This window comes from Electrophorus electricus, chromosome 6 (assembly GCF_013358815.1).
Source record: "Electrophorus electricus isolate fEleEle1 chromosome 6, fEleEle1.pri, whole genome shotgun sequence".
Taxonomy (NCBI): Eukaryota; Metazoa; Chordata; class Actinopteri; order Gymnotiformes; family Gymnotidae; genus Electrophorus; species Electrophorus electricus.
Window position 1 is genome coordinate 7,084,880 of NC_049540.1, and position 141,360 is coordinate 7,226,239.

The window sequence follows — 141,360 nt, forward strand, 5'->3', positions numbered from 1 at the left end:
TTCAGAGCCTACTGGAGCTGCTTGGCGAAACTGAGAGAAAAGAAAATGCCAAATCGCGTTTCAAAACACTCAGAGGTTATTCCTCATTTTGACACCACACATTAACAAGTGCACTGAATTCAACATGAAGTCATTTTGTGAGCTTGGTCTGGTCTTTCATTCATTACCAGCTGAGATCCAGGAAATACAACTAGCTGCGTGGCCCACAGATTGTAAGATTGTTATAAGATTAATCACAAATGATTGCTAGATGGTTGTTTGAAGTGGTAGCTCATTTCAAAGCTTCATTATACAAGACCTGTAAGATTAGCCAGCACACTGCCCTATAAAATGTGTGTGTCTAGAGTGTGTCTGTTCAGAATGTGTGGATGTGTCCAGAGTGTGTAGGGGGTATCCAGAAAACATCTGTGTCCAGAGCATGTCTGTTTCCAGACCTGTGTCCAGAGCTATGTGTGTCCAGAGGTGTGTGTGTGCAGAGCTATGTGCTCTGTAATAAAATTAATTTGTGTATATCCAGTTTATATGTGTCCAGAGCCTGTATGTGTTTAAACAGAATTTAACAAGAGAAGTACCAGTGTCATGCTAATTCCATCCCATTAGTTTTTTAATGTTATATAAGCTAACTGTAAACCCAGAACCATTCAGCCCCATTAAAGGGTTAATTTAATTCAATGAACTGATTTTGATTTTAATCAAATAATGATTGTAATTAATCTGAAATTAATCTTTGTATAGCACTTGGTTCAATTAAAATCATAATCCTCATGCAAATAAGTATGAGAGGTTAGCTGGTTGCCTGCTGTGAAAGGGTAATGAAGGATATGCGCTGCTACTAAAGACATACATTCATAAATACACATTTTTTGGACCACAGTGATCCCTCAATCATTATACAAGCATAAGGAATTCTAAATAGAAATTCTGAAGGCAATAAAAGGGGCTTTAACTTTATCTCACCCCTCCTTCCCACCCTTCTTACACATTTTAAAACATTGTTAATAATTAATTATGACTGGACATGGATAATTTACTTATTGGAGGAAAGTAGTATAGGTTTATTAAAACATTTTCCATGTTTAGATCCAGACTGTAACCTCTGCTGTTTTTGTTTTTTGCTGTTTTCAGTGCATTGTTAGGAGCAACATGTCCATTGATATGCATCTGAGGTGACAGCAAAAATAATCTGTGTTCTCCAGAGAGTGCTAGCACAGTCCAGTCCAGCTCTGACCACCAGTGCAGCGATGCTGGATCTTCCATGATACAGTGCCTTACCACCTCAGCTGATAAAACCGATTACATTCTGATCATATGTGAGCGTCTATCAGAACAGGGGCAATGAACAGCGCTCCTGCAGAAAGCCCAATCAATACAGAGCCAATCAATATTCCCAATAGAAACTGGCATGGTAAACTGTATCATAGATGAGCTTCTGGGGGTTTTCCTGCTGCTCTGTTAGTTTATGAGATTATATCTTTTCATGCTTGGAGACAATAAGATTATGGTTTGCGTATGATTTAGTGGTTTACTGATATACCAATTTCAGCTATTGAACAGAGCAGCCAAAGGTGAGTCCAAAATTGTTTTCTACAAAATTTAATATAGAGGGAGAGATTGTTTCAGCTATAGCATATTTGTTAAACCAGAACTAACATTACAATTCAAATAATGCATTTTAATGCATTAAACAACAAAAAAAAAGAAACAGTTCTGAAAATGAAGAGTACCAGAGTTCTTTAAAGGTCTCCTTTAAGACATTGCCCATTCATAGTGGTACATATAGTATTAACAGAGTGAGTCTACTTCTGCTCTGGGTCAGAAAAGTATTACTGAGTTTTTAAAGATATGAATACAGGTATTGCAACTCCACCAGTACCACAAAATATTTACAATCTATGTGATTAGAAAACACAATAATTGGCAAAGTCTAGTGGTGTTTGGTTTAACATTTAAAAATAACAGGAATAAGTGGAGCTGTATACTCTGTATACCCTTGTGGTCTTAATGAACTTTTTCATGTTACCCTATATTTAAGTTTCAGCATCAATATAAATGTGCAGTTTTTAAAGGGCTTAAGCCCACATGGCTGAATAATTTAAAGACTCAGCCTGTGAACCTGTGATGAGATCTGCTGAGACAGACTTCAAAGATCTACATTAATCTCCACAGTGAAGAGGACGACTCGGACTACTCTCTCTGCCCATTGTCTTCCACGGCGCGTGAGGCACGACTGAAAACCTCAAAGCGCCTGCACCTTTTCCCTGAGCTCCGCTAAGACGTTTTCCGCGTCTTCGTGTCACTGCGCTGCCAGTCATCAAGAAAGAAACCAACCCAGAGCCGCATAGACGAGGGAAAGCAGGCCGTCGGCGCTCGGTGTGTTCAGATCGAAACAGCTCGCACGCGAGCCAGGAGCGTTAGAGAGCGCGAGGCGGGAGACGTGCCGTCAGGCTGCAGTAGTCGAGCGTGCGGAAGGGTCTGACAGGATCCCACACGGGACCGCTTGCACATCTATAGGTGTCAGAACAGATGTTAATGTTTTGGAGAACATTTTTTTTCCCCACTCTTCCTTATTTATGCTAGATCCATGCTCCCAAAGTATAAAGCAAAAATAAACAAATAAACTCTCTCTTTTTGTCTCTATTGCGTTCTCTCTCTCACACACATTTTGTAAAAAACAAAAACAAAAAAACAACAACAACAACAACAAAACTCCACATATAATCCATTAAGCAGAAATAGAAATGACTCTATTCTTTTGTATTTCTATAAGACATTGATATCCAGCCCGTTAGTTCTTACCTAATAATAAAATTCTGGTTAAAAAAAAAAAGTAAAACAACGATTTTGGCTGAATTTTGCACTAGGCGACTGTGTGGGCGCGGGCGCGCGTCATCAGTAGACCCGTGTATTTGGCGAGGATAGGCGCGCGTCTTGGGAATATACTGCAGAGAAGAAACGAAGGTGAAACAATTTTTCCGCTTTCCCTCGAGCAAGTTCCTATATGCCACGAGCCAGGTCAATTAAACCAAAAAGGAGTCGATGTTCTGTACACTTATAGCTAACCAGTGTAACCATTGCACTGCTGTTTTTTTTTTCAACATTTAATAGATTTCCTTTTGCACGTTTGATGAAGTTAGTGAAGGATGTTTAACCCAGCGGTGAATGGAATTTTTCAAGATACTCGGAATGCAATACTAGAGACCGTTTAACTACCTGTAGGATTGCATCAAGAGCGTAGTGGATGGCATCGACTCAGGAGAAAACGGGGATCAGTGTTAGCCTTCTGTGAATCACGGGGATCAGTATTAGCCTAGTGTGACTCACACTTATCTCTCTGCTTAAACGGTGTCTTCCACGGACATTTCTCAGCTATCGTCTTAATATGTCTGCCTGGTAATCTGTGTATTTACAAGGAAACCTCCTTCGAACGAAAACGAATGGAACCCCCGTGACCAACGGAGAACTGACTCCGCGTTGCTCCAAAATACGCGTGCGGACGCGTTGCATTTATCAGTCACAATTTGTTCATAATCAGAGAATGGAAGATTATTGGCAATAACCGAATGGCATGTATGTCTGATCCAATCGACTGTTAATAGTAAGTGTCGCGTATACATTCGCCATTTTATCTGAGTGAACTCGAGAATTTTCATTACCTCCAACGAGCCTAATGCAAAGAAATCAGACACTTCGATGGAGTGACCGTTCCTCAATGGAGCCGCTCAAGTGATTTCACCTAAACCAAAACACCACATGCCCTCTTAGGGATATTACAACGAGCGCTATGTAGTGAAGTTTGCGGCGGACAAACTACGACGTGCTTTATGAAGTCTGAGTGTTGGTTTGCCTTCGCAGCAATGCCAGTGCGTGCCGTGACCTCTAGGTTCATGTACAGGGGACTTTGCTCTATTCCAGATATCCTCTCATACCGGACACCTGTCAGCCTCCCCGAAGACGAAGTAGAGGGTAGGTTTCTTTTATTTTTTGAGACATTTGTCGCGGTGTTTCTGCGTTTTGAAGCGCTAGTACTGTTAATACTTTGCTTAGAACTGGAATTCCAGCACCATGGAGAGTTCCCGTGCGACGGACCCCTCCGGCTCCCAAAAGGGCAGATCCGATATGCGGGTATAATTCTTTGCAAACTGAAGAGACGATAATTTTGCATTGTTAGAATGTTTTAAACAGTTGCATTTATAGTGCTCAGTGAACCGTCTTGCATGGGAAAGAAGAAGATATCGTCAGGGGCATATTTAATTTGCCATGCATTTCAAACCCTGCATGAGATATTATTTGTTAGTCGGCGTATATTTCACAGTGCAGCTATTGACATTCCGCTTAATTTTGATTAGATTAATGTTTCTACACAACAGCGTTCAACCCGAGACTGACGAAGCAACTGACGAAACTGAATATTATGGTGGAACCTGTTGTGGGGCTCCGAAAATTACCATCGCCGGTGTTAAATGAAGTAGCATCTGTCTCAAGTAGCAAATTTTGTGCACATATGAGCTCATTCTGGCTGAAAGTATTTTCTCAGCCCATCTTGACTGTGTTTAAAGATGCTGTTCAAAGAATCCACTGTGTCTGCAAATTAAATCACTTATTTGGTCGTTTAATATTTGAAGCAAAGACGTAGAAGAATTCTGTTATATGTTCTAAGAATAAGTTCCGTCGGGGTTTTGAATGTAACTGAATCAGCAGAATAAATGAAGTGCCCAGCCATATTAAAGAGTCCAGGTTTATGTAGTTGAAGCGGATACAATTATTAAGCGTCTCTACTTCATGAATGAAACATGCAAATGTAAGATTTATTCTGGGCACTTATAATTTTCCAAGCTTTCACTATTATTCTCTAAGCAAAGAAGAGCACGTGTCTGTTTAGGACAGAGAATGCAGCACAGAGAAATTGATGATAATGCTGCACATGCTGCCTCTGCAGAAATCCGAGAGGCCTTCAAAGTGTTTGACCGAGATGGGAATGGCTTCATCTCAAAGCAGGAGCTGGGTATGGCCATGAGATCTCTGGGCTACATGCCAAATGAGGTGGAGCTGGAGGTTATCATCAAGAGACTGGACATGGATGGTACTTCAGATCTCCAACCCCTGCACACATCATTCCACTCCACTGGTTGTTTGCTTTGTTGTTCTGTCACTTTCAGACAACTGCTATACATACAGTAGGTCATTAATACCAATATTATGACTTTGATCACAATCACAATGCCTTTGATTATGATCTCAGTTTGCTTTGAGTCTTTCAACCCCGAACGTCACAAGACTTAAGTAAACGCCACAAAATTTAAGTAGTCACTTTTATAACTCTTGAACATAATTTTGCCTTGCATGTTTCATTTGCAAACAGATGATTCTTAAAAGTTAAACATGGTACATTCAGCTTGATTTTTGCATCTGTTATCTATGTTTCATGGAACCATGTGGTCAGGCTGGCATGTGGTTTGTGCAGGTGATGGCCAGGTTGGCTTTGAGGAGTTTGTAACACTTCTCGGGCCCAAGCTCACCACGACTGGCATGCCCGACAAGTTTCACGGAGCAGACTTTGACTCCATATTCTGGAAGGTATGCAGTGTTGCAACCCTGAAGCTTAAACCTGCTATGTTAACATTGTAATTTCCATTAGCTTGAAGTCCCAGTTCTGCCTCATTGCTATCGTCTGACATCTTGCAGAAAATTATTCAGACATTAGTCACACATGGTGATTATGGTGCAGCCATTCTAATAAACTTGATCTGAATGGAATGCTGAGTGTATTTTTATGTCATTACTTTTGGTCAGAAATATTATGCTTTCTATACTTTATATTCAGTGTAACATCTGCAATAAGACCTTAGTGGTGTTTTTTTGCACATTTAACATAAAACCTGTTAACACTCTTTTTGCATGAGTTCTTATTTCTGGTTATCAACTCTGTAAAAGACAATTCATACATTATTTACACATTGCCATTCCATTGCTGGCTCTTCTGCCTTTCCAATAAAAACTGATTTAAATCGAACATTTTCTCAGTCAGCGCTGTGCGGTAGGAAAATTCTTCTTCCTAAATTTCACATGCAGTGTGACATATCTGCACTAAGACGTCAGTGGCACTTCTGCTTGGACATTTATGATATAAAACCTCATCCCAAAGCCTCTGCTGTTATCTGGAAGCTGTAGGTAATGTTTCTTCCCATTTGACATGCATTTCATTAGTGCGATATGCAGAAGCTGACGGTAGACGAACTGAAGAGACTGCTCTATGACACTTTCTGCGACCACTTGACGATGAAAGACATCGAGAACATCATCATGACCGAGGAGAGCCATGTGAACAGCTCAGAATGCCAAGTTGATATTGACAGTAAGTCTCTGCACACCCACAATTCAATTACAACATTCATCATCTATTGACAGTGGCCATCTCTATTAGACCCTCTTTCCGTGTGTTCACATGCGCATCTCTATATCATTATGAAGTGCCACTAATTTTTGTCAATCAATCCAAGCTGTCAAGTCCACTGATGCAATTTCAAAGGCGTAGTTCAGTGAATGCTTCTGAAGGGTTGGACAATATTCTATTTATAGCAAGATGATATTGTTGAATTAATTGTCCTGGGGATAGAGTGGAGCTCAAGGCCATTGAAAAGGGGATTGAGGGGTTTGCATCAGTCCTGTTTTTGGGAATTCTACAGTTTCTACAAAAAGAAGGACTCGTTCTCTCTTGAACAGCATAGAAAGCATTTAATGATCTTCCAGTAGCTTTTGTAGTCACTGTCATAACCAACCAACCAACCAAACAAGCAGCATCTGATCAAAATATGTAGCATAATAATATAAGGGCCTGTTTGTGCGCCACAGAAATGTCCTATGGCCACGGATATATAATGATGCATGGCTATGTATTAACGGCTTTGGGCATTTTAACTTTTTGTCTTACTTTCTCCATCTCTGTCTCAAAGCAAGCCCCATGCAACAAGTCAAGCACACATGTGTGCGAAAGAGCTTGATTTGTGCCTTCGCCATTGCGTTCATCATCAGCGTCATGCTTATTGCAGCCAATCAGATGCTCAGAAGAGGGATGAAGTGAATGGCTCCATCCAATCAAATATTCAATTGTCCATGTATGCCCTTCAGTGTTTTTAAGGACAGAGACAAAAGGTTGAGACAAACATGGAATATCAATGTGTGATGTAAATGCATGTTCTGTTCAACTGTGTCAAAGTTTATGTAACTGATATACTGATATCTGATACACTGATACAAGGCAGTAGAATGACAGGAGAGATGTAGTAATTCTGTAGCTTTTCTCTACTAGACCTTTGGTCTCATTAACAAAGAATGAAGGGCATGCAATCTCCATGCATTAATACAGACATGTGTTAATAAGGGTGCGCATTAATATGGGCGTACTGTAAAATGCACATCTTTATATGGGTTTGGGATCTATTCATATATGTTCATAAATATGTGTTGCAATAGATTGCAGTCATGCATTCAGCTAGTGTTACAAAACACATCAGGAAGATGCAATGAGAAGGGACAAAGACCAAAAAAAAATTAAAAAAATAAAGGAATTCTGAATGAATAAATGAGAAATATCCACAGAGTAAACAAATACACACTAGGGTTCGGCTGATAGACAATGCCATCATCCGTCAACGATGGCCGACACATCACGACGCCGAGGCAGATTCGTGATGGCACACCACCCACAACCCCCCCAGCCTCACTCCCCCTCTACACTGACAGCAGTATACAGCCTTACCCGCTATAATTCAGGTCTCTGCTTATAATGTTGAAAACTATATATTTGTTAGACCTACCTTATTTTATTCATGCAGTCATTTACAAATAAAACGTATATAAACTATAGAAACAGGAAAAAAAAACAATATTAATAAACTTATTTAGGCATCAGCTTCAGTCAAAACTGGAATGGGGAAAGTTCAAATTTATTATTTATTCTCACTGATTCTCACAGATGTAAATTTAGTTTTCTGAAAATACCTGTTCTTTCTGATTGTGATCTAAAATAAGAGGCTGTTTGGATCATCAGTGTGTAATCTAAAACCATTCCAAATCTTCACATTTTGGTTTGTGCCATAGTCATTGGTTCATTAATGTGCTTATCTATAAAGGGGGCAGGGGCAGGAGTCACCGATCTTCCCCTTTGGTGTTCGTAAAATCCCTGGTTATGGGGAAAAATGCTCAATTAATCAGTCTTATTAATGTCATGATAATATATTTCACCTGTTGTCAGTAGATGTAAGCCCACAGCTAAGACTGATCTTTATGGCTGCCTCAGCATATAGCAGTCATTATGCAAATTTACCTTAATACAAGAGGCAGTTTATAGCACTTTCTTTACCTTTATTTTCTAAATGAGCTTTACTATCACAAGGCTGAAGGCAATGTAGATTGTATATCTGCATTTCAAAGCAGATGTATTGTGGACCCTTTTTTATGTGCAAGGGTACATCTTAGATTTTCAAAGAGGATTTGTGAAGTTTCACAGTAAATTAAATTACATAACCAGTCATTAGAATTAGAATAACTTTTAGTTATACAAATGTACACAGTACACAAGAGTTTAAGATCAGCGCAAGAACATACAAGATGCAACTTGAGATGAATTTCATAAATGAATGATAATAAGAAAAGGATGTGGCAAACATTTGGCTCAAAACACCAACAGAACAGGATGGAATGTACCATGTCCAAGTGTCCTGTTCAGATTTTACTTACACATTTGGCAATTACATATACAGCACTTGTAATGAAATAAATTTATCCAAAACTGATTCTCAGGTTCCTTTGCAGTCAGACATTTATTTTTATTTGTTTGAATAAAGAACAAATAAATAGCTGCTCAGCAAAAATACTCTTCTTTCTATTGTACCACTCAAACTTTATCTTCATGTTTTGGCCAAAACTATTTGTTCTGCAGAATACAAAAGCTGATTTGATCAGCAAGCTTTCTAATAAAACATACCAATGAATTATACAAACTGGGCCCAAACAACCTAATAGCCACTGCAATGCACCAGGGAATGATAACTTCCATACTTGAAGAGAAGAGCTTGATATCATAAATGGCAAGCATGCATAGTTCTTTCTGGCTTTAAAAAGTAAGCAAAAGCAATATTGAGCCTAAAAATGTGTCTCTATGCATTCTGCCTTCAACTCAGTATGAACTATATATTCTGTTGGTTATCTATATATTATTGATAATTTATGTATGTGTTGTTAATCTCAGTGCCTGAACAGCAGGAGAGATTATGTTCCGTATGTCTAAGGTTGTAAATCTAGTATGTTGTGCACTCTGTTGGAGGTAAATATAACCTATGTTGACTTGTTATTTAAACATAAATGACAAATTAGGCTGTCTCTGTTCATACTGTACACGTTTGATCCATGTTCTAGTCTGTGTTGTGTTCATTAGCACTGTATTTGTGTAAGTGAATGGACTTTGTCTGAAAGTTGCGTGAATGTTGAACTATGTTCAAGGTTCTTTTCTCCTTTCCCATTCTTCAGAGTCCTTCATCATGGTCACAGCTGACCACAACACAGCAAATAAGAACATGACAGCTTTATAACCTAATTGCATGTTAGGAAGAACATGACAGCTTTATAACCTAATTGCAGTGAAACTGAGGCACAAAAATATCAGTAAACTAAAGTTTACACAGTACTATTCAAAAAACCTGCAATTTGTAGCTTAATGTTTGTAAACTGAACATCTCACTGAGGCACGCGAAGAAGCTGGAGTCGCAGGTTAAGTAGAACGTAAGGTAGCACAGAACCAAGTGAAACTTTTTGAATTAGTGTATGTCTAAAGTTTTTTTTTTTTTACTTTTCAAGAAATCAGAATTTGGCAGTTTAAAGTTTGTAAACACTGGGCAACCCAAGTGTGGCACGTTATGAAGCTGGATTGTTCAGCCAGCTAAATTCTGGTTAATTTAAGGCATCACTGAGCTTGTTTTAAGAAAGCTTTGATTATTTCAAGACTACCATAAGGAGATCTTGTATAACCACCACCCACCCGATGCAAGAATGCTGAGTCTACTTATATGGAAAGTGATACAGTAATAATGATGTAACTTATGCTACAGTTTGCAGCTGCATGCATTTGTAATGTTTTGACTATTTTGATGTACTGTGTGACGTTCAAGTCAGAATCAGTGTTTGTATTTGAAATATGCAAAACTATACTTGTACGACAATTTACTGTGATCTACAACTAAGATTTCATGTACTTGGAAAGGATGTCAGGACATCACAAACATATCATAAATTCAACTCCCAAAGTTCAGTAACAATAATAATAGAATTCTTTTTATTCATCAATATGAGCAAAATGATTTAAACATGTTTAAATATCCACTTCTCAGGATGGGAGGGTGCTGGGGATTGCTTGCAAAGAAATTATATCAAATATTTAAAGTTTATTTTACTTATATTTTGTTAACAAATATTTTTTAACAGATTGCTTGAAGTTTAATATTAATTAGGTTTTCAGCTTCCATTTCTAGCATCTTTTTGTGAGCATCATAATAAAGTGTAAGATTTAGCCACATTCACACAGGCTTGCTCATGTAATCAGAGGTAACAGTATTACATTACTGTAACACCATGCACATCTCATCTGTAAATTGCATCAAAAACATTGAGAAAAATCCAGGAACTACAATGGGCTGAAATGTGCTAACTTTTCATGTAAATGTATAATGTAAGCAAACGAAATAAACTGGTGGTGTTTATTGTTCACATTTATTCATGAAATTAAATAAACAACATAATGGACAGATGCTACACTGAGGAACCAAGGACCGCTCAAAGAGCAGTTTAAAAATAACCACACCCTCACTGTGGACACCTGGTCTTTTGCTCATGTTCCTGAAGTAATTATGAATGGGTGCATGTGCACATTTTAATTAAAACAAAAATAATAACAACTAAATGACATTTTAGCATTCTGTCTACCCAAAGAAATTGTGTCCATAAACACAAACACCTACCTAGCATGGCAGTTGGCAAGTAGCTCTAGCAACTCCCTCTTCCCCTCTCTCTCACACAGACGCATCAACCAATCAACCCCAGCCCCACCACCCTGACACACTAGATCGATGGTAAGACATTCAATTGGTTGCTGGCACACACAGAGTCTGCACAAAATCTCCAGACACTATGAGAAGATACAGAGGCAGCAAGATGATTCATTTACTTTGTTTGGATCTTATTCAACACAGAGGACCTTTTTCACCCTGCAAATTGGAATATACGCCAGTCCAATACAATATTCATCAGAGTCAATCCAGGGCCAGTGCCAAGATCCAGAAGGTTGCGTGCCCACACACATCACAGGCTGAAACAATTGGGAGCAAATTGAAAATGCTCCGCCGAAAGACTTCAAGCAACGCCTATGATTCAGAAGGCTTAGTAAAGCAACGGTCTGCTTCCTGGACCACTGTGCTCCCAAAGCAGGCAAACTGCACCCGACATTAAATGCAGCTAGATAATTACACAGACTTTCCTCATCCCCTGAGACCCTGTTTAAAAGCGAAAGATTCGCTATTGAAACAACTTCAAAAGAAAATCAGTGAAGACCGGTCTAGGTAGTGAGCATGTACAAAGGATACATTTATAATAACTACGACATTAACCTGTCTAACTAAGACATTAGTTGCATATTCTAACAAACTAAAAGAGGCCTCTGGAAAGCCAAAAAATACATTTCTGAAAACATCTAGAAACAATGCACTGAACAAAAATAAAAATCCAGTAAAATAACAGTATAGAAGTGACTTATAAATAACCTATATGAAGATTTGAGTTTAACCCCAGTCACTGCAGGTTGTCCGTCTGTGAACACCTGGGTGTGGAGGAAGGAGAGAGGGTGGGAGGTCTGGGATGGACAGCAGGAACGGAGGAACATCCACGTTGTCAATTCCTGAGCTCTCCTCCACCTTTACAATCCTGAGACAAACACAGGGCCCAAGCCATATTACAGAGTGCCATACTAGATAGAGAGAGGTGTACTCAAGAGAGGCGTACTTGAGAAGCTGTACTAGAGAGAGGGCCATACTAGAAAGATTGTATTAGATAGAGAGCATCTATACCTGGTACAGTGAGGCTGTACCAAATACAGAGGGCCACACTAGTGAGACTATACTAGATACAGAGTTCCATACTGATGAGGCTGTACCAGATAGAGGGGGACGTACTATTGAGGCTGTATTACATATAGAAGTCCATGCTATATAGAGGGTGGCACTAGATAAAGATGGCTATATGAGATAGAGAATGCCATACTAGATAAAGGTGTATTAAAGTGGGTCATGCAAGACAGACAGCCACACTAGACAGTGTATTTAGACATGATACTAGAGAGCAGTAGTAGTGGAGGGGCATAATAGAGTACACTAGATATACAATGATGTGCCAAAAGTCATGGGATAGCAGTATATAAATCGATTATGAAGTGGCATTATCCCAAGTGAATGGCTTGAGAACGGCCACACCTGTAGAAGTTGAGAGGTGTTATTTTGTGCGTAAGACTGAACACTGGCCAGGGTTCTCAGGGCAAGGCGTGAATTACTGGAGTTTGCGCGAGGTATGTTAGCGGGTGCTAGATGGATGGGATGTTCCATTTGCAAAGCTGTGCAGGAATTTAACATTCCTTGATCCACAGTGTCATGTGTGCATTGTGAATACATCACAGAAGGCATTGCCACCCCCAGTGGAAAGCACAGTGGCCGCCCATAGGTGCTTAATTGTGACCGACAGCGTCTGGCTAGAATTGTCTGCGAACAGACAAGCATCTCACATCCACATTCAATGTAGGAGACTACACAGATATATCGCACAGGTCAGTGCCGAGTTCTTCCACGAGATATGGGAGAAGAAGAGCCAGCAGAGTGCCTCTGTTAATACCACAACACTGGAGACAGTGCTTCACCTGAGCTTGTGAGGTTCTTAACTGGAAACTAGAGGACTGGCAACATGTGGCGTGGGCCAATGAGTCACAGTACCAATTGTTTTGAGCTAATGGAAGGGGTCATGTGTGGAATAGACCCTTTGAAGCCATTAGACTCCAGTTTTCAACAAGGCACTGTGCAGGCTGGTGATGGTTCCATACTGGTATGGGGTATGTTCTCATGGCATGAATTGGACCCACTGGTCCACTTAAAACACGTCATTGACTGGTGCCGGCTACATTCCACTGATTGGTGAACATTTGCAGTCCTTCATGGACTTCATGTACCCCCACACTGATTGGATATTCCAGCAGGACAATGCACTATTCAATCGGGCCCAAGTTGCACAGAACTGGTTTGATGAGAATTCTGGAGAGTTCAGATGAATTATGTGGCCTGCACATTTGCCCAACATGAGCCCAATTGAGCATTATGGGATTTGGTGGAGAGGTCCATTTGCACCAGAGATTCTGCCCCTACAAAAACCATGGAGCTGTGGGTGGCTATCCAGACGGCATGGCTCAACATCCCTCCAGGCATATTCCATCCACTTGTGTAATTAATGACATTCTGGGTTACTGAACTTCGCTGGGCTAGAGGGGCCCTACATGATACTAGATCCTGTCCCATGACTTTTGGCATGTCAGTGTACTAAATAGCAGTACTAGAGAAGGCAGGGCCATAAGTTGTACAAGATATACTATACTAGACAGCAGTTAGAGAAGACAGGGCTATCACAGAGAGTATTAAATATACAAGACTGCAGTACAAAAGAAGGTGGGGCCATAATATTGAGTATCAGACATACTAGACAGCAGTACTAGATAAAGTAAGGCAATAATAGTGAGTACTAGAAATACTAAGCAGCAGTATTAGAGAAGGCTGCTGGCTTGTTGGTGAAGTTCACATACATGAGTTTCATTGCAAATCTGCTACTGCGGACATTATGTAAATGCCTGTGGCTGATATCTCAGGACAACACATCACGTCTCCTTAAATAGTAACCTCTGTGGCTATATTAAAAAAAAGTTCTGAAAGTTATGAATTTTAATTAAGCAACACCCTTATGAATCATAAAAATTCTTACTGACCCAGGAATTTTGAGATATTAAAAAAAAAAGGGCATGACTAGTTTTATATCCACCATTCAGCAAATTTTCTATTAAAAACAAAAATGAAATTTAGTAAGACATTGGTCAAAAACCATCCAAACTGGCTCATCACCTTCGACAAGCATTTGAAATGTAATACTTTGTATCGAATGGCAAATTGCAAATGACAAAAAATGTGAATTGTCTCATGGATCCTAGCTGAGAACGCTTGAGGTGTGTTGATAATATTCTGATGAGCATGCTTGACTGACAGTGCACAGTTACAGCCTCAAGCAAGGAAAGTCAAAATTATACAGACACATGCATGAACCTATCAATGAGAATTTTGCAAATAATTCTGAATTTCCAGAACCTTATAAGCATAATTCAATTCACAGTTACTGATGGAATGGTAGATGTTTTGTTTTCTATCAGGATGAAAACAAAACTATAGGCTTAGACTCAAACGGATAGCTCTTGAAGGGGCTTCACTGCAAAATAATAGAGCCTAGCACTAACTCATTTTATATTTAGACTATGTCAGTGTAGCCTATTTTGAAAAAAAATTTAAGAAAGTTTTACCCAACATGAGGAGTAACTATTTTATATCAGAAGGGGAGGAATTGTGGCAAAACAAATTAGAAATTTATTGCACTTGGAAGCAGTATTTATAGCACACATTTTGTATATGTACATTCTGTGTTGAGAAAAAGCAAGATCAATGTAATTAGAGATTTAGGCTCCCCAAATCAGATTTCCCTGCAATCTGCCATGACACACTAATAATAGTTTTACATCAGCTGGCATTATACACTTGCAAAGGTCTAGAGCTAGAACCAGGCGAAGACAGTGAACAATGCAGCCAGGATCCTCTGAAAGCTTGTTTAATCAGCATTTCTCCTGAGAAACCCCGAGCACTTTCAAATATTAGCATAATGAATTGCAGCACTACCTTTTATTACAATTATTTAAAAAAAAAGCATTATTATAACTACAAATTATCATTACTTATGTTATTGTTATTATAATAAATGTTTGCCTAAACACAAGGTCTTCAATTCTTGGGTCATTCACAGTGAAACACTTTTAAGCCATCAAAAGATATGATGTCTTTAATTACCTCCCGGTCATCATGGCAGCCCTCTTCTTCTCTCTCCTGGAGAGCCACTCCTCTAGCGAAGGCTCACGGGAAACGTCCTGTTTGTCTGGGTCCACCTTTTGCCATCTTTCGTCTTACAACAGACAGGGAATTACTTATTTACTTTTCAAACCTTCCCAACATCTGAAGCTCAAAACAGTTTAACACTGAAGAGCACAGCCTTGTCCACACATCGACTACTATAGATCCATAACAAAGACAATCCATACATTTTTTTATGTTGTAAACTTTTCTTTTCAGCACTTCAGCTTCCTTCAGACAGCCGAACATGTGCAGTACACACATCACTGTGTCACATTCACCTCTGGGCAGGGCAGCCATCTGGACCAATTAACTCCATTCCTCATCTGCCAGCTTCTCAGAGTAATGGGTCTCCAGTTGTTTTAACTCATTCTGTCCCAATAAGGACGCTTTTACTTCAGTGCAAAGCTGACTGGACACTTTTCAGCGAGAATGGACAAACTACATAAAGTAAATGGACCAGGAGACCAACTAGTCCTTTTGTTTCCAAAGAGCCTAAGTGGGTGGTGCCAGCGTGTCATGGTAGATACCTGTAGCTGATTGTGACACAGAGCACTTCTGATTGGTGGGTTGTGCTTTCTTGATTTGCACAGTGACATGCTTTTCAGCCACTATGTGGCAACAAGCCCAGTTTTGAAGCCAAACTTACACCAGCCATGCTGCCTATATGCCCTTTCATTAAGCAAAACAAAACATGGCGGAACAACCCAAAACAGTGAGGATCTCACCATTAATATGTTGTTCCAAAGCTTTCATATCCTTTTCAGATAAATGTGAGTAACGGCAGCTGGGGCCAAAAACGCATTGGCCTGTAGGAAAAAGAAATAAAGTAAGAAAGAGAGAGCGATATATCAATAGTACAACTACATAACAATACACTTACAGTAATACATCAGTTAGGCATCACACACTGCCAACATCATCAAGAAAGCAGTATGAACAGTATGGGTTTACTCATCAACTGCACTGAGTGAAAGCACAGGAGTGAGTGAGTGATGGGGTGAAGCCATAGCCTGAGGGACAGTGAGTAACTCAATGAACCCCACTATAATGTTTGTCTCCCTTTTACAAGTATTCCCTATTAAATTTTATTAGTTTTATTTTATATTGTATTGTGCTATGGCAACAATGTACTGATATAGTCATATCAATAAAACTAAACTGAATTTGATTGAGAGAAAGCGAGAGCGGCACGGCGAGAGAGAGAGAGAGAGAGAGAGAGAGAGAGAGAATGAGAACGCGATGACTGATAAAACGGGCGACACAGAGGGGCATACCTGTCTGGAGAAACTTTCTACACGGTTGCTTGGCTCGCTCATCTTGCAAAATTGCTGTAGCATCTAAAAATACATAAACAGACATAAATTTCCCTAAGGTAAAGTGATTCGTTAGGCGTGTGAAGGTCCACGCACAGTGCCGCAATCCTACCTCGGAAGTTATCGAACCACGCCTTTTTAGCTCTGTGGTGTTGTACGCCGTTCAAGTGCTTCTTTCTGTTGTGCAAGGTGTCTTGAAAGCTACGATCACAATAGTCGCAGTAATACCGTTTACCCATTACTCATGATAAACAACAAACGTCAACATTACGAGCTCATCTTTCGCAAATATCCGTTTTAAAAAAAACGTGAAACGCACACAGACGTTTGTTGACTACACAACAGACCAAACATGGCGGACTTACACACGCAAGCGCGACCTTCGGACGAAAAAAAAAACCCCTAGTGAACAGCGCTCTCTGGCGTACAGTTTAACGCACAAACCAATATTTCAAATGTGTGCTTTGACCTCTTGAAGACCTTTGGGAATAGAATATGGCACACAAACAATTATAAGAAATACTATGACTAGCACATCTAAATGAGCTAAATGAACCTGTTTGGATAAGAATAACCGTAACAATAGATCATATTCAAATATCGTAAATATTTAAGTCAGTGGAGTACATAGTAAAATGTAATTAAATTGATCTCAATTTCTAATTAAGTTAAAGTTCCGGTTTCCAATTATTTTTTAGCACTAGCAAGTAAAAAATGAAAAATGTTGCAAAAAAAATTACGTTACAAGAAACCCCAGCCACTTTAATATATTCAGCAATGACACGCAAACACACACACACACACACACATATATATATATATATATATATATATATATATATATATATATATATATATATATATATATATATATATATATATATATAACATTTATTTTTATTTTATTTATTTTTTAAGATTTTTTATTTATTTCCCCCAGCGCTGTTTTTGTTGGCGCTGATCGCAATTTGTAGCTCTTTGCACACTCCTCCCACCAGGTGGCGTTACTCAGCCAACACCCGCGTCCAAACTCTGCCCATTTGTTTTGCGTACTGAAAATAGAACGCGTTCCTAGTAGCGACCGAAGAGCGATGGGCGCACGCGACAGAGTTTGACTTCCCACGCGCGAGTCCTTCGCCCTAGAAGCGACCCACAGCTGGGTTCCGTAAGCCTCGCGTCTGACTGACCCCTGGTGGACTCCGCAACGGTTCAGGTATAGCCAGTATAGCCGTGGATCGGTGACATCGTGGCTAACGATGGCGAAAAACACACTGTCTTCGCGATTCAGAAAGGTGGACATAGACGAGTTCGATGACAACAAATTTGTGGACGACCACGACGAGGCAGCGGAGCAGCAAGGTCCAGACACGACAGAGGTCGATGACCTCATCAGACAATATCCTTTCAAGTGCACACCTGGTAATGTTGTTGAGTTCGTGTTATGCCTTTGACAAGGGCGGACTGGTTTTTGTTATGGCAGCGTGTTGTCACCACTCGCTTGTCGGATTGTTCATAACTACAGCTTGCTCGTGAAATCTTTACAGACTTCAATGCCGCAAGGTGTTTCAACAATTTATTTTCCAATGATTAATTATTCTCTCAGAAATGTGGGTTAACTGGGCAAATGAAGGGGGGGGGGGGGAACAGAATAAACGCCAAAATGGTTCTTAAAAAGCTTTAAAATAACTTTTTTCAAATGTGATGTTAAACAGTAAACGTTGTTAGCCTATTAACGTTCTTTAAAACAGCTTGTTGGGTGTCAGTACAAGTTTTAAAATATTGAGTGGAACTGTAGTATTTGAAACTCATTTGCTGTTGTGCCTTTTTACGCTAGAGTGTTCACACTTTTTAGCACATATGGGTGTCACGGACTGGTGTTTCTTTAGGGCTGACGTCAAATTTCTTAAAATAGTTTAAAACTGGGTGTTGAATAGTAAACTATATCGCAATTCAGAAAGGTGGACGAGTTTGATGAGGATAAATTTGTAGATGACCGTGACGAGGCATCTGAACAACAGCAGTCCAGATGAGGCAGATGTTGATGACCTCATCAGACAATATCCTGTCAAGCTGTTATTCTGCCCTGGCCTTAGGAGTCTAGGACAGTGTAGATCTGCAGTGTAGGATGTGGTGGATCCTGCTTGGTTTGGAGCTGTGGGCCCATCACTACGGGCCATAAATGGCTGTTGTGGACAAAGTCCTATGATTTGCATGGGGACATTTTCCTTTGGCTCTGTATGGCAGCTGTGAGGTTGGTTGCTGCTGATGGTATCTGGAGCAGCGCTAGCTTGTTAAAGCATGGGAGCTCAACCCAGCAGCTTTATGAAGATGTTATCTAACACAGTTTTAGGGACATAGTAAAAAACACAGACTGGTATCATGGACTTCACATTTGCACATTTAGTGTGAGTATAGAACTTTTTTGCTTGTATCTCTCTGTGTTTTCTTAACAATTGCACAGCAGAAGCACAAATTATCTGTAATCTGGAGAGCAAACACCTTAGATAGCATAAGAGGCAGCAGACTGTAATCATGTTCCTAACACTAGATCCACTAGATACCTTGCTTCTATAGTAACAGTGTTAGGGGAATTGGGACAGCGCATGTCATAGCATAAATACTGAAGCTCCAGTTCATCTGGAAACACATACAAACCCCCAGGGGTTTGTATATCTACTCATCTCTGGTAGAGAGTCTGTGTAGTCCTGTTCCTCCAGTAATTATTTTGGACTTTAAATGTGCTTCATTCTTTCCTGTAATCGTCTTATTACAGTGTAATTAAAGTTATTGTTTGGCATGTTCTTTCTGTACAGAACATCATGGCCTGATGCCACCACCTGTTTCTCATATGTAACACTGTGTATAAATGGCCTTAAGAGGGCCCAACTCCCAAGATGTAGTTTTCTTCCCTTTTATGGTCCCAAGAGACTAACTATTTTGAGAGTTTTATGCATTAGCCAACAGTGATAACAAAAGGATGTACAATAACAAGTTTATTCAAACTTCAACAGCATTCACCAACCTTTTGTCTAGTGGATAACAACAGCAGGGGAAGTTGGTGTTTCAACTGCTCTCCTTCTCCCTTTCCTTTCTTCCTCAACCTTCTCTGAGCTGCAGAGCGTGAGGCGGTTCAGGCAAGTTAACCAGGTCTGTAAGTGCAAAAAGCCACTCGGACTGTAAACGTTTCAGAGCTCCATTTATCATGATGAAGTGGAAGCCTATGGGAAGAGCCGTTCATCTTAATCTTAAGTAGAACACAGTAAAAAAGGGGAGGCCTAGGGACATGAAGTTTGTAAGGTTTTGGGACACAGGGCAAGTGTTGGAAAGTTGGCTGTCTGGGGAGGTTCTCCCTCCTCCACCTATATTTTGCTTCTATGCTGAGATCCTCTATTTCTGTATCTAGGTCGTGGAATAGGACCTTTCCCACATGACCTGATAGTAATGTAATAGTAATGTTTTTTTTTTTTAATTAAAACTGACGAGATCCTAAGCCTTCTTCATGTTGAACTCTGTATAGTATATCCTCTAAATAAAGAACTACAGGCAACACTGAGGAGCTCCATCAGCCAAGCCTCCCCCAGAGCTGGGCTCAGCTGCTCTGCCTCCCCCACAGCTGGATTTGCCCTGCAAGGAAGTTTCCTTCCTTCCTCCTCCTTTTCATATTTGTCTGCTATTTGGATTTATTTGGCTGATAATAGTGACAGGTGAAGATGAACACACAAATTCTGCTTCTGCATGAGATTAACAGATCTTTTTAGTTCTTGCAAAAGTCCATGTTGACAGCTTCCTTAACCCAGCTGCAGTGCACAGGGAAAATGATGTCTGCTTTTCGTGCTGTGTTGCGGAATCCTCCAATCAACAGCAAGAGCCCAGCAATAAAGGTGAAGAGTCCTCTGAGTGCATGTGAAATTATGCTGTGGTTTATTAACATAATTCTGTGGTCAGTGTCATCCCCCCCTCCCCGGCCGGTGGCCTGGGTTAAATCTACAGCCTTTGCACTAATTTCTGCACTTCTTATTTCTCTCCTCTGTCTCTCAGGAGAGGGCTCAGCTGGTGGTGATGAAGGTGCTCACTTCCTTCAGAAGCAGTGACATCGAGCCTGCGGTCAAATCCTTGGACAGGGACGGCGTTGACCTGCTCATGAAGTACATCTACAGGGGCTTCGAGAAGCCCTCTGACAACAGCAGCGCCATCCTTCTGCACTGGCACGAAAAGGTAGCACAGCATCCTCCACACACCGCAGGGTTATCCAATGCATTCACAAATTGTGGGTGCTTCTCCAAAAAAAAATGAGTTTGTGTCCTTACTTTCATGCTTGAACGCGTCCCTCTGTGTCCCCAGGCTTTTGCTGCTGGGGGGCTGGGCTCCATCGTTCGAGTTATGACATCCAGAAAGACGGTATGACAGATTGGAAAGTCCCGTAAAGATACACCTCTGGGCAGGCAGCCGAAGACACACCGGCTTTCTCAGCAAAGGGAAAACACTGTCACTGATTCTCTCGCAGCTAATGAAGAGAAGAAACCTGTGAACTGTTTAGAGACGAAGTGAAACAGAGCTGTTCCTTATCACTTGTGGAAACAGTAACATGCTATGAGGCCGGGAAGGGGTTGATTTCTTACAAGCTACAATAAATTATTTGAGTATTTGAGAACAAATAAGATGTGAAGGTGTAAAAAAACGACAAAACCCTGTGCTAAGAGCAGTGCATTACTGATGGGTTGTTACAGGGACACTGGTGCTGTCATTGAGTGGATGACAGGTAGATGAGTGTGAAAGAGGAACAAAGCATGGTCGCACAAGTGTGTGTGCGCTATTCAGTTCTATTAATTCTGTCCCATTTGACTCTCAATCCCTTCTCATACATCTTACATATACAACATTTTTGCAAATGCTGTCATGCAGTGTGACAATCTGGGTGCTCCCTGGGAATTTAACCTATAATTCTGGTGTTACTAGCACCTTGCTCCACCTGCTCCGGCCCTCTTTTGTTTCGTGTAGTGTGTGTAGTGATGGAGAGGCATCACTCAAGAATAAGCCTGACCCTGACACTGACCCTCACACCACTCATCAAGCTGCTTAGCCGAGGCGTGACATACCAACGTTTTGATTGCTACATTAAGGAAACATGAACACAGAAACACTAAATGGGAAAAGGTTTTTTTAAACTGGCTATAATGACCATAGGACTGGATATCGAAGAAGCATATTTATTTTTACATTTATTTATTTAATTTAGGTAGTGCCTTTCTTGTACCCATGTTTGCTTCACAAAGAATTCATAGCGAAGGGGAAAAGGAGAAAGGAGGAGAAAAACAGCAGGGAGAGAAAGTAGCAGAGGGCTGACAGAAAAGGCAAGTCTGAGATGTGAAGGCTGTAACAGAAGAACTGTTGCAGAGAGAGTGGGGGAGGATATTAACCAGGGCAACTGATGAAGAACAGGCACAATGAGCAGATCTCTGTGTCAGTAGTCTGTGTGTTTCAGCAGCAGAGTTTTGAGTGTATTTAAGTCTGTTTAGATATTGGGCAGGAAGACCTATGAAAGGGGGACTTACAATAAATCACTACAGGAGCTGATGAAGGCATGGACTAGAGTTTTAGCATCATTAATACTCAGATAAGGGGCGGATATGGACAATATTGTGGAGATGAAAAGTGAGAAATGAGATGATGAAACTGGAGATAGTGTAGCATTTGTTAAGATTAACACTGAAGCACAAACAAATCACAGCACACAATAAACAAAACAATCATTAAATTTTTAATATTCTTAAATAGCATTCTGAAAAACAAAACAAAACACTTGCATGTTTTGGTATTACATTTTTTTTTCCTTGTTCTTTTTTCATCTTAGGAACATCAAGAGTAATTTGGCAACAGGTGGACAATATACCACACTAAAAACATGACAATTGGAGAATGCAATTAATTTAAACTGGCAGCTCTAGAACCCCTTAACTTATAAAGAAAGAGTATTCTGACCAGTACATTACTTTTAAAATCATTCCTCCCACAACAGTAGGAACTGTAGGAAAGGAAACAAATAAACAAACACCCGTTCTAACCATGTAACTTTTTCAAAAACATCCCGACAACTCCCATTAACAGAGCAAAAAACACCTGTCAACATGTCCTCCTTGCTCTCCTTCATCACATGGTTTTTCTCTACTGAGGAAGGGCAGTAGCTAGGTTAGCTTTATTCACACAATTCTGAAATGGTACTGAAATGGATTATGACTGAGTGGTCACAGTTTTGGCAACAAAATGCTTTACTTAAATATGTCTAAATGGAATCAGCCATTAGCCCATTTCAGTATTGAGATGTTGCTTTGAGTACTATGGGACCATGCCCTCGTCCTCATCCCTCTCAACTGAATGGTGCTTGTTAATTAAGTGCCACACAGTCCCTGATGTACATAAACACCAGAGCACGATGGCACATCACTGCAGTCACCATAACAACAGGGAAGAGCATCCAGGCTGCGCTCTGTGGGCAACACGGTCCACATATCAGAATGGTCACTTGAAGGGTTGAGCTTAAGTGTGTTTGCATTTGAGAAGACAGAAGGTAAGTCCGCACTTAGTGGAGGCCTGGTGAAGGCTCTGCTTGCCTCACAGACAATGGCTGTGTTCGAATAATGCAGAACTGATCATTCACAGAGAAATTCAGTTTACCTGTGATGTAGAGATCACAGAGAGTCTGCAGTACTCAAATGCACCCAGTGTACCGGGCCCTGCAGTGAAAGGGAAGTCTAGATAAACGTTGGTGCTTCCTTCTGATGCGCCCATGTGATTAGTCAACCATCAGACTTGGAGATCCACCCACTGATAGCTGCCACTATCCATTGGTTTCATAGCATTTAAGAGGAAGGGCCAATGTCCTGTAATTTTCCAGATGAGTTCAGTAAAAGAAAGTCAATAGCATTGTAGATACAATGTTATTAAGAGTGATATTACATCAAACACCTCCGTGTTAGGGAAGTATAGTCTGTAAAATGTCTCATGGTGCAAGACCAAACAGTGTGGTGAAGAAGATTCACAGGTGGCCAGGGTCAAAGTTCGTGTGCCTTTTTTTCCGAAGACAGAAAAGTTTAAAAGAATTTGCCACATAAAATATTTAGTAATAGACAATGGAATGGATAATTCCAGACATGCCTCTTACCGACAATACAACACACAACACCCAAGTCAAACTCCAGTACAGTAAAGTGCAAGGCTATCATCATCATCCTCAACACCATCATTGTTATAATTAGCCAACATCATGGATTAAGTTAATAAACAAAATAATGATTACATCACTTTTTATAAGACAGGTGGTTTATCCTTGTCTGTGAGACAGGCAGATTGTAAAGTGGAGTGAGACAGACTCCTGATCCATTCATTTACATTGTAAAGGGGAGTGAGACAGACTCCTGGTCCATTTGTTTACATTGTAAAGTGGAGTGAGACAGACTCCTGGTCCATTCGTTTACATTGTAAAGGGGAGTGAGACAGACTCCTGGTCCATTCGTTTACATTGCACAGACAGAGTTCCCCTCACATGCAGAGGGCTCATCATTTCACAGATCCACAAATAGGCCAGACAGACACATCTCTCCAACTTATTTTGTTCTTAGGACAAGTATACAAGTCTATATTTACAGTTTCATATACCTGTGTATGGTAATACCAGCTTGTAATGATCAGTTATTTTATAAAGTGAGTGTTCACTATAGGTGTCCACCACACGGATTTAGACATCAGGTTATGACATCAGCTATGCAGATATTGCCTAATCTCCCTCTCTCTCTCTCACACACACACACACACACACACACACACACACACACACACACACACACACACACACACACACACACACACACACACACACACACTACTGAGAGACATGCTAAAATGAATCTCGTGGAAAAAGAGTGAAATTCGAGATTCCTGTTATCACTTTAAAATACAGAACAACAAGGTCATTATTAGCTAAAATGCTAAAAGTCCAATGAAGGTTTGTCACTCTAATCTGCTGACACTTCAAATTCTAGCCTTAAAATGCCAGACTTGTGTTCACAGGACACACGACACAAATGTGTGTAATCAGTGGAAGCAATATCCCAAGCAAACAAAAAAGCCAAACATGTAAGACAACAGAACGATTGCACATGCAGATGGCTGTTTGTAGACAAGCCATGTAAACACTGCAGACAGATTTCAACTAGATGCACATAGAAATTGGCCTTATTTAACTAATAAATAAATAAATAAATAAATAAATAAATAAAGATTTGGATGTAGCTCTCCTTCCTCTGGAAGAACTTGACTGGAATATGACCAGACAAAGATAGTGTATGAATTTTTTTTAAAAAATGTCTTTCTTGACTGTAAGGGCCCTACATTTCATGTTCTCCAGGTTCCCTTTGTAACTACAGTAGCTGCCCTCAACAGCGGCCTGACTGCACAGCGCAAAAGAACATGCAGTCTGGACACGTGTTTTAAATCCCAAAATATAAGTGAAAATGCAAAACTGTTCAAAACTGACCACAACTATGGGACATTTCACTTGGCAAATTGTTAAAAACTATCTAAACCTAAATATATAGAGGTTAAGTTATACCACCAGCAATTTCATTACAGAGGATCTACACACAATATTTTGTATTGTGTCTGCATGTGTATGTGTGTGTGTGTGTGAGTGTGAGTGACAGAGAGAGAGTGAGAGTGAAAGAGAAAGTGAGAGGAAAAAAAAAAAAGAAAAAAAAAAAAAAAAAAAAAGAAAGAGAGGAATGTAGTTTGGTGACCATGTGGAACGTAGGCTATTGACCATGTTGTCAATAGTTGTCCAACATGCCATCGGTGAAGAGGTTTTGGACGTCCAGCATGGCAGCCAGTTCCAGTATGTGTTTCTGCAGCACACTGTTGTCCAGCAGCTCCTGCTTAGGCAGCTGTGGGTAGGACTCAGGGAAACTCCGAGCTTCCTGCATCACAGAACACACAGAAAACTCACTTTCCTGGCTCACTCACCCGCGAGCCACTAACTAAACAATTCCTGCAATCTCATCAGACCAGTCCCGATTCTAGTGTGTGAAGCTGTGTCTGAGCACTGGGCTCGCATGGGAGAGGGCCCATATTCAGATTTGCACTTACCCGGAAGAGCTTGTGCAGGCGCAGAGTGGCGCAGCAGAAGACGAAACGAATCATCAGCAATCTCAGAAACTCGTCACCGTAGAACTGCAAGAAGGCCTGGTCTGCACACAAGCACAATGACCACACCTTATCTGCCTGACTGAAGCACTTTATCAGACAGTCATTTAATAAATGAATCAGTAATGATCAACTCACAATAACTGATTGACTGCTATAGGCATTATTAAATCACCCAATTATACATCTTGCTTATACATCATACACTAAAATGTATTTGAATAATCGAAACTAAACAACTAGGCTCTAAGCTAGTAAGAGCCCGTCGTGTCTGTGATTACCGAGGGCTCGAGAGCTGGTGAGCATCTGCCCAATGTCATGGGAAACTTTATGCAAGAACTCCTGGGCCTTTTCCCACAACCCCTGGCGTGCACTAGTCAGACCGCAGACAGACAGGAAGCCCATTAGGGGGCAGTAGAGGAAGAGTGTGAAGATGCTCCCACGCTGAGACTGGTCTGTGCAGACAGAGACATGGAAGGGAAAAGATTAACCAAAATGAGCTACTGGAGCCATTTTAAATTAATTGTCAGTTTAAATTTGTTCAAAATCTTGTCATGCGATAACCACCATACTGGAAGAATTTTACTTCTTTCTGTATTCACCGACATACGCCAACTCTAACTGAAACATCTGAGTTCTGCTTCCAATCAACAGATAAAACATTCTAAGAAAGAAAACATTTCTTGACTAACATTGGAGCCCTTTCATCAAAGCAGGAAGTGCTAGAACCTTAGTACTAATAAAAACTGGAGTAACAAATCAGCAGAGAGGAACAGAAACCAACCTTGCATACTCTTTGGATATACGGTAGGTGAAAGCAAGCACACCATTGGCTGGCCAAACAGATTGGAGAAATTCTACAGAGACAAGAAGAAAGTATTCGCTAGTAGCTGCCAAAAGAACAAAAGTAAAACCATAACAATAACCAACAGATAACCACAGAATGCTTGATGGCCTGGATGTTTTCTGAAAATGGTCACATGGGGGCACTGCACTACAGAGATCAGTGACTGATAAAAACCTCAATGAAAGATTGAGGTGATTCAGAAATTTATGAGCAGCAAAAATGGCAAAGAAAGCTCAGTGCAAGCAAACCTCAAGTCCATAGTTTCCCAGCCCACCCATCGTCAATAGCTCTTATTAAGGCCATTTTCTTAATAAGAAGAACATATTGTAAGAATATAGCTTCTTAATAATATTTGATAATATTATTTAAAAACATACCGAATGTGAATTTATTTAATATTTTGGAATATGAATAAAAATTCCAATGAATGGTCTAGAGATGATAGGTGAATTGTTTGCACAAATTGCTTGAGTGTATGTATATGCACTGCTGTGTGTGTGTTAAATTCACCTTGTAGGCTGTGCTGTTGGATGAATCTACAATGATAAACAGGGGTTTTCTGGTAAAGGGATACAGGTCTCCTGGGTGAAGACTGACACAGACAGACACACAAACACACACAGCTATAACTTTTTACTGAATACAAGAAATATTTAACATACACAGTTTCTATATCCCAGTATATAAATGGCTGCATGTGTGTAGGTGGTGTCCAGTTGTCTGGACTGTGTTTACCAGTGCATCTCTTTCTGTGCCTGGTTCCTCTTCTGCACCGTCTCACCGTTGACCACATCACGGTTTGTATTGGTTAGAACACCACCAAAGTCATAAGGCCCTGTAACCATTCCAGTATTAAGACGTGAGCTTAACCAGCAGCACTCAACCTTCCTTCTCCTTTACAAGCGTGTGGCTTTTCCTCACAGAACTTTCATTTCACAGCAGCATCTTGGGAAATGGAGTTTTCTGGGTCACTCTGCAAAAGAGAATCTCTCTGAGGAGTTTAAAACTATGCTCTTGTTATGTCAGAGGAAGAAACCAACAGCATGGTAAATTTGAGAAACCCAGCAGAGTGTATACATTTAAAATATACAAGTGTGTGTGTACACAGTGGGAAGCAATCACTACTTATGCAGAGTGTTTAATAAAAAAATAAATAAATAAAAAAAAAAACAACAACACACTGTGATAATTAGTCATTGAGGTAGTGCAAACCACTGCTCAGCTAGTCCTGAGGAAGTATGAAATCACTGAATTTTGGGATCTGTATATCTGACTATAAATTATGATTTTTTTTTTTTATTTTTTTTTTTTTTAAAAACACACAACAACATTTCCCAATGGCTTACCATGGTTTTAGGCAATTTAGAAAACAGTTATCTAAACTGATGGGGAGAACATACCTTCATATTCGGAACGTCCAGTGGGAAAGACCCCAGTAGCAGACAGATACACCAGCAGCACACTATTGGCCGGCAGCTCCTGTTAATAAAACACAAATGACCCAGTAAATGCCTGGAAAGCTGGAATCTCCTCCTAGAGAAACACCATACAGCAGAAAGGGAAATCTGAGAGTCACATATTGCACTTTTCCCACTTGTAGTGAGGTGCTGTGCTCCAACAGAGGGCAGCTAGTAACATGCTAACACCAAGTTATCACCTCATTTGCGTGCCATACACACAGCAACGCAAATGAGCCAGCTCCCATGGCAACATGCCCGCAACAAGCAATTAGAGTTACATGCTGCAGTGGTGTCAATTTGGGGGGTGGGGACAGAGGGTTTCGTCGGATGGAGGCGTGGCCTAACCTTGAAGGAGGCAGAAAGGAAGGTGTACAGCTGGCTAAAGGTGGGTTTGTACAGAAGATATTTGTGAGGGTTCTCCCGTTTGGCTGGCTTTTCACTGGGCTCCTGCAGACAGAGAGAGACAGAGACCAAAGCCTAAGAGAGTGAAAGAGACGTGAGTGGGAGGAAGAAATGAGAGAGGAAAGAAGAAAAAGAACACTCCACAGTGAGGCAGACAGGGAGAGCATGAGAGGCTTCTCTTACTAGAGTCCCTGGTTTGGAGCTCTGTGTAGCCAGGTTCACAGGCTCTCTCTCCAGGGCCTGCAGCATACGAAACATGTCGATGGTCAACTCGCTGAATTTCACCTAAACAAGGACACAATAGGACAAGGTTTAAACTTCCCAGTTAAACAGAACATTTGCATCTCAGGGTTATATAGAACGCACAGTAACAGTCCAATAAATTATGAAGATGGCCTGGTTAAGCAGGTCTGTCTGGTTAAGCTGGTCCACTTAGCTCATATTTTTTGATATCCACCTCACTTTTACTGACCGTTTGTCAGCAGAACTGTTGCAGCTCTTTTACCATCATGAAATATTATTTATTTCACATACAATTCCACAATACATTAAAATCACTACACACAATTTACCCACTATATTTTAGCAATAGTAATATTTCTATCTGCACCCAGTAAAATAAGGACAAATGACTTTACACAAAGATTTGATATTTTGAAAGCTCAGCGTGTGAGAGGATGGAGTCTGTGAGGAGTACCTGATTGTTACTGTTGCCAACAATGAGGGCGTCAGCCAAGGTGAGCTGACCAACCACCATGCCAGGTTCCAACTGGGGTACGCCCCCCTCCTGCAGCCGATTGGACTTGACCACTACGGCATTGTCATCATTCAGGATCATAACTGGGTCAGCCTGAGAAACCACACAAGACTTACTTGCAGAATCAAGAAAACACTAAAACAAGATAAACAAGGATATCATTCAGTGAAGCAAATGAATATAAACGTATGCACTTCAGTGTTTTTAATATAGATGTTAAAAACATTTTATGTGTAGACTGATAAGAGTATAGGTTTCTAGCTGATCAGGCAAAAGAAAGCTCACCTCCACAAATGCAGCCACCTCCTGCAGTACAAGGTTCCACTCTAGCTGGTCCTCTGTGTTAAAGCGCTGTGTGTACTCCTCGATCTCCTCTGACAACTCCTGACAAAGCAGGAAGAGACAAACCCCAGCAGTATTTTACCCAGTGTTACACCCACCAATACTGTGAACTCTTCTAGCCCATCAGTGCAGTGTAGTTGACAAGTGTTACTCTGTGGTTTGCTGGGTGCTGCAACCCCCCCCCCTCCCAAACACCCCCCAGAAGCACCTACCTTTACCAGAACTTTAACCAGGTCCATCTTATTAAGCAACAAACACACCACGATAAAACGGGCATAGTACCTCAACTTCTTCACTACCAGCTCAGGCCTGGGGGTGTAGCCAAGAGAAAGTGAGAGTGAGAGCAAGAGACAGACAGGACAAGATGGACCACAAAGACAAGACAAAAGGGATAATGTTATGCACCAGTGCTCTGGTTTCATATTTGTTAAGTTTGCACTTTCTTTAAAAAACAAAAACAACAACAACAACAACAACAACAACAACAACAACATAAGTACTTTTTAATCTGACCCCCCGCCCCCCATTACATTTGAAACAGTAAACATGAGGTCACCTCATTATCTGTTTCTGTGTGTGTGTGTGTGTCTAGCCCACCTGTCTTCCTTGTTGACCTGGTAGTAGTAGGAGCGCTGGCGGATGGCTGAGTAGAAGGAAAATGCTTCGTTTAAGTAGCTGGTCTCTGAGGTGCGGAGGCTGGGAACAGGGAGCAACAGACATCAGCATACACTGGGATACAACACAGCCAACAGGAACGAAGCAAGGAGTCTGGGAAAGTCATCTGGGATAGTGGTGTGGGATGTGGTCATGGAAAGGTGGTGTGGGATGGTCTTACTAGTAGTGGTAGTAGAGCTGGCCGATTTTAGACGCCACCTCCCCTATCTGCCACCTCTTCAGGCCATATCGGTTGTCCAGCACTTGTCTGTTCTCCAAGTCATGTGCGTGCACACACACACACACACACACACACACACACACACACACACACACACACACACACAGAGATCAGCTAGGCAGGCATGGGTCCGATGGCTGTGATTCAGGTTTCACTCACAGGTGGAGTGAGGGGGTGGCTCAAGTCCAGAATGTTTTCTCTTTCTTGGTTTTTTTAAGAATTAAACTTTGCGTTTTGTTTTTTTTTCCCTTTCTCAGGCTCTCTGACTGGACCAACAATCAGGGAAGCAAAATTCAATTACTGAGGAAATCTTTCCATATATAATTCTGGCCTAATATTGTCATGGGAGGTTGTTGTTAGATAACTATGGACATAAAAACTGTTTTTCTCGAGGATTCAGCTGCAGCTGCCATCTACAGAAAGTGGTTCAGCTTCAACAGAATCAGCAAGAACCAGCAAAGTGCAAAGAGATGTTGTTCCAGGTGTGAATGCACTGCTGTAACGTTTAGGCCAACAGCAGGGAGTTGGTGAAGTGACTAAATCTAGTGGACTGCCGCAGTTAACTTGCTAGCTAATCACTTTAATTATTACTTTCATGGGAATGTTGAGAAATTAAAACAATTCATAAGTAAGTAAGGGGTCAGTAATGAAAGGGAATCAATGCAATCTCAAATTCATATATGATCATATATGTGAGGCAGAGATAAATCAGCTTATTAAAACTTATTAAAAATTTTAAAATATCAGGTGTTGAAAATGTGTAAGAAAAACTATTAGAACTGACTGCACCTAACATATCTAAACTTGTTTATCCTATATTTAGTCCAAGCTTGGTTGAATATGTATATGCACAATAGTGGAAGGGAGCACAGGTGTTTCCACTCCCCAAAGACAACAGAGTTTCCTTTAATGGATCAAATGGCAGGCCGGTTTATAGAGTTTATAAACCACAGTTATTGGTTATTTATATCCGTGAGTTTATAACCCTGGTATTACTGGTATTACATGAGTGGCTACAGTTATTTGGCAAACAACATAAGGAGGTTTTTTTTTTCCCTGTAATGGAAACTTCTCGAATAGTAAAAATGTTAACAGGGGAGTCCCACAGTAAAGTTATCTTAGACCATTAGCTATATTCTTTATATGTTAATGATCTACCCTAGAAAGAGTCTGGAAATAGCAAGAATATTAAATGTAGGCAGATAACTCCACTCTTTATGCATTGGCTTACACGGGTAAAGACCTCTCGCATATTTTGAACAAAGAAATAACATTAGTACTTAGTCAAAGAAACAAATTTCTGCTAAATATATCTAGTGCATTAAGAATTATAATTGGTTTAAATGTTCTACTAATAAAACCTCAATGTTAAAACATCATGTAGATCATGTAATAAAAGTATAATACCATTTATGCAGTACATTACAGTTATACTATTACAGTTTTGTGTGTTTGGTGTGCGTGCGTGCGTTGTGGGGAGGGCTTGCTCAGTGCAGACCTGTGCTGTTGCTGAAACTTCCACAGCTTGGTATAGACATCAAAAGTTCGGCCAAAGTAAGACTGCCATTGTTTATGCCCATACTGAGGGAGATCTCTGCAGTAAACGTGAGAGAGAAGGTTAGGGTAACCCTAGATTAGTTATTGCAGTTATTGCTATCAGAAAACATGTATTGTTTACCATTGAAATCATCACTGTGCTGTTTAAAACATCATGCCAAAAGACCTGAGAGAGAGAGAATGCTGTTCATCCTTTCAAATTATTTGATAATTACTTTTTTTTCCCACCACGTATTATAGAAAGCCCCTCCCTCTTCACGTTGTTAAAAAAATACAGCAGCATGAAGAAAGCAGAGAACAAAGAGCACATAAATAAATGTAAATAAAAAAAATTTTATCATTTGCATTACGATGACTATAAAGAGAAGGATAGATTAGAAAAAGTGTGGGAGAAAGATGGAGCGATAAGAGAAAGAAAGATAGGGAGTAAGAGAGAGGAAGAGAGAAAAGGAGAGGGAAAGAGGGGCGTAGGAGTGTTTTGTGGAGTGAGGAGCTTTGGGATGAGCTGTGGTGACTCATAGTGGTGATGATGTGATGGAATGTGATGAGTTAAGCCCATCAGCTAGAGCTGAGAGCTGCCTGCACCCTCCCCTTTTCTCCCCCTCTTTCTTTCTCTCTCTCGCTCCCCTTTCCTGTTCTCCTTGTGTCCATCCCTCTCTTTTTTCTCTCCCCCACAATCTCTCTCTCTCTCTTTTTTTTCTCCCATGTACCCACCCAAAAGAGCTCTAGTCTACAGGGTTATCATCAAAGTTACCATGACAACAGACATGGGATATGGATACATGGATGGACTGGTCATTGCCCCCCCCGCGCACCTCAACCCACCCCCACACCTGTCAGGGGTCGTCCAAGGATAAATTATATGGAAAACATCACTCCCTGACCATACACAACATGCATATGTATATAAACATCCAACAATTTGTGCAGACCGACAGACATCTACCAAGTAGACAGACAGACACTAGTATGTCAGCCAGCTCCCTGCATTCACTCATCCCAAAGACAAACAGAACCAAAAGTGCCAATGATGCATGGCGTCCAAATTTCCTGCTAAATCTACCCTCACTCCTTAGAGGTCCCAGATCTTCCAAAGTTCCCAGTGCTCCCAGGTAGCAGAGAGGAGAAGACATTAGGCTGGGCTACATTTCACTCCATGCACCATTTATTTCCCATCTTCACTGATATAATTCACACCCAAGATGCATCTAACAGCAGAGGCTGGCAAGGGGTGGAGCCCAGACGCTCACGGAGGGGGTGGAGCCCAGAAGCCGGCAATGGGCGGAGCTCAGAGTAGCAGTGGGGAAAGTGTGAACAATGCTGAAAAGGGGGATTTAATAAGGTTTACTAAATATGATTGATTCTAATCCCAGGTAGGTGTGTATGCGTGTGTGTTTGTGTGTGCGCGTGCACGTAGATGTCAGGATACACTAATGGAGTAGGGAAAGGTATCGAGTTCACAGCTGCTGGAGGGTGCAGCCCATTTTAGAGGTTGTAGTTTCTTTGAGAAGAGAGTGTAAAAAAAGCTACAAAGAGAGAAGTCAGAGAACAAAAATGTTCAATTAATTACTCTAGAGATAAATATGTTTCTAATTTATGATTATCGATAGTAATATAAGCAGTAGTAATATAATTTGGTGGCAGGTCTGACATTCTGTGGTGGACAATGGACAACAAAATTAACAGGCTAATAGCAGGACGAAGCACATTTACCAAGAAATATGTTTGGGATTGTAATAATACTTATTAATTTTTAAGGTTAGTTCGATGGATCAGCACCTAGTACCAACACCATGAGATGTATTAATGTCAGCTACAGAAGCATCATAAGCCATTAGCTAGCAGCAGTTAATTCAAGGACCAAGCTGTAAATATGTAGAAAGTGAATGTAGGTAGCTATTTTTACGTGCAAATCTAAATGCTATTAAGCTCGTGAATACTACACAATTATTGCTATGCCCTGTAAATGCTTACTTTTACTTATCTAATATTAAATTCTTAAAAATAAAAAATAAGTTGAATCCATACCCTTTCTTTAGCATGTATTTAGTGGTGTCCCTTTGTGGTTTTGGGGAATGACCATGGGCTCAGTAAAAGACAACAATAAATGTCAGTAGGAACAAACAGCAAGCTTATCACAGTAGTCATCTTCAGCTAATACTAGTATTTAGTGTTGTCCACCAATGATGTAATGCTACAAAACCTGCAGAAGAACGTCACTCATTTTTAGAGCCAAATAAACACATTTTTAGTCCAATTTTAAAAAATCTCTTCTGTGAGAAAACATGGTATGAAATCCATTAGCATTAAAACATGCCCTAAAATGGCACCTTAAGCAAGACACATTTTCGAGTCTAGCCCTTTCAGCTCTGAACCGGTTAAAAAATAGAAAGAGATGGCAAGTAAGGAAATGAGTCCAAATAATAATAGCAATATCGTTCTTCATCTCTTCAGTGTGCTGATGAGAGTAGGACACAGAACTAGGGCATTGGGGGGGAGTAGGCGCTGATCTGGTCTAATTAATAACCAGGCCAGGGGAAAGGGGCCCAGACCCCTCCACGTAGGTCACCCCAGCCATGGACACAAGTCCTCATGCTGCAAAACTACCCAGCTGCTGTTTTGAAGCCCTTGAGGTGGGTCAGGAAACATTACCACGTTCTGGTAGGTCATTGGCGTCTTGCTTGTGTAAGACACCAGTAGCCCTTTAGATGTGGATTCTTACTTGAAGACTTCATGAAACATTTCTAGCATATACACAGCTACGGTAAAAACTGATTCCTTGACAAGCACAAGCAGCCCAGAAAACATGATAGCACATGCGTTTAGACATAAGACAGAAATTATAAGCACATTATAAATATGTTATTAATAGCACCTTGGTATGTCTTCACATATACGAAAAATTTATGCAGGTTAGCTTGGTCAAAATATATTTCATAATGCACAAGTAAAATAAATAATTATATCACTCACTTTGGAATTTCATTTTTAGTGGAATATATAAGTTAAATAATATAACACATTAAGATATCTTGCATAAAAGAAAAATGGGTGAGTAAATAGAGATGGAGGCGACAGGAGAGAAGTTGAAGAAGAAAGAGAGAAGAAGAGAGGGAGAGAGAGAGAGAGAGATGGAGGGCAGTAAGAGGAAGAGAGGGCAGTGGTAGTGGGACAGAGAGAGAGAGAGCGAGAAAGAAAGAAAGAAAGAAAAAGAAAGAAAGAAAGAAAGAAAGAAAGAAAGGAGAGCACCCTGCAGCACTGACATGCTTGTCCTATAAACGTAAAAATTATTACGCCACAGAGACCCTGCTGGCCAAAGGAAGATTAAAAGAGCGGACTGACGTGGGTCCTTTTCCTGTTTAGGGAGTAGGAGGAACTCAGATCATACATGCTGGCAGATGGAGAGGAGCCCTCAAGCTGCATTGAAATGTAAAATAGACTCACAGTTGCTTGACGCAATAAAAAAGCCACCAGAGCCAATTTTTTACAGCTGAAAGAAGATAAACAGAGAGAAATACCTTACAGGCTAGAGATTTAAAAGGCATGAGAGAGAGAGAGAGAGAGAGAGAGAGAGAGAGATATGAAGATCAGTGAGAAAGGGAGTGAGAAAGAGAAAGAGAGGACTAAGCCTTAAGGCTGTGTTAAGTGTAGAGGCTGAAGATACTCAGAGGAGAGTGCTGAGCTCCCCCTGCCACCACTGCCTTCCAGAGCAGACTGACCTCAGTCCATTGAAGAGCTGTTTAGACTTGTCCAGGAGATAGCAGAAGTCTGTGACAGTTTTCCTCTCGCCAAGCGGGATGTCATCTTCCGCTCCAACGCCTGACATGATGGCTGCAACATGAAAGGAGACAAAAAAAATTTTTTATTTAAGAGCAGGCAGTTTCCAAGGCGATGGCATCACAGACGGCAGGCCAGACTGCTCCAGCGTGTGGTGGCACTGCTCGCTAGGTTCTCGCTGGAGCTAGAAACTAGACCTGTTAGATGATGAAAGTAGCAAATGAGTAAACAAACAAACAAACAAACAAACAAAATAAGCAACACAATCTGGACAACGTGACATATTGTCAGACAGGTATTACATGAGGGCAGATAATATGGACTATGAACATGCATTTGAGGAATAGAAATGCCATCTTTCTCAATACACCTTGCCTGCAATGTGCACAGAGAAGCCCAACCACAGGCAGAAGTGTGTCACACCTGGAGCTCAAATCCAAACTCTGACCATGATGCCTGATAGCTGATGCTCTGAGAGAAGAGGAAGTATGACGTCCCTCATGTGAAGTGAATAAATCCTCTGTCTTGCAAAACAGTGTTTACTGCTCTGTTCAGCTCTTACATCAGTTGGAGAAGGGAGTGTCACACAAGCTTCACTGCCTAGCATATTCACACAGACACACACTCTCTAACAGAGACTGGCTGTGATTGGCTAAGATGTTTTTTCCCATAAAAATCCATGACTTTCATGCAGCAATTAATTATACATGTTTTACTTAATTGTACATATATTACATTTACAGCATTTGGCAGACACAGATATGCAAGTTGCTATAGATAAGAGTATCACAGTGCATGTGCTCTCTGAGAACTGAACCCAGCACAAGGGCTGTACAATATATTGTTCCTTAACTGTAATCACAATAATGACATTGCAGAGAGCTGCAATATATGTGTATGCTCTTGCCAATCCAGATCAGTGTTCATGTGTCCTGTGAGCATTCTGGTCAAACAGGTTCAGTGCTCATGTGTCCTGTGAGTGTTCTGGCCAATGCAAATCAATATTCATGTGTGCCGTGAATGTTCTGACCAATCCAAATCAATGTTCACATGGGCTGTGAGCGTTCTGGCCAATCCAAATCAATGTTCACGTGGGCTGTGAGCATTCTGGCCAATCCAAATCAATGTTCACGTGGGCTGTGAGCATTCTGGCCAATCTGAACAGATCATATGCAAATCAAAGCCCTCATTCTCAGTTAGTCACTACCAATCCCCACTAGTCACACATATACAGTATAGAAAACACACCGAGGGTGTAAGGAAGCAGCATTTGCTCAAAGTCTCCCTCTCAAAGAACTTTCCTGCACTGATGGGCAGGAGCAATCATAGTCGGCACAGCAATAGATAACTGCGGGGGGTGACAGAGGGAGTGAGCGAGAGAGGGAAGAGGGAGGGAGAGAGAGGGGAAGAGATGGTGTAGGGAGAAGGAGAGAGTGAGTGAGAAGGAAAGAGCAGGATGAAAAGAGAGAAAGAGAGCTCAGCGTGTTCCGGAGGGAGCCAGGCTGCTGCACTAATTCCAGCACTGGTGTGCTGCACAAAGAGGTGTTTCTGACCCACATAACTTTCCATAAAAATACATGAGGTCCACAGCAAAGGAACTGCAGAGTGCTAAAGAATATGCATATATATATATATATATATATATTATATATATATATATATGCACACACACACACACGTTTTCCTTAAACCAAAATGTCTCATGTTTTAATTCATTGTGATCATCTTGACTTATTAGTATGAGGAACCTCAAACAAACAACATCAGATAAAAAATAAAAAGGACATTACTGTGCACTTTTAGTTTGAGAGTAGTTTAAGTGTAGGTGGTCTGATGTTCACTATTCAGATGCAAAAACTTTAATATCAAAAACAGAACATGTTGGTAGCTGTGCTCACACCAGCACAAACAAACCTGGTTGCTAGTTTACCACCAACATAAACTAGTCTGCCTAGATGTGTGGCATATTTCTGGTCTTAAATAGCTAAGTGTTACTTAGTTTTTGCTCTTAACGGTCAACCCACACACAGTTCAGAGAACCAGGGAACACTCAACCGCAGATTTACATCAGGCACAAAAGTGGAAAGTAACAAACACATTTGTTTAATGACTTTCTTTCATTTGAGGAAAAAAAAACCACACCATGAAAACGTGTGATATCCTCATATGTAATAAAACACAACCATTACATAAACATGCAGAGCACGGAATAGCAGTATATCGATGAGGATCTGCCCCTCACTCAACCAATCTGAGCGGGTGACGTCATTACAGCGGAACATGCTGGGGGCTTTCTACAATATGGTAACCATAATTTGTGCATTTTAACATTTTACAACCCCAACCCTATCCCCCATTCCAGCAATGTCGCCATTGTTTGGTATGCTAAAATACGTTAATATTCCTGAATCCCGTGGAAACCGTCATAATATTACAAAAAAACAAAAAAAAAAACAAAAAAAAAAACAAGCGGCACGTTGTTCTCGATAACTATTAATCCTTTGTGGCGTTTTGCTACAAGATCCACAATGTCACATGCAAAGCAAACAAGTATGCACAGGAAATATTTCCTCGTTTTGCCAAAGTCAAAACGGTGATTTTAAATTAATCCAAAACACACCGCACGATAATATGATCTTATATTTCGAGCTTTTTTATTTCCTCGCAGTGCCATTTCCCTATAGAGCGTTCCGTCGACTGGATGCATGTTGACAGACACGTTTTACAATGTCTTACATCAGTTAACTAGACAGCAGCGGTATATCGGCACTGCGAGCCTAAGACACGTTAGTCCGTTCACGAACACAGATGAGACTCGTCTGCACCAGCTCAGCGTAACCGTATAAAACCGCTGAACCCACCTGTCGTCTGACGGACCTGCCTTCCTTAAATACAGATGTAAAAACACGTTGGCGGCACTTCTAGCTCTGCTGAACCTGTCGAAGACGAAACAGCAGGTTAATTCAATGACATTTAAGAAGAGCAAGCAAAATCAGATACATCGGTAATAAAGTGTAAACATGCTGCTTGGGCAAATGACAGCTAGCTATGTGCTGTCTGGCTCTACTCCTCGGACAGCTAGTTAGCATTAGCTAATGTCACTGTCAGAGAGAAAGGAACATAGGTTAGAGGTTTTATCTCCAGCTTTGACCAGTACGATTTAAAACGGTTATACTATCACAGCTGGCTATATAATAAGTGAACGTTAGCCAAGATGTGCTGTATTGTGTGTAAGATAGCCTAGCTAAGTTAATGCCAGCGTACTTGGACAGCTTTATGGGAATTCAAGCCATTACAAGTAGATGTGACGGCTCTTTAACAGCTTCGCTAGCTATTAAGAATACCTGTAGCTACATGCAATTTCCATTTACAGTTAGGTTAGCTAACCTAGCTAATCTAATTCGCAAACTGGAAGAATAATTTCAGGTATACAAACAGGAAAATGAATACAGCTGAGAAGAAACTGCGGTTGAGAAGCATTTTAAGAAGATAGCTAAGTAGCTATCAAGATACATCAGGGTTACTCTTTGCTCCCCGTAAATTAGCGAGTGACAAGCTAGCCAAATTCCTCTTTAATAAAACGACGAACGATCAATGGGTTGTTGTGAGCTAACGGAAAAACCGCTCTCTACCTGCGAACGGTATCTTCTCTTTGGGGTCCTCAAGAAAACCGTTTCTAGGTGGCGCGGCTATGTAAATCTTAAGCGAATCTGAACATCCAATGTAGTCTCGCTCCGTCATTTACACTCAATTCAGTCAGCTGTCTCTCCCACAGAAAACAATGGCTATTTTCGCCGGTGTATTTGTGACTACTGCGATCGATGGTTTGCTAGTTGTGCCCAGTAAAATTTCATTGACCAGACTTTGGGGGGAAACCTCTCAAACGAACTTGCTACTCAGAATGTGACGTGCCATCCAGGCTTTTTATTGGCTTGCCAGGTTGTCAATCAAACAATACAATGGTGGCGCGACATCCAGGTTGGTTGTAGCAGTCAACCGAATTTCACGGTAAAGGACGCCACCGTGTGGCAACTAGTGCCTCTACAGTACTTATGTTTGGAGGTTTATGAATGAAATTATTTAGCATAACGGAAAATACTGGAATGAGACAGCAGTTGCAATTAAATATTATCGCTTTAGTTACGCATCACGTTCAGCCACATTTACTTGGCCAACAATAACAATCTGCATGATATAATTTCCTTTTTTGTTTTTTACAGTGGACCCCTCCAATACTAGTATTTTAAAGAACACTTAACAGTCTGAGACAGGAAACTATTATGATACTGATACTTTAACTAATATTAAAAAAAGCCTTGCAAGTGTTTAAGTTAATAATAAAGGGGTTTATTTTTCAATATTTAATTGGTGTGTGGGCTGCCATTTCTACAATAATAAAATACAACAAATCTGAGAAAAAAGATGAAATAATCAATACAATTATTTAATGTACAAAATAATCACAGCCTCCTCTGTCTAGGCGGGTGGTCCACCCTCACTCATCACCTTATTTCAAAGGTTTGGTGTATATTCTACCACAGCTTCAGTCTTCAGGACAAGGCCAGATTAAACCACTATTTTGCATGTCTCTCTCTGACACTCTCACAAGCAGAAACTATAGGGGCCAGTTTCACAGACCCATCTTAAGCCTAACCCTAGATTTAAAAGATTTTCCAATGGTGATTCACCATTCACACTATAATTTAGCACACAACTAGGTATAATCCATGGGTGGGAAACCAGCCCTAGGTCTGATAAACACTGTGTCCAATTAACTGTTGTACATGGGTAACTGGGAATTTTAGTACCACATGACTTCATCCCACATATGAGGGAGTACGAAAACAGCACCAAGAGGAGCTCTTCATAATTTACACTAAATTTCTACATGACAAGAATACCCTCATCATGATAACGGCCATCTGAAACATTTAAGTCCTTGGGGTCCATCATATCTAATCCTGGAGGAAGGGATGTGGACAGGGTTTGCGTATAAAAAAAATTAAAAAACAAAAACAAAACAATAGCAAAACAGAAAGAGGGAGGGTTGACCAGGATGATGAAGAGGGAAGGGTGGACTTGGTGGGGGACTAAAGACCTCGCACTCAGAGGAAGTAGGGTGTAGTCGTTCTGGGTGGTATGACCCTCTCCGAGTCAGGCACGGCCCGAAACAGCTTGGGCTCCCGTGTGTTCACATCCTTGAAGACCATGATGGAGGCAATGTTGCCACAGCGATAGCAGTAGTTGGGGGCTGACCACACGGTCACTAGCTTCTCATCGAACATGAACTTGTAGCCCTCGTGAACCAGCTGATGTGCACGGCAAATCAGCTTCAGGTTGTTGATGTGGACAAACTAAGGAAGGAGAAAAACATGGAATTTTCACCACACACACCTCTCACTCTCTCGGAACATTATACAACCTATAGGTGTAGTTACAGACAGTATTCCATTTCTCACAATTCATCAACCACCCCATACCTACACCCCACCCTATAGAGCATTCTTTAGTAATTGACCACATGACCACTCCCGACTGGTTATTATTTCATTCTTGGGGGGGGGGGGCATCTTTACGTCTGATTTAAATGTAAATTAATCTACTCCTAAATGGTTTAATGGGATTAATAATAAATTAATTAATTCCATTAATAGGATGGATTGTTAACCAGCTAAATATTGTTACCTCATTGGTGACCTTGGCACCGAAGAGCCAGCCAGCACCCCTTGGGCTGATGGCCCAGGTGTCAACATCCTCTGGGTCAGACCAGACAAGGTCACAGAACGCCCCCTTGTGTGGAATTTCCTGGTTTCGTTCGATGGTGCGGATCTGGTCCAGGGTCTTGATATCAGGTGAAAGGCCACCATGAACACAAAGGATCTGCTCATCTATCAACTGGGGATAAAGTACACTTCATGAGTAGCAATACTCCACAAAGACAACCTATACAACAAGTTTAGAAAACTATGTACATTTCTTTTTCACTGTTGTATTAGCACTGAACTCCAGCACAAGAATTAAGATGTTCAAGTCATCTGAGAGTTCACATGCACACTGTTACATTATATTTACAAGTTGCAGTATATTTAGCACATATTTCTTTGGATTTTAAGTCTTAAAATCAACTCTAACAATTGTATTTGTTCCAAGGCAGATGTGTTTAAACATGTTCATTTATACCTGTCTAGCCTCCATGGTGCTGAGAGACAGAATGGACTGATGAGCTCAGTGTCAAACACTTCAACCAAGGAAGACCACTAGAATGTTTCAAAAACAGGACAGTCCTGGGAGTGTTTGTATACTACTTCCTCAAAAGAGGAACACTCAAACTGGCCCGGTTATCTTTGCAGTAATGCTAACACTCTCTGTAGGATGTCACCAGAAAAGCATTATTGATTAAACCCTAAACAGCCATTATACACAGCCACCACACACAGACAACATAGTGCAAAATTCCCTACAAATACATTACAATCCCAGTGGTGCACCCGCAATATGATTCATGCACGACTTTGTCTACTAGAATTATGTATGTTTGCTGGATCATGTAAATACCACAAGTCATCAAAACACCCTCATAACACTTATATGGAATGTCTGAGAACACTCAGTTTTTTAAGACAGCTCATTTTCACATTGCAGATCAATACAGAAGACTAATATAACAAAAACAACCGGATCTTTGGACAGCACCACCACACAGTAAGACAATCACTCAAAGCACACCGTTGCCCTGGCAACCAAAGAGTCACCCCCCCCCCCCCCCAAAACAACTAACCAAACTGGCTCCTGGCCAAGGTTTATGACCTATGTTCTGAGAGTAAACAAACCACTGAACATGTAGGGGCAGGGCAGGGCTGCAAACAGAACTGGCAACAGAGTGGAAAGCAGCATCAGGCCATGATGCTGATATAGCCTCATACAGCCAGTGCCTGCCCATATACTCCAAAATATTCCAGCATCTGGGAGTCTCCTCCAATTACCTGCATGTATGCCTTACATGACTAATTTATGCAAGCATATTTCAATCAGCATCGTCATGAAAATCCTGCCAATCTTACTGGATAATTCCAGTGTTATTTAATTGTCAACTGGTGCATTAAAGTGATGTAAAGACATGTCATATATTAAAATTTGAAGCTTTCAAAGTTCCAGCTGAAGCCAATCATCCCAGACAGCAAACTTAATGATTTAAATGCATTCGCCTCGTCTTAATCTTTTTCATATCAAAACTCCCAGTTCCCGTTGTCTCGTAAGAAGACAGCCCTTTGAGACAGGGTGCTCATACACTGTCCAAGACTGCAAAGCTGATAAGGAGAAAACCCTGAGATTCCAGAAAAGCTCATTTTATACCATGCTGTAAAAACTATCCAATGAAAACTGAACTGGACTGAACTCCTCAACAAACTTCATCACTTCCAAAGATCAAGCAACTACTTTGCATTCCTTACTAAATGTTTGCCTCTCTAAACACTTTTGTTTATGTGCAAAGACAAGCCAACATTTATACCCAGTTCATCTGACAGGAGTGAAAATTTAAAACCTTCATAATAAACAGCACTTTAACTAGAGCGGCTGTGCCATTACAAATACAAAGCTGCAATACATCTAACCATATAATAACAGCAAGTCAGTCCCTTATAGTCAACAACTGAGTAAGTAGATCTTAAGCAGATCTTACAGCAGCAACGGTCAGCATGTCAAACACTTTGGTGCAGTATCTCCAAGCATTGGCATTCCCATACTTCGTTTGGCACTCATCTGCGGAACGAGAAAATGAAACAACTTTAATGCCCAAGTAATGTCATGACAAATAATGGAGTACGGCTTGTTAAGATTAGTCTCGAGATACTCACCATAAAAGCCATACACTTGTGTGATCTGCCTACTCTCATGATTTCCACGCAACAGTGTGATGCGGTCGGGCCACTTAGCTTTAAGTGCTAGCAAGTATGTGAACGTCTCTAAGCTATAATATCCTCTGTCAACAAAGTCACCCTGTGGAAAGGAAAGAAAAACAATTAAAATGTAATTGCATTTGTATGGCATGCATAATGGACTGCAACTGTCATTCAATGGATAAATTAAAGTGATTAGCAGTTTTAAAATCTTGATCCTTTCTGCAAGTAAATCTGAATCTTCTCCCAGAATGTCACTGTATATGCAAGGCCAATCAATTTGATATAATTATTTTTCTTAAGTACATATTTTTATTACATTTTCAAATCCCAACTACTGTCTCAGTCAGTGAACATACCATGAAGATGTAATTTGTGTCTGGTACTTGTCCTCCAGTTCTGAAGAGTTCACATAAGTCATAAAACTAAGAAGTGCACAGAAGAATTTATAATTAGTGTTCTGAAATCACCAACAACCAGGTTTCAGAAAAATCTAAATTAGCATGCTGTCCTGACTGCACCTGTCCATGGATGTCCCCGCAAACAGTGACTGGAGTTGATACTGGTTGTACATTTGATTCCTCTAGTAGCAGGTCACATACATAATCACACAGCCTCTGTGAAGGGGGAAAACGTGAATTCTTTTAATTTTTCCCCCCCAACCATGGTACCCCGACGAGCTGATTCTTAAGTAAACAAGACCACATTCAAAATAAAGATACCATCTTTTCAATTTGTATTTTTAGACCATTTTAAGAAATAAACGCAGCTTTATTGATGGTGTACGGTCCCCACGGCAGCCCCCGATGAAAAGCCACAAACAAGTGGACATTGCAAATAGACAAATCTATTTAGAGGCATAAATCGACAAAGTTTCATGCGTCAAAGCTTTTAAGTGTTGAGAGTTATTCTCGTTCATGATGGGAGACTGGAGACTTCTGCAGATTATCGTCACTTTCACATCAGCAAAGTGATAAGGTGTGTCAGAGCTCCATTAGACAGCTAGGTTTACCTAGCTAAGCACATTCTGACTGCTTGCTAGCTAACCGACGACTCTATAAAATCCATTCTGTCAACCAGATAATAACACACTACGTTTTAAGACGTTTTTAATCTAGCGAGAAGATGGACGGATTCCACTAACTTGTATCCCGTTCTCTTGCTTGCTATGTAACACAGCTAAAGTTAGCTAGCTAGCTGTTAGTAACGTTAGAAAAGGAACTGGCAAATCAGTGTAAACAGTGTAAACCTTTGACTTTTTGTATCAAAGCGTGGTAAGTCTACCTATCTATAGAATCACGCATTTACGACCAAAAATGTTATTGCCCGAGCACTGTGTAGTATGCATAAATCAATGCTAATCGTAGGACAAAACGCATCAGAGTACTCTTCTGTTGCTAGCTAACAGAAGTTGCTAGCTAAGCTTCGCTTAGTATTTCACTAGCGAGCTAGCTCACCCTGCCAGCTAGAGCCGCTGGTCTTGATTGCGACCAGAGACTTTCTAGGAAAACACTGTGTAGTATTAATAAACGCTTGCTAAGGCAATATTAATGCTTACCTTTAAGTCATTTTCTGGAAGATATTTACACTGTCTTGCAATTTCAACATACTTGTCCAAATCCAACGGCGCCATTTTAAGAACAACAACTCATTCTAGAGCAAAGAGGAAGTACAAACACGTCACGTAGGTTAGTAAGATACTGATCTGAGATCAGCTTCGCTGTTTACAAATATACTATTTATACAATGCTAGTTGTGTGCCAGCATACTAATTATGCGAATATAATACAGCAAAATTGAATCATAGAAGCTAGTTTAAAAACAAACAAACAAAAATAACTACCATATAGATTCCTTAAAGGGACGGAATCAGAACTGAGGGGATCTTACTAGTAGAAGGTAACATAGCAGATGTTGAGGTCAGCTACAGGTACCTTTTAATCCCAAAGAAAAATGGGAACCGTGAAGAAACCACAAGAAAAGCAGCGACAGCCAAATAGCAAGGCAAGTTTTGAGAAGTCAGCTGAATGGGAAGAACCAGATCTGGGCTATCAACACCTACACGCTACCAGTCATCAGATACCTTTCTGGTATGATCAGCTGGCCAAAAGACGAGATGGAAGCCACTGACATCAAGACAAGGAAACTCCTCAGACTATAAACTAAGAGGAAGAGGGGGGCTGAGCATTAGTGCCACTATCCACTGTCCAAGGTCCAGCAGGACAATAGGAAGATGGCCCCAAGGGATGAAGTGCTTGGTGCGTAACCCGAGGAAGATGTGAATAAGAAGGAAGAGGAACCATCATGGGAGGACAAATCCCTGCACTCCATGTACCATGGGCAAATAGTGGAAGTGGCTGATATGGAAAAATCATACCAATGGCTAGAAAAGGCTGGATTGAACAAGAGCACTAATCATGACAGCACAGAATACAGGATCAATAGAGGCTGGGGTCTACCAGGACTCCAGATGCAGGCTGTGCAAAGATGCCCCTGAGACATTCCAACACATAACAGTGGAATGGAAGATGCTCGTAGGCAGAGCATACATGGAACACCATAACCAAGTGGCTGGAATTGTATACAGAAACATCTGTGCCAAATACGGGCTGGACATTCCAAGGTCGAAGTGGGACACACCCCTGAAGTTGGTGGAGAATGAGTGAGCTAGACTTCCAGATCCAGACTGATAAAATTGTAATAGCTAACCAACCAGACATAGCAGTGGTGGATAAACAACAGAAAAGGGCCGTAGTGATGGATTTGGTAATTGGAGCATAGGGGCTGTAACTCCCAAACTGGGAGAATGGTGCCAAAAGATCCCAGGAACAACATCTGAAATCTTGTTCTAGAAGAGTGCAGTCCTGGGAACAGCTAAGATACTACTTAGGACTTAGGACTCGCTTAGGACTCGCAAGCTCCTAGGCCTCTGGTAGAGGACCACCCGAAGACTGAGTGGGGAATTTTACTTCAAACGTTAGTCACCTCAAAATGTCTTTATATATGTATTGTATGGCCTAATTATTATAGCTTGTTTTGTAGCTACTAACTTAATGCAAATTGTAATAGTGTTTACTGTCATGAAACACAAAATATGTGTTAAATAAATAAAGCAATGCATGTACTGTAGCACATTTTAATATCTCAAATATTGCAGCCCTTTCCAGTTTTAGCAGAGGCAAAAACCAGACTTGCGCCTCAGCATTGTACACTGGACATTCAAACACTTACTGACACTTAAAATTTTTCTTTGTGGAGTTCATTTATTTCCTGTGACAATCATTGGAATGGAATGCACACATGGTGAATCACATCTGAATCACAAAGTGTTTTGTGCATATGAAAGTGTACTTTAAATCAGATGTTATTTTGCTGTTGTGGTAAGATTGAGCAATTATTTGTTGTACAATAATATTTGTACACATTTATTATTATTTCATATTCTGTTCAGCATACATTTAAGAATCAAAGTATAGTGTGAGTTACTGATTTCTTAGAGGAGAATCTAAAAAGTAAAAAAAGATAAACTATGCTGTTTATACATTGATTTTCAAAGTTCTATGAAATGATTTTATTTGTAAGCATGGACCTGTGGACAATACAACAGCACTGACTTCCATTTAAATTCACATACCTCTAAATCGAATATAGGCACTTTTTATGATAAGACCATGTTTTTGTACTATGAAAATCTTAATGACCTTTTTTTGGCCACATTAATGCAGTTCAGTAAATTATTATACCCAAACAGGAAACATCCACAGGCAGTTTAATGTCAAGGGGGCTAAGCAAACACTTCCAATTTTTAGTTTATAAGTTTAGTTTATAAGCATACATTTTCACTGTGCCTTCTGTAAGCATTACAGTACTGTGCATCTTAATATCTAAGTCTGTTTCCACCATGACTCATGGAATATGTATAGTTTATGAACACAGAAAACAGCTGTTTGAAATGTAATTGAAAATCCATTGTACTGTAGAGCAAGTAATTGAGCAAGTAATTTTACCTTTATAAGTATGAGTCTGAGATAGTTTGTGATGTGGTAGTGTTAGGAAAGAGAGAGGTGTCTTGTCTCTGCATTTCCTTTCTACATCCACAATCCAGTATTCTCATCATCTACAGTATAATAGTAGGTGCACTAAGTCAATCAGTTTACAGCCTGGTCAAACATCCATTGTTCAGGGGTCATCGAGATTTTGTCCGAGCAGATTCCTGCAATTGAAAAAAAGAGGAAAAATAAAATGCATGACCTGCAGTGACTAAATTCTAAATAGACTGTACATGTGGCTAAGAGTCTGGGATAGTGGTGTAGTGGCCAGCTGTGCTCGGACACACTCACCACCATCAGGTGTCCATTCTTTGCCCTGTACACCATAAATTCACTGCTGCTCTTAAAATCCACCACGCCTTCTCTGCCTGGCTGGATGTCAAACCTCACACTGCAAGAGGTACAGGTTCAAATGATTCACACTTTAAAATGTACAGGTTCAAACAGTTCACACTGCAAAAGGTACAGGTTCAGATGATTCACACTGCAAAAGTTACAGGTTCAGATGATTCACCAATGAAGTGGTTTGCTTTTAAACCCAATCTAGTCTTTCAAGTGGATTTTCATGTGAAATGGACACTCACTAAAGATAACACAGGAAAATACTTAAGGAAAAGTTTGGAAAACACAGCTTTGGTCCATGGTCCACAACTGGCTCATTGTGACCATTCTCTGTCTTTTTATTTTATAATTTAAAAACAATATTATCCCTATAAGCAATATTTTTGAAGAAACTATTTGGACTTAGGAAACACTCTCTCACCTTCCTTGAACCACTTTGACCAGGTTGCGGTTTTTCATCACCACACACAGCTGGGTCAAAGCCTCAAAAAGATAATTGCACTGTAGGACCAGATCCCCCTGAAAGACAAAGCAACTATGCATATTCTGTCAGGAACAAAACAAGAACAAATCTGACTGAATTTCAACCTTCAGTTGAAACTGTTTGTGTATCTTACACAGACAACATTTGATGAAGTCAGTACTGATATGATTTTGAACTTGGCAAACAAACATATGCAAACATATCCTATATGCTGATGGAGGGTGAAAAACTAGCATTTTATAAATATGCTCACACACTAGGGGTTCTCTTACTTTTTGCTTGATGTCTTCACATGTGACATGGAGAATCAGGAAATCATCACTCAGATTGCTGACAGATACACCTGTAAAATTGACTTTGATGGTTCTCAAGATGCCATATCAATAAAGCTTTCTTCTGTACATAAATGCAATGTTAACTGAATAATTAGCAAATTTAAGTGAGTGAAATCTAAAACATCCAAGAACTTTTCTAGACTCACTGACATTGTTGGAGTAACTTTGATGGGACAGAATAGTACTAGGTAGGTAGGTAGGTAGGTAGGTAGGTAGGTAGATAGATAGATAGATAGATAGATAGATAGATAGATAGATAGATAGATAGATAGATAGATAGATAGATAGATAGATAGATAGATAGATAGATAGATAGATAGATAGATAGATAGATAGATAGATAGAAGTTTATTGATCCTGAAGAAAACTTTAGGAAAAGTAGCATTAACTTCTACACTAGGGTATTAAGGTGTGTTAATCACTATAGTCACCTTTCAGTGAGGTGTATTCCACTCTCTGCTTGATCTTGGCCTCCTCCACTAAGTAAGCAGCTTTCTGAGTGAAAATAAGCACACGATATCGAGGGCGGAATCCGTTTCTGTCGTATTTTATCACTGGAACACTGTACTGAGGGTGGAAGAAGACAAGACGAGGAATTTTCACACTCTCCCCAGGACACTTATAGAAACACTGTAGGCGTAGAATATGAGACAAATTGATATCATTGTTAAGATTCTTTCTCTAAAGGTTTACAATATTCAGGACAATTCAACCCTTCAGGGTAATAATGACTAATTTCCTGAGTTTTCAGCACAATTCATGTTTAAGTTTTAATGTTTAAGTGCAGGTATTAACTGAGTTAGACAGACATTAGCTTCTGTTACCTTGATACTTTCAGAGCCCATCAGCTGTAGCACACGCATGTTCATGTCCTGCTCATCTGTAGATAACATGACAAAAGTGCACATGAATAATAGAATATTGATAGCGAAAGCCTGGGCCACTTCAGTAGGACCCATGGAGGATTCCAGAGTACCTGTTATAATCGTTTATAAGTGTAAACCAACAAAATAGAACATTTCAGTGTTATTGAGTCTTAATCAAAGACAAACCTGATCTAAAATTTAAGAATGGGATTCCCTTCTAATGTGTTTCAGTAAAATATGTGCATTAATATAGAACACTTTAAACTTGCATTTTGCTTTCAAAATCAAAATAATTTTTTGCCACCATCACATCAGCAAGTTCTTACTGAGCCTGGTGTTAGCGAAAGGCTGGGGCACACTCTGGGGATAGCTCTCCTTCTTGCCTTTGAATATGTCACTGGTTAGTGCTTTGATTCGCAGCTGAAAACAAAATGAAATACAATCCATATTTCTATAATGTAATTTATAAGAATTACATATTATATGCACATTACCTAATTTGTATTGATTGATTGATTTTTACCCATTGATTGTATCTCATTTACATTACAAATCATGCATGCATACACTTCACAAGTATTTTACTATAGTGTTTACAACAGAACTTGTTCAAGAAACACATCTGTTATTAGTTACTGCGCAGACAACTGGAAGTCATTATGGACAGTAGTACCTGTGCTTTCCTTTCCAGTGTGATCCCTTGCATGTACCTCCGCACCAAGTACCGCTTATGGAGTTTCTGCAGGAGCGCAGAGGCCTGTAAAAATCCCCAGCAGTTCCATTATTCCAGTCCATTTCTTACCTGCTACCAATGTCCTCACAATCCTGGCAGAAGCCCAATGGCATGCTCCTTCTGATCAATATTTATAGTGTTACTATAGTCTAGGTTCTTAAACATTTTAACTCAAAGACCCAATGGAAAAAGATCCAGACAACGCTGGTACCCAATGTGACAAAGTCCAATAATAATGTCCATAAAATAAAAAGGTTATTTGTTACTAATAATGAATATTTTGTATATTCTTAATAGAAGAAAATGAAAAGGCAAAAATTATGTAAAAACAATAAGATTAAAACATTACTTATGATCCAATAAAAGATATATATAGTACTGACAGTATACATATAAATCTGCTATATAAAGACTGGGGCTATTAACTGAATAGTTGAACCTGTAAACAGTGAACATTTGTAAAGTGTCTGACTAAGGGTGAGGGACAGGGTTTGCTTCCTGTAGTGAGCATTATGGTGAGCATTATGCTGCGTTTACAGCCACACAGTGTCATCACAGTAGGCGCACCAACCTGCTAACAGCCCAAGTCTGTCTGAACAGCACTTGACACCCAGATAGCATAGTTTATTAATATAATAAGAGTTGGACACATCCTGAGTTGCTTGTTGTTTGTTTGTTTGCTTGCTTGTTTTCCTTTTCACTTAGTCATTCAGGAAACAGACATTTACACACAACACTGTTGTATATACAATGCTGAATATTGGTGCTTGTACTTGAAAACCACAAATGTAAACGTAAAAGGCGACTTTCCCACATCAGTAGTGCTATTTAAACCTTAAAAGTAGAGTGACACTCATTATAGATTTATTGCACCTTCCTAATAATGTGTCAACCCATCCCACACACATTCCCCACCCAGTTTAGGTCATGACCAAGGGTTTAAGAAGTATCAAATGAAAGCTCTACCTCCTGCATGACAGGTGGGGGTGTTAGCCAGCTCCGTTTGTCCAGCACAGATGTGGGAAGGTTGCCTTTGAGGCGCATGAGGTAGCTTTGACGTACGAAGGCCAGATACTCAGAGTTGTCCATGCTAACTGGTTGATTCCTGTTTGTGAAGCCTTTGATAAACCTGTGAGAATTTAATAAACATTATGGTGAATAGAATTATTTACAAAAATAAGTTAGAATTAAGTTGTAAGTGTTAATGTGGGCGGATCATCTCAAACAATCTCTGATTGCATAATTTTTTTCCCATTAGATATTTGATTATGAGATTAGACAATAATATTATTAATATGTCAATAATAAAGAATTTATATATCCATTATAAAAACAATTGTTCATTTGTAAAACATTCTGTTCTGGCTCTCAGAGGAGCTGTTTTTTTGTTTGTTTGTTTGTTTGTTTAGTCAGATCTGCCCGATGTTGTATTAGAGGTGTTGATTGGCCCTTTCGGGCTGTGTGTTTATATTGAAGGTATTGATTGGTTCTGGCAGTGTGTTTGAGCTGTTCCTACTTCTTAATGACTCTGGTAGCCCACGCCCTTCTTTCCCGCTCTCTTCTGGCCCGAAGACCTCTCCAGCAAGCTTCAATTTTAGTAGCTAAAGTCACAGAGGCAGACAGAAAAAGACTTTTGAAAGTGATGCCATGATTTAGTATTTCCATTGTAACTGTGTTATATTAAAAGATTAAAAGCATAAGATGCATACTGGTTTAATACCTGCTTCTCTCTGCCTGAGGTAGTCTCCCTTTACCTTGTAGCCTTTGTATTTGGCTTGAATTCGAGTAGCTGTAAATACATACATACATACATACATACATACATACATACATACATACATACATACATACATACATACATACATAGATAACACCAGAAATAAACAGTGTTTCTGCTTTCTGACTATACCAACTGCTACCTTTAGGTGTCACTGCAGTCAAGGGAAGGCAGCCTGACAAAATACCTTGTCTTTTGGCAGTATAGAAATAAATGCTGCTTTGCCATCTGCCGTAATGAACTGAATCACTGGCCTAAAAACTTCAACATTGGAAAAAAGACCCTATACCAAAATCAATGTAACACTGATGCCTTACTGTCAATGTAACACCATCAGTGTGATTCTGATGTCTTACCTAGCTCATGCCTACAGATGTCAAAGGCATCTTCAGTGGCAAACAGTGTCCGTGGATGGCGAATAAAGATTTTGGTCCTTAATAAACAAGAAGAAGGAGTCAATCAGAAGCTGGCAGCTGTACAGATGGAGGAGGTAGCAGGGGACAGTGCCGTACCTGCCCATCTTGTACTCATGGGGTTTGTAGCCAAGGTGTTCAACGAGGCATTTCACACCTTCAGCTGGTGTCCCTTTCCAGTTGGGCCACGTGTCTGGACACAGAGCCTTATACCTGTCCGCACAGTCAAAGTAGGTGTTAATAGTGCAGCCAGCACTCCTTCATTTGCCACATTCAGGCATATGCAGAAATGTTTCACATTTTATCTCCACCTGTTAAGAGCTATACTGTTTAACTAGCTGCTCATTTAGCAGTTGCAAAACAAATATGAATAATTATCATTTGATCAATTTACATTTATGTATTTGGCAGACACTCTTGTTCAGAGTCTTCAGCTGCAATTTCCAGTCTAGCCACTCCTTGCTAATATTAACATACTGCTGCAGAGTATGGAGTGGGAGTCAGGACTGCACCTTTTCAGGAAGACCTCGTATCTCCTGCGGTAGGCAAAGCCAGCCCGCCTCACTCTCAGATGTTCCATCAGGCCCAGGTACTTGATCTGGTGCCTCACCATATTGTCATCAAAGTGGCCTGTAGCACAGGGATGAAGGAGGGGAGTCATTGTCACTATGGCAACAATGGGGGGAGGGATCACTGTCAGCACTGGGATAATGGAAGGGGGGGTCACTGTCCTAGAATGAAAGCCTCACCTGGCTTTGGACTGAAGCCTCACTTGGCAGGGAACTGGAGCATCACCTGACTGGTGAATGAAGTCTCACCTGGCTTTGGACTGAAGCCTCACTTGGCCTCACCTGGCTGGGGAGGTCCATCCTTACCTAGATGGGGGCTGAAGCCTTTCCTGGCTGGGAAGTGAAGTCTCACCAGGCTGGGGAGGTAAATTCTAACCTGGCTGGAGACATAAAGGCTTACCTGGCTGGGGAGTGAAGCCTCACCTGGCTGCTTGCTGTCGTTGGGTTTCAGGCAGCGCACATACCACGGCTCCTTGGACATAAGAATCTCGGTCAGGCCTGCCAGGCTGTTCTTAAACTGGGTAGCCACCTGTATCACCATAAACACAATATGTCTCTCATTACTGTGCATTTAACATTTAAAACACAATAAAATCTTCAGTCTTTTGATACAAGCAAGAGACACTATATTAACCCCCAGTGTTACTGGGGCTTTTGTTGTATGGTAGTATAGATATTTATGCTCAAAATCACTGCATTAACTGTCCATCCTAGTTTGATTAAAGTTTGAGAATGCGATTTATGCTCTTTAGGTTTGCTAATGTAAAATACAGTAGTTAAAACACCATGTTTGAATGCTCTTGTTTTTTTCTACCGTTTCAGGCCTTTTTTTGTTGTCGGGTTCTGCAGCTGGGAAGCACTGCTGTATGATGGTGTTTTTAGACTGCCGCATAACCTGAATATGACACATCAGTAGAGTTCACTTCCTAATTATGCATTCAGATGTCAGATATCACCATCAAAGATTATTCACAAATCAAAGAGCATGGTTTTCCAAAGACATGAATCCCTAGTAAACAAATCGCTCATTAATATAGAAAGCTGTAGAGGTTGTACACTTACATCTTTGATGTTCCTGTAAAGGAGATCATTATTCTTGTCAAGAAATCCTAACAAAAGAAAGCAACTATAGTTAAAGGACAATCCATCATCCTTACTGAGCATGTTTTCCCAGTATGTCAGCTAATAATGAGAGGGTAAGGGAAAGGAAGTTGAGCAGGTCCCCTCTTACCAGTCACACTGTAAGTGACCTCCCCAGCATAGTGTACAAGGCGGAAGTCCCCTCGGCCCAGGGTCTTCCGGGTCTTCTGGTCAGCCAACTTGTGTCTATACATCAGAAATATGTTGCATTTTGCTTCAGGATAAACTTCAGTGTATGAGGGAGAGAATCTAAGACTCATGAAGGACTGTTTCAGTTGTTTTACACTACAATGGTGTGCCTATAGTGCTGATGTTACAAAGCTTCTGCAAATTACCTATTGGCCAGGCATTCACATGAAGTTTAAGGCAGACATGTATGTGAGTGTTTGACACTGAACAGGAGGAGTCAGTGACGCATGACTCACGTGATGAAATGAGGATGTCCAGGTAGCTTTTCCTCTAACTTCTCCAGGAAAGTGAGATCAGTGGCCCCTCCTGGACGCAAACACTCCTCATCCTGCATCAGAAATCAATCAAACATAAATGTCTGTCAGAGAGGGACTTGTGAATTGTAGTCACAGAATTGAGGGCTCAGAGATTCTCTTACTGAGGAGTCACTCTAGGAGTTTTAGTTTTACTGCCTCCTTTCTGTGTCTCCCACTGGCAGCTGGGGGTTCTTCTACTTGTGTAACCTTTTGTATTTTTGTTTAATGGAATTATTGATGTCTAAGGTATGAGTGAAAATGTATGAATGAATACATGTCTGAGATATGGGAGAATATGTGCAAGTGAACACGTCTGTTTCTCATTCAGTTTCTAATTGTTGCCGATTTTGATTTTGTTTCTGATGTTGATTGTGTCCCTGATTTTTATTCTGATTTTTAATTTTGATTTCAATTCATATTTTGATTCTAATTGTGCATTTGTTTCTGCTTCTGATTCTGATGATTGGACTGTGTATGTATGTGTCTTTCTTACCAGCACTGCAATGATTCCTCTGTGTTTCTCTTCCACCAGGTCACAGATGATTTTGTTGTTGAAATATGCCACTGGCTCCCACTGGCCCCAAGCAATTGTGTGTGAGAAAGAAAACAGAATCACAGATCAAGGTGCTAATACTGATGATAGTAATACCCCGTGCTACTACTGATAATAAATCCTCCCCAGAGTTTCATTCCAACCATTAGAAGTTGCTACTCAACTCAAGCCAGAAGAGTGAATTAAACAGTGAAATTTAAATGGGCTGCTATTAAATCATAGCAGGACTTTTATTCTGTAGGCCTGAACTTGTACAGCACAGTCAGTTTACTTTCAGCTGGACCTATAATGACTGCGTAATTCAATATTGGGTTTTTTATTGAAAAGGATGATGGAGTGCCATTTATACAGTACAGTGCCAGAAATAAACTAGAGGAATGAATATGGTCATAGGAGGGTGGTACATAACCAAGTGAAGACACAAGCATGTTGGTGAAAGTTCAGGTATGTGTAATCACCTCGATGCCCTCCAGCTCATACTCCTCCTGCTCTGATTTGATGGTGAGCTGGATGAAGAGCTGCTGGAGTTTTTCGTTGCAATAATTTATGCAGAACTGCTCAAAACTGATTGGACATGAAACCAGCAAAGTCAACAAACCAACCAACGATTTTAGAGAACAACAAATATTCTTAAATAGTGCAGCTACAATGAATTTGTTACTGTGAGAAAATTATGAACTGATTATCCACGTTGGTAAACGGATCTTGATTTTCTTTTTTTTTTTTTTTTTTTTTAAATAAAAGCCTGTGTAGGTTTGTAATGACCCCCATCAGAGGATATAATGAAAGAGAAAAGCCAGCACCTCAAATGTGTCCACAGGGCCTGTTCTGACATTCTAAGATCATGATTATGATATTTTTCCATTTCCAAACTCAATTAACCCCCTTTGCATAGCTTTCTGTGTGACATATTTTTTAAAATAAAAATGCGTTTGATTTGTCACTTTTTAAGGCATCTGATCAATGTAAAATACAGTTTTTACCTGTTGACATCGAACACTTCAAATCCATAGATGTCAAGAAGGCCTATCACTGTCTTCCTGGTTAAGTCCTGTAACAGGATAATGATATTTCTGTGAGCATTTAATCAATCATCAAATTCTTTCTTTAAGGTCAAGTTCAATGTGTTAATGCTCAGATCTCTGTTGCTTGGATACCAGATTAAAGAAACATGCCTTGTTGGCTAAAGACGCATTGATTTTATTGACCAGCCATGTAAAAGTGCGGCCATAGATGGCTTTGGCTAGGGCATCCCTGGCATATCTTGCGTGATCAACAGTGAAGGGGCTCAGCACCTGCAAACAGTTCATGCAAGAAAATTTAAAACACACCAAGATTAACTTCTGCAGATGTACAGTCCGATTATAAGTCCTCAGAGGCACTCGGAGAACAGTTCCCCTGCTCTGAAACACCTATCAGCTCTTTGGAACTACCTCATGAGGCTGAGTAGATCTGAAGAAGTCAGATGTGCAGTGTATGGGGCGCTAAGTGTGTAGGAGGACTAAGACTGAAAAACACTGCCACAAAACGTTTCCAAATAGGTAACTGACATTTTTTATTTGATGGTGCAGGTTTCTATTTCATGTCAGTTTCAGACATCAGTTTTGTTCATGTGTCATGGGCTCAGTACTAAAGTGGAGACAGTGCGATGAAGGGATCCAGATTGCTCTGCACTACCTCTTCGGCTTTGGCCTCAATCTTTCTGTGAGTCAAACCCTCCCGCAGCACGTGGGCAGGGAGCTCCAACAACTGCAGAAGAAAGAAAGAAAGAAAGAAAGAAAGAAAGAAAGAAAGAAAGTAGGGTTTGTCTTTGATTTGTTGTAAAATGTAGTCTGGTATCATCCATCATCAAAAACTTGATAAAGCAAGTTTATCTTGCCTTAGAAAGCCAACGTATCTCTTCATTGCTGTTGAGCGTGGCATAACCCCGGGAACCGGCCTCAAACTGAACATTTCCAATATGGAGGACACTGGCGATAATTGAAAACAAATGCTATAGAAGAAGACAGAGGGGAAAAAATGTTATTCATCGATTTCCCTTTGAGTGCAGTATTGTGCTGTACAATTTATGGCACTAGCGGGTACCTCAATATCCTTCTCACTAAAGTCAATAACTGACAGAGCTTTCTGCACGGTTTTCCAGTCACTCTTGTCATGAATCGAGTTCACTTTGGCACATGCTCCCTGGAAAAATACAAAAACAACCCCCGCACACAAAAACAACATGCGCAAAAACTTTCAGTTGGGTGTTGAAAACACATGTGAAATGTTTGAATAAAACTGGACACTTTAAATGAGGATTAGTATTTTATGGAGGAAAGAAAAAACAACAAAACACTAACACATACCTGAATCAGGTATGCATATTTCTGAGAGTTTTGCTCCAGACCAAGCCAGCGCAGAAGATCCTCCTCTGCTCCTTCAAGCAGCTGATAGAAGATGTGGAAGTTCCTCTCACCACGATTCTGGTGGACCACCCTGGACTTCTCAAGCAGGTAACTCAGGATGTGCCCACCAACGGCGGCGCCCTGTGGGAAACTTGTGTGTTTACTCATGAGGGACTAGACTAGAATGACCTAAGTCTGAAACCTTCCATTACCTGGTAGTTGAACTGAATATCCATGTACTTTCCAAAACGGCTAGAGTTGTCATTCTTCAGCGTTTTGGCATTCCCAAAAGCCTGTCATAAAAAATGTTTTTAAAAACTAAGAAAAAGGGAGAAAAAAACAAAGGGTGTGGTGGCACCATTTCCGCTTAATTGACCTTCAAATGTTCACAACTCGTGACACGTCCTCTCTAACACACTAAGCTGTTTGAGCCTTTAAAGTTGGATGGAAGTTCTGCTGTGTGTGCAGTACATACTGGGTGTAGATTAATGTAATAGAGTGTTGGCACACTTAGGTTGCCTGACCTCCAGCACGGGGTTGGAGAGAAGGAGTCGATCCCGTACACTGTCCAGCAGCCTGGTGCTGGGGCAACTGACTGCGTAGAACTGAAGGACCTTTTTGGATGCCTCTGTTTTTCCAGCACCACTCTCCCCGGAGATGAGGATGAAGTGGCTGCTGCTCTCGCTGGTCATGGTGCGGTAGACGTTATCAGCCAGTGCAAAGCTAGAGGAGGCAGAAGGGAGACGAGAGGCACCGCGTGCCGTGATAATGCGCATGAAACCCTGGCAACAGCACGTGTCTCAAGCCTACATGTACAACTCAAAGAAAACATCTAGTTTGAAAACTGAGCTCTGACATATAAGAAGCTGCTATTAAAGGAAATCAGATATAGCCTAAATTACACACACACATATATATATATATATATATATATATATATATATAAAACTTACATATGAGGTGGCAGCTCAAAAAAGTTGACTCCCATGTAAATGTCCATCTGCTTCTTAGTATAGATGCCCAGCTCCTTATAAGGGTTAACAGAGACCAGGAGGGTACCGATGTAGGTCTAACAGAAAGAAGGGCAGGCAGTAACAGACCTTATATGTCATCATAAGGCAACCAAAAAACTTTAAAGTGATCAGAAGGCCCATAATGTTGGTTTCAGCCTCTCTTTCAACAACAATAAAGAAATAAAGAATAAAAGTCTCGATGTAAACAAATAGACAAAGTTAGCATTAATTCATTACTGTCGATCTTAATGTATCAATGTAGGTGTACATGAATTACTGTAGGTATTAATTCTATTCACTGTAGGTGTTAATTCTGTCCTGTCTCTTAGAAGGGAAATGAAAACCTGTGAGAACAATTTCACCCAGTTGCTCTGTTCAGTGATCCATACAACTGTGCCAATGAACCCTACTTATCTGATTTATCTACTGCTGAATCTGTGCTGACCTCTCTGCCTCGAAACCCAGGATGAGCTCATAGATGACATTTCCCCATCCAATCAAAGTGTTAGGATGACCTCAGTGATGACATTTACCCATCCAACCCTGTGTCAGGATGATCTCGGAGATTATATATTTACCCATTCCAGCCAGTGTATAAAGGTTTTATATATCGGTTTTGATATTATGTAGAAGCAATGTGAAAAAAAAGTTGTATTTTTTGTAGTAATAGTGTATATAAAGGTTATCTATTATGTAGTCATGTGAATAAAGGATTGATATTATGTAGTAGTATGTATAAAGGATTTATATTATGTATAAATATTTTATATTATGTAGTTGTAGTGGGTATGCAGCTTTTACATTATGGAGTAGTGTGTATAAAAGTTTTATATAATGTAGTAGGTTGTATGTAGCTTTTACATTATGTAGTAATGTTTATAAATGTTTTATATTATGTAGTAGGGTATAAATAGCTTTCATGTTATGTAGTAGTGTGTATAAATGTTTTATATCTTGCAGTCATGTTAGCACTGAGGTATAGTACTATTAGTATTTAGTGGAGGGACGACTTACATATATGAGATTTTCGTTGAAGCGTTTCTTCAGATTGTCCAGGAAAGCTGTCTCACTGGTGTAGGTGTCCAGCAGCACAAAGTCCTGGATGCCCACACGGTCTCGAGCTGTCAATGAACACTCCATGTCTCTCAGGATCCGATTGCACCTCTCCTCCAAGCTCTGTGGCAGAAATAATGCTCCTTCCTCAGTCCTTCTCCAGTGGTGCACCAAAACTATGATATAAGTCAACTCACTCTGGCGTGCCTTTCATACAACATAGTAACTGTGGTCCACTTTTAGTGTCACTTCTCCACACAGATGCATTCCAAACACTAACATCCTTCAGTATGTCTTTGGGGCAGAAAATAGCTGGAACTGTTTTTTTAATCCATCAAACATGCCCATCGATCCAACTCTCAAAATAGAAATAAATTTCCAAAAAGAAGGCCACCTACTCTTAAAACCCAGGAAGTATATGTAATTTATAAACGCTGATTACATTGTATTTTGTTTTCCGTTTAAAAAAATACATATAATATTATTAAAAACACTTGAGTCATTTACTCAGTTGTTTCCATCATAATGACTTTTTGAAAGACTGATTCCTTTATTAATAAGATTATTTTCAAGGTTGCTTGACAAACAGTATTTGTATAAAATGCCTGTAACTGCTGATAGAGATGTTGGAGCAGTGCTGAAGTCCTGTAGTCCTGTAGTCAGTGAGGCAATTAGCAGGCACTCTCTATTACCTCTTGCTCTTTCCCTCTCCTACTAAATAAAACTACTGGCCAGTATTACAGTATGTTTAAGCTGAATGAAGGAGAATGGCCTCAGATAGCTTACACAGTCAGTAGGGAAACATGAGGCAATGCAGACATATTCTCCAACCTGTTTCACACTATATGGAAATTATGCGAATGTAAATCTCCTACCTCAAAAGGTCTCTTGCTGTCTTGTTTTCCTGCTCTCTGTGTGAGAATTATAAGTGTGTGTGTGTGTGTGTGTGTGTGTGTGTGTGTGTGTGTGTGTGTGTGTGTGTGTGTGTGTGTGTGTGTGTGTGTGTGTGTGTGTGCGTTCATGTGTGGCTGTGTGTTCATGTGTGGGTGTGTGAAAGAGAGACAGAATGTGTGTGAGCATGTATGTGTGAGTTTGACCTAAGACACAATTATGAGGAACACTGAGAACTTTTCAGGTGCAAAAGGAAACCCACCACTTCCACCACAATAGGAAGTCATCAATAAAGAGTTTGTAAAGGAAGCAGGGATGATAGCATGCTTGTGTGTGTGTGTGTGTGTGTGTGTGTGTGTGTGTGTGTGTGTGTGTGTGTGTGTGTGTGTGTGCGTGTGCATGTGCGTATGCGTATGTGTGTGTGTGTGTGTGTGTGTGTGTGTGTGTATCTGTGTGCATGTAGTAATTAGTACAAGTACAAAGTAGTACATATGTATGAAGAAGAAACACAGCAAGACAGGGAGAGAGAAAGAGAGGAAGAGTTACTACATCAGCAAACTGCATAAACCATGGTCACTAATGTCCCCTAATCATCTTCATTCCTGAGAGCAACATTATTTCTATCCTAAATCACTGAGCTCCTCTCACAGGGGTGGGGGGGTGGGGGGATATGGGCCAAGGGCACTATTGGTCGCCATGCTTGGCCTTTTTTTTTTACTGTTTTCATCTTGCTTTCCTGATCCCACTTCCCTTAGAAACAAATGAAGGCCACCCACACATACACAGAAGAGAGAGGCAGAAGTGAAAAACAGGAGAGATGGAAGAGCCTGAAGAGACAGAGGAGACTAAGGAGACAGGAGAGACAGGGAAAACAGGAGAGACAGAAGAGATGGCAGACAGGAGAGACAGAGGAGACAGGAGAGACAGGGAAAACAGGAGAGACAGAAGAGATGGGAGACAGGAGAGACAGAGGAGACAGGAGAGACAGGGAAAACAGGAGAGACAGAAGAGATGGGAGACAGGAGAGACAGGGAAAACAGGAGAGACAGAAGAGATGGGAGACAGGAGAGACAGAGGAGACAGGAGAGACAGGGAAAACAGGAGAGACAGAAGAGATGGGAGACAGGTGAGATAGAGAAAACAGGAGAGACAGAAGAGATGGGAGACAGGTGAGATAGAGAAAACAGGAGAGACAGGGAAAACAGGAGGGACAGAAGAGATGGGAGACAGGTGAGACAGAAGAGATGGGAGACAGGTGAGATAGAGAAAACAGGAGAGACAGGGAAAACAGGAGAGACAGAAGAGATGGGAGACAGGTGAGACAGAAGAGATGGGAGACAGGTGAGACAGAGGAGACAGAATGCCAGTTAAGCAATGTCAGGAAGGCACACCAGGGCTAGTTGGCACCACTGATGAGCCTCTCCGAACTGACTACAAAAAGCCTTTTTGTATCTCATTAAAAGTAAAATCTACAGATCAATGAAAATAATTATCATGTTATTGCTTGTTAAGCAGTTTGTTTTTACGCTCTACTTCAAGTCTCCTTTACATTCAAATTTATTTCATTATTTTCACTTTCTGTTTTTAAAACTGACCTGAAATAATTGGTGAATAAGTCACAATAGTTATGGTATATCATCATTCAAGTGTCACATCATCAATATCCTTTAAGTTATAGGCCCTGCAGATCCTCCCAGTGTAAGCTGTTGGTTGTATCACAAAATGGCAGACGGAAAGCAAAGAATGGAAGATAAGAACAGATACCAGAATGATCAAAACTATACCACTACTGAGGAGCTTCTATAAGTGCATGTAATGGGGCAGTGGGACAGCAAGGAAACACCTGGATCTGGTGACAAGCTGAAGGGACCATCGTCTCTGCTCGTAGCTTGTAGCCTTAGAAAAAGCACTTGTATGTTCTACTGGCAGGTAGAGGAGTATTAGTAGTGGAGTAGAGGTAGTAGAGGTAATGGAGCAAAGGTAGTGGAGGTAGTGGAGTAAAGGTAGTGGAGGTAGTGGAGTGGAGGTAGTGGAGGTAGTGGAGTGGAGGTTGTGGAGGTAGTAGAGGTAGTGGAGCAAAGGTAGTGGAGGTAGTGGAGTAGCGGTTGTGGAGGTAGTGTAGGTAGTGAAGTAGAGATTGTAGAGGTGGTAGAGGTAGTGGAGTGGAGGTAGTGGAGTAGAGGTAGTGGAGGTAGTGAAGTAGAGGTAGTGGAGTAGAAGTAATTGAGTTAGTGAAGTAGAGGTACTGGAGTAGAGGTAGTGTAGGTAGTGAAGTAGAGGTAGTAGAGGTAGTGGAGCAAAGGTAATGAAGGTAGTGGAAAGTGGAATAAAGGTAGTGGAGTAGGGGTAGTGGAGTAGAGGTAATGGAGGTATTGCAGGAGAGTTAATGAAGTGGAGGTAGTGGAGTGGAGGTATTAGAGGTAGTGAAGTAAAGGTAGTGGAGTAGAGGTATTAGAGGTAGTGGAGTAGAGGTATTAGAGGTAGTGAACTAGAGCTAGTGAAGGTTGTGGAGTGGAGGATTCTTCTATACCACCAGATGGATTTTGGTCTATAATTATACACCATTAAAATGCACATGTAAGACTGGTGTTTCCAATAACTGCTGAATGTAGGGACAGAGTAGGTGTTTAGAATAAAGTTACCATTGAGTGAATTATAAACTATTCAGCAGCCTGATTTCTATAGCAGCTCTACTAAAAACTGTTTAGTTCAGTTAATTACCATCTGAGAATGCATTAAGCATGCTTATTTTATTCTGAGCAGAAATCCTCTTGCTCAAGCCTCACTGCTGGGCAACAGGTGTTAAATCTTTTTATCTCATTTTATATTTTCCTTGCAAATTTGCATCATGTTATTAAACATATGAATTTATTTTAATTTATATATCAACTAAATAAAAAAAAACAGTATAAGTTTGCCATGTTTTGTAAAATAGAGCTTGTAGTACATGATCTCATTACGAACTCGTTATGATCTCATTAGTCTTACTGGTGTCCTTACAGGAGAATATGACAACTGCAATCTTTTTGCCCTTCACACACTATAATAAATGTGTTTCCAGTACCTCTCTTCCCTCCATCAGTGGATCCATCACTGCCCAATGTCTCTGCTGAAATAGAAGTCTTCCACTGCTCTGCTGTGCAACAGAACCTCACTCTTGTCTCTTCTCACTCTCTGCTCCTCATGTTGGCTCTTTAACCTGACAAAGTGGGCAGCTTCAGCTGTGAATCCCTCACATTACCTCCTTCCCTCTCTCCTTCTCTCTGACCCTCACTACCTCACTCCTCCGTTCTGTCCCTCCCTTTATCCCACTCTCTCTTCTTCTATCTCTTTTTTCTCTCACTTCTGTTGTCTTCCCTTTCTTTCTCATTTCCCCTCTCTCTCTCTCTCTCTTTCTCTTTCTCTAATGCCTGTGGCACTGACTAGGAAGCAGTGTGTTTGGGGAACTGATGGGTGTGGTTAATGAGTGGAGGTCTGGCTGCTCCAGGATGCTGAATCATTCATGACCTGGCTGCAGGAAAGATCACGCTCAGCACCTCACCTGAGCAGCCGCTGCCCCTCCACGAGTAATACGAGGAACTGGAAACCTGAGACAGACTCTCCAACTGAAGCCCCCCCCCCAAAAAAAACACTCCTGCTGAAAAATTACAACCCTGGTGTCTGGTTACTGATCTTTGATTAGATGGATCTGTTTTCAGATAATTACAAACCACTAAGCAGCACAGGCCAGTGGCCCGTTTACTGCAAACTGGAGTGAGTTTCGTTCCTCTCATCACAGGGGCTGTCTGAAGAGGGTGTCACATTGGAGGTCCTGAACAGTGTGGCACACTGGAAATCCTGTAGTGTCACACTGGAGGTGCACAGTGGTAATTTATCTAAATCTTTAGAACTGTGAGTGATTTGCAGCATTTTCCTGATACTAACCAATCATGATACAGAAAGAGGCAAGTGCGTAGAGGTATGGTAGGTTACAGTAGCTCTTTCCACAAAGCTCTGTACATTCTGGGTCCTAAAAAATCTACATTCACATTCTTGTCATGCTGTTTTTATCAATCACTGTTTTTTTTTCCAAGTTCATGCAATGTGTATATTTGCGTATTTTTCGGCTGTTCTGCTGATGACGACCATCCGGCAGGGCCCATCTGCATTATGTCTCTTATGGAGATTTAAACAGCATCAATACAGGAAGCTAACAATCAAAAAAGAAAGATAAAATTAAAGACGCTGCTCCTTCTGTTTATAAAAGGCTCTATGTGAGGACATTTATTGTATGTCATTTTTTTCAGAATCATGCATGTTCAGCTGAACATTTATGCTCAGGTTGTCCTACTCTGAGATTAATGTCCCCTAGATACTGCAAGATGACCCAAATTCTAAAGTAACAGTAGAAACTGGTAAATAGCAAGTAAACTGATCCATCCAATGACAGCATGGCCACAGTAAGAGGTCAGTGAGGTCAGAGCAGCACAAGATAGCCAAATTAATATTCACAGCCTGAATTAGTCTTAGTGAAGCTGTGTTTCAGGTGATCCTTAATTCATAGGAGCAAATGGACACCAATTAAGCATAAACCTGGTCTTTGTTGAAAAAACACAATGCTATCCACAGCAGATAGCATAGAGTTACCCACAAATGCCCAGATTCACGTGTATCATATTTTAGTAACCCAAAAGAAAAGCCAATCTTTATTTATCTGAATATTTACTCTAGGTTCAAGTTCATCACTTACTAGGGTATTTGTGAAAGTGATGAACGTAATACAAGTCATAATCCATTTCAGAGATTATACCAGACATTTTATACCAAGTGTCTGCATGAACACAAACACAGTAATTATGCTTTCTTATACTCTAAAGTTGACCAAATCCTGGCTTAAAATTAGCTATACTGCAGTGCAGTGTATGAAAATCAAAGCTAGACAAGTCTAAGCCAACAAAAATAGGTTAAGGTCAAGACTCAGATACAGTAAAGAGAGACAGACATTCATCCACATATAGAGCTGATCCTCACCAGCTGAGTTCTCTTACCTTTGAGAGCATCCTTTGATAAGAGGTAGGCATGATCCCTCTGTCTGGAGCAGGGTCGACTATAGAGACCAGGGGAGCAGTAGTAGTGCAGGAGGGAGGCAGGGGAGTGGAAGTCCAGAGGTAGGCAGGAGGATCGTCGCTGATGTGCTGAACTGGGACATGCCTCGTTATGCCGTTAGCACCTGGATTTACGGACATCCCACAATGCAACAGCCTCTGCGAAAGGGGTGTCAGAGTGTCCTCATTTTTTTCTTTTGAGTTGGAGACTGGCCTCGTTCCCAAATGCTCAAGGCGGACTACACACGCTTGTGGTCTAAATTCACAATGCAAGGCAAGTCTGAGAAATGTCTCAGATATGTATAATATCCAGCTCATGGGCCTGTGTATTTTTTTAAACATGTTGATCCTGTGAATAGTTGCATGAGGAATAAAGAAGGATGGATCTCAGCATCTGTCTGCTATTCAATATCAAGCAAACATTTCAAGTAATGTTAGCTCCACAGCATGTAAGAAGGCAGAGTCCCTAAACTAATCCGTATTCACACAGCTGAGTGCAAAGTGACGTTTGCACGCATGTCTCCTTATGCCAGTGCATGTGTTAAGCTCCACTGAGCAGTGGGCACACTGGAGTTGCTATCTGTTTACAATATTCCCTTGACAAACTGGTAGCTAGTCATCAGTACCATCTGGTGGATGAAATAAAGCATTCCCTCTTTCCCTCGTCATTCACATGTGCCTATACATTATGAGTGACAGTAAAATGAATTGAAATAAAGCATTTGTTTGTGTAGCATTTGAGTAACTCTCCTAAATGTATTCATGTACTTTCTAAGTTATTTCTTTTTTGTTTTTTTTAAATATGTTTCTTTGAATGTTTTTGTGTTTCAAATTGCATTTAGGAATATTGCCTTATAAAAAGTTAAAGATGTTGGACAAACCTTTCATAGTTAGATACAGCATAATAAATAATTTCATAACTCATAGCAGCTCACAAGTAATAACGCTGCAACCAAATTACAAAATGTATCAAACTCCCTTATAAATATACACAAATTTAGATACTTTAAACATAATTAAATGTTTTCCAGTTACCAAAAGGAACTCTTTTGACAAAATCCTAGACAGAACTCACCTGATACATACAAACTTAAGATCTCTTTTTGCATAAGTGTATGTTTCATCTTAAAGCAGTTTATATATACACAAATTGCAGATCTTTTTGCATAACATAAGCATGTATGTCGTCCTAAAGCAGTTTATGCTGTCCTTAAAAAAGTCCTGCCATTTGAAATACAGAACCCCAGTCACTATAGTCACACAAACACATGGATGTTATGCTTTAAATACTAACATACATAACTGTTAACACATAGTTCTAGATGTAATCAGCCAATGAGAAAATCCAAATCCATACGAATGTGTGGTTTGAATCCACACAAATGAAAAGGTATAGGAAAAACCTGAATAAATAAATGGATTATTTAACAAATAATCATCCACTACAGAGCAGAAGCAACCAGATTATTACAAGATTTGTTGATTATCCAGAGCTTCTTACGTCACTCAGAACTCCATTACATTATACAGAACTCCATTACATCACCCAGAACTCCATTACCTTATATAGAACAAGCGTCATTTCCTTTGATATGCTGCACAGGACATTAAAAACAACTTTACAGACATGTTTAACTTAGACTGAAAATGGCAACAATTTTATTTATGGTTACAGCATTTAGCTGATGCTTTTATGCAAAACAATGCATAATTGTACCTGAACACAACTTAAGCAATTAAGGGTTAAGCACAAGGGCCCAGCAGTGGTGGGATTTGAACTAGCAAGCTTCTGATTAACAGTTATACACCTTAACCACTAGGCTACAAGTGGCAATTTTGCTGAAAAGGCATTCGATTACATATAAATCTTTTAAAATATCTATTGTAGTTAGAGTGCTTTCCAGTCAATTGGTGTCTTTCCAGATGACTTGAGTAAAATGTTGGTTTTGGAGAAGTGTCTACTTCCAAAAAAGCCCAGCTGAGCAGAGTAGGGAGATGGGTGGGATGTCTCAAGGACGTGATGTCGTGTCTGCAAATATCAGAACATTTTAATCAACTACAACTGATGAGGTTTTAAGCAATTGCACCTGAAACTTATGAATATGCCAACCCATTAATGAGAACTATTCAGAAAAAACAAATAAACAACCAACCACCACAGTTTTAGAAACACTGACATTTATATAGTAACTAAGCTAGTTACATAAGCACTTTGTATAGACTGAACTTTTAACAAAAAAAAACCAAAAAAAAAACAGCAATGCGCACTGTTTAGGCTATACAACTATGACCAATGACAGAGCTTCAGAATGTGGCCAAAGTCTGACACAGTTTTTTAAACTCACTCTGTCGATGAGTGCTCCCTTCCTCTGGGCATATAAACCCCAGAGCAGAAACACCAGGCCCCTCAAATTCTTACTGAGGCTCAGGATCACAGCATCAGTGAACAGCTCCCAGCCTTGGCCCTGGTGGGAGGTTGACTCACGGCTTCGTACTGTCAATACAGAGTTCAGCAGCAGAACACCTGCCAGCAAAGGAGGGCATAAGCCTATTCACAGAGACAAAGTGTCTGACAGGCAGTGGGGCTTTAGAAAGGGCAGGAGGGCCCCGGTTTGGTGCCATACGCCTGTGAAAGCAGCTCTAATTTCTGCATCTGTGTCTTAGTGCCTCAGGATTGGCGCTAACTGCTCTAGGCTCAGGGAAGCGTTGGAACAAAGCAAACTTTCTCAGAGTCCCTACTGGATATTAATGCCTAAATATAACTAAAAAGTGAAGACACTGTAATAAAGCAGGAGTTCCATCCATGTCCTAAGACACATCTGGACAGACCACACTTTGGCTCTGATTCAGCGCCCAGCCCAGATGAACATAGATTCAGTGTTCCTGGTTAATGCTTCAGGTGTTCTGTGAGCTGAGGCCTTAAATGGAAAACCAAGGTCTATTACAATGTCTTCAATTTTTAACGTTACAGAGTATTGTTCTGTCTCCAGGTCTCACACTAAAGGCAGATTTATGTGGAAGGCTGTGAATCCCAGGTTTGGTGTCCGAGTTGGTGTCTCTCTGTGAAGGAGGCAAATGACAAGAATATAAGGTGACTGACCCTGTTTAGCCCATCCTGTCAGGTCCCCATGCCCAGGGTGCTGGAAGTCCTCTATATCTAATGCTAGTTCAGTGAATATATTTTCCAAGCTGAAACAAATTGGTAGAAAGTGATAAACAGAGCTGATCTCTTTAAGAAGAAGTAAAGGTAAAAGAGTGCGGAAATTATTGGTAGCTACAAACAAGCTGTGAAAAGGTAGGTAGCGTGTTTCAGATAATCTATTTAAGAGGCCACTGCTGGACAAAAAGGAGCTGCTCATATAAAATAAGAATGAAATGAATAAATATTGAATAACAGAAGAAAATAGGGATGAATGAAAATGACAGTAAATGAATAAACAAATGAATTCCAGGTGTAAAATGTGTACCTTGGGGGTGGTGGAATAGGCCTGGGTACACTGAAGCAGAGACCGTGGGCCTGGCCTCGCCGGTGATATGGGTCTTGGCCAAGGAGGACCACCTTTACCTGAGGACCACAGCAAAACATACGAGGTGTCACTTAGGTCTTTTTAGACAGTTACAATCTTTTAACAATTCGTTTCTAATGGGAAAACTTACATCCTCGAAAGCGCACAGCTCTGTCCAAAAGAAAACTTGTTCTGGTTTCGGATAGACAGTAAACCGTTTTCGTTCCTCAGCGACGAAAGACATCAGCTAACGGTGCAAAAAGACCGCATACCCGTCATGACTCATGGTTGTTGTTTTTTTCAGTATGCTGACTCATGAATATAAATGAAACGTCATTCTCGTATACATTTGTGAAATAAGGCTTGGAAAATTCGGCCTTTATGTGGTTTCGCCAGCTTGCTCCGACGGGTACGGGAACATTGCGCGCGGCCAGCCTCTCCAGTGCCGCGCGCCTGTTTTGCTCGATCCGCTGCAGCTGCTCGGTGGTAAGATGTGGCCCATTACTACCCAGTCGCTCTTTTGTTACCGATTCTTTTGCACAAAAAAGACACGGAATCACAATATTCAGTCACTAAAATGCTCAAAAGTTAAACTTAATTGAAATAAACCATTTTACATTAAATTCTACGTAACGTCATAGTGGATCCACTTCATGAGACTGGAATATAATGATTAAAATAAATGCCAAAAAAAACATCTTTAGAATCATGTACACATATATTTCCATACCTTGTGACATTAGTTCTTTAATCGTTGTATTAGAGTTTTATCTGTATGAAATGCGTGTGATGTGAAAGCTTTCACAGTCAAAGTTGCCGCAAACCTCTGAGTCATGCAAATTTGCTCTGCAAATCCGAAACCGAAACTTCAAGCAGATACTAAAATAACAGATGTAAATCGTATCTGCACCTTTAAAGGATGAGTTTAGAATGACTAAAGGGCAAGCATGTAACGGAACTGGAAACTGAACGAGACCCGAAGCAGGTCTCGTGCAGACCGTGCAAATGAGGCGTCTTACTTTTTTTGCAGGCTGCAAAAGCCTGTATTAAAACTAATGTCTATACTATAATGTCTACACTGGCCGCAGTTATTTCAGGCAATTGTTTTATCAGATACGCTACAACGTAATTATGAATATGTTCACCGATTTGCAGTGAAACTAACAGCGGAAATGTGATTAGTTTCAGCTTGCAGGATACTGTGTGTCTGTTATGCGGCGGGGTGCCTGTAGCTCAATAATGAAACTTTATTGAAACTTTAACTGAAATTCAAACATTAAAATTTCTGATAGTCACAGTTATTTTAACTTCTTGATTATGAGGATTTACCAGGTCCACCAATTCGGGAATTTTAAGTAAGGTCAGTGAGAGCTTAGATGTAGCCTACTGATGTACTGATGTGGGCTACTGATGTACTGCTGTACTTATGTGGAATGTTGCAGTTGCACATTGTACATGCATTGATCACACCCAAAAAACAAGCCAACTATGTATATGTATGTGTGTGAGTATATATATATATATATATATTGCTGTTTTACTTTATACATTTTCTAATTCTGCATAAAGTAATTATTAAAGTAAAGAAATGTAAAAACTGGATACATTTCTGTTGTTTTGATGCTTTGGAATGCTAGAAATATCCTGTAACATTATCAGTGAACGTATTCAGTTTAGAAGCTCTGAATATAAGGGTCGGTGTATCTATAAGGCTTACAGTGTCTGTTAGGGTCACTGTTTCTATAAGTTTTACTGTGTTTAAGAGTCACTGTGTCTAGAAGTTGACAACTATGAAGATACAGTATGTGTTTATTATTACCTCTTGATGATGACTCTTTTTCTATACTCAACCAATGTGCATTAACAGAACCTAACACCAAAGAATCAACCTGGAACAGATCTGATGTTTAGATCTGATGTTAGAAGGTACATTTTGATCCCCTCACAGTTAAAGAGTGCAGTTTAGGACAGTGTATGAAACATTGTTTGGAAAAGGAAAAGATCGTGCAGAATACTATGTGGGGTTAAAACCACTATTCTATTTCCCTCAAGGACTGCTAGACCTGCCAAGTGTTGCAGCACAATGGTGCTTCTTATTTTCTAAACAGACTGTATTTAGTACGGCTCTATTCAGCAGTACTGTTACTGAAGGCTGTACTGCAGACACAAATGTAATATTTGAATCTCAAACTCTTCCATTTGAGTAAATCCTCAGTATAATATAGAATGTGTGCTTAATAATGTGATGTAGGTTTCTGATTAACTATTTTACATGTCTATTTGTAGCATTAAGAGACATAATAGAATTATGTAGTTTATTCAGTGAACAACAAAAATGTCAGTTATTTATCTTTATTGTGATTTTTTACAGTGCTGACCGTATCTTGTCCAATCAGGATCTAAGTTACTGATATGATACGAAATATGAAAAATGATTTTCCTCCCCATTATACTCTCAGATTTTCACTGAGTCAAATCAGTGATTAAGTGCATAATCCTGAAAGTGACTGGAAAAGATGGAGCATGGAACAGATACTCCATTGACCACAACCTTTTCAAAATAAATAGTTTTGTTATGTTTGCCAAGCATTAAAAAGTGTTTTCCCTGCACTCCACTGATTGTCACGGTCAGTGCTCAAAAGAGCAGTGTCTCTACTGCACTTGTATTCTGCAGGTGTTCTGGGCCCCAAGGGGCACTGAATGTTTAAAACTATGAAAGCGCCGATCATGTGCACTGCAGTCTGCCACGGGGCTGCTGACTCCACCCACCCCCACCCCCCGCTTGCCTTTGCTGCCCCCTGCTGTGCATGTACAGTGCTGCAGTTAACTGGGAAAAAAGACGTATGACTATAATGACCCTTTCACTGACTGTATGGAGATGCAGGGAAAAATGCAAGGCTCTGTGTTTTGAGCATTTGACTTCGCAGGCCTGCACCAGAGAGGAAATGTGTTCCCCTCAACACATTTGAAATGGATGTCCGCTTCAATCAATTAAACAAGCTGAATTTATATTTGATAGTCAGTAAACCTAAACATGATTCAGCACAATTTAGCAAAATGTCCATGAATAAAACCTGACAAACAGGTTGTTCTGTTTGTTTGTGAAAACCTATTTAACAGAGCATATCAAATATCAGGAAGATGTTAGTGTACACTATACATAATTTATTGTATTTAGTGTATAAGGGCTCCTGAGTCTATGTGTAATTTATTGTATTTACTGTGTAAGGGCTCCTGAGTCTATACGTAATTTATTGTACTTTCTGTATAAGGGCTCCTTAGTCTATGTGTAATTTACTGTATTTACTGTATAAGGGCTCCTGAGTCTATGTGTAATTTATTGTACTTTCTGTATAAGGGCGCCTGAGTCTATGTGTAATTTATTGTATTTACTGTATAAGGGCTCCTGAGTCTATGTGTAATTTATTGTATTTTCTGTATAAGGGCTCCTGAGTCTATACGTAATTTATTGTACTTTCTTTATAAGGGCTCCTGCGTCTCCTGAGTCACAGAAACAGGTTCCTTTGTTGATGCTGCTAAATAAAAGCCTTGCTGTGTTCATTTGGTTTGAAGTGGATACCAGTTAAACCAGCTCATGATTCTCCTTCTTTTAGACACCTCAGCTGCATCTCATTGCTACGGGGACAGCTGACATGGCTACCAGGAAAGGCTCATGTTGCACTACTTACTTAATTACCAAATATTATTCTTTATTTCCTGGGCCCTTTTAAAATCACAGAAATTGATACAGCATTAATTAGCATGAATTACCATTAATTTGTGTCAAATTCCACATCCAGGGCTCTTTTTTGCAGCATTTGTGTTGCAGCAAAACTCCCTACAAATTTGAATGTGTGAATGCATGTGTGGCATGCACACACATATGTTTGTGTGCAAGCAGGTATGCATGCGTGTGTGTGTGTGTGTGTGTGTGTGTGTGTGTGTGTGTGTGTGTGTGTGTGTGTGTGTGTGTGTGTGTGTGTGTTTGTGTGTGTGTGTACATGTATAGTTATGTTATTGCTTTCGTGTGCTGCTGAGGTCCTGTCTGTCTCATTTATGGCAGCATTCTACCAGCAGGCAGGAGACAAGGCAGAAACCCACACTGCAACCCTCCAACACACAAGCAAAACTGAGACTCAGCACCTATGGCCTCTTTTTGTACAACTTCATAGAAAAATCCTCAGAAGAGAAACGGGGCTGTCTGTATTTAAAAAAAATACCATAGCCATTGTGTGTGTGTGTGTGTGTGTGTGTGTGTGTGTGTGTCCAGGGATGAGTGTGCCCTAGGCTACACAATTTGTAAAAAAAAAAAAAAAAAATCATTACATATGCTTCTTGATGAAATAAAATAAAAAATAAAAATATTCTGCAACAATATTGAGTTTGATTTCCTCTGCCTTTCATGATCTTTAGTATTTAAAAAAAATGCTAATTTCAAACCCAAAATGATTTAATAATATGAGGCCGATTCCATCCTTCATATTGGACAGGATTCACAATTCAGAGAGAGCGCTGTTACTCCTGCCGTCGAGGATTGGGCGCTCTGAATGCGTGGGATGCACTGTTGTCAGGGAGAAGCTGAAGTCACCTTCACGCGGTTGGCCCGAAAGCCCAGACGCTATCGAACGCAACCGATCGACGAGCTACAGCCATGAACGGCGTTCGCGCAAGGAGGTCTGTCATGTCAGCGTTCAGAGCAAGATATAGCCTCCAACCGGGGACACCTGAACGGAGCGCCGTGAGCTCCGTTGTTTATTGACATCATCTGTGTGTATGCGGGACTTCTAACAGCTACACCCGGGCAGAACCAAACGCCAAAGCGGGTGATGGGTTTACCAGTACGGTGAAATCGGGCGCTAAATATATTTCTACGCTCCTGAAAATCCTACAGTCCTGTCTCTGAGGTGCACAACCGGGGAAAAAATTCCTGCTTATTGATCAAGAAGCTGCCCTGTGGCTCGCCTTCCAGATTACCTCTGCCATGGCTCTGGTGACCCTTCTGCGTGTGCCCGCGCCCACGCCCAGCGACACGTCCTCCGCCACCGCTGCCTCCAGCGCGGGGGAGGTAAGTAGACCCTGCAACGCCAGGGATGTGAACGGACGGAGCGCTTTTAGAGCTGCCGTTAGCTGGGCCTGTTTGCTAGGTGACTGCCCGCCTTGTCAACGCAGTTTGCTTTTTTAATAGTAATTCATGATCACAGATTTGACCGGTATAAGAGAGAGGATCTTTTTAGATATTGCGCGCAGCAATCGACGATAGGCATCAAACGGATCAAAAAACACCAAAATGCAGCATCCAAAAAGGTGCGTTAGGCTGTGCGACAGTTGGCATGAAATGTCCCCGAAACTAAATTCAGTTAACGAGAGGATGTAAACTGGTCTAGCTGGGTTAAACGGAGTAAGATTATACCTAGGTAGTATCTAAAAGTTATTTCCCACAAACAGTAGCTGTGTAGTGATAACTAATTTCCACTGTTTTACAGTAGGGGTAATGTAATATCTTAATACGTATCCCCTAGAAATGCGCTGTAGCTACTTGTGTTGGTTTTAAATGTGCCAGTTGTAAGACTGACTGTTGAAGCTAAACGCCGGAGACTCTGCACAGTGTGTAGACATTGCTGCTGCAGTGATGTCATTCAATGCTGGGCCTGCTCTGCCTGGTGACCGGTCATTAGTCCGAGAACACTGCCACCGTCTAACCAAACACAGCACCTTCTGTTGCTCTTCATCCAGAAATTATATAGAATGAGTGCACTAGGATTCTGAAGGTGCCTTGGGGGGGGGGGGGGGGGGGGGGGGTGTTATACATTAGCACAGGCAGGCCCTATTATAGCTCCTATAGAAAATTACAGATTTGATTGTTCAAGGATAAACAGAAAAGTGTGTGTGTGTGTGTGTGTGTGTGTGTGTGTGTGTGTGTGTGTGTGTGAGAGAGAGAGAGAGAGAGAATGAGTAAGGGGCGGAGTTGGATGATCACGATGATGTCAGTAATTTTTTTTATTTATTTATTTATTTTTATTGTATTAGTGGATAATTCCACCAGATTGACATTTTCCAGTCTGTAACTGCTCCTTGATCTGTTTTCAGTTTATATGTGGTCTGCTGGACTATAACAGGAAACTTACTGAACCACAGAACTGGTTTAGCCCTTTCTGAAAAGCATTTGTGAACATGTCGCTTATAAAAAGATACTGTAGATATAAAAACTGAATTACATGGAATTAGTTCATATAATGTCTTTTCCAGGTTTGTCCCCTGTTGCTGAGCAAAAGAGCACCTGTTTAAATTGAGAAACTGTGGTTATAACATACTTAACTTTTAAAAGTAGTTTAGTAGTTTACTTTCACTTTTTGACTGATTATTTCGTGGTGTGTGAGGTAATGTCACAACAGTTTTCAAATTTGCACCAACTGTCTGAGACCTCAACTGCTACCTGAAAGATTTTATATTTGTCCTTTTTTGTCATTGTAACTTTGTTAACCAACCATTCTTAAGGAATTATTGGCTTTATTCTATAGGATTTGGGGAATGAAGATTACCCGAAGTCAAATCTTAGGTGAATTTTTCAAATATATTGATTTTTTTCATGCTTAATTTTTGATTTGTTGTAGACCATATATAAATGTGGTGTGTGGGTGTGTGTGCACGTGCGCTTGTGTGTGCATGTGCACGTGTGTGTGTGTGTGTTTGTGTGTGTGATTTTGTGTGTGCGGGCATGTATGTGCCTGGTATCAGCTGCAGTGAAAGTTTTGTTCTGGTAAGGGGAGCAGCGCGTCTTCTGCAGCAGGGAGACAATGCTCCAGAGCCCAGAAGCCCAACCCATCCTAAAAACACAGGCAAGCTCAACCCTCTCCCTCCCTCTGCTCAATGCATAGGCTCTGTTCCAGAATCTCTATTCTAGAAAATTTCAGAACACCTAAGGCTAATGAACAAGAATTGTAATTATAATGCCACATTAAACTGCTCTTAAGTCACTAATGACTGTATTTCTGAGGAATGTGTATAAAATAAACAAAGGTTTCTATGTGTTTTTTGCAATAGGTGATTTATCTCTGCATCTCCAAGCTATGATAAACACCCTCCGGTGTGAGGACATAATTAAACTGGTGAGCGGGATACCATTTTCTAAATCCCTCATGAACATAAACTTTACATAAACCTTAGGATCTCCACACTTGGTTATTTATGTAAATAATCATCATGTTAAAAGGTTCCATTGGTGTTACAGACTGCTGGCCAGGGCAGTGCTGCTAAAATGTGGGTGTGGTCTGTGTGCAGGCAGTGAGACTGGAGAGCAAGTGGGCGGAGCATGTGCGCTACATGGTGGTTGTTTACACAAAAGGGTGCCAGGACATGGAGGAGAACGCCCTTATCGGTATGGACTTCACAGACCAGGACAGGTGAGCTACTGCCCTCCACAGTTCAGGAAATGGTACTGCATTTCGGCGTCAGCTGTTCTTGCTGACATGCTTCGTTTGTCTCAGTAAAAGCTGCACCATCGGCCTGGCCGTGCCCCTGTGGAGCGACACAGATATCCACCTGGATGGAGGCGGGTGAGTGCCATCACTGCCTTCCTGTGAAGAAGAGCTACAGGCTTTGGTTTGCCTAGCCATTGTTTCTCACAGTTTACTAAAAGCCTCCATTTCCATTATGCAGTATTTCAGCTGATGATCTAACAATATATCATTTTGTTCACAAATTTCAATTGAGATAAGAAAGGTCATTTTCTAAGTATGGAGTATCAGAAACATGACCCCTACTGATGGCTGTGTGGGTGGTGCCTGTGTTCACACAGTGCTGGAGGAACGTTGGCATGGAGTCCATATAGTTCTATTGTCAGGTCCTTGCCAAGCAACCACGCGCATCTGTGAATATTGTGGGCGAAGGCCACAACCTGTGCTTCATAATAATCACCTCCTCTCCTTGTCCTTAGGGGTTTCAGCATCAGCACTGCTGGAAGGTGTCATGTCTTCAAGCCTGTGTCTGTGAAGGCCATGTGGTACGTTCACTCTGTTATGTAACAGTTAGTGCGACTTGTGTTGACTATTTTGGTTCAGTGGTGTGGAACTCTTTTGGAAGTGTTTCTATCCATTTGAGAAACTTAAAAATCCCAAAGATATGTCACATACAAATTTGCACAAATGTATTATTTTTTTAAATGGATGTTTAGTACTTTTTTTTTTATTTCCACCTTTCTGTGATCGACACCTATATGACGATGGTTATTTTATAATGAATTTTTCCCCTGCACCACCCTCCAGGTCGGCCTTGCAGGTGCTCTACAAGGCATGCGAGGTGGCACGCCACTACAACTACTACCCAGGGAGCACGGCGCTCTCCTGGGTTGGCACCTATGAGAGCTGCATCTCATCTGAACAGAGCTGCATCAGTGAGTGGAATGCCATGACCGAAACGACCAGGCCTGACTCACCCGACCTGTTCAGTGATCAGTAAGCCGTTTTCAGAGTCTGATTCATATTATTTATTTTAAAAAGAAAATAATATTACTGCTTACACACTACTGCCATGAGCTGCTAGTTACAGGTGCATCCAGGTATTTCACTCCCAGACTAGAGCTGGTTGAGCTGGGATTGGACTTTTTCTTCCATCATGAACAGGCCAGCAGAGAGGGAGAGAGCCGAGTGCCTGATCACGACCATGCTGAACGGCATCATGGTGCTGCAGGACCTGGAGAACATCACAGCCAAGGAGGTGGGGAGGCAGCACATGCATGCGTGCATGCATTTGATAGGTCAAATTTCACCTTAGCCATGTGTTGTTGATCAAGTTTTGTCTGTGCACACCACAAAAGACACACTATCTTTTGTTTGTTCTGTTTTTGTTGTTTGCAAAGGATTGTCATAAAAGTAACCAGTATGTTTGTTATAGTAAAGTTAGAGCAGCAGCACATTGGTGGATGGTTTTATTTCTCTGTAATAGTGCTGCAGGAGCGAACACCTTTCTTGCGTTCACACCCATCAGCCTAAGCTTAAGGGTATTGGGGAGACATGGTCTCCTGGTGAACAAGACAATCTGTCCTCAGATCCGCACTGAGCTGGAGCAGCACATGAAATGGAACCTGCGGGAGTATAATGAGTTCATCGACAAAGAGATGCTGCTAATACTGGACCAGATGGACAAGGCCACACCAATTTTTGACCACCTTTACTTGGTACAAGGTTCTGCTTTATTTGCGCTCCATACACACACACACACACACACACACACACACACACACACACACACACACACACACACACACACACACACACATATACACACACACACACACCGCCTTTAGTGTATAAGAAACATTTTTGCCCAATGCTTAGGAACTGGACCTACTATGTGTATTTATATTTAGAAATACATAAAACGTGTATTTAGAAATACATGATTATTGCATAAATATGCACATAGATATGATCTCTCAGCACTTCACATGCATTGTGCATGTCAAATAAAAGTGAAATGGTTATGGAAACCACTTCTGAATATTCTGGACCTTTCTGGTAATGGATAAAGCCAACACTTTATTTTGTTTCAGGGCTCGGAGTGGAATGCTTCCAACCTGGAGGATCTTAGACACAACGGGTCAGTTTACAGTATAAAGGGTATTATTCTTGTGCTGCACACAAACCCATTCAGTCTGATTGGACTGTTCTGTGATACAGGATTGGATACATCCTCAACATGACGCAGGAGGTTGACAACTTCTTCCCAGGAACATTCTGCTACTACAATGTCCGTGTTTATGACGACGAGACAGCAGACCTGCTGGCACACTGGAATGACACCTACAACTTCATAGTGAAAGCCAAGTAAGTGATCGTTCAGACCTGACATACCTGAATGTACGAATGTGTACACACACATACACACCTTGATAAATTAAGCAGAAGCTTATTAGATCCCGATATAACATTTTGCTGTTTTCACATTTTGCTAAATGTCATATTTGTATAAAATTATCTATTTCTTTAAATACATTTATTATATAAAATTATGAACTGAATATTCATCTGTTTACCTATCTGTCTGTATTTATCCATGCTTGTCTGAAAGTATTTATCTGTATCTGTGCAACAGACAAAATAACTCCAAATGTCTAGTGCACTGTAAGATGGGAGTGAGTCGCTCGGTGTCCACTGTCATTGCCTACACCATGAAGGAGCACGGCTGGCCTCTGGCCAAGGCCTGCAGCTTTGTCAAACAGAAGAGGAGCATCGCACAGCCCAGCACCACCTTCCTTAAGCAGCTGGCTGAGTACGAGGCCATTTTGGGTGCCAGGTGAGGCAAGGCTAATGAGCCAGGTTCTGCTAATCTCCATGTTGATTATGTTTATTATTATTAGTAGTAGTAGTATTAATGATTGTATTTTGTGTGTTTTAACGCTGTTTTTCCTGTCACTTTGATTTAAGTAGGTATTTACAATGTTTTATAGTGAGTTGAATAGATAAAAACTGATTTTTGTAAGATGTTTGCGGTTGTGGTTTATACTTTGTTATGGCAGCAAGCAGCAACACAACAAACTGTGGCAGCTAGATGATGGCAATTCTCACGAGGCCCTACAAGCAGGAAGCAGCAGCATTGCCGGAACTCCCCAGCCCTCAGTAACACCTTCTGATCTGGAGCCATGCGAGTGGGGGTGTGAGGACATGGGCAGAACCTCCCCCCGACACCACAGCAATGTGCCCTCCGACCACCTCAACTACAACTACTACTTCCGACGTCTGTCGGACACTGCGCTGGACAGTGAGCCATCAACGCCGGTGCGGGGACCCCCCCTGCTGGGCATGGAGCGCGTCTACATCGAGATCGAGGACGTGGAACGCGATGCCCTGCTGGATGACAGCAGCATCCCCACCGTGCACCTGGCCCCACCTGGAGACGGGACGGCGGCACAAACCTGCGGACGCCTGGAGCCACTGGAGGACATGCGTCTCCGGCTGGAGTTCAGCACCGTGCTGGAGGAGGATGAGGAGGAGGCACAGAAGGAGGAGGCAGAGATGGCTGCTCTGGCACGGGGGCGGGACAGCGTGGCCGGCCAGGCCAATCCCAACCGCTTTAGCAATGAGAATGCCAACAACAGCAATCGGCTGTCCGGCAAACGCAGCTGCCCGTCTGGCTCCGACGTGAGTGTGACGTGAGTGTGATGTGAGTGTGAGGTTCTGCAAACTTCAGCTGCTTCTGTTGGTCCTGCATGAAGACATTATGATAATGTAAAACTATTCTTATATTCAGTAGCCATGTATTCATCCAGTCAGTTCCATTTAAAAATAAAATCTTGATTTTGAAAAACTGTCCAGTAAAAGCAATAAACGGTAACATTGGAAGGATGTTTTCCAAACTTGAATAAGGCTTTTATGTCAATGGAAATTGCAACCGTACTGTTTCAACAATTGTAATGCTATCAGCAGAAATTGAGGTAAATCCTATTTTAAATGGAGCTTGAGGGTAGAATTCCTTGTGTATGTTTGTCTGTGTTTGCCTTTGTTTCAAAGAATAGCACAAATTGTGCACAAGACTCCAGAATTTCCTCCTCTTCACTTTTCTTTCCCCGCAGCCTTTACAGTGCTAGGCCTTGCATTTGAGCCCTTATCCCATCTGTTCTCCCTGCCCGTGTGTTTCTTCTGTTCAGGACAGTGCTAGCAGCGGAAACCCTCACAAAGTGAAGCCCTCTTATTACACCTGCCGCGAGTGTCCACGACTGCTGGGCGGTCGTCGCGGCGATCGCCGCACTCATCGCCTCAACTTCCCACGCCTGCCCTCCGCCTCCACCCATGCCCCTGGGGCCGGCCCTTTTGGCTCCACCCCCATTCCTGGCCGACCGGCCCCTCCTGTGTCTCGAAGCCGCCTGTGCGGTTATTACTGTAGGTGCCCCATCTGTGCCATCCGAATACCTCTAGGCCCTGCTGTGTGCCTGGACGCCTACCGCCAGCACCTGACCTGCCCCGTGGGCTGTGAGGAACTTCCCCAGCGCATGCTGGGACCAGCAGACATAGATGAGCTCCAAAAGATGGAGGAAGAAGAGGAGGAGAAAGGACAAGGGGTGGAGTCCAGTGGTCAAGCTGCCGAACTTGCCCTCTTAAAGCTGAGTCTGCAGTGCGAGAGGTCCACAGCAGAGCTAAGCCAGGAGGCCCACCTGCCCGAGGGTCCCCACGCCCCTGCCCAGCCAGAGACAATGGAGCTGGGTGCTGACGATGTCACCACAGAAGACATGGAGGTTGACTCGGGTACAGCTCCATCTACCACCTCCCTGCTCTCAACAAGCCGCAACTCCAGGTTCTGCCCAGTTCTTCCCCTGCAAGGCCACGCCCTGACACAAGGGCGAGGGCCGCCCAGCTTGGTCCAGCTGCGGGCTCAAGAGATAGAGACCCGCACACGGCTGTCTGACGGGAGGGCAGGGGACGGAGCACAGGAGATAGAGGCACGTGCACGGCTGGCTGGACTCACCACACCCTCCAGGCTGAAGCGCTCCAACTCACTGGCCAAGCTGGGCGGTCTGGCTATGTCTCCACAGGACCTTGCCTGCTCCACCCACTCCACAGGGGGGGAGTCCATAATTGTGAAGAAATCCCCTAGCTTCACTGCGCGAGCTGTAATGGCGCCACTGCTACAGACATTTCCCAGCTAGCTTCAGTGCTACTACAGACGTTCCCTAACTAGCTTCATCTCTGCCAGACGTTCCTCCGCTAGCTTCAGCTCTGCCACAGACGTTCTCCAGCTAGCTTCAGCTCTGCCACAGGCAGACGTTCCTCAGCTAGCTTCAGCTCTGTCACAGATGTTCTCCAGCTAGTTTCAGCTCTGCCACAGGCGTTCTCCAGCTAGCTTCATCTCTGTGACAGACATTCATCTTGAGGGCAGAAAAACAGGCCCAACATTGCTAGCAGCTCATTTCAAGCTGGATTCATTAGATACCTCACAAGTGCTACTCTGAGGTCTACACTGGACCACTGTCCACTTCTCTGCCAATTTCTTACTTGACAGCTGTGGCTGAGATTAGCCAGGTGCTGAGATTAATGCTCTAATCTGGTTTTCATGTCCAGTTTTTAAAAGCCAAATTAGATTGCTGTCTTTAGATAAGATAGTGGCTGGGCTTTGTGCTAAATGAGTTTAAACACAACTGACCAAGATATGTATCAGATATGTGAGGGACAGTTTGATTTGGCTCTCTGTCTCTGTAGTGTTTGTGGCATATTGAACGAGTATAAGCATAAATAAGCATGCTGCAGCTAAGTACACACAGGGCCTAAGTAGGCAGTGAGGGGCTCTGTTAGCACTGTTAGCTTTTAGCACTGTTAGCATAATTAGCGTTGTTCTAATCGTCCAGCCTCCTCCAATTGTATTCGATGTCTACGTGGCACAGTTATGAATAGTGTAAAGCAGAGCTTAAAAACAGTGACTCAACTAGCTGAGTCAGGTTTTGTAACCAAACGGGGCTACAATGCTCCTTTTGAAATTCTACCCCTTTACAGGCCTGTGTTATAATTTGCATACCCTTATCCTGATCGTAGTCTTGAATACCATTAAAAGCTGACAAAACTGGTGAGCTAATTTTGTGACAGCAAATTGTTGCATATATTCATGACATTATATGAAGGGGGAACCAGTTGGGAAGTCATTCGGCAAATAAAAAAGTAATATTTATTATGTAGTGTGTAAATGCTTATATTTTGCATTAAGGAGGAAAAAATGGCATGCTTGCACATCCCACAGGGTAAAGACTGTTATGCACTATGGAGGAGATTTGATTTTAGATACATGATTAGATGATTAGACATCTTATTTCACAGATGAACAAAAAAGTTTCAACCTCAATTTGTTTCAACCTCATCCATAAACCCTTTATGTTGATCTTGTATAGAAATGTTATTAATATACAAGGAAGATTGGTGCTTCAGGTTACTGTGCAAGATAAGGTAAAAGAATTAGACTCAACGAGAACGTCTCATTTTTATAATGCTGAGAAACAAGTCAACTAAAGACACAATGAAAACTTTGCCCCAGACTATTAAAATATACATATTCTGTGAATATAAATAAAAAAGAATCAGCATAGTTTCACACTTTCAAAGCAACTTTTTGAACCACATTGTTTACATGTGACCTGTAGATTAGGTTTTTTAAAGCATAGCACATGGAGCAAAACAATACAGTCTCCCTTACAGCTACTCTGAAACCACCTAGATGTTGAATAGGGTTTAAGCATCTCTGCAGAAGAGGCTTGCTGTCTGAAGAAGGCTAATGTTACATGAACCATAGTGGTAAATTTCTCTGCCTCTGTTCTCTGCTAAGCACTCTAATAAAATCAATCTTAATCTTCTTTTATCCTTTTAGGAACAGGTTATTTCAATTCAGTTCTTTATATAAAGTTTGCAATGGCAAGGCCTAGAAGCTCTTGTTAGAGTTTGGTTAGTCATTAATCCAGAATGTGATGTCGTTGTGCTGGACTGTGTATCTCATCTGTCTCTTCTCCCACTCTTCTGATGTTTATCAAAGACCTAAAATGTGCCACTAAAACATGCCTCTCAATGTAATTTAGCTTATGCTGTTGTACATTGTGCATAATATAGCCTGTGATGTACAGAGAAGCTGCAGGACAACTGCAGGACATAAGTGTTCCGCAACCTGCATGTTGGCCAGAGGAAGGACATTTGTACATTAGGTTGAAATGGGACTATAGTCTTTCAACAAGTCATTTAGAGAGACAAAGGCTACAGCCTCCTTTGCTTACACACTGTTTGTGGTATTTCCTTATTAAAATGAAGGTAGCTGTAAGAGTTTCAGCTGGTATTTAGGCCTTAATGTTGTTTGCCAGTAATTGCTTGCAGTGGAATACCCCTCAGTAGGTTCACAGATCACCTGGCTTTAAGAGTGCCCTGTGGTATTAGACATGCTACTTAGTGATATAAAGATGTTTTAATTTTCAAATTAATTTCTTTTGTTGTTATTTTCATTCTGCGACACTTATAAGTTGTGGACCCTTTGTTGTTGATGTGAAATATTTTTGTAAGATTCTGAATATGCAAAGAGGCCTGTGCAATAGGTTTAAATTTGAAGTATGCCATTGTTCCTCACCATGTACAGGAGGCAGCCATCATGCTCTTAAAAATGAAAGTAACAGGAGATGAGGAGGAGGAATGGGAGATGGAGGAGGAGAGTAGTTTTTGTGGCACACAACAGCCAGAGTGACAGATGGCTTGTTTGGACTCTGTCACCACTGGCTGTAACAGTCAGTCATGTGGTTTATTTGTCCAGTTTTTTTTTGGGTTTTTTTTCTGAAAATCAATTTGAATGCTGCTTAGCCATGAGAATGTCATTTCTAAAGCCTGTCCTTCTGTAGCGCCATGTTGCAGGATTTCCTGTTGAGTGAAGTGATTCATTCATAGCAGCACGGAGGAGGTGGCAAAGCTTAAACTCGAAGTTTGCTGTCTAACTTTTCTAAATATTGTCTTAGTAGAAGAACAAAATTTTGCTGTCAGCCAAACTTCTTTGGTGGTGGATTAGTATTATTGTCTCTACCTGTACTATGAAATTTTGAGGGTATCATAATAATGTTCTAAAATTCCACCACATCACAATATCCAATCATAAAAACAGAGAGTAACCAAATCTGCAAACAAACTCCAGAGACCCTTAATCATAAATAAAATTAGCTTCTTTTAAACTGTAGGTTTAATGTTGAATTTAATTAATAACTATGAAGGACCATACATTTTCTAAATGTATCTAGATATTCTTTTTACCATATTTAAACAAACTGTATGATATACATCTAGTACTGCCATTAAAATATCATAGAATATAATTATAAAATATTTCTTTATTTAATATAGCAAAGTATCAGTATGTTGTCATTCTAACCTGAATTGATTTAATGCTTTTGAGGCTGCAACAAATCATTAGCTTATACAAGAAATATGAAATGTAAGAAACACCAGATTGCCAAAAAAACAAAACAAAAAAAAACAAACAGATTTGCTACGGTAGCGGTGCAGTCACTAGAAACCTTTCTGCAGAGCTTTTTGCCTCCTGTAGAAGGAGTGGCTCCTTGCCCCACCCCTGCTATGGACTCCATCCTCAGCCATGCATGCTGCTGCTGTTTCATATTTGAGTGCAGAAGCTGTTGGTTTGTTTTGCGCTTCTCCATCCATCCAAGTGCCTTATCACTGCAATTTACAATCCGTCTCTCCAAGCAGCTGTGCGTAATCCAAACTGCTGCTTGTTTTGTTTGTTTTATACTTTTGTATTTTATATTTTGATAGAGTGGAGACCAAAGTCCTGTTTTGTTTTTTTTTAAGGCGTATGTTCAAAAACATTAGCATTTCATGACAATAAAAAGAAAATATGAAAATGGGAAATCCCGTTAGCCCCAGACTCAACTGCTCTGTGTAGAAGCACCGAAAAGCAATGACTATGAAATAGTGCACTCTTACGGATATATATTGTTGGTTTTCCTTTTTAGATTTAAATTGTTTTTGTTTTTTTTTTGCACTGCACATAGACACATGTTAATGCATCCTGCACTTTTTTGTAATAATGTAAGGTACTGTAAATGAGAGAAATAAATTGTTTACTGTCTGTAACAGCAACACACTTGAGTCTCATTACAGTGTTTGCAATGATGTTTACAAACATGAGGTTAATTAAATTGTATGTGATTGTTGATATACTAATAGTATTGGTCATTTGTATTGAATTTGTATAATTTTTATCATTCACAAATGTATAGAATACAAATAATGTTATAATGGAGGGGTTGTTTTTGTTTTATGACATTTCAAGCATGGCTACACTTCTCACATCATTTCAAGTTGTAAATCAACATGTTCCCTCAACCATTATAAGAACAGCGGTTCAGTTTGTTCGTAAATCAGCAGAACAGCCATCTTCCTCTACCTGAGCATTGAGCTGAGAGGTCAATGTAGGTTGAGCAAACTCTTATTCAGTTAGGCAAATGTTCACTTTGATGTCATGAGGAGGAGAGGGCTGGACAGAGCTCCATCCCAGAGACAACAAGTGGTAATGCAGGCACAGAAAAGGCCATTTAATTTACTGGAACATCACATAAAGTTTGGATGGTGAGTAAAAACTTGTGTTTACCTTACTGGAAATATGGGGAAAATATGACTTGGCAAATTGTTATACAAATTCTTACTGGAAAATACAAAAGCTCTTAATGAAAAAGTTTATGAAAAATACTTAACTAATTGTAAGTCTTGACTTGTGTTTAGGTTAATGAACATATGTGTACACAATATTAATTATATTTGGTATGAACACCATAAAATTATGGGTTATAATCATTGTTATACAACTTTTTTCTTACTGGAAATATTCAAATTTGTAATAAGTACTAAACATCTGAAGTATTTTAATCTGATATTTTATGGAAATTTGGCACGATTTCACAAAGTCCAGATAGTTTTTATTTAATTCTTACACCATATGTTGTCAAAAGGTGCCTGCACACACCTTAAAGGGGGCTGAAGAACTTACAGCAGCAGGGCAGTTGGTTTGCATAGATACTGAACCAAACGTTTGACATTTGACTAAGTGGCAAGTCATTCGAGGTACCCAGTGTCTCCTAGCTCTACTGAAATGGTTTACATTGTGTCATCACAAAAAGCCACATGATTCATAACCAGTGAAACAGATTAACTTTAGTCCCTCCATCTGCTTGTTTGAGTGGTTATTTAAATCTGTATTAAGTCTATTTTTATGGGTTCCTTTTTAAGGTCCTCTTAAGAGTCACCACATGAATGCTCATCATTCCTTTCACTCAGCCATCACTCCAAAAGTACAGACTATATCTGCACAGTATTCAGGTTCCATAGCCAAGTGTACACCACCTTTAATGTGGATGAATCTACACTGCCACGTGTTCTTGAGAAATACTACACCCCTCTATATGGTTAGAAAGTCTCTTGAAAGTGGAGAATGTGAGTGAGGAAGGGATGCAGTAAGTGAGTGAGGAAGGGGAGAGTGAGGAGGGGACTGAGAAAGTGAGTGAAGAAGGGAATGTATGCCTGTCAGCCTGCATGACTTCCCCCAGCTGCTTTGGTTATTGGCAGGTGAGCTCATCCATCTAAATATAACCCATTAGCTTTACAGTGCAGTGCCTGTGTAGTGACATAACCACAATTCAACCAAGCAACCCATCTGACCACTGACATGTATTGTCATACTACTTTATGTACAATAAGAGATAAGACAAGTTACTGCATAACATATACATGGACATTTGTGTATGTGGATGAATTAGGCAAGTGGAAACAGGCAAGACTGGAGACTGTGATTCATAATGTCACATTACAGTAATCTTCAGTTCAGTGCTGTGCAGTTAAAGCTGTGTGTAGTTCATCTGTGTGTGGTCCAACTGTGTTCAGTTTAGCTATGTTCAGTTCATCTGTTCAGTTCAGCTGTGTGCAGTTCAACTGTGTGTGTTTCAGTTGTGTTCAGTTCAGTTGTGTGCAGTTCAACTGTCTTCAGTTCATCTGTTCAGTTCAACTGTCTTCAGTTCATCTGTTCAGTTAAACTTTGTGCAGTTCAGTTGTGTTCAATTAAGCTTTATGCAGTTCAACTGTGTTTAGTTCAGCTGTCTTCCGCTGTCAGTTCAGTTATGTGTAGAGCCTCTGCTTCATGCTCCACTTCCTTTGAAAATGTTTCATGTCATCGCATATTATAGTCCACTTGGTAAAGGCACTGCAGATATAATGGATCAAAAGGCCAATGCCTTAGAACTTTCATTAGTTATTTTTCCCCCTCATTAGCTTGGCTGTTTGTGTCATTAGTCTTTCACATGTTAAGAGGGCAAGGACACACTGCCTAAGAAATCAACCAACCAACCAACCAACCAACCAACCAACCAATCAATCAATCAATCAATCAATCAATCAATCAATCAATCAATATTGGCTATATAATAATTATTTAATAGCTGCTAAACAACTGATAGGGTCATACACTTTAGGACCCTCCATGATATATACAGCACAATGGTTTTATAGTACATGGTAAAAACTACTAAAACAATTTGTATATTATCATAGATATATAAATATTTATTGCCATTGATTAGTACAATGAAATTCAATGTGTGACTGCCCAAATTATATTTATGCTATAAAAATATAAATAGGTTTGGTGAGTGAGGAGCTGCGGCATCTAGATGCACCATTGTCTTTATCATAGATATCTGAATAACAAACCACCCTGCAAAATTGAATATATTATCTCCTCTAGAGTTTAATTTAATCCAGTTTAAATGTGCAGATAACGTTATTAATAGTCTCTATTAATGGAAAGACTTTAACACAGTGTCAGTGTGTAGAAACTGTGTGTCTTTTGATGGCATTAAATCAAAACTATAAAATAATACTTTTGTAAACAAAGGTTTGCTATATTTTGCCGTGTGACTTGTAGCAGTGCAATATAGCCATCTTAACATGCCCATTCAGGGTTCTGGAATGTTTTTGTCGAGAGCCAAGGGATATGTTTGGAGACTGTGGGTTTTCCCCTTTAGGGTCTAATGTGACCTTCGCACCTGGTGACCAAGCTACAGAGCCAGTTGTCCTGCTCCCATTTTGGCTCTGTGACTCACTTGCTGCCCTGAGAGCCATTTAATTATAGGCATTGCACCATTCTGGAAGGAGAGTGATGAGAGAGGAACAAGGGAGAGATTGAGATAGGAAGGTAAAGATATCACCCTGGCATGCCAGTCTTATATGCTAATGCTAATGTCGAATGATTTGTGTTCTCTGCAGAGGGAATGGGACAGAAACAGGACAAAGTCCCAGCAAAAGAAGGGGTTTCCACCAACAGAGGAGATGACCATGAGATGCTAAACCAGAGTGAGGAAGAAGAGGAGGCCCAGTCTGTACTTAGCAAAGAGGGCAGCAGCAAGAGCTCCGCAGAGTGTCTAACCTCCAGCTTCACCACAGCAGAACAGGAGCAAATACAAGCGCATAACTCCTTGCAGGAGGGCTATTCTGTCCAGAAATCGATGACATATTTTGATAACAACAATTGTAAGGACTCACCCAACCAGGACCAGAATGTTTTTCACTTGACAACAGATCCAGGACTGACACCAGCTCAAGGATTGAGAAGCTTGCAGTCAAAATCCTTCGCTAAGGACAGCACTGACCTAGAGAACTTTATTCCATTTAGCACAACGGAACAGCAACAGGCTGACAGTGCAAAAGGAATGACTAACAAAACCCTATCTCAGCCCCAAAATACCCTGAACTTGCCTGGAATTTCTTGCCCAACTGATACAACAGAGGATGACTTTGTGCTTCTTGAGACTGATGATATCTGGTTCCTATCACCCAGTCAGCGTGGGAGCATGACCCGGGAGCAGAGATCACTAGACAACATGAAGGATTCAAAATGTGAGGGAGACGCCTGTCTCCCTGCACCAGGCATGAACATATCCAAGAACCAAAAGCGCAATTCAGGCAAAGGTAAGGACAAAACATTGTACGTTTCTGCTCATGTACCTGAATTAGCTCAGAAAGGATACTCAAGTAAGTATAGCTCTTCCCAACAAGGCACTCATTCACTGCTTGATTCATGCTTCCCTGACTCTGAAGTTGTTACAGACCCCACTGGTTCAGACAATGTCCTGGTCCAACTGAAGACTGAAGAGGACTTTGAGCCAAAGGAGCTGAGCACATTCCACATGGACTTGAATCAAAATGATACTTTGACTGATTCCTATAGCATGGCATCTAGCAACCAGGTCATAACCACACTCAAACATGGGAAGCAGGCATCAGCGCTTATGGAAAAGCACTCAGCAATTGTGCCGTCTGGGAATCTTGCCGAGCTGAGGGCTAAAAACATCCCAGCCACAGTGGAACCTCACATAGCCAAAGTGGGAGTGTCTGAGGCTCTATCACTGTGTGTGAATAAAAACCGTGGACCTGGTTATCAAACAGATCTTCATTCTCCTGCAGAAGAGAGTAAGATGACCCTGACTGCGGTTCAAGCTGAAGCAAGCAACAGTTCACCATTGGATGAACTTGAGGATACCTGTGGTAGTTCCTTCCCAGGTGACAGGGAGACACAGTCAGCCTCCATGCATCGAGAAAAAGAGCCTCTTGATTTCACTGGTGTGATCACCCTGCCAGCCCAGATTCATACATTACCTGAGAAACAGGCAAGGGAGTCATCTGATGCGTCCCATTTATTTGTCCCCCACACTGAGATACAGAGCATAATCTCAGACCTGTTCGTGGCTGACACTCTGACAGAACAAACACCTAACGTTAAAGGACCACCACCACCAGTTGCGAAGAAGCCCAAGAATCCTTTCAGTAAAGTCGTAGCGACCAAGGCTTCACGTGCTGTAGAAGGGCCTCAACAATATTCTGACCTCCTGCTGCAAAACATCAAAATGGGCAGAAGAGAAGCAGCATTAGAATCCGTCACTAAGGACTTTCACACGTTCCCACCAGGTCTCCACATGTTGTCCTTCTGCCCAGACATACCAGAAGCCTCGTCCTCCATGTGTGTGTCAGAAGATTATGATCTGGAAGCAGATGTTCCCAGAAGTTGTCCGGATTTGCACGGTGAACGAATCATGCCTGATATGGACCTCTGGACACAAACTGCTGACTTTCATCCTGAAAAAGAACCAGGAAGACTGGACATATCTCAGGTGAGACACATATTAGAAAAAAAGGCAAAAATAAAGGGTCCTCCCCCGCCAGTACCAAAGAAACCTCCAAATCCATTTGTTCCCACAATGACAGAGAAGGCTGTGCCAACCACAGACACAAGTGAGAAATGTGATTATGAACCATACTTGACCAGAATTATGGATGAAGAGGAACTCAAACTGACCTCAATCACAAACAGAGACACTTACAGCAGTCTAAACAGTGACTCTTGCACTTTAGATGAAAATGACTTAACCAGATTCAGACCTGTCTCTGAACTCATTAAGGAAACCAACCAGATGCAGGAGAAAAGGATACACAGAGGCAACAAAGCAAATGTAACGGAATACAAAGCTAACCATGGAAACCAGAGTGATAAAGTAATGAACATGAAGAAAACCTTTGATGTTACAAAACCTGATCCATCTCGTATGGAAAGGAGGCTGTCACCAAAGAAAGGTTAGTCCAACCATTGCTTGGTGTTTCTGCTTGATAATTAATATGGTTGTTCTGTATGACTGATTCTGATTATAGGAATATCTTAAGCCTGAAATACACATTATTTTAAAACAGGGCTATATAAAGGCTTATCGCAAACCTGAAACTCACCCTCTATGTAAGTCTGTTTCAAAAACTATTCTGTGGGAATCCCTTGCGTATAAATTATGTTCACTCCCAGAATTCGCCAGCTTTTAAATTGATAGCCAGCGACTGTTCTATGGCTATCGATTCTGAGAAACATTCTTATACAACAAACATTCGGAGGTGCTGTGGATGGCTGGACCTTTCAAATATACCAGTTATAACATGCAACATTTAATTGTCCTGTGGGTCTGAAGTGAATTTTGGGGTTCCGACTCGCTGACTAGTGTTGTGGTTTGCATCACTTGATGGTTATTTAGTAGGAGGGGAGGGGAGTAGCAGGGAAAAGGGCGTTGCTCTATTTCATTCAGATAAAGAAAGGGGGTAAAGCTTTGTGGCTAACGGCAATCGATTTAGGGATTTACGTCTAAAGGGGAAATATTAATGTTTTGAAATTAACACCTGGGAACAAATAACAGTGTTATAAAAGGTAAGAAAAATCACTCCATCATTTTGCGTTTCTTCTGACAATTCTGCAGCCGTGCTCCTACGGCAATGCTAGCTCGTTTTCAGCAGGCACCAGTGATTTACAATGTATGGACACGGGTATCTTCAGCCACAATTAAGCGCCAAGCTTGCCATTAATATAGATCTTAAGTATCAGAATTTGCGGTTGCGTAAGACCATGCAGCGGTTGTAAATTGTGCGTTTTCTGCGCACGCTGGGCTTCGTTACCACAAAATCCCGTAATAGACAGCTAAAAGTTGTCCGTTTACTCGTGCTGGGCACCGTAGCGGCGTTAGCCAGCTTTCTAACACTGAATCAAAGAAAAGCACCGAAATTTCTGTAGTGTCAGATAACTAGCTAGGTTAGCTAGGTAGCGAGCTAGCTAACGTTTGGGCACTGATAAATACGGCATATCGCCACGCTGATTATCTTAGGTACACAAATTCTTCCAGTCCACCTATCCTTTTTTTTTTTTAATCTAAAGTAATTTGCACATCCATTCATTTGTTCTTAGTCTATAGCTAGCTATCCTAGCTAGCAGTCATTTCCACAGCACGCACTTATACAACAGGCAGCCTCTGGACTTCATTCATTCTTTTAAATCTTAATTTTCGGTTTTCGCCTTGTAACCTGCACCACCATCTTGAATATGATGCTTCCCAGTGTATATTTACGATACCGCATTATGGTATCTCAAATTTCTCTGTTAAACTGGGGATTTGCAGTTTTTGCCGGGATGCGCGTCACTGTTCAGTTGCCATCAGGAAAGGCGGCGGAGAGCATCTGCTGGTTACACCGCCAACCAAAGCCACAGAAATGACCTACTTCGAGGCTTTTCCCACTGGTAGCACAATAGTAGAGTGGTCAGTATGTTAGATCATAATGTACTCTATTAACGAATATTTGCAAATGTACATATTCAGAAAACTGTATATGTGGGCCTAGAATCTAATATTATTCGAGCAAGAAGGCTTAGGAAATAGCTAAGCTAGGTAATTGTCACAGGGAGCGTGGTTCGGGCGCTTATTCGAGAAACCGTGTAGCTACATTATTTAACTACATGTCTGTTACTAATAATTACACAGTGACACTTACTACTATGGGATGCGGTATTGCATAGGCATCGAAATAGATGTGGACTTGGGTTAGGGAAATATTTTTTCTTTAATATGAGCAGCAAAAACAAATTTCTGGGATTTATTTATTTAGTAGCCTGCTGCTGGTCTCTTTAAATTGAATTAAATATGCATTCAGCGCAGGTTTGTAGCATGATGATGCCCTTCAAAATTGGATTTATATTGAATCATTTTACTGCAAGGTGTTTAAGGTGGATATTAGTCTTGGGTCATGTATCGGCGAGTGTTCTGAACAACCTAGTAGTGATACGGGTTGTGACGTCACTTACTGCACTCCTCTGAGTCTTTTTTTTCACGACGTCACTAGAATTACGTCATGATGGAGTGTGAATTCGGGTTCTGCTAATGATGGCTCTGAAGGTTAGTTTCACTTAGAGCTGAGCGTGGTCATACACTCCGTTGCAAAGAACAGCGTCGCTATTTGATAAGCCAATTAGTGTTTCTGTTTTTTCTCTTGCTGGAGTTTAAAGGCATCAGTTTCCAAAGTGTACAGTCTGCTCTTTCCCACGTGTTTAAGGTGCAGTCAGAGTAACAGATCTGCACTCTGGGCTCATCACGTGAAGCTGGCCGAACAATTTAAAGGGGAGGGGAGAGACATCTCTGATTATTCAGAGCAGACTACTTCAGTGCAGATTGCTGTTAACAGTGATCAGTTCTTTGCAGTACATAACGCAGAAACCTAAGATTTGTCAGGTTGTGATATGATGCCCCGTCATGTGTCATATCACCTGCAGAACGGTCTACAAGGAGATATTGGGTTGCACAGACAACACAGTCTGCAAGCTGTAACTAGATTGTAACAAGGAAGTCTTCATTAAGATGCAGTTGGCATAGTACTAAATTTAAATGAATGCATGAATTTCATCAGTGGTGGCCAAGGCCCAAATTTCATTTATGATTAGTGGTTAATTAAGGTTGGGCTAACTGGGCAGTTCTGCTACTTGCTGTCCTGTTTTTGGGGGGGTTTTTTTAAACTGCTGTCAGTACTAATAGTTTAAGGTATTGGATATTATTCTTGTGCTGTTTATAAGAGTATTGCTAAAATGTCTCAGATATTTTATCTGGAGTACAGTGAAGTATGGTGGCGTTTTGTTGATTTCCAGTTTAGCTTTCTGTCAGTCAGCATTCCCTCCCCTTAATACTAAGCCAGAAGAAGTAGCGCTGTGATTCTTTGCCCTAAACCCCCCTTTCCTCTGCACGCTGTGCCTCTTCAGACATGATTAGGCGAGTGGTTCGGCAGAGTAAGTTCCGCCATGTGTTCGGCCAGGCGGTGAAGAACGACCAATGCTATGATGACATCAGGGTGTCGCGGGTCACCTGGGACAGCGCCTTCTGTGCCGTCAACCCCAAGTTCGTCGCCATCATCATCGAGGCCAGTGGGGGTGGAGCTTTTCTCGTTCTCCCCCTACAGAAGGTAGATCAGGATGCAAAAGAGTAGCAAAACAAAAGCAGATTTATAAATGACCTTGGGTATGAGAAAGGTGCTATATAAATTTAAATTATTATTATAAATTATATTATTATATTCCAAAATGGAATGTAAACCAAAATTAACACTCAGATAGGTAAATAAAGGAAAAACAATCTACAATTGCCAACGGTTTTAAGTGTGAATTTAGAAGCAGGCAATGCTTTTAGACAGGTGAAGGAATACTGCCCACAATTACACTGGGCAACAAAATTTGAACTTGTTTCACAAGCTAAAATAGATGGGTGTTATAGTACTTTTTATGCTGAATTTGAATCTGTTCTTTAGAATTTTCTGTCACATATGCTCTTTAAGTTACAAAGCAGTTAGGTTTCACATTAGATATATATTACTCATTTATAAATAAGGCAGTTATTACACTTGAGATATGTCCACAATTACTTCTGAAATATACAGAGTATGATTTTTTCCTATACTTGGCCTCAGGATCTTCCAGCAGCAGTCTTCCAGCATAGAAGGGCTCCACTTTCCTTACCGCTTTTACATACTATATATAATGACATACAAGTGGAGTAAAAAAAAATTAATGGGCAATAGAGAAATACTAAAAACATGCTTGGATTCAGTGTGCAGAAATACACAGTAAACAGGTCTTTGGTTTTACAGGATGCATAATCTGTTGACCAGTGTAATCAGTGTGTTTTAACGTATGCTGACCTTAGATAATCAGTATTTTAATGTGAGCAGAGCTTAGATATTCATCAGAAAGCAGTGCTTTGGAAGTGCCTTGTCTGTAATTAGTTATTAACAGATGCATAGTGTGTATCAGTGTCACCTTCTTCATTTATAAAAATATGGATGATAATGTTATTACATTTTCATAATTATTATAATTTTGATAATGACCACCCATTAAAGTGCTGTTGACAGCAAAAAAAAAATCTCTGGAAAAATAGAAAAAACAGCACTAAACCACTAATAAACTACTAAAATTCCATTACTGAAAATTTCTCTTTGGAGGATCAGTAGTAACAGAAAAGGAGTTAAAAGGCAGTACAACATCTACTGTTTGCAGAGCTTTACCGCGCTTTTTTCTGCATGTAGAATGTTGTGATTCTGAAGTGCTCTAACTCGGTTTTCCTTGTGTAGACTGGGCGTATTGACAAAGCCTACCCTACTGTGTGCGGCCACACTGGCCCTGTGCTGGACATCGACTGGTGTCCACACAACGACCACGTCATCGCTAGCGGTTCTGAAGACTGCACTGTAATGGTACGGACACGCATCATAATGGAACACATGAAATGTTTTAGTAAGACACAAACACTGAACTTACAAAGTAAACAAAGTTGAAATGCCGCTGCACTTTTGCAATCCATTTTAGGTCTGGCAGATTCCTGAGAACGGGCTTGTCGCAGCTCTCTCTGAGCCCGTTGTGGTGCTAGAGGGGCACTCGAAGCGGGTGGGCATCGTCACGTGGCACCCCACAGCCCGCAACGTCCTCCTGAGTGCAGGTAGGACGTCTCTGAGCACCCAGCAGCAAATACACATCACAGGAGCGTCAGGCACCGTCAAGCTGAGCCATTCCTCCAGGAGTTAGGGCCAGGCACTCTGCAAGGGGTCACGGATAAGGAGGGAAATTCACAGACACGGGAGTCTGAGTGTCAGTATAGCAGTACTAATTCCCTTATGAATTTGCTTGGAGAAATAAGTCGGTATAATCTGCCGATTAGCCTGGGACATCCAGAGTGTTTTAAACAATACGTATATGGAGCAAGGGGAGTGTGCAGTGAACCTGACAGTGAAAATTAATTCGATTGAAACTGTAAGTAAGTAGACCATGAAAACCGTGAGATTTTTGTGGTTTGGGGTTTTGAAATTACATGTGATTAAGTTGGTTTTGGATAGAACTAGATGTAATGGATATGTTTATTTTGGAGTTTATACTAGCATCTTCAATACTGAAATTAAATTTAGGGCTGTATCTTATGGGCAGCATATTACTGTGATGATATTGCTACATATTGTGGTTACGATATGCCTTGTAGTGTATGAACAACACATCAGTGAGACCATGGCAGGATAAATGCACTGTACTATCCAAAATGATTTATTTCCTGGATGATGCAAATGCAGTGATTCATCAAAACACCCACAGAAAGATCATCCTGATAGTCTGATTGGTCAAATCACCAACAAAACACTCATCTGCAATATCTCAGATTGGTGGAGAAGAATAGAATAGATTTTAATTATATGGTGTGGTACAAAACCCACAGAAAATAATTTAAAACTCTGACAGCCACGTACGATCACTGTATTTTTTAAAGAGTCACAGTGGACGTAAAAAGGCCTGCTTTTGCAGTGTCCCTGCAGAGCACATGCCATAGTATCACAGATTCAAGAAACATTTCATTCAACACTCAATGTTTATGAGGTGTACTGCACATCACTCCTGTGTTGTGCTGTGGGCTTCAAAGAGACATCAGTGAAAGTCAGCAGTAGTGCCAGTGACAATTTGTTATTTATTTAAATGGAACTTTGCTTGGCACTTTGCTGTTAGAAATACCAGAAGTCCATTAAAAATATTTATCATTATAATGTTTGTGGTGAAATTATTTAAATGTGAATTAGTGCTTTTTAAACATTCTGGTGTATTTTAATAATGCTGTTACAATCAGTGTAATTTTGATGTATTATCACTGATGTACTGAGGGGAAATATATAAATGTATTCCTAATCAGAATTCACACAAATAAGAAGTGTTGTGATTTGTTGGAGGGTTCGTTATATCAGTACTGCTGATAAGGCCAGTCTGGAGATAACAGTTAACATATATTGTTCATCCCTGTTTAAATGTATTGTTTTTTTTTCAGTTGAATGTCATTCACTCTATAAAGATGGATGAGCTATGTTATAATAGCAACTGGTCTTTCTAACCTCATTCAGGTTGTGATAATGTTATAATCATCTGGAATGTGGGCACGGGTGAAGCGCTCATCACCCTGGATGACATCCACCCGGACGTCATCTACAGTGCCTGCTGGAACCGCAATGGTACCCTCATCTGCACAGCCTGCAAGGACAAGAAGGTCCGCGTCATTGACCCACGCAAGGACAAGGTCATCGCTGTGAGTAGCTCCTGTTGCAGAGAGAGCTAATATTGCTAGGGGATGCTTTTGGTTAGGGGATGCTTCCGGTTACGGGATGCTTCCGGTGAACAATTGGAATGGTAAGCAGGTGCAGGTTACTCAGAAGTGCTTGAAAAAGTATATGTTCTAGTACTGAGAGAAGATAAACTAGTCAATCTTTAGCCTTCCAGATGAGTTCTGAAGTGATCAGAGGACCTCTGACATAATCAGACATGTTTGATATTAATGACTCAAAAGGATCTGCAGCGTAAGAAGGTCACTGAATGATGAGAGAGCTAGAATAATAAAAATGACAAAGAGATGCACTGGTACATTGTGTGTCCAGTGGTTTACAGAGATGGAAAACACTTGCAAATGCACTAGTGTCTCTATAATGTCTCCTGTAAGAATGATCACAGTCTGCGTTTTTTATCCTATGTGTCCTGTCTGTTTACATAAATGCACAAAGATTCACAAGATGCAAAACATCCACCTCCATCATTGGTTTTTGTTAACGGAATTCCGTTGAATCTATTGTGATTTGTGATTTTGAGGCTATTCATAGCCTATGCTAAAATGAAATTAGTTGTGTGTGTGATGCCCCTTCTTTACCTGATTGCCTAGTGTATGCACTCTTACAAAATAAAGACAAGGCATTCAACACAAAGTGACGTGTGAGGCAGCTCTGCAGAGTGAGGACCATGTCCCCTGTGCTGCCCTCTCAGATCTCTGCTCTACCTTTTACAGGAGAAAGACAAGGCCCACGAAGGAGCACGACCCATGAGGGCCATCTTCCTTGCCAATGGCAACATCTTCACCACGGGTTTCAGCCGCATGAGCGAGAGGCAGTTGGCTCTGTGGAACCCGGTAAAGCCCTGATGTGTTTTACAGCCTAGCACAGGCGGTTAGAGCAGCCTACTGAGGATAGTTCCCACTCTGTGATCCTGATTGGTTCAGACAGGAGCTTAGTTTAGGATTGTACCCATGCTTCTCTCATTACACTTGATTGTCTTTTGGAGCAACGTGGCTGAATTCTGAAATTCTGATATAGCTCTGTGAGTAGCCCTATAAATAATACTCTCCAGAGCTTTAAAAGCAATATATTGCTAAGGTAGTGACAATGTGTCTTAGATTAGAATTTCTCTTTAAATTATTGAAAAGCTTTCTTAAAAGTAATGACAATTTTAATTTGCAGAAGAACATGGATGACCCGATCTCTGTGCACGAGATGGACACCAGTAATGGCGTGCTGCTTCCTTTCTATGACCCTGACACTAATATAGTCTACCTATGTGGAAAGGTAAGGACAGCATAGTCCATGTGAGTCTGAGAGACTCACACATCACACACTGTGCCACACTGTGCACCTGACTCTCAGAGCTCTGAGTGACCAGGGTGTGAGGGTGGGGCACAATGAGGACACATCAAGATGAGTGCTTCTTTCACGCCTGAAACAGACAAGCAGTTGAGCATTGTTTGTGGATGCTGTTTGGCTAAAGATTGTGTGGGTGTAAATTTGCCTCCTGCCAGTTTGTGGATAAAAACTTTGCTGATCTCTGCATGGGGTTAAAACATTTTTTTAATTCCATTTTTAAGTTCACCCAATATCACACCAGTCCCCAGAAATTAACCTTCAATAAAGCATAGACTAACCTCTCTGCTACTGAATCAGGCAGTCAGTGTACCTGAAAATCAGATGTCTAGCTCCCTGTTTCTGTCTGGAGGTGTGTAAAACCTTTTTCTTCACCCAGGGCGACAGCAGTATTCGCTACTTTGAGATCACGGATGAAGCCCCATATGTCCATTACCTCAACACCTTCTCCAGCAAAGAACCACAGAGGGGAGTGGGCTACATGCCCAAACAGGGCCTAGATGTCAATAAGTGTGAGATAGCAAGGTAGGTAGCAACAAGCTGACACACTGGTTTACACCCAAACCCTAAACCTCTGTGGTTGAGAACTGTTACTGGAATAGTCTTTCCTTTGAACAGGAGTCCTTCTGTACTTGGGCCGATTTGCGTGAAGACTGTGATGCAGGATACAGATTTCAAAGTACAAAAAAAAATTGCTTTGTGCTCCCACTAGAGGGAGACATCAAACTTCTGACTTCAGTCAGATCTTATGGGCTTTTGTAGTCTGAGTACCTTTTACCTTAGTGTAGCGGACGTAGTGAGTGTTTGATGACTGTTGAATGCTAAATAAGACATAACTCTGTAAATAGCTCCATAAATCTAAATAATTTTGAGCAACATTCAGTCAGTAGAACCCATAGTAAATATCACATAGTCAACACTACAATTATTTATAAGACAATAACTTGACTTTTTTTTATACCAATATTAAGTGACTTGGAATGAAAATGACCTACGATTTGTTGTGATTGGAAATGAGAATGGTCTATGATTGGGTGTGACTGGAAATGAAACCCTTTCTGTATTTACAGGTTTTATAAACTTCATGAGAGGAAGTGTGAGCCAATTATCATGACTGTTCCAAGAAAGGTATTAATGATTTTAACTATTTTATACTAGAATTACACTAAAATTAGTGTTCTTATTCTATTATCAATGCAGCATAAACAGAATAGATATATCACAAAGTTCCCTAGGTTTTCAAATATACTGTTATACAGTTGTCATGCTTAAACTACAGTTTGGGTTCTCACAACATTCAGTTGAAAATCTGAAGTTGCTGATGTTCATACAGAGTTGTATTGTGTGCTTACTATTGTATCTTTGGATGTTTTTGTTGTGTTCCCTAGAATTCATTCCATGTAGTCAGCAGGAAAGCAGTGTTACTATTATTATTTTTATTTATTTATTTATTTTTTAACCATTAGGTTTGTCACATGCACATTAGTCTTTAAAAAATGTATACAGTGTTACATTACACTGATGACAATAAGAAAAGTTTTAAAAAATTGTGGGAAAAAACCCAAATATATAAATATTATATAGGACTGCATAACATCAGCCAAATACAACATTGTGATTATATTACTATATATTGCAATGGCAGTATGCTTTGCAATGTCTATTAAAAATATACTGTATATAACACAATATAATATATTGGCCAGATAAATTGGACAGAATTGGATAAAGATTGGACGGGATTGGTTAGAGTGACAGGATTGCTCAGAGATTGGATGGGATTGGTAAAAGATTGGACAGAATTTGGTCAGAAATGCTTTTTTTTAGCATTTGCATACTGTGGCATTTTTCATCATCAGTATTCCAAAAGCCATTACTGCAATTGTGATTAAAAAGCCACTGAACACAACACATGGATTGAGCTTGATTTAGATCCACTTCTCCGTTGTTCGACCCCTGTAGTCGGATTTATTCCAGGATGACCTGTACCCGGACACGGCTGGTCCGGACTGTGCCCTAGAAGCAGAGGAGTGGTTTGAAGGCAAGAACGGTGAACCCATCCTGATCTCACTCAAACATGGTTATGTCCCTGGCAAGAACCGCGACCTCAAAGTAGTCAAGAAGAATGTTCTGGACCACAAGGTGCCACAGAAAGTGGAGGAGACATCAGCTCCCCAGAAACCAGCTTCTCCTCAGTTCACTAGAGTAAGTACTGCATCTCAGCATCATACAGCATCACCTATTTGTTGCAAGAGTAACAAATATGCTTTGAATTTCAACATCCCTTTAAATTTGGTAAACCGGTCACCTGAAACCCTGTTACATTTTCTCCCATTTTAGACCAACTTATATGTAATCAACACAGGAATGTCTATGGTACAGTGAAGTGTCTGGTAAATGCAGTCTGTGTCCTAAGAAGACCTCATTTCTTTCCCTTTCCCAGAAGAATGAAATCAAGCTGGAGGAGCTACTTCGAGAAGTCAAATCCCTCAGAGACCTGGTGACCCTTCAGGATAGGCGAATCGCCAAACTCGAAGAGCAGGTGGCCAAAGTGGCGATCTGAGACCATGCAGGGACTCGGGTCGCCATGTCAGTACAGAGGAAAAGATTCCAGCTGGGCAGGGGGCCAGTAACTGCCAGAAATTCATAATTCGACTCGACCATTCCGCTTGGTGTTTCTCGCAAAGATGACTTCAAGCAACATTCCAAGATGGACTGCTGCTTTCCCCTATCTTTCCCCACCATGCATTCGCTAGCGAAAGCAGATAAAAATTGCCATATTCGCTTTGTCTTGTGTGTTACCTTTTGATTGGTTGGGCTGATGGACGTTGATTTTATCTGATAACTATTTTAGATTTTTGCTAATGTTTTTTCTTACATTTTTGTTGTTGTAAAGTTGTGACGTTTGAATTTACACACCAACTGCCAAGGTACCCGATGGCAGTGTTTGTATGCGTCAGTATTGCTCTTTGTGCTGCCAAAAGTGAGGTGACCCGTGCACCTCATCACTCTGTTCTCTGGCTCTTCTTTCCTCATTTCCATTGGCTGTAGATAGAATAGCAGACAGACACATGAACTTTACACTTTTTACTATCTTTTTAAGCTTGCACAATGGGAAGGTTTGGGCCAGTTTTATGTACATCTTGGCTGGGTGGAGGTTATGGGTTCTGTTACCAGAGTCCATTGACACAAAGGGATCTCTGGCAAAAAGGATTTGTTTCAGAAAAGGAGCATGAACCGAGGATAGAAAGAAACTACCTGGCACAAAATAGACAGGCCTCTGGTGAAAGCAGTATCGAAGAGCATAGTAGTGGTGCCTAATCAGTAATCCCCCTTGTGGCTACAAGGAGAATTGCAGTAACATACACAAACTGCTACTCATTCACTCCCTCTGCACACTCAAGTAATACAGACAGTGGGTCCTTATTTCACACTCAACAGAAACAGGGTTTAGCAACAGGGTTTACTTGCTACGACAAATGCAGTACAGTTAGGGGATTTTGATATCTTTGTCAAGCTCTCCAATAGCAATAAAAGTAACAGGGTGTGAGGGGAAGCTTCCGGTTTTACTGCTGCTCTGAACCAGTTGGTTGGACAAGCTCTTCTCAGCCATAAATTAAATATGTTATAATATTAAAATTAAGTCATGACTTTATTTCCTTTACAGAAAACAAAAGCCTCGTACAGCTTTTGGGCCAGATATTACTGCCTGTTAGATCCCAAAAGCACAAGCCACTAATTACACTAATTACAAAATGTTTTTTTTTCCTCCCAGATAACAACTTATCCACTTGTGCAGAGAGTGGTATAGCTGCTTCATTTATTTAAAACACATGTTTTAAAAGCCTGCCGATATGTCCATGTGATCAACCTCTGGCGCTTTCGCACCATCCTAGTCACAACGTAGGGAAATCGCCCGATTTTTTGAATCTGCTCTCCGCCGAGCTGACGTTTGAACTTGGTCCCCATGACGCGGTGGCTAGCTGCCGGCCCTCACCGCTGTAAATGATCTGTAATCGTAGTGGTTCCTCTTCTTCGTGTATTATTGGTTTTAGCCTGGCCTCTCCAGTCTGCATGGAGATCGGCCAAAATGAATCTGAAACACTTATGTGTCCTTGTGCATGCATTCCAGGTTTCACCTAAACAAACGTCTACCCCACAATAAACCCTGTCGTTCAGATTTGGAGCTGCTTGGTTTGTTCTTGTTCACTGTGCATGACTTGCTTTTTTCCACTGCAAATATGAACAATCGTGCAGGAGACATTTTCCAGGTTAAGGTGGGGAAAGTAGCTTGCAAAAGATTTTTTATACTAGATAAACACTAACTTTCGATTTTGTTCCACCATAAATGTAGTGTTTAAAAATATGGATGTATCAAAAGGAATATATTAAATGCAGTGCAAATCATGGTAAGTATTGTTCAGCAGTAGCCCGCAGCTCCTACGGAGACACCCAGTTGACTTTAAGAGCAGCCCACAGTGCCAAGCAGCGAGGTTGCGCCCTTGTACAGCTGGTGGCGTATACAACAAAGTACACTGGAGTGAATCCATTAAACAAGCATTCTAGATTATAGCACCTCACATAAATATCTCATATATTTGTCTTGTTGACACAGAGGTCGTTTTAGTTTACCCTAGCACTTCATGTGGCTATTTTACAAGCACATTCTTAAGATTCAGACTGATGCAGACAGGTGTTTAGACGAGCTCACACGAACAATCCATAGCGGTTTAATAACTCCTTACATTTTTAGATCAAATAATTGATCGCCGTGTAATAAGAGGTCCGAGTGACCTTGCGTTGTCCCTTGACTCCTCTGTGTGCTGCAGATGACATTACTGTCTGCTCTTCCTGTAGGCATGCCGGCTTTCTTTCGTGTATCCTGCATGGAAGATTTATGTCTCCTTGGCCTCGCTCCGTTTGAAGCATTTCACATGCAGTTGGTTTTATGATTATGTTACTACGTTTCGTTAATCACTATATTAGCTTATGGCGACACAGGACAGGATTTTGCTGTTTCCTGTATAGGCTATAGAAGCCTAATGGCGCAATCGATCCCCAAGAGGGGCCTGTTCTATGCATTTATATTGCCAAAGCTTAAAAGTAGACGTGGAGGTCTTTAAAGGACAATCTGCGCCTCTTAAGGTTCATTCTAGACCACGTAACGTTTATTTACCTTTGATTTTGAATAGCTTACTGTATTGCGGCGGGATACGAGGCAGCTGCGCTAACTTCTGGATCGGCAGGTTACCTCCCCAGAATTCCCTCCCCGGTGGATTTGTGGTGAGACATGTTGCACGTTTGCGCCACATGCGCATAAGGAATTAAAAAGTACTTCCTGCGTGCTCCAACCGCTACTTCCCTGCGGCCATCTGCAGACCATCTATCTCCCCATATACGGCCATTTCAAAGTCTTCGGCATCAGATATAAATTAGTGAAAAAAAAATCTAAACACGATTTCTTAGCGAACGCTTGTGATTATTAAACCTTAACACGATTAGATTCTGTCCAAGCGCGCACGGCACAGATAAAGCAGCTGTGAACGTTTTCATACCGTGAGGCTCGTAAAAAGTCAAAAAGTCTACAAACACTGCGGCCGCTATTACAAAACCATGATGCGTTTCGTGCGACTGCGATTTCTCTAGTGTGGAGAGAAGATATGAAAAAAGAAACCTTCACACTCAGTCTCGCTCACACGCATGCATACATACATACACACGCACGCACTTTAAAAACCCTAATGAGAACAATCTGTCTGGAACTGTCCCAGGCACACTCAGACAGAGGGGAGGAGTGTTTGTGTGTGAGTGAGAGAGAGTGAGAGAGAGATGGGGGGAGCAGCTGAAGGTTTCTTTTCCCTTCTTTTCTTTCCCACACCGGTCCAGCCATTCTTCATCTCACAAAAGAACCTACGGCATACGGTGGGAAGATAGCAGACACTCCAATCCTGCAAAGCTCAGAGTTCCTTCAGGCTTCTGTTTAGGGCATTTGGCCTCATCTGCAACTCCAGGCAGCTCTCATATGTGACTACAATTCATAAGGTATGTGGAGCAAGTTTATTTATTTCTTCTCTCTTCCGTTTTGTTTCAAGTCATGAGTGGAGTGAATTCAAAGGAATGGCTCATGCTGCAAAAGCTGTTTTAATGTTGGAAATGCATATTACACAGACTGACTTAGGCCAATAGAAAACGAAGAAGAAACATTTCTTGCTTGGTCAAAAAATGCATTCCTCACTAGATCACAGTTTACTTTGGAAAGTTAATCCAGCTGTGCTTTGAGCTTGGTGATTTGCATTAAAGGAAGTCTGCATGCTGTGAAGCACTTTTGTCTAAATTTGGAAAACCTTTGATACTGGCTGGAGGACACTGAGGGGAAAAGACTGATCACTGCAGACTGCTGAAGATTTGTTCTCTTCTCAATGCTAGCCCTCTACCCCCCCCCCCTCTCTCTCTCTCTCTCTCTCTGTGTGTGTGTGTGTGTGTGTGTGTGTGTGTGTTGGGATGAAAGGGGGCATTACCTGGATTCTGTTTCCAGTGTGAACCTTTCACTCAGTAGTAATTGCAGTGGCCTGTTGGAGCAGAAAGAAGTGGTGCTGAGGGAGGGTTCAGCTTCGTTCACACTCCTGCCCTCTTCCACTCAGGCAACTTAAGACTTCTCACCTCTAAATAGCATCAGTTTGACATGGAAAAATGTTATGCCCAATGAAGTGTGGGTTTAACATAAGTGACAGTTTTATGGGACATGGGTTAAAAACTGAGCTTGATTTTTTTTTTTTTTTTTTGGTCCATACACAGGTATAAGTGTGTTTGTTTTGAGAGAAGTACTTGAGGTGAGAGTCATGAAGGGACAGAAAAGTTGAAGGGTCAGTGTAGTTTGCAGGTGAGGTACCAAAAGAGATCATTTGACAGGCATGGAATTCTCATCAGAAAGCTTGCAAGTAGAATCTCTTCTTTAGTAAGGTAGCAACAGAAGGTTTCAAACACCGATCATATCACAGTAAAAACTGTAACCACTAAATGTACAATATATATGTTTACTGTGTTTTTATGGTAACTAGCACAGATGTCTTTATTGCCATTTATCTCAGAACATGTAATCACAAATACTATTAAAATGTAAAAATTAATTCACAGCCCGCTCTTGTCTTAAATGTATGAAGTTTGTAGGTAAAATTGATCATTAGAGTGTCTGCATTTTTAAACGGTATTTGATATACTTTGGTATGTTATCAATTAAATGTTTTTGATATTGTTCTCTGGTTTTTTTTTGTTTGTTTGTTTTTTTTTGGGGGGGGGGGGTAATTTGAGCACAGGTATCTGGAGGATTGGAGGATGGCACTCTCAGTGTTTTTCCACATCATCACCTGGTCTGTTCTCCTGTGCTGGACAGGAACCAGCCATGCCACCCAGGTTATCTCCAGCCCATCCTTGGAGGGTAGTGGCTACTGGGAACCCAACAAGTCCAACTTGCAGCCCAGTCCCAGTGTCCTCTCCCCCAGCCCAGAACCTCCAGAGCCCACAGCTGTCACTGTGGAGGAGGAGGACCCTCAGATCAAGCGGTACCTCCTGACTGAGGTGGTGGACTTCTTGCAGGAGAACCTTTTTCTTATCCTGGTCATCACCTGCCTGCTTGTTATCATCATCTTCCTCATCTGCTCAGCTGTGGTGCTGAGCCAAAGGAGGAAGACAAGTTCCTACTACCCCTGCTCCTTCCCTGCCAGCATGTACGTCAATGAAATGGACAAGATGGGAGGCATGCGACTCTTCAGTGAGGTGCCTGAGAAAGTGTCCGGAGGCCTGGTGGAGGAACCTGTCTGCTCGGCCAATCAGCTCCAGGAGGACATCATCCTGGCCACCCGGAACCTCCGCACCCCAACTAAAGCCCCATGGAGGGAGGAGAAGGATGGGAAGCCAGCCAACATCCCGCCTGGCGAAGAGGAAAAGAGGTGTGTAGCCAAGGAGGAGAGTGGGGGAAACTTTCATGAGCCAGAGGAAAAGAAACAAGCGCAGCACATCTGTGACAAGGCCAAGGAAGAGACAGGCTCCGGAACATTCCAGGACGCTACGTCTGTTTGCCACATGGAAAATCGTGACCCTTCCAGCTCTGACCTCTCTCCAGAGAGCGAATATCCATCTGGCTCAGACGAGCTGAGGGCCCAGAGGGACACAGACAAACAGGAAGTCCCTGCTTCAGCCACACCGTTCATCAGCGAAGAGAAAACAGTGTTTTAGTCAGGACGGTTTTTCCAGTCTGTTTGCAGACAGTTTTTTCCAGACTTTGTTTCCAGACAGTTTTTCAAGCCATGAAAGAAATATTTGGACACAATTACAAGTACATGTCTCAGATGGCATGTAACATGCAAAGTGTGTGATGTGATGTGGTCTTTTGTAGGCTATATGGATTTTCGAATCACCATTGACTTTAAACATAATACTGCATACCAGTAGAGCTATTCTATGTTAAATGTGCAACTCATTACAACAACCACTACAGCACAGTTTTTTATTTGCTCTCTACCTGAAGTTAATTTGGATAAGTATCTATGACCAGTAGAAGCACCTGAGAGAGTAGAACCCTTATAAAGTACTTATAATTTAATCATTTCATCATTATTTAAATTCTGTAAGATTATGAACTGTAGACTGAAGGTATTTGCACAAATCTAAAGTAATAAGTGATATAGCAGAATGTTGGGAAATTTGTGGGGCAAAAAATGGTACAATATTTACATATCAACAACAGCCACATCATTTGAAGTCGCACTGTACTCCACATCTGCAGGATAAGCTGCGGGTTTGCTTCCAACAGCTTCTCCAGGCCTTATAAATGATAGTGAGAGCAACAAACACGTCCTCTTGCTACCCAGTTAAGGAGATGTATGTGTTCTAGATGTAGAGCCTTCCCTTGAGACAGACTGTTGTATAAATACCCCAACTCAAAATGTTTCCACTGAGGAGTGAGAGATACTGCCCAGGTCAGTCCGGAGCCGTGCTGAAGTCGCACCTTTTCACACTGTGTAGTCCCCCTAAATTCAGCTCTAAAGTTCTCATAGCTTCCTCATTTTAAAACATGTGTTAATTATAATGTTTTAATCTATGCTTTGCCCACAGAGTTAACATAAAATAAGTAACCTTGAAAACTGCAATCCTCTAAAAAAGGTTCACTGCAGTTTTATTTGTAAGATTTAAAAATAATTATTTTTAATCTATATAAGTTTAAAAGATGGTTAATGCACATTAGATCAGCTGCTTTCTCTGAAAGGTAACCTGATAAGATAACCTGCCTTTCAGACCGATAACCTGCCTTTCTAATATGCTCAAGCTTGATTCCTTTCACTGCAATCACCAGCATGATTGGGTACTGAGTTGTGTCATCTATTGGCAAATACTATTATAAGGACAGTTCAAACTAAATGATTAAATAGCAAGCAGAAACCATAAACATGTGCAGCACCTGCAGCATATATTGCTTGCATGAGATCAGATTAGATTTTTTATTTCTGATCAAATTGGCGTTTAGATGAGCCATCAGACTATGATTACAGAGCGACTAAAGAAAGATGTTTCAAAAATGCATCAACTAACAGATCATATAAGCAGTTACATATAAAAAACATTAAACCAGATTTGATTACTTTTGTAACTATGTTAGATTTGATTTACTACAACTGCTAGCAGTAATGTTATCCCATACTTTAAAGTGCCTGAAAGAAACATATTAGGAAAGTGTCTTCCTGCCTCAACTTCATTTGTTCTCCAATTTAAGCACATGCACACTCTCTTTGAAAACTAATTCCAAAATGATTAAATGTTTTTGGAAATATTCAAGAAAAAAAAAACCTCACCCCTGAGCTGTAAATAAATATACACATTTATTTCAACACCTCTATGTATATTATGACCCAAAATTAGTTTTTACATCACTAAATACAAATTATGTATTATTACATTTAAAGCATTCAGAAGACACTATAATCTTGAGTGAATTTTGCATTGATCAGTATAGCAGTATGTGTGCATACTGGGAAACCCATAATGATTGTGTTGTTACTACCATAATGTACAAGATGAGCTACAGTGTGCTAATATGACAATGTCTGATGTCTGAGAGACATTAGTATAACTCAACAATGCCTGTATGGATAAACTGAAACAGTAATGTGGTCAGTGCTTTCCTACTTGTGTTAAAAAAAATATTACAGTAGAAGGGCTGTGGAAGGCCACACTACAAAGGGAAGAGAGTGACTGGGGCCTGAAGGCGCCGCCTATGGCTGGCTTCCATTAATGATCACCCTTCTCTTGCTTCAGACAGCAGTCAGCCACAGCTGCCCTACCTAACAGCCACAGCCTTACCTAACAGCATTACCTAACAGCCTTACCTAACAGCCTTACCTAACAGCCACAGCCTTACCTAACAGCCTTACCTAACAGCCTTACCTAACAGCCTTAGCCTTCACTGCAAAGAGCAGCAGAGACCTGCTTAACAATACAGTGGACATTTATTCCATGAATGAAAACATTTTATATGTACATTTTTATATATTATGACAAATATTGTATTATCCTATAACTGCATTAAATGATGTCATCACATTTTATCTGACACATTTTTTCATTTATAATAGAGGGTTTGTAACAGCCTGAATTTGTTTGTCTATGCTACAGATCACCCTAGATGGAGAGAAGCCCAGAAACTGCACATAAATCACGACGATGATTCTTACATAATGGGTCAAAACAGAAAATGACTTAATACAAACACTGTATTTAAGAAGTCCTAAAGACAAGTACACAAATATCCAAAACACTGAGATCCAGCCAGAATGTGTCCTTACTTGAGCAGTGCGGTCAGAACAGGCAGGCTCTGTCAGCAATATCAGTGTAGCAGCTTCATCCCCAAGTAATTACCATGATCTTCAGAGACATGATCACATTTCACAACCCAGGGTGTGAGCAAAACCAAAAGTAAAAGGACATACCGTATGCAGTAAACAGTACATGGACAGTTATAAGCATATGCACTATATAGTAAACAATAAATGGACAGCAAAAGTGTAAATGAACAGTATGTAGTAAACAGACAGTTAAAAGAGTATACATTACACAGCAAACAGAAAATGTACAGTTAAAAGAGTATCTGAAACACAGCAAACAGAAAATGATGTCCTACACTTCTCTGGCATAATTATTTGTTTGCCTGAAAAATGTTTATCCTCCTGTTATGCATTACTAGTGGAAAGCAGTTTAGGGAAATTCAAAAATGACACAAAATGGAAACTCACTTGAAGTTTCATGACATCTCACAGGAGCACCTGGCCATCCTGAACCCACATTCCTTGCCTTCAAATCCAAAAGAGCCGATGTTCCTGTAGTTTTCATAATAGCCAACAAGCTTCAAAAGCCAAAAGAAGATGAACACACATAATGCACATGGGCATTACATATGAGTTCAACAAAACACAAAGCAAGTCAACATGATATATCAAAAGATGGCACAGGGACACATTTTGCATGACTGGTCAAAATCTCCCTTACTTCCAGATTGTCCCAACAAGAAAATTAGTAGTGAGTCATTGTTAAGTCTCTTTGCTTGATAAGAGTAAGGTTTTATGGAGACAGCAGTTTCATATCTCTTCATGTTATACATGATTCCAGTAAATGATGTAAGATCAACAGAACATCAAGCATTTCTGTACAGTTTTATGATGCACACTGTAAGTCCTCATATCTAGGACTGAATTTTTTTTTATTGCTGATAAAAGCAGAATACATTAACTCCTCCTCACCCCATGGTAACAGGAATTATGTGCTTTCTTTTAGGACCCATCAGAAAGAATGCATATGTTGGCATCATTGCCTGTCCCTTGGTGAGTGGACTTCTAGTAGGTATAGCGACCAACCTTTTGCACATAGTAGTTTTGTGGAGTAAAGCATGTTTTTTAACAATTTGAGCCACCAAAATCTTTTGGCAATTATTGTGGAATCTAAAAGAAAACACTTTTGTGTTTTGGTATTTGGCATTTGTTGCATGGGGTAATGAAACCCCATGGGGCAATGGAGTAATGAAACATGCAACAGATGTTTACTCCTATGTTTACTTAAATTTTCAGTGGAATGTACTTTCATTTCAAACCAATATCAATTTATACTTGTAATTATTTAAAAGAACACTAAATATTTTTTACAAATATTAGTTGAAATAAAAGGAAGCAGCAAGCAGAATGCTGGCTTAATCATAGTGCTCCCAACTTCACTACATTAATTATCTGTTTTCTTTATCCTAAAATGGCCAACCAGCTCTGTGTGACTGGCAAGCATTTGTGGTTGCTAGACCAGATCTGAAGAAACTCCTAACTTTCCTTCTGAGACGTCCAACAACATGGCCAAGTATATTGCCACCATAATTCACAATTCTAAAACAAATGTAAACTGTGAACTTTTGCAAATCAACACCATCTGTATTTGGGGAACTCTTGGCATTAATGGACAATAATCAGTGATACTGAAGGGAGACAAAGTGATAAGAAACTACAGTTGAACCCACCAGCACATTAGAATGAAAAACAGGCAAAAGCTACATTTCATTAGGGCACCAGAGAGCTCAGAAAGAGATCACATCATATTTCGCATCCCTTCCTCAGATGCATATGTCAGCATGGTTTATACACATCCTCTCCTAGCTTGATTGTAGGGGTGTGACAAAAGCTGATGGCTGCAACCATACCCAAGTATGCCCTGACCACCAGACCAAAGAGCCAGTTCTCTAGCACAGCAGCCAGAGCACACATTTTACATTTTACCTTGAGTGGCCCTACCATCGCCCTACCTACTTCTTCAGGTCTCCAATGGTCTCTGTCAATTTCCGAAGGTGAAGCCAGTGTGATGGAGACCGTAATTATCTGAAGGAGAGCGTGGTGTGATGGAGACTGTCAGTCAGGAAGGTGACATAGGTGCTCTGGTTTCTGTGCCAGTAAGGTGGCTCTTTGCTCTGGTGGACAAGACGTGTTTATTGTCTTTTGGACCTAGGTTTTGAGACCAAGGTATGGTTGTTTCCCTCAGCCTTTGTCACAAGGGGAAACAGAACCTTTTTTTAATGGGCATAACCTCCCCACTTTAATTGAGAACCAGCATGAATATCTCGATGCTCCTATCACAGAGGTGGAAATCGAGGAAGTGACTGAGAAAACACCATTTGGTAAAGCACCCAGACCAGACGTATTTATGGTTGAATTTCCTATATCTATAGAAATTGATGGTTGAATTTCTGAATATCTAAGGGGCCTGTTAGCAAGTGTCTATGGCTCTGTATACACTCCACCCCAAAGCATAGATGGACTTATATCAATAAAAAAATAATCTGGACATGAGGCTTCCTGTTGCTTCAAATGAAATAAGTGCTAAGAGTAAATCAGCTTTAAAGGCCACTTGGGAAAAGGGCCAAGATGCTCATTTGATGTGAAAGATTTGGACAAGATCATTATCACTATTTAGCAGATGTCACAAGATATCATGGACAGCTCATTCAGTGTAAGATAACAGGTCCTGCTGGACTCTTCAGTGGTTGTGAGGTTGGGGTTGAGGGCCTCTTCCTCCTGCTGGCAATGCAAAGTAGAGGAGGGCACCCTGCTCCCCATGCTATGGTTCTGCCCTAACAATCGACCTGCATGATTATATCTTGAAGATTATTGATGTGCAGTTTTTTTAATTTTTTTTCCTAATTTGTATGTCCTGGAAGATCCTTGTTCACTAGGACACATTAATTAAGATGTCTCCTGCTGGGTTCAGATGGGGATTATGCTCGCTTGACAAATTATAACGAGACGTGGTCGATCTATTCAGGACTGGCTCCTAGAGCTGAGCAAAGTGGTCACCCTTAAAGAATTGTCCTTCAGGTTGTAGGAGAAGTTGGACCAGTAATATAAAAAATATGGGAAATTACTTGAATGGTGTACTGTGAAATAATCAATGTTGTGTTATTATATAAATGTAAGGGACACTGTAATGGGTTGATAAGAGCTGCTATTTTATTTGTTCAGAAATGCCCCTTTCCCTTCTATGAGTCCAGTAATCATTCATACTTTCATTAGATAGCATACTGTAAAGGTTTATCTTAGTTAGGTGAAAAATCATCACTATTTTTAGATGTCTTTAGCTTGTATGCATTTCCTACTTTACAAAGAAAATTTTTACATTAATTTCACCCAATATGTCCATAGTAAACAAAACAGGAACAATAGCTGCATTTCCGCGTCTTTCAACAGAAACATTAAAAAGAGAACATGTAATTCTAATGAAGATTTTCAAGTCAGCATGTTAAATATAGTAACATCAGACATGCTGTATGTCCAGGACCCAGAACAAGTCTTCCAATCTGATTGCACTGGCCAAGGTGGCTCCTTGGATTTCTGCTCAGCTGAGATCATTCTGAAATCCTTCTGTTACGTTGAGAACCTACTCTTCCATTACCAACTTTGCCTTCTACTGAGGTTCAACTGTCTCCTTCCACTTCTAGTTTCAAATTCCTACAATACTGTACTCCGGTGGAAACATACTTAGGTTCTTGATAAATATCCTGCTCCTCCAACCTCACCTCAGATATTCCAGCATCACTGGGCTCTTGCTTAATGGACATGGGACTTGTGTCCATGCAGGGCGAGCTGCTGTAAAAAAAAGAGCCTGGATTACTGGAATTATTTTGAATCACCACTTCAGATCTTCCCTCTTGGACAGTTCGCCTTATCCTGGACCTGATATAAAGGAAGTGGAACACAACAGGGTTACTTTGAACAATTCTTTTTAATTCTTTTGAACAGTTGATACATTTCAGCTATCCAAGTTTTTCCAGACATGTCCAGACACACTGAAACATCTAAAACTTCCACATTTATTTATAGCTCAAATGGACCTGCCACTCACCTGTGATTGTAAAACCAGTTGGTGACTGTGCTGGTTTGGAGACCTAGCTGCAGTGCCAGTCTGTGGGTGGTGTGGTGTGAAGGGTATGGCTCTAGCTGGTAGGCTCTGTTCAGGATTTCCTTCTCTCGAGAGGTGAGCACCACACGAGGCCTTGTAGCCATGATACACAGTCCAAGATCATCCGACAACATGAACCCTATTATAGAGTTCAGGAGAGTAGAAGCATCTAAGATTAACGCATGCAGCATGAGATAAGCAGAGCAGGCTCTTTCATACTCGAATCTGAGAGTTTATGCAGCCTGTAATGCTAGATTTAAGAAAATATAACTAAACCATAGTTATTGTAATATTCTACTATGTGCCCACCTCTGTCACTAGTCCTCTTCATTGCTTTCAGACAATGGACATTTTGAGGGTCTTGGAGCCAAAGGGACATGCGGATGAAAGGTTCTCTTCCCTTTGGACTGAGTTCGCTCCAGGGTTTGGGCCGAGCCAGCAGGTCTGACACAGAGCCCTGCCTCAAGCCCAGAACCTTCTCTCCAAACAGACGCTGTCCTGCCAAATTCAATCACAGGCTTCAAATGAAATACAAAATATTACATTTTAGCCTTATATGATTGTACCCACTGATTTGAAGGTTCCTCATTAGCACTACTCAAATATCAGAGATAATGCTTCATAATGCCATAATACAGGTACAGTTGCTTCCAGAAACTGAAATTTGAGTGTCTCCTGACCATTTTATCCTTCATTAGAATGTTAAAGATATATAGTCAATGTACAATGAATTATTTAAAAGCTGTAAAGAGAGCCGGGATTCAGACACTCACCCAGGTTGTTTTCTGAAAGCATGTCCTTCACTCTTCTGCTGATACTTAAAGTGTCCAGATCAAGGGACTGAGGCACAAGCTGCTGAATGTCCGTGCTGCTGGAGAGATCCGGAAGATCCAGGGACAGGCATTCACCACAGCTCTGGCCATCCTGGACTGGAGCAGGTTGCCAGTTCTCTTTATAGCTTTCTGAAGCCAGATCAAGATGATCCTTTTCTGCAGACACAGAAATCACTTGTATCTTACCTCCTGTGCTATGTGGTTTTCTGCTTAAAGTGTGGGTCTGATTGGTCTCTGAGAACGGAAATGGGAATATGATTGACCTTCTAAAGAGGAGGAGCTGGCAGAAGTAAGCCCAGAGCTTATGGAACAGGAGCCCTCAGCACTGAGCTCACTCCTGACTCTCCTGATGATATTCTGGACAAAGTTAATGGGAGAGCCAGTGCTGAGTGTGCCAAGGTGTGGTGGTGTACAGACTGATCTACTGCTTCCTTCATCTTTCTGCTCCACCCAAGGTTCAGACGTCATGAAGAGTTCACCAGCTGGTCTTCTATGCTGATCCTCTTTGCTCCTTTGGACTTCCATCTCACGTCTCGCCTGCTCTAGCATGCCTTTAATGACATCTTCAGATCTTCTGCCAACATCGTTGTCACCATGAGTCCCATTATTAGTGCTCGAACCCTGGCCTGCCCTTGTTTCTTCATCTGTTAAAAAAATTCTATTTAAGGCTACAAGTAGACATTTATTTCAGGTGCTTCTAGATAACAGTCTTGGACACTGACATTGACATAAATGAGCCATATTCTTATCATTTATGTAAGTGGTTTGTGTGCATATGTTTTTTCACTTAAACACTTAGAATATGATGCATTTATGTTTTAGATTAATACTATATGAATATGCATGAATATCATTATTAGCTGACATGTACAAATATAATAACTTCTATTTTGTGACTGAAGCTTCCTTTTAATCTGTTCAGGAATTCAGAATTCATTCATTTAATCTGTTCAAGAAGTCCTTTATGACATTATCTTAGAGCCCTTCTCCAGAGTGCGGATGACTGGGGATATTCTTCCTAACTGCAAATTGCAAAGAGATGCTGGTGAGGTCAGTCTATGAATGGGCAGTGAAATGTCTATAAATGGTCAGTGAAAGAGATGCCGGTGACATTAGTCTATGTCTGACTCACCCTGCTGCCTGTCTTGAATCATTCTTAGTGCCAGGAAATTCTGGTCATCTGACAAGAAGTTAATCATCCTTAGGAAAGACTCTTTCTCTCTGGTGGTCAGTTCTCTCCAGGGTTTGGGGTGAGCCAGAAACTCAATGGCACTTTCTTGCAAAAGCCCTAAAACATAATGGCCAAACACACCCTGGCTAATGTAGTGCTTCTGCAGCAGATCTCTCACCTGCTGTGTGATTCTGGCAGTGTCAGTCTGGTTCCTGACATCCTCCGAGAACTTCTCTTCCTCAGTGCTCCCACTCTTAGCCCACCCTCCCCAGTCGCTGTTCCCCCTGTATAAGCTGCCCCAAACACTGACCAAATCATTCTCCCACACTCCACAGCCATCAACCCTGAAGGAACCAAAAGACTTGGTTTTCATGCAAAGACAGGGCAGAGCATCGTGGGTTGACAGACAGGAGGGAGAATGTGGACGGACCAATGGTGGAGTTGCACAGATGGTATGAGTGGGATTATTCAATGCCCCTATCCACTCAGTGGAGTAGCAGGGTCTTGAAGATGTCTCCACCTCCTTCTTGATTTCAATACCTAAGAATAATTAATTAATACTTGACATTAACACAAAAAACAAAAACACATTGACACAGACTGTTAAATGGTGCAGATTTCAGTTTTTATTTAAATGTAATTCTTATTTCTTTATTGTGAAGACCAGCAGCAATGCCCTTAATCCCTTAATTATTTCTTTAATAATTGCATAGGATTTCACAGCTAGTCTCAGTCAGCTTACTTGTTCTTCCTTACCTGTCACATTGGGAACTACACTGTCATCATCTGGAGGACTCGGAGAGAGAAGTCCTCCTTGTGCAGCCAGCCCTGCTGTCCCTGAAGCAGGGACAGACAACTGAGGAAGAACACAGTGGGAGGAAGAGAAAGAGAGGAAGATGCAGGGGCTAAACATGTACATAGGGGTTTGAATGCATGCCATAAACTATCCCTAAATAAATCTCAGCTGTAATATGTATTACATTTATAAAGGGTTGGTGACCTAAGAGTTTTTCTTTTACCCTTTCCAGTGAATCAAGTAACCTGGATCACACTGGGCCTAGTTGTCAGAGAAGGTTAAATTAAATCTGCTCACTTACTGATAAAGGGTGACACTGTGCTGACAGCCACTTCCTCTCTCTAAGTGTCCTAGTGGTGATGTAAACAAATGTGAATGAGTGAAATGATTTGTGTGGTTTGAGGAATAAGACATGGGGAGAGAGGTGTTAAGTACTGATTGAGACCTCAGTTCTTCTTTGATCCTTTCGTAATCAAGCTGGGAGTCCAGTTTAGCCTTGAGTCTCTAAATGTACACACACACACACACACACACACACACACACACACACACACACACACACACACACAAACACACACACAAACAAACAAAGGCACATGCATACATAAACACATGCAAAAATACAGTGTTAGCATATTGACAAAGGTTTACATTTGCTTTTTTATTATTATCAACACACAGCGAATTAAACCAGCAAGTCACTTACCTCTATATCCTCCATCTTATTGACTAGCTGTTGTTGAAGGCATGAGATATGATTGGCTGTGTTTTCCTGGGCTGCCTGTAGTGTGAGCTGAAGCCTCTGCACTTCCTCTCTGAGACACAGAATCTCACAGTTCCTCTTAGCAACCATGTTTTCCAGTTCCACATCAGAGTAGCTCTGAATTACACATTTATCAAACCGATGGTGTTTTTAAATGTTTGAAAATAAAATTTACCTATAGACATTAATGTACATTAATGTATAGCATTAATGTACTTTGTCAAGAAAGCTTTGTATAAATCTTATTTATAACACTAAGCATCATACATCATTCAAAACATTTAACTTATCCTCATTCTTTACTAATATTTTAATAATATTTAAATATATTTTGTATAGTAGATTTAAATATATTGTAATAATATATTAGTTAAATTACTCCAAGAAATTCATATCAATAACGATTATGAGTCATTTACAAGATTGTAAAGTAAAACATAAAGTCCCCCCAAATGTGACATTACCATACTGTTGCAGAGGATGTAAAAACAAGGTCTTGCTTTTTTGGGCCACAATATCTTCACAATATCTTCACCATATGTCCACGATATGTCCACAATATTTCCACGATATCGACCCTCCTTGTGTATATTCAATCAGATAGAGATAATGAGATTCACCATTAGGGGGAGTGTTATCAATAGAAATCATGACAGAACATTGAATGAAAATGAATTCCTAGCACCAGCACTTATCTGACTAATACTGCAATTCCCATATACACCATTATTGGGCAACGTTGCCAGATTTTCTGATCATCTCTGAGGCATGTTGACATGTTGCTTTCATGCACTAGTGATGCATTGCATGTGTATATGTGTGTCTAGAGCAAATATTACTATAGTTAACTATACAACAGTTAATGTTTGCACACACACACACACACACACACACACACACACACACATAAAAACAGATCCAGCTCCACCTTCTTTTCTTTCTGGGTCAAAGGGCAAAAGTCAACCCCCCCATTCACTTTCTCCCTGCTGTACTTACTCCCTGAAAACTATATGACATCTGTCCAGGCTTCAAATCAACCCAACTCCATCCAAACAACTGACTTGTCAACAAGGAAAAATTATTTATCAAAAATGCATCCATATGCCAAAACCAATCAATCTTCTTGACTAAAAAGTAACATACACAGAACCTGAAACAATATAAAACCTAATCTCTCTATCCCATATCCTTCTGAACAACCTGGGGGATCAAAGTGTTCCACAACAAAAAGTTAACATGATCATTACATTCCTGTAAGAGGCAGCTTTGTATACAAGCCCTACCGTGTCTCAGTAATGATGGTTCAGTCCTTTCCTGGATGCACTCAAATGAAGGACAGACAGATACTCTCGCTCTGACTACACCAGGCTGAGCTCTCCAAAGCACTGGGATATGCCCAGAGGTAGCACTGAGGCAAAGCGAGGGGGAGCGAGGGAGTGAATGGTAGAGCTACAATCAATACTAACCATCAATACCTCTATCTATCACACTCATCAATACCCTGCGAAGAAAGAAAGACATCTTGCAATCAATTGATCAGTAGATCGGTCGCAAAAAATAATGGTGTGTGGATCTGCTGATCAATATATCAAAAGGGGTTCATTTTGCCAAAGCCATACGATGACTCTTAAAGCCATACGATGACTGTTAAGATCCCACATTTTTTGGAAGACATAGTATTCTTTAAAAAAAAAACTTTTTTTAAAGAACTAAAAACTAAAAAGTTTTATTCTGGTAAAATTATTTTTACTTAAATATCCATCAGTTATTAAACTTGCAGTCTTAAGTACAAATTACAGTCTTAAGCACTGACTCTTTATCATTGCTCTAATATTTGTACAGATTACAATACTTTCCTATACATGTAAAGTTCATCTTGGGGTTTTGTGATTGTGGCTTAATACAAATAACTATGGGCCTTAACTAGGCTATATGTAACAATTTATAGTAGACCTATATAGAGTGAATTTGGGCATTCCATTCCAGTCATATGCCACAATGTGCAGGGTGCTTTGAGAGTGTTGAGTATTTGCAACAATTTGAAACCTATGAAATAAAATGATTTATATTTCTTGCTTCTCCCCAATTTCACCTGATTAGAAAAAAAGAAAAAAAATCCTGAAAAATGCATATGACAAAATTACTACTGTAAAAGGTATATGACAAACTTTGAAAATTTGTTGCAACTTCCCAGAATGTCAATACAATCATGAATCCAGACAAGACAGGTTTCCTAAAACCATCATAACACACACACACACACACACACACGCACACACACACACACACACATACACACACACACACACACACACACACACACTGGAAAAAACAAAAAACAAATGTGCATTCAAAATAACTAAAAGAGCATACACATAGAGCAATGATAACTGAGGCCTATAGTAATATCTTTACAGACTGTAAACTTATCAGTTTTATGTATGAAATTGTTTTTTTTATTAATGTTTATATTAATCTATATTCTAATGTATCTTCCATTTTGTGCTGCCTGCTCTCGGTAGATCTGCTATGACCTTTGCCACAATGGAAAATCGATTGCATCGATCCTATTGACATGAACGAAAATATTGTCCACAGTGCTTTCGTATTAGCTGTAATGATTTTTCTCTCGGCTGAGCAGATAATGTTGCCCTGGCAACCCCCTATCAAGGGATGACCTATGAGATATTTGCAAATGTTAAAACAACAGAGAGGTTTGGGTTTCTAAACTTTTTGAAGTTCGCCTCATCACTTTCTGCGATAAATAAAAACATTTAAAATATGATACGTTTTGTCCACCGTAATATTTTCTCTTAAATGACACGCGATTATCTATCAACAAGAATATTTCTACATAGAAGATAAAGATACTGCCCATTAAAAAGACGTCAGTAAGTTACGAGGGTTTGCTAGTCTTATATCAATTCAATACACAGGTACGTTAGCTTACATTGTTTTGTTTAACTTTATTTTCTCTAACAACTTCATTCAAATGATTCAAATCCATGTAGGACATAATGTAGGATTTGGAACATTTTTACTTGACAGCGTGATTTTCAATAAAACTGTAGACCCATATTACCTTATATGGCATAGCAACTTGATGACAGATTGACGACACTGCTTCATTGTTCTCTTAGTGTCTTCTCAGGTGGTTTGGTCATTATTCTTTTAAAACTGTTTTTACTTTAATATTCATCAGTTACTAATCTTAGTACAATCTCAGTACAATATACTCTTTAGTATCCTCTAATATTTTCTGAATACATTTCTGTTTTAGTCATGTAAAAGCCCTCTTGAGGTTTTGTGATTGTATCTTAATACCTATCTGAGCTATTTATAACAATATATATTATATAGTAGATCTATAGAGTGACTCTGGGCAAGCAGACCAGTCATATGCAATAATATGTAGGGTGCATCGAGAATAGTGTTTGTGATGAGTATTTGTGATTATTTGAAGGTCTATCTTATTATTCACCCAGGCTAGAGCCATCCCATCCTAAGTGTGCAACAATGGCTACATTTGTCTGAGTATTATTAGTACTAGATTATCACACACACACACACACACACACACACACACACACACACACACACACCACGTGTTGAACAAAGCATTAACAGCTATTTGAGTCTGAAACTCAGAATAACCCTGTTAAGACAACTGGAGTAAAGAGAGACACGGAAGGAATGTGTTGGCAGCGGTAGATAGTTAAAGAAAGAAACATAAACAAGCATCATAAACTTTACTAATAAAACTACTATTTGACTGTTAGACTAAAGGCTATTAAATTGAACAGCCCATTGTCATACTGACTGAAATGTCTGGTCCTAGGCTATTAGGCTTTTAGTATTCCTGCTGCATACTAAAACACCAACATAACAGTGTAACACCACTAGTGTTTAAAAAAACCGTCGTACCTAAAAATGTAAAGCTTATGTCGTACAAATTAAGTTTAAACAGATTTTAAAAGACAATCGGTCTAACTGGACTACGTATTCAGCTGTAAGCAGACTCTTGATTGCTAGACGAATTTGTAGATGTTGTCTCACTAAGGCTGGCTGTACAAAAATCCTGCTCTTGCTACGGGCTCCAGCTTCACTACCTTCCTTGATACAACATACACTACAATCAGATGAGGTCCTTGAGGGCAACTCAAGTCTAATTGCCACAATCAAGAAAGCCCGCCAGCGATGTCAAGTGCCCGTTCGTCTTTCCAGTGTTTGCTTGCATCAGGTAAAAATGGAAAATGCGAAGCAGTTGGCTAGCACCGCTAAATAGCTAACGAATGTGTGAATGCAAGTTATGCAAGCGCGCCAGCCCAACAATGTTTCTCTGACAGGTTAATAATGAGTTCGTATTATACAATGCTCCTTGGGCATTAGCGTGTTATATTTTACACCATAGTATCAAGAGGCTTGTTTCCTGTTTTGAAAGTTACTTAATCAGGTCTTAACTATATCTTTCACTGCTTAGATCCCGTCATGCCGCAGCCCAATTAGGTTCCAGTGGGTTATGATTCTTAAAAAAAAAAAAAAAAAAAAAAAAAAAAAAAAAGGTCTGGAGTTTAGGAAGCTATAAGAGACTTGCCTTTGGAATTTGCAGTGACTCTGTCGTGACTTTATCAAACTGAGTTTGACAGGAGATAAACATAAAGGGAAATCCAAAATGTTCCTAGGGGCTGAGGAGAAAACGTGTTTCATCTTCTCATTAACCTCTACAGCCTCCTGTTATTCTAAAGCACTGTTGTTCCAGCCCTAAGAGCTCCAAGAGTTTTATCTAAGGAGGGGAGACAGAAATGCATACGGCCCCTGTGTCTGGACCTGGATCATCATTTACCTGCCACTTCCTAAAGAGGGCATGGTTTATTTATACCAGCCTGTACAGCAGCACGTGGCACATAAGGCCTACATAAGGCCACTGATCTTGTTCCTCATTGTCCAGCTGCATTTCAGGATTCCCTCAGTGTTCTGCAAGCCTCTGACCTGCTACAGTTATGGTGAGTTGCTAGCTGGCAAGTGCATTGTGATGCATGGGTCCATTAGATATAGACTATATAAAAATAAAGCTTTGTGGCAGTAATGTAGGAAAGAGAATGAGATGTCAGCAGAACGAGGGGCGCTGATGGAGGGCAAACATCACTGAAGGGATGTAATTCTTATGCTCACTTTGTAACAAAATGACGTTTAATATTAAAGAGCACTGGAGATAAGAAGACAAACAGAGCACAATAATGCAGATTGAAACAGTCAGATATCTGGAAGAAGAGGAATAATGTCTATAGGCCTGTTTCCTATCTAAATAGATAAAAAAATGGCATCATATTATGACAGATGGTTAAAGTTCCTCACTTTACTGTAGTGCTGTTTTTCTGGCTCCCAGTATTTCTAGTTTCTAAGAGGTTTTCCTGAAACATCTTTTAAAATAATACCTGCAGGCACCTAAAAAGGCCAAGAAGCGAGCAGTAGAAGGCGCCAACTCCAACGTCTTCTCCATGTTTGAACAGGCTCAGATACAGGAGTTCAAAGAGGTCTGAAGCTCTCATCTCACCTCTGGTTTTCTTTCCTCTTCCATCTCCCACACCTCCTTCCATTTCCCCATTTCTTGCTTGTCCCATTCACTGTCCCCTCCATGTTTGTGTCTCTGCCATCGTCTCCCAGCCTGTCCCTGAGTGGTATGTATAGAATGAGTCTTTGGCAGGGTGCTGTAGTGGTGAATGGTGTCACAATCATAAATCTGTGAAGGCTGCAATAATTACCTGGCATGGAATGATAGCACTGCCTTGTCCAAACCATGAAACCAGAGAGAGTGAGATGCTCAGTAATATTAATGTCAAGACAAGGAATGCTAAACATATTTTAACCATTCACACACACACACACACACACACAGACAGACAGACTAATACATACCAGCACACACTATTGTTGTCTTAGCACTCACACACTCATAACAGTATGTTCTGTTTTTGCAGTTGTATGCTCTCTGAACCGCAGCTTGTGGGTTCTGAGGAACTTGTTTCTGTTTGTTCTGGAAGGCATTCACCATCATGGACCAGAACAGAGATGGCTTCATTGACAAAAATGACCTGAGGGACACTTTTGCCGCTCTAGGTTAGTTTAGGCAAGTTTATTCTACCTACTGAGAGTAGAAATGTCAACAATCAATCAATCAATCAATCAATCAATCAATCAATCAATCAATCAATAGCATGTAGTCTGTTACTTCAGTGCATTTCTACAATAGAGACTATAACAATTTAGAGAATTACTAAACTGTTCAATGTTGTTACTGTTATTACAACAACAAAAAATCTAACTAAAAATATAAGAACTAAACATTTTCACTTCTTAAGCTGCTATTCTTGGAACATTAGTATCTCACAATAAATGCAATAGCTGGGCATTCCCCATTCCCTCGATTTCTGTAATAACAGGTCGGCTGAATGTGCAGCAGGAGGAAATTGATGACATGCTAAAGGAGTCATCAGGGCCCATCAACTTCACCGTGTTCCTCACCATGTTCGGAGAGAAGCTGAAGGGTGAGCACGGGGGAGCTTAGTGAGATGCAACAGTGTGAGAGGCGGTATTATGAGAAAACAGCAACGTAAAGTTACAGTTACTCAGCAGCTTGATTCCCTGTAGGGGCAGATCCAGAGGAGACCATCCTCAATGCCTTCAAAGTCTTTGACCCAGAAGGAAAGGGTGTCCTACGGAAGGAGTTGTGAGTCTTATTACCAGTTGTTTATAATGCTCTGTATGAGTTTGTTTGTGTGAGTGGTCTGCTTTGGCCAAACTGCCAAGTTTCCAAGTCCATAGGTTCCTTACCCAGTCAGAGACCTGCAGCCAGTCCACTATATTGTTCCACTGCAAACTCTAATTCTCTTGAGCAGGTAATCAAGGGCAGTAAAGCCCCATTCAGGTTTGAGGGAAGCTGCAACAGAACAAAAATGTGGACTGGCAGGGAGTTCCTTGAGGACTGGGCTAGGAACCTCTCTTCTAGCAGGGCGGCTGAAGGAAAATTTTGATTATGTTTTTGATTATTTTCCTGTCTAGTGTTGCTGAGATGCTGACCACACAGGCTGACAGATTCTCTAAAGAAGAGGTAAGCACACACATATACACATTTGTGCCTGTAGTGTGTTTTGTGTAGTATATGTTTACTATAATGGTAATATGTACTGCGTAGAATATGTGTGCTATAGTGCTACTGTGTAGTATGTATAGTATGTAATATATGTATGTACTATAGTGGCCATGTGTATGCGTAAGTGTTTGCAGTAGTAAATCAATGAAGCCCGTATCATGATCATCTTCATCCTCATATTTGCTTTCATCGTCAGGTAGAGCAAATGTTCACTGCTTTCCCCCCTGATGTATCAGGGAACCTTGACTACAAGAACCTGGTCCACATCATCACCCATGGTGAGGAAAAAGATCAGGAGTAATGCTAAGATGCTAAGCCCCACCCCTTCACTCAACTAAAATGACCAGGAGTAATGCTAAACCACACCCACTTGCTCAGATAAAATGACCAGGCCAGGGGTAATGCTAAGCCCCACACCTTTGCTCAGCTAAAATGACCAGGAGTAATGCTAAGCCACACCCACTCATTTGGCTAAGGGGATGCAGCTTTCTTCAGCTCATACATAATGTATAATCAGAGCAAAATATCTCACACCTGTGGAGCCCCAACTATTGCATAATTTTCTTGTATAACCATGAATCTTTGCTTTTACAATGAACAAGGTTTACTTTTGTCTTCACGTTTGTCTGAATCCCTGATATACTGATATACCTATCAGTAGATGCTTTGTGAGTAAATGTATGGTCATGCCCTGATTACAAGTGGAAGTTTGAACAAATTGTAGTCATATTTTCACATTGAGGAGATGATAATCATCAGGCCTGTGATTATATTCCCCATTTATATACTTTTTACTGACAGAGAAAGTAATAAACACTTACCATGATGCAGATGAACACTTATTCGGTGTGATTTAGAGTACACAACATTAATTGTGCCAACTTCTGACATAAAGCCAGATGATATATACTAAACATGTACTAAACAAGTACATAAGCCTCATTTGCCATAAGATGTAGTGCATATATAATTTACACAGTTTTCTGGAATAAATATTTATTTTGGGTGTGTAGGGGTGTGCGTGTGTATCACTTATGTGTATGGTATATGTATGAGTAATTGAGTGATTATGTTAACAGGTGCTTCTGGGTTTCCTTTTGATTTTGCTATTTATTTATTTCTATTTATTTATTTCTATTTATTTCTTTTAAAGACAAAGCCTTGCTGTTATTTTTGTGTGCAAGCTGGCATGCTGGCCATAATATTATACATGCTAAAGTACTAAAGAGGAGCACTGGGAATCCTCACACTGATCCTACTGTCATTAACGCCCTAACCTGGCTCCCTCCATCGGCCCCCAAGACCTTGAGGTTAAGCCCTATAGTCAAAGACTCTTGGGTCCCTTTGAAGAGTGATATTTTGATGCATGATATTTGATCATCTGGTTGGACACAGCTTCATGTCTGAGAGTGTAATACTCATAAGAGTATGAAAGCTAGGTTTTCACATATTTTGGCAAAAGAAAAGGTTAACTAAATATACGATACTGGCATGTGTGATGTTAACAAAATTCTATACATAAAATATTTAGACATACATCCTTATGTGCATGTAAATGTACATGCACCATACAGAGTTAGAGACGCAATGGACTGATCTGATTACTTCCCGTTTCTCCCTCTCTGTCTCTCTCTCTCTTGCTCTATATCTCAAAATGCAGCATACATGAGTTAAACAGAGCATTAGCCATGCAGGTAACTTTAATGAGACATGTGGTCCTTCAGGTATATTTGGGGCCCATCTTCTTCCTGGCCTTCCTTTTAGATGCAGGTATGCGGGCAAGTTTACCCTGCTCTTTCTTCAACTTGTGGAGAAGAACGTGCCCATGCAGAGTCTGGTAATCCATTGGTTTCTCAATACCTGCACACACACACACACACACATGAGACCCCGAGAGAAGGAGAACATTGAGCAGCATGTGAAATCACTCAGTCCATGCCAATAAGAGGGGCACCTGCCTCGTGAATGCCTCACCTGGGCATCAGCCTTCTGTACATCGAAGCTGGCAGGAACAGATAGGTTGGTGCCAGTGGGCACTAGGGGGGTAGCAGTGCACGTCTTGCCAGCAGGAGATTCTGGGGCTGCAGATGACGTTCTTCAGCCTGTTTAAACCTGGTCTGCACGTCTGACATCAGCACCTCCAGTAGCCACTCCTCCAGGATATCTGGGGGGTGAAGCAGTAAGGGGGAGAGAGAAGGAGAAGGATGGAAAGATCCATTTATTTACATAATAAATAACCATTTCTGGCATGGCTTCATCAGGTTTAGCCTATTCAGTGATACAGCTGATCATAACACAAATTAAATACTAACATTTTGACAGTCCTGAAGTAAAACAGAAACTAACTCACCATAGCAGTGTAATGAGCAGTGTAGCAGTGTAATGGAAAACATACCAATAAACTGGGTGATATTATAATCTGTGACCTCAACACTGCCGTCCGGCCGATTCATGATGGGCGTGGGGTCACAGTTCAGCTTTTTGAAAAGGTCAGAGATAGCACTTTTCTGCTGATCCAAGACCTTACACACTTGAGTGTTCTTAGCCTGAAGAGTATTGGCTTTCAAACACTTCACCTCCAGCTCAGCCTAAGAGAAACACAGTAGGAAGCATGAGCACACACACGCACACGCACACACACAGGTCATTATAACTTTAGATCATTTAGTGAGGAAGCACTTAGTTTTCTGTGACAAGGACTGCAAATTATTCTGCTGTGAAAATGAAACCCACCGACTCTCAGCAGTATTCATACCTCAAGCTCCTTCAGCTGGACCTTATACTTCTCCTCATACTGCACGTTCTTCAGCTGGACCTTATACTTCTCCTCATACTGCACGTTCTTCAGCTGGACCTTATACTTCTCCTCATACTGCACGTTCTTCAGCTGGACCTTATACTTCTCCTCATACTGCACATTCTTCAGCTGGACCTTATACTTCTCCTCATACTGCACGTTCTTCAGCTGGACCTTATACTTCTCCTCATACTGCACGTTCTTCAGCTCCAGCTGCTCGATCTCTTTCTAATGAATGCATGACAGAGAAACATGTAAACAGGTGGCCAGTTTGTCAGGGCACCATGCAGATGAAAAATTTTAGGGTCTGTACACCAAACAGTCCACATTCGAGTGTAGAATTCCAGAATGTGTGTAAAGACAGTAAACTTGGCACTGGGCCACTAATTGTCAGGTCTATTGCTAACTGTTGGGTCTGCGATTACCAGTCAAATCTATGAACTAAAAATCCTTATTACATAGTAAATATCATACTGCTGTAAATAATTGTAGATATTTGACAAATGTAGCATGTTTTCTAACACCAGTACATTTATACATACATAAGCTATTATGACAAAACTTTACAAATATATAATTTAATGCAAATCTACTTAAATGCATTACATTACAGAATCTATGCATTACAGTACAGATTCTATGCTTTACATTACATATATACAGTGAATTCAGAGAGTATTCAGACCCTTTTACCTGTGGTACATTTAATAGTGTTGTGCATTTATTTTTAATGGATGTAATTACTATTATTAGTCATCAATCTACACTTACTCAAATGCCCAATACACAGTGCTTCAAGTAAAGGGGTCAGAATAGTTTTGAGTCCACTGTAAGCAAGGCAGACAAAAAAGGTATTTTATGCTTACATATGTAGTTGTACAAAAATCACCTTGTACATTGCTGGCATCTAGTGGTAATATCCTACACTGCAAGATTGGAACAGAGACCATGCAGTACCTTCAGTTCAGAGTTACGATGTTGGAGCCTGCTGGCCTTGCTGTTAAGCTCATTGACATAGATAAAGTTAGCAAAGTTCTCCTCCTCATTATCCACAAGTGTCCTGGAAATCTGGTGTAGGTCACTCTCGCCCATCAGCTCCACGATGCGCTGGTGCACAGCTTGGTATGTCTCCGGACTCTCGTCCTCCATTAGTTCCTGTCGGGCATGTTCAACCTCTGAACCAGTAAGAAAGAAGTAACAAAAAAAATTGCCAAGTGTCACCAGAAGCCTCACTTTTCAGATAAAACAATAAAAGATTTCAGATAACGGGCTCCTACTTTTCTGTATGGATCAATCCTTCTTAACAGCGAGCTGCCTTTTGTGAGTTTTCTGCAGCATAAAATTGCGTAGTTTGGTGTTGTGGTCACTGATGCATCTGAGCCTTTCCATCGCTTCTCTCCGTGCTCTTTCCTCCATATCACAGTCCTCACTTTGGTCATGAACAGCCAGCATCCGCATCAGAACTTCTGACCTGCACCACACACGCGCGTGCACACACACACACACACACACACACACACACACACACACACACACACACACACACACAATAATAATAAGAGTGAAAAAAATAAATAATATATTTTTTAAATGACCTCAAGATACAAAACTAACAAACTATATGATCACAGATCATCTAGAGGACTGACTCCCCTGCCTTTTCGCTCACCTCTGATCATATGCAATGACTGACTTCTCCACCAGAGCCTCCATCACACGTTGCTGTTTTTGCAGCTCCCTATCGAGTCGCTGGTACATGCTTGTCATTGTCGCCCTCTGCTGGCGCAGGTGGTCAATGTCATTGCGTATCTCTTGGCTCTTAGACACCAGCTTGTCGAACCGCCTGGTGGCCTATAGGATCCGAGAGGATAATAATAAACATTTGCTGGTGTAGTTGATGTTTTCTTGCCCCCGGGCTCTTGCTATGGAATGACTGGTTTATCTGATTCTAGTAGTTAATTAATCTGAGGAGTGAGTGTATCTCATGGGAGTTAAGAAGTGTTTTTTAAGCCCCAGATGGTGCACATTTTTGCTTGTCTGAGCTCATATTCTTAATTGACAGTGTACTGTTAGATGGAAGAGAGGTCAAATGTGGGCCATCCTTGTGTCCCTGTGGACTGGCTGGAAAACAATGCAGAGGTAAATGAATTCTACAGCTGCTTCTAAAACACATTTAATAACCCCAAACACATCTCTATAGCTGTCAAAGCAAAATCTCAGGTTTTCATCTCTCTCTCTCTCTCTCTCTCTATTTTTCTCATATCAACAGAACCAGGTGGACACGATCCTTCAGGATGTGGGTGCGCTTTTGTTCTGTCCCAGGCCTTTTGAGAGTATCGATGTAGCTTTCCTTGTGCCTCTTCTTCTCCATGATCCTGTCCTCCAATTCCTTTATCTGTAGCAACACAACACTGAGCTAAAAATGGCAGCAAATGAACTGCTATTAATACATTCACCACTGCAAGCAATGAGAAGGATCTGCACTGGTGCCTACTCTGAATTAATCCCTAACACTCAAACATCTGAAAACACTATGTGGCAACTCTTGTACTTTCTAAACTGCAGAGCTCCAAAGATTACTTTGGAGACTGTGGAAACAGGGGAGTAACTTTACTTCAGTAGGCCTATACAACATAAAAAGAGAAACAAGAGAATATAAAACTTTAATGAATTGTTTTTCTACTTAAGTTATGTGTAATAAGGTAGACCACTGCAGAACAACTTTAAGCACCTTTTCTGTTACTATGTTTAACATTATTAACTACTGGGGCAGTGGTAGCTCAGTGGTTAAAGTACTCTTGTAATCAGACTTGTAAACAGAAGGTTGCCAGTTTAAGCTCCACCACTGCCAAGTTGCCAGTTGTTGGGCCCCTGAGCAAAACCCTTGACCCGCAATTGCTCAAGATGTATTCAGTCACAACTGTAAATCGCTTTGAATAAAAAGCGTATAAGGGTCGTTAATTTAACATTATCTCTGAATGTTGATTATACAGTGTTGGTATCTACTTGCAGTTCTGAAACGCCTGTTTCGAAAACAAAACCACCTTGGAACGCCTATGACGCCGAAATGGAATTATGCTATTATGACAACAAAGCTGCGAATCTGTTCTATAGTCGAATACCATTAGTCTGCTATTTGAAAATCCCTTGCGCCTGTAAGGTTTCCCAATAAAACCATATACCTCGGTATTGCCAATAGGGTTAAAATATTAGAACTACACCAGTGCAGACTACTTGTACGCACGTTTATTCTCTGTTTGATAAAGTACGACATAAATTAACCAATATAATGTATTTCTTTGCAAATTTATAATTGTACATTAATTTGTTTGTTCTTTTCCCGTTGTTACAGGCTGCTACTACTTATTAGACTTTTAAAGCTTTATTTAGGCTTTATTGCCATCCTGCTTCGCATTACATTGAAAGAGACCTGACATTTTAAAATTGTAAAAAGTCTAGGAACTGCACTCTTTAAGAGTTTAGTTAATTCCTTCTCTACGTCACGGTTGAAGCAGGTTATGATCTGTATTTCCCTCAGTACTCCGCCCCACTGTTTCAACACACCACTACTCTACAGGGTATTCTTCCGCCACCCACCCGGTATTTGTAGGCAAGCACAGACAGTTAACTTACTACTGCTTAGGAAAAGGTGATAGCGCGAGAATAGACTATTATTAATATAAATACAATTATAAACAATTTCAGTGGTCTTAGAACTTGTTCTTTAAGGTGTACTTTAATTTAACGAGTCGTTAATTGGCGTTTTAGGTGAATTGTAGTAAATCTTTTTTTTGTTTTGTTATTAAGGCATGGCCGACATCGACAAGCTCAACATAGACAGCATCATTCAGCGACTCCTGGAAGGTGAGATTAAGAAATAAGATCAGACTGTCTGCTTCTATAGAGCGACACTATTATATGGATTTCCGCCGTCTTCTGCTGACAAGGGCCTTGGCGTGAATCAAACTCGACTGTTGGCTAGATAAGCATTAGCATGGTAGCTCTGCCCGTTTTCTCTACTTGATATTTAGCTAGCTAGCTAGAAAGGGAACCTAGCGATAAAGTTTCCTGGCTGCCTTTATGGTTACTGTTTTGTGAACGCGTGTGGGTCTTCAGATGGCACTGAAAATTTTGATAAGGGAAGTGTCATTTACTAGCAAGCTATCTCCACACAATAGTTTTAGCTATCTGATCAACAACTGGTTAAATCGTTTTTGAAAATGACCAGTTATTGACCTCGTATGGTTGGCGCTTTTTGGCAGAGGTTCTGGTTCAAAGCATTTCAGATTTAGATTTACATTTAGCTGATTAGGAGGCTAGCTGGAGAACTTGCTTAGCCTAGCTAGCGTTAGCTAACTTGGCTAGAAATAGCATGCTTGCTAATTAGCTAGTTAACCTATACATATGACGGACCTTGATCTGATTTTGCTAAATTGGTAAACCTGGCTAGCTAACGCTAGTTAGCTATCTGCTAGCTGACGGTACTCTCAGGATGGCTAGATAGCATCACTGATATATTTGCTAAGGCTTTCTATTGTTTTTAGATATACGGCGCTGGTGAGAAGTTATGAATGTCAGTTGTTTTTGTACAAGTATTGTAGGGAATAGTTCTAGCTAAGATATATAGCGTTAGCTCGTAAGTTAGTTCCTTTGGCATTTTTTTGTTTGGTGGAAAGACCTACTTTTTCATTCAGATGGCCCTTGTTAAGCTTCTCCCCACAAGTGAGGGAATCTCACAGAAACGAAAGCTGTTGGGTAAGGGCTGACCAGTAGCCACAGTGGTGAGTTGCTCAACGGCCATTTCTCGTCGAGCCTTACCCTGTTATCCCTGGTATATTAGGTAGCTGGGAGCCTGAGTTGGATTTTAATATGGTTCTACACGAAAGAGAGATGAACCCTGTCTCAACGGGATTGCTGGAACTTGATAGTGGCAATCAGGACCGGGGTTGCTGAACTGCGACCCAGACTCCAAGGATCCTAACCTAGCTGAGATTTAGATTCAGATTGTCAGCATTATTAAAAGCTTTCAGTCATACATAAATCACTCATAACCTGGCTTTTAGTTCCTAGAATCTTGTTTAATTTTTTTAAAGTTTTTTTTTTTATATTGCAAATAGTATCACTACCATAAGCTGAACACTGAACACTTCAATTTAAAGGAATATCATTTGTTTCTTTTATTACAGTTTAAGGTTTACAGAATCATGTAAAAACACTGGATGTGATGGATAGGAGGTGTCGGTGGGTAGATTTCCAAACAGTATTGTTTTCATGCCTTAACAAGTCACTTAAGAAAATTTCCTGTTTGCATGCACTGTACTTTTGAACAGTGCCAGTATTTCGTATTTGTTATTTGAGGGCCTTTCATCTCTCTAGAAGGTGGCTAAGAGGTTGGGTCAAATCAGCTCCTGGAGGGCAGTAACTAGCTCACCTGGTCAAACAGGTTTAGCAATGTACTAGTAAACCAAGGTCATAGGTTCATTTCCCAGCAACACATGTACCTTCATACTTCTAATTATGTAAATTGCTTTGGATAGGATGACTATATATCTCTTCATCCTACTCATGGGATTCTTTTGATAGTTTCAGTCTTTCATACTCCATCCTCCCTGTTCTCAGACAAACCATTCAACAGTTTCACTGAGCTCTTGTCAGTTAAAAACTCCAATATGTTGGAAGATAAAACAAGACACTCTTCATTTTCTGTGTGTATGATGTGCTTTAGTATGTTATTTTCTGGTTTAATTCTGTGAAATGTAACTGGTAAAAACGTTTGACTGGGACGTTTACAAGTTTTTCATGATTTCTCCATTTGTTGGCAGTGTGCCTTCAGGACGTGTTTTTACACTGAGACTGCACTGCGGAGGCAGTGGAGGCAGCAGGTTTTCCTTGAAGTCCCGTGTGTGTGTGTGTGTGTGTGTGTGTGTGTGTATATAGCATCAAACAGTACAGCCCTTGACCCTGCCAGCTTCTTTATGACTGCATTATGGCCCTCACTGAAACTGGGCCAAGAATGGGCTAGTAAATCTTATCTCCTACTTCACTATTAACACAGGCTGTTTCTTTGGCAAGCTCTTTTATTATATAAGTGTTCTCATGCCTGTTGGAGTTCAGAAGGTCCACAGAGCGGGAAACTGTGTGTGGAAGTGCCAGGATCTACACTTCACTTACTTGGCCTTGTGTGCATGAGTGTGTTGTTGAAATCAAAGAAGAAACGATAACAGCTGAAGCTGTTTTACTGGAGACCTGCATATGCAAAAAGTGAAACACTGTTATGCAGTGGCATTCCAGTGGAGAGACTCACTCTTGCATCTTATACTGGCACAACAGCAGGGCCTAAGGAAGCTCCTCCACTCTGCAGTGTAACTCAGGGCAGCTGCAGGAATGTTTTAGCTATGCGTTTGTTGGTGGGTGACTCGGCAGCTGCAGGAACGTTTTGGGCCTGTGTTTGTTGGTGGGTGACTCAGGGCAGCTGCAGAAATGTTTAGGGCCTACGTTTGTGGGTGACTTAGCGCAGCTGCAGGAACGTTTTGGAATCTATATCTTGAGACTGATGGCACGTTCGAGGTCAGAGCAGTGCTTATTCATGTCCACTAGTAGAGTTCATCCAAATTAGAAACACCCTATTAGCATATTCCTATACAAATGAATAGGAAAAAAATCTTTTTGCCAATTTACTGCAAGATTTGGAATAGATGTCTTCTAGCCTGAGACTCTTTTCTAAAAAGAGATTGGAATTTATTGCTACAGCTTGACTGAAGCCCCACAAACTCTTCACTATGCAAAACTTTCAAAATGGGGAAGATGTGTAAATGTTAAATAGATAAGATAAAGATTGTCATCATGCAGAGCTTGAGTTACATAAGACAGAGCTAGATTAAGTACAAAGACATGCAACGATCAAAGTGCACTGACAACCTTTGAGTGTTTCATTTGCCGAGAACCTCCAAGTCTTTAACCACTCCATTTTTTGTTGTTGTTTGTTTAGTCTTCTAATGAACGTGTGTGTGTGCACTGGATTCCACCACCTACACTGTAGATGTCCCCGTGATCTGAGCATGAGTTTAAGTGTGTGTGGGTGGCCTTTTTCTTTGGCTGACTTCACTGTAATTAATGCAAATAATTAAACACTCAGAGGCAGGCAGTGCACTTTTGCTTGCGTTTAACAGTATTGAAATGAGCTTGTTCACATTTATGCTGTTCTACATGAATATGCACGAGGAAGCCTTGGTCCAGTCGGCTTTATCTAGCAGTCTCGGCCAGACTGGGCACTAGAGACCTGCAGCCAATCACCATGCAGATCAATCTGACACTGCATTTTGTCCTCATAACATAGAGCTGTGAATTGTGAGCTACTTAGTCATCCCTTCTTGTTGCAGTGTTTATATGTGGGGATATATTTATTGTGTGCGTGTGCGCGTGCGTGCGTGCATTCTCATGCTTGTGTGTAGCTGACTCACAGTGCCCACTGGCAGGTTTTGGAAAGCACAAGTTACAGTGAAGCTCTCCTAATTTGGGTGGCAACGGTGTTGCTGAGCACAGTGCAATATGATGATGCAAATCCAATGTGTGCAGAACATACCGGAAGGGTGTTGTGTTTTTTATTTTTTTTAGTTGCTACACTTTATTTCTTAAAACCAGGAAACAGATGATGTCATCTTGAGATTCTGCCCTAGATACAGGGGGCTTTTACTTTTATTAACCCCTTCCTTTGGTATAGGATATGTTCTCTCTCTCTCTCAGGCTACTTTTCACTGCTAGAACTTTGTGACGCTTTAGTGACGTTAGGCTCTTTCTTTCTTTCTTTTATTATTTTTTTTTTAAAATGCTTTCACAGATGGTGAAAGTGAATGTGATGAGTTTGAAATTAGCTGGTTCACTCCCATGATGAGCCCTGATTGTGCAGGTGTGGGTTCAGGCTCCCTATATGAGCTGTTACCTGAATGAGATGTTTCAGCACACTGAATTGATTGGTCACCTTTAAGGAGTCCTTTACTGCAGGTTTAGGATTAGGGTTTGTGCAATATATAGTTTAATTGCTGTTGCACTGTGGGCATTTACTGTCCTGATTTTACAGGGAGAAAGGGAGAATGATGATTAAAATTGTAGCCAAGCTAGTACAGTACACAAGGTTTTCAGAAAAACGTTTCATACAGAGGTCCTTCATCAACTAAGTAAACAAAGTTGCTGAGCAAGCGTATTTAGCCAGACTCTACATCATCAACATATGTATTAGGTAGTAAAAATTGCAGTGTATTATATATTTCCTTGAACTATACACCTCGGTGTGAGATCAGCCAGGATTTGTGTTTTAATGGTTGGAGCTAGCTGATTCTGGCTGAGTGGATGGAGACTTGTGGAAAGAACAGTATGAAAGGTCCAGCAGTGTTGGGGGAGAGATTGGACTCAGAGCAGGACACAGGGAAAAGAGAGATGTAATATCCCACTAGGCTTTCTATGCAGTTACCATTCATTTCATTAATAGCAATTATGTAACTGTAGTTACACTGAACAAGAACTTTATTTTCTCTCCCTTTGTGTCAGTAGGAATCATCATACTTTTGTGTTTTTTCCCTTTGCAGTGAGAGGATCAAAGCCTGGTAAGAATGTTCAACTGCAGGAGAATGAGATTCGTGGCCTGTGTCTGAAATCCCGCGAGATCTTCCTCAGCCAGCCCATCCTGCTAGAGCTAGAGGCCCCACTAAAGATCTGTGGTGAGTAAAACAGACTACTGCCTCAGCCCCATCTGCTAAACTTTATCAATGATGCTTTAAACTATCAGTGGTTGAGAGAACCAGCCAGTTGTCGATCAAGGTTGAAGGTACAATCTACCAGCTTTGCCAATGTGCTCTTGTGAGCTCCCTTAACATCTGCTTTCCAGTCTCCTTTTGACTGTTCCGTGGTCTTGACTGATCCTGGCTTTCCATTTGCTGCTCTGAGACTCTGGAAAGGTTTATGGTCTGACCTTAGACAAGCATTGACATGTTTTTAAATAGAAGCTTAGTGTGTGTATGCATGCATGTAGTATTGATAGATGACTGTGTGTGGTAGAAATAAAATCTACTTACCTAGTCTGACATCTTAATGTCCAGGCCGGCTCTCCTCTTTGTAGGTGACATCCACGGGCAGTACTACGACCTGCTGCGGCTGTTTGAGTATGGTGGCTACCCTCCCGAGAGTAACTACCTGTTCCTGGGGGACTACGTGGACCGAGGGAAACAGTCCCTGGAGACCATCTGTCTTCTGCTTGCCTACAAGATCAAATACCCTGAGAACTTCTTCCTGCTCCGTGGCAACCATGAATGCGCCTCCATCAACCGCATCTATGGCTTCTATGATGAGTGTGAGTATACAGGCAGTAGTGATGGCCACAGAAGTCATTATGTAATGGGTTGTTGGGATAGGATGATAAATCTTATTGACAAGACAAATTTAATTATTTATTACATTAATTCATAAAAAAATATGGTCTTAATATCAAAAAGCAGTTCAAATATATTTGATGTTCTAGTGAGTTATTTATGCTCTGGGAGAACTTATTTCTTTGAGACTTTGCAACCTTGCAAGCTCTTTGGGACTTGTTTTGAATGTGCTGACTAATAGGAAATTTTCAGTGCCAGTATTCAGCTTGTAACAGACCGTGTCAAATCATGGGCCATATATTGCTGAGAATGTTTGTTTGTTTTAAAGTGCTGCATGGCTCTGCTGATCTCTGATCATCTGCTGCATTGCTTAGCAATAGTGAAGAGGGCCTATGCTTACTTTCACCTCCATTAGAAATCTGACCAACTGTGTAAACATGGAAACTGAGCTAAGGACACCTCTGTGGACAGCTGGACTGATCTCTACCCAGCTGAATAGGGCTTTTACAGGGTGTGCTTCTATAATATACACACACAATCATAAAAAGCCCCATGAACCTTTTTAAACAGATGAATGTACAGTCTGTCCGAGCATATTGTACCCACTAATCCTGCCTGAGGGCTATGTATTAGATTAGTGAGTATGGAATACCCTATCTTGAGGACTGTGCAAGAATATTGTTATTACTAATCCTGCCTGAAAACTGTATGAACGTATAATGTCTCCACTAATCCTGCTTGCGAACTCTGAGACTATACTGTGTCCACTAGTATGTCCTGTGTATGAGAGTATACTGTACGCACTAATCCTGCCTGAGAACAGTACTGCAAACCATGATGGTTTATGTAATCTGCCAAATGGTACAGATCTCCTTGTCAAGTCCAGTATGAATGTGCGCATTAAAGGATTTACGAGGAGTCAAATTATGGCATAGTCGTTAGACAATTTTCAGAAATGACAGTATGTAAGAGATAACAGACTGTATGTGTCAGAGTGGTTAACCAGCCTGAAAGATTTACATCTGACCCTGGGGAAGCATTGCTCTGTTATTGCGCTTTGCTGCGTGCGTGCGTGTCTGAGAGCAAGTGAAAGCACAGGAGAGAGGAGTACCACCAAGGTGATGTGGGAGTTGAGGTGTATTTTTAGAGTGCGGTCCTGTCTCTGTAGAGAAAGCTTCCCTCTGCACCACTCCACCTACATGATGGAGAAACACTCACACTCATTCAGTCTGTTAACGTTTGTCCTGATTACATGAATGATGCAAGGGTCAATGTTTCCAGGTCGAAGGCGCTACAACATTAAGCTGTGGAAGACCTTCACCGACTGTTTCAACTGCCTCCCCATCGCCGCCATCGTGGACGAGAAGATCTTCTGTTGCCATGGAGGTGGGCGTGGCTACCAGCCAACACCACTGTGTGTGTGTGTGTGTGTGTGTGTGTGTGTGTGTGTGTGTGTGTGTGTGTGTGTGTGTGTGTGTGTGTGTGTGTTTAGGGGTGCTGTAATTGCAATTGTTATATGAATAATCTGAGCATGGCGCTGTATAACAAACACAGCTTAAGAAGAAAATGTATACAGTCATGATGGTGTTGGAAGGCTAAATTTTCATAGATAGTTATTAGATTTTCAGACTGATTCATAAAAATAAATCGGTTTCTGTTTCCAAGAAACTGTACTGCAGTGATTTATTTTTATACACAACACTGTATTTAATGGTAAATCTCAGTACATTTCAGAGAAAGGCCGTGCGATGGAGGCCGTCACTGACCTGCCTTGGCCCCTGCTCTGTCCCTCCCTCATCTCTCTAGGTCTGTCCCCAGACCTGCAGTCTATGGAGCAGATTCGGCGTATCATGCGGCCCACAGACGTGCCAGACCAGGGTCTGCTGTGTGACCTGCTGTGGTCCGACCCTGATAAGGACGTGCTGGGCTGGGGCGAGAATGACCGTGGCGTCTCCTTCACCTTCGGTGCAGAGGTGGTGGCAAAGTTCCTGCACAAGCATGACCTGGACCTCATCTGTAGAGCACACCAGGTGAGGCTCTGCCCTCTACCTTGCCTGTTTCCCACTGGCCAGGACTTCCGGTGGTGGGTAGGACTGGATGTTAATCTGTTTGCTCAGGATGGGTTATAATCTGCACAGCATTAAGAGAGCTGTGCTGTGTCATTTCTCCAATCGCACACCTTCACGAGCACATAGGCAACATAGCCAGTACAGAGTAGAACATAGGCTGTTGGCACATGCTTGCCTGCTGTGACGTAAACATTGCAGCCTGTGACCTTCTTATCATACCACCCATCCCAGTTGGTATGAGACTCTGTTTTATGAGGGGGCAGTAGAACTCTTTAATTATCCTCACATTTTATGTTTCCCATCAGTGAGTGTCCCCCCCCCCCCCCCCCAAATGCTTTGAGCAAACATTAACCCAGTGCTCTCTCGGTGAATTGTGGACATTAACCCAGTCTCCTGTCAGTGGATCTGGGACATTAAGAGAGACGTTAGTTTATACTGAGCTTAGCCAGCCTACCAAAACAGCCTGACCAAAAACCAAATGGTTCAGAAATCAGTTCAACAGAAGCACATTATCTGGTCTGATACAATCGGATATCTCTTATTCATGGGATGGTGCTTAATTATGCAGCATGTTAGTCTGGTTGTGTGCATGCAGGCTTTCTCCTGAGCATCTTGCGGTCACCCGTGAGCTCATATCTGTTTGTTTCTTTCTCTACTCCAGGTGTGAGCTCATAACTGTCTTGTCTCTCTGTGCTATAGGTGGTAGAGGATGGTTATGAGTTCTTTGCCAAGCGGCAGCTGGTGACACTCTTCTCGGCGCCGAACTACTGCGGCGAGTTTGACAATGCGGGTGCCATGATGAGCGTGGACGAGACTCTCATGTGCTCTTTTCAGGTACAGGGTGTTATAAGATATAAGCTGCACATGTGTATACAGGTGTGATGGGGCAGGGGTGGGAGGACATATTAACACAAAATTTAGGAGTGTAATTCTTATAGTGCATGAGAATTAGCAGTATTTCATATGGAATTTACTAGATGTGTTGTCTGTCTTTGCTATAATCTACTTGTATATATCTGGTTATGTCTTGTATATATCTTGTAGTGTTTCTTTTTTTTATAAAAGATTAATACCATGCTTCATAATTATTCATCAGTGTCCTTAATCACTCTCATAAGTTAATACATAATTCTCATGTATATTCAAATAATAAATATCACAATCTTTAACTTCTAACTAAAGAAAGGGCTATTTAATTTTTCATTCTGAAGGCTTTAATAAATGTGATTTCTTTTAGATATTGGCAATAACTAGAATTGAATATCAAGACGGAAAACTTGGTGAAAATAAATGAGACATTTATTAACAAACTACTAAGACACAAACAATAGCATCATTAATCAGTAAATTTAGTGTATACAAGCTAAATGGCTATTTAGTGTGTGTGTGGTGAGAAAGGGAAGAAGTGTGAGTGAAATCATGTAGATATGTGCGTGCTTGCAAAACCCTATATGCGTGATATAAGGATGTGGAGTTTTATTGTATTGGCTCTCCTATGGGGAAACCAAGAAAATAAAATGGCAATAAGTGTGATCATTTGAATAACGTGGCTGTATGTTAAGCTTAGCTGCTCTTGTTCTTGCATGACGACAGAATAAAGGACAATGTCGCTGAATTTGAAATGTGTAGCACGGTTAGGCTTAGTTTTTAGCCTTGTATAAAGCACAAATAATACTGAGGTATGAAATTTGTATATTCTTTTGTGGGTGAAATATGATATTGTCCAGGTTCACTGGGAGTTGTTCTGTTGAAGTCCAGGAACGGGAGCTTTTGTCCGCAGTTTCACAAGGACTCTGTTGGCTTTTTCAGGCTATGTAACCACGTTTGCAGGCTTGCTGAGAGAAATTGGGTGAATCTGTTGCCATGGTAACACTGATCAACTGTTAGCGCAGATGAATTAAATTGGACTAAAAAAAATTTTAAAACGCTGTTTACTATTAAGTTGTCTGTGCGATGCAGATGAAGAAACCTCCCTTTTGAGGTCTACCTTTGGCTGAAGGGAAAAACCAGAGATTAGCTTTGCTGGGCAAGAGCTACTGAGCACACCCCCTTTTCCTCTTGGACAGAAGATTGCTTTGTGCATCTCTGACAGTGATGCCACCTGCTGGTGTGTACCCACATGGTGCCTACAATCTTGTTAAACAGAGTTGCACCGATCAGCCATAACCACTGGCACAGAATCAGTTTGTTAGACTGATCGGGCAGTCACATTTGCACTTGTGCACCCCACAAGAGTGACACTGGCACACAGCCACA

General features: G+C 40.8%; 12 protein-coding genes across 21 annotated transcripts in view; 7 read left to right on the top strand and 5 right to left on the bottom strand.

Moving 5' to 3' along the window:
* Positions 1-2,938: 2,938 nt before the first annotated feature.
* cabp7b (calcium binding protein 7b) lies at positions 2,939-10,996 on the top strand. The gene is made up of 5 exons (XM_027020034.2): positions 2,939-3,963; positions 4,937-5,080; positions 5,462-5,574; positions 6,205-6,352; positions 6,951-10,996. The coding sequence occupies exons 1-5, from the start codon at positions 3,822-3,824 to the stop codon at positions 7,076-7,078; spliced, it is 675 nt and encodes a 224-aa protein (XP_026875835.1). The 5' UTR covers positions 2,939-3,821; the 3' UTR covers positions 7,079-10,996.
* zmat5 (zinc finger, matrin-type 5) lies at positions 10,743-16,929 on the bottom strand. The gene is made up of 5 exons (XM_027020035.2): positions 16,668-16,929; positions 16,517-16,579; positions 15,968-16,048; positions 15,180-15,291; positions 10,743-11,967 (listed from the first exon to the last, which is right to left on the bottom strand). The coding sequence occupies exons 1-5, from the start codon at positions 16,792-16,794 to the stop codon at positions 11,826-11,828; spliced, it is 525 nt and encodes a 174-aa protein (XP_026875836.1). The 5' UTR covers positions 16,795-16,929; the 3' UTR covers positions 10,743-11,825.
* A 675-nt stretch (positions 16,930-17,604) lies between these two features.
* On the top strand, positions 17,605-21,252 carry arpc5lb (actin related protein 2/3 complex, subunit 5-like, b). Its single transcript, XM_027020026.2, has 4 exons — positions 17,605-17,951; positions 20,364-20,436; positions 20,594-20,770; positions 20,897-21,252. Exons 1-4 carry the CDS (start codon positions 17,812-17,814, stop codon positions 20,957-20,959), a joined length of 453 nt encoding a protein of 150 aa, XP_026875827.1. The 5' UTR covers positions 17,605-17,811; the 3' UTR covers positions 20,960-21,252.
* A 4,021-nt stretch (positions 21,253-25,273) lies between these two features.
* Positions 25,274-39,629, bottom strand: scai (suppressor of cancer cell invasion). 2 transcript variants are annotated; one of them, XM_027020068.2, is made up of 18 exons: positions 39,417-39,629; positions 38,646-38,720; positions 35,727-35,838; positions 31,949-32,044; positions 30,391-30,477; positions 30,153-30,251; positions 29,768-29,864; positions 29,499-29,597; positions 29,154-29,306; positions 28,640-28,741; positions 28,400-28,501; positions 27,995-28,073; positions 27,330-27,429; positions 27,105-27,186; positions 26,532-26,604; positions 26,029-26,202; positions 25,691-25,791; positions 25,274-25,521 (listed from the first exon to the last, which is right to left on the bottom strand). In XM_027020068.2, exons 3-18 carry the CDS (start codon positions 35,831-35,833, stop codon positions 25,375-25,377), a joined length of 1,698 nt encoding a protein of 565 aa, XP_026875869.1. In that variant the 5' UTR covers positions 35,834-35,838; positions 38,646-38,720; positions 39,417-39,629; the 3' UTR covers positions 25,274-25,374. The 2 variants fall into 2 exon arrangements, with proteins under 2 accessions (XP_026875869.1, XP_026875870.1); XM_027020069.2 differs by lacking the exons at positions 38,646-38,720; positions 39,417-39,629 and adding an exon at positions 36,208-36,297.
* A 480-nt stretch (positions 39,630-40,109) lies between these two features.
* ppp6c (protein phosphatase 6, catalytic subunit) lies at positions 40,110-45,723 on the bottom strand. 3 transcript variants are annotated; one of them, XM_027020052.2, is made up of 8 exons: positions 45,617-45,723; positions 45,241-45,335; positions 44,204-44,299; positions 44,042-44,107; positions 43,641-43,782; positions 43,466-43,545; positions 41,470-41,679; positions 40,110-41,138 (listed from the first exon to the last, which is right to left on the bottom strand). In XM_027020052.2, the coding sequence occupies exons 2-8, from the start codon at positions 45,313-45,315 to the stop codon at positions 40,890-40,892; spliced, it is 918 nt and encodes a 305-aa protein (XP_026875853.1). In that variant the 5' UTR covers positions 45,316-45,335; positions 45,617-45,723; the 3' UTR covers positions 40,110-40,889. The 3 variants fall into 3 exon arrangements, with proteins under 3 accessions (XP_026875853.1, XP_026875854.1, XP_026875855.1); XM_027020053.2 differs by having other exon boundaries at positions 45,573-45,691; XM_027020054.2 differs by having other exon boundaries at positions 45,526-45,691.
* A 1,217-nt stretch (positions 45,724-46,940) lies between these two features.
* myo1hb (myosin IHb) lies at positions 46,941-65,924 on the bottom strand. The gene is made up of 32 exons (XM_027020031.2): positions 65,800-65,924; positions 59,843-60,004; positions 58,769-58,884; positions 58,340-58,538; positions 58,028-58,108; positions 57,777-57,956; positions 57,514-57,612; positions 57,308-57,421; positions 57,106-57,177; positions 56,604-56,723; positions 56,412-56,479; positions 55,887-55,992; positions 55,369-55,449; positions 54,816-54,907; positions 54,482-54,576; positions 54,313-54,359; positions 54,065-54,145; positions 53,674-53,779; positions 53,194-53,311; positions 52,781-52,894; positions 52,625-52,701; positions 52,212-52,280; positions 52,008-52,092; positions 51,458-51,620; positions 50,432-50,515; positions 50,085-50,178; positions 49,717-49,772; positions 49,324-49,459; positions 48,830-48,900; positions 48,495-48,592; positions 48,023-48,122; positions 46,941-47,895 (listed from the first exon to the last, which is right to left on the bottom strand). The coding sequence occupies exons 1-32, from the start codon at positions 65,830-65,832 to the stop codon at positions 47,869-47,871; spliced, it is 3,144 nt and encodes a 1,047-aa protein (XP_026875832.2). The 5' UTR covers positions 65,833-65,924; the 3' UTR covers positions 46,941-47,868.
* A 1,147-nt stretch (positions 65,925-67,071) lies between these two features.
* On the bottom strand, positions 67,072-70,182 carry ungb (uracil DNA glycosylase b). Of its 2 annotated transcripts, none has more exons than XM_027020049.2 (7): positions 70,093-70,182; positions 69,710-69,894; positions 69,514-69,609; positions 69,324-69,421; positions 68,957-69,045; positions 68,202-68,380; positions 67,072-67,885 (listed from the first exon to the last, which is right to left on the bottom strand). In XM_027020049.2, the coding sequence occupies exons 1-7, from the start codon at positions 70,100-70,102 to the stop codon at positions 67,745-67,747; spliced, it is 798 nt and encodes a 265-aa protein (XP_026875850.2). In that variant the 5' UTR covers positions 70,103-70,182; the 3' UTR covers positions 67,072-67,744. The 2 variants fall into 2 exon arrangements, with proteins under 2 accessions (XP_026875850.2, XP_026875851.2); XM_027020050.2 differs by having other exon boundaries at positions 67,773-67,885; positions 68,276-68,380.
* A 3,791-nt stretch (positions 70,183-73,973) lies between these two features.
* ssh1b (slingshot protein phosphatase 1b) lies at positions 73,974-85,951 on the top strand. The gene is made up of 15 exons (XM_027020078.2): positions 73,974-74,427; positions 75,881-75,918; positions 76,098-76,198; positions 76,404-76,468; positions 76,641-76,762; positions 76,847-76,915; positions 77,296-77,361; positions 77,624-77,812; positions 77,981-78,074; positions 78,406-78,534; positions 78,910-78,956; positions 79,037-79,183; positions 79,452-79,652; positions 79,876-80,497; positions 81,004-85,951. The coding sequence occupies exons 1-15, from the start codon at positions 74,344-74,346 to the stop codon at positions 81,997-81,999; spliced, it is 2,970 nt and encodes a 989-aa protein (XP_026875879.2). The 5' UTR covers positions 73,974-74,343; the 3' UTR covers positions 82,000-85,951.
* A 3,004-nt stretch (positions 85,952-88,955) lies between these two features.
* coro1cb (coronin, actin binding protein, 1Cb) lies at positions 88,956-103,376 on the top strand. Of its 4 annotated transcripts, XM_027020046.2 has the most exons (12): positions 88,957-89,833; positions 89,963-91,492; positions 94,473-94,672; positions 95,837-95,959; positions 96,072-96,201; positions 97,637-97,818; positions 98,566-98,685; positions 99,014-99,118; positions 99,570-99,715; positions 100,261-100,318; positions 101,153-101,395; positions 101,634-103,376. In XM_027020046.2, the coding sequence occupies exons 1-12, from the start codon at positions 89,137-89,139 to the stop codon at positions 101,751-101,753; spliced, it is 3,654 nt and encodes a 1,217-aa protein (XP_026875847.2). In that variant the 5' UTR covers positions 88,957-89,136; the 3' UTR covers positions 101,754-103,376. The 4 variants fall into 4 exon arrangements, with proteins under 4 accessions (XP_026875846.2, XP_026875847.2, XP_026875848.1 ...); XM_027020045.2 differs by having other exon boundaries at positions 88,956-91,492; XM_027020047.2 differs by lacking the exons at positions 88,957-89,833; positions 89,963-91,492 and adding an exon at positions 91,945-92,105.
* A 1,655-nt stretch (positions 103,377-105,031) lies between these two features.
* Positions 105,032-109,783, top strand: tmem119b (transmembrane protein 119b). Of its 2 annotated transcripts, XM_035527680.1 has the most exons (3): positions 105,032-105,232; positions 105,699-105,831; positions 106,504-109,783. In XM_035527680.1, exon 3 carries the CDS (start codon positions 106,523-106,525, stop codon positions 107,420-107,422), a length of 900 nt encoding a protein of 299 aa, XP_035383573.1. In that variant the 5' UTR covers positions 105,032-105,232; positions 105,699-105,831; positions 106,504-106,522; the 3' UTR covers positions 107,423-109,783. The 2 variants fall into 2 exon arrangements, with proteins under 2 accessions (XP_035383573.1, XP_026875882.1); XM_027020081.2 differs by lacking the exon at positions 105,699-105,831.
* A 12,908-nt stretch (positions 109,784-122,691) lies between these two features.
* myl2a (myosin, light chain 2a, regulatory, cardiac, slow) lies at positions 122,692-125,177 on the top strand. The gene is made up of 7 exons (XM_027020032.1): positions 122,692-122,729; positions 123,168-123,260; positions 123,768-123,843; positions 124,167-124,271; positions 124,375-124,453; positions 124,786-124,834; positions 125,073-125,177. Exons 1-7 carry the CDS (start codon positions 122,727-122,729, stop codon positions 125,175-125,177), a joined length of 510 nt encoding a protein of 169 aa, XP_026875833.1. The 5' UTR covers positions 122,692-122,726.
* Positions 125,178-131,238: 6,061 nt separating this feature from the next.
* ppp1cc (protein phosphatase 1, catalytic subunit, gamma isozyme) overlaps positions 131,239-141,360 on the top strand; it is a 12,357-nt gene continuing 2,235 nt past the window's right edge. Inside the window, exons 1-7 of one of the 2 annotated variants that reach the window (XM_027020061.2) lie at positions 131,239-131,322; positions 131,481-131,537; positions 136,256-136,387; positions 136,786-137,016; positions 138,317-138,421; positions 138,842-139,065; positions 139,804-139,938. In XM_027020061.2, coding sequence (XP_026875862.1) covers positions 131,483-131,537; positions 136,256-136,387; positions 136,786-137,016; positions 138,317-138,421; positions 138,842-139,065; positions 139,804-139,938 — 882 coding nt within the window. In that variant the 5' untranslated portion in view covers positions 131,239-131,322; positions 131,481-131,482. Of the gene's footprint in view, positions 131,538-136,255; positions 136,388-136,785; positions 137,017-138,316; positions 138,422-138,841; positions 139,066-139,803; positions 139,939-141,360 lie in introns of both variants that reach the window. The other variant, XM_027020059.2, reaches the window with a different exon arrangement.

Coding starts and splice junctions, on each gene's coding strand:
- myl2a (XM_027020032.1), top strand. Junction 123,261..123,767: donor AGATACAGGAGTTCAAAGAG/GTCTGAAGCTCT, acceptor TTGTTCTGGAAG/GCATTCACCATCATGGACCA. Junction 124,454..124,785: donor GGTGTCCTACGGAAGGAGTT/GTGAGTCTTATT, acceptor TTTCCTGTCTAG/TGTTGCTGAGATGCTGACCA.
- scai (XM_027020068.2), bottom strand. CDS start 35,833: ATGTCAGGCGTTGGAGCGGAAGATGACATCCCGCTTGGCGAGAGGAAA. Junction 27,430..27,994: donor TGGACGTTCCGAATATGAAG/GTATGTTCTCCC, acceptor GAATGGTTACAG/GGCCTTATGACTTTGGTGGT. Junction 27,187..27,329: donor GCACAGAAAGAGATGCACTG/GTAAACACAGTC, acceptor TGTCTGTGTCAG/TCTTCACCCAGGAGACCTGT.
- myo1hb (XM_027020031.2), bottom strand. CDS start 65,832: ATGCCTACCTCTTATCAAAGGATGCTCTCAAAG. Junction 54,146..54,312: donor TTTACAGGAACATCAAAGAT/GTAAGTGTACAA, acceptor TGTCATATTCAG/GTTATGCGGCAGTCTAAAAA. Junction 53,312..53,673: donor CAACGACAGCAAGCAGCCAG/GTGAGGCTTCAC, acceptor CCTGTGCTACAG/GCCACTTTGATGACAATATG.
- ssh1b (XM_027020078.2), top strand. CDS start 74,344: ATGGCTCTGGTGACCCTTCTGCGTGTGCCCGCGCCCACGCCCAGCGAC. Junction 76,916..77,295: donor ATCCACCTGGATGGAGGCGG/GTGAGTGCCATC, acceptor CCTTGTCCTTAG/GGGTTTCAGCATCAGCACTG. Junction 78,535..78,909: donor TTTTTGACCACCTTTACTTG/GTACAAGGTTCT, acceptor ATTTTGTTTCAG/GGCTCGGAGTGGAATGCTTC.
- tmem119b (XM_035527680.1), top strand. CDS start 106,523: ATGGCACTCTCAGTGTTTTTCCACATCATCACCTGGTCTGTTCTCCTG.
- cabp7b (XM_027020034.2), top strand. CDS start 3,822: ATGAAGTCTGAGTGTTGGTTTGCCTTCGCAGCAATGCCAGTGCGTGCC. Junction 5,081..5,461: donor CAAGAGACTGGACATGGATG/GTACTTCAGATC, acceptor TGGTTTGTGCAG/GTGATGGCCAGGTTGGCTTT. Junction 6,353..6,950: donor ATGCCAAGTTGATATTGACA/GTAAGTCTCTGC, acceptor TCTGTCTCAAAG/CAAGCCCCATGCAACAAGTC.
- zmat5 (XM_027020035.2), bottom strand. CDS start 16,794: ATGGGTAAACGGTATTACTGCGACTATTGTGATCGTAGCTTTCAAGAC. Junction 16,049..16,516: donor TAGAAAGTTTCTCCAGACAG/GTATGCCCCTCT, acceptor TTTTTCCTACAG/GCCAATGCGTTTTTGGCCCC. Junction 11,968..15,179: donor GCTGCCATGATGACCGGGAG/GTAATTAAAGAC, acceptor TGTTTGTCTCAG/GATTGTAAAGGTGGAGGAGA.
- ppp6c (XM_027020052.2), bottom strand. CDS start 45,315: ATGGCGCCGTTGGATTTGGACAAGTATGTTGAAATTGCAAGACAGTGT. Junction 44,300..45,240: donor TTCCAGAAAATGACTTAAAG/GTAAGCATTAAT, acceptor CCCCCTTCACAG/AGGCTGTGTGATTATGTATG. Junction 41,680..43,465: donor ACATGCTGACCGTTGCTGCT/GTAAGATCTGCT, acceptor CTTTATCCCCAG/TTGATAGATGAGCAGATCCT.
- coro1cb (XM_027020045.2), top strand. CDS start 89,137: ATGGGACAGAAACAGGACAAAGTCCCAGCAAAAGAAGGGGTTTCCACC. Junction 91,493..94,472: donor GAGGCTGTCACCAAAGAAAG/GTTAGTCCAACC, acceptor GTGCCTCTTCAG/ACATGATTAGGCGAGTGGTT. Junction 99,716..100,260: donor AATAAGTGTGAGATAGCAAG/GTAGGTAGCAAC, acceptor CTGTATTTACAG/GTTTTATAAACTTCATGAGA.
- ungb (XM_027020049.2), bottom strand. Junction 69,422..69,513: donor AGCTGTGCGCTTTCGAGGAT/GTAAGTTTTCCC, acceptor TGTGGTCCTCAG/GTAAAGGTGGTCCTCCTTGG. Junction 69,046..69,323: donor CCTATTCCACCACCCCCAAG/GTACACATTTTA, acceptor AATTTGTTTCAG/CTTGGAAAATATATTCACTG.
- arpc5lb (XM_027020026.2), top strand. CDS start 17,812: ATGGCGAAAAACACACTGTCTTCGCGATTCAGAAAGGTGGACATAGAC. Junction 20,437..20,593: donor GCAAGAGCCCAGCAATAAAG/GTGAAGAGTCCT, acceptor TCTGTCTCTCAG/GAGAGGGCTCAGCTGGTGGT. Junction 20,771..20,896: donor TTCTGCACTGGCACGAAAAG/GTAGCACAGCAT, acceptor CTGTGTCCCCAG/GCTTTTGCTGCTGGGGGGCT.